The sequence below is a fragment of the Aricia agestis genome, chromosome 15 (assembly GCF_905147365.1).
Source record: "Aricia agestis chromosome 15, ilAriAges1.1, whole genome shotgun sequence".
Classification (NCBI taxonomy): Eukaryota; Metazoa; Arthropoda; class Insecta; order Lepidoptera; family Lycaenidae; genus Aricia; species Aricia agestis.
The window spans coordinates 2,178,794-2,322,972 of NC_056420.1; the positions used below are offsets into that span (position 1 = coordinate 2,178,794).

General features: G+C 37.2%; 6 protein-coding genes and 1 long non-coding RNA gene across 13 annotated transcripts in view; 6 read left to right on the forward strand and 1 right to left on the reverse strand.

Moving 5' to 3' along the window:
• Positions 1 to 3,241: 3,241 nt before the first annotated feature.
• Positions 3,242 to 36,845, reverse strand: LOC121734396 (heterogeneous nuclear ribonucleoprotein 27C). 6 transcript variants are annotated; one of them, XM_042124999.1, is made up of 12 exons: positions 36,712 to 36,845; positions 31,766 to 31,969; positions 20,831 to 21,021; positions 20,181 to 20,263; positions 17,563 to 17,783; positions 16,966 to 17,165; positions 15,531 to 15,620; positions 13,778 to 13,953; positions 10,322 to 10,382; positions 4,718 to 4,794; positions 3,913 to 3,988; positions 3,242 to 3,470 (listed from the first exon to the last, which is right to left on the reverse strand). In XM_042124999.1, exons 1-12 carry the CDS (start codon positions 36,747 to 36,749, stop codon positions 3,361 to 3,363), a joined length of 1,527 nt encoding a protein of 508 aa, XP_041980933.1. In that variant the 5' UTR covers positions 36,750 to 36,845; the 3' UTR covers positions 3,242 to 3,360. The 6 variants fall into 6 exon arrangements, with proteins under 6 accessions (XP_041980933.1, XP_041980934.1, XP_041980935.1 ...); XM_042125000.1 differs by lacking the exon at positions 15,531 to 15,620; XM_042125001.1 differs by lacking the exons at positions 3,913 to 3,988; positions 4,718 to 4,794.
• A 971-nt stretch (positions 36,846 to 37,816) lies between these two features.
• On the forward strand, positions 37,817 to 40,943 carry LOC121734397 (arrestin domain-containing protein C31A2.12-like). Its single transcript, XM_042125005.1, has 6 exons — positions 37,817 to 38,109; positions 38,204 to 38,338; positions 38,549 to 38,760; positions 38,840 to 39,004; positions 39,128 to 39,310; positions 40,854 to 40,943. The coding sequence occupies exons 1-6, from the start codon at positions 37,992 to 37,994 to the stop codon at positions 40,941 to 40,943; spliced, it is 903 nt and encodes a 300-aa protein (XP_041980939.1). The 5' UTR covers positions 37,817 to 37,991.
• Positions 40,944 to 41,187: 244 nt separating this feature from the next.
• LOC121734196 (importin-11) lies at positions 41,188 to 58,605 on the forward strand. 2 transcript variants are annotated; one of them, XM_042124672.1, is made up of 18 exons: positions 41,188 to 41,419; positions 42,948 to 43,093; positions 43,814 to 44,034; positions 44,576 to 44,735; positions 46,014 to 46,260; positions 46,649 to 46,930; positions 47,283 to 47,464; positions 48,280 to 48,459; positions 50,420 to 50,519; positions 51,211 to 51,419; positions 51,737 to 51,934; positions 52,787 to 52,979; positions 53,969 to 54,221; positions 54,639 to 54,735; positions 55,035 to 55,161; positions 55,949 to 56,078; positions 56,439 to 56,616; positions 57,753 to 58,605. In XM_042124672.1, the coding sequence occupies exons 2-18, from the start codon at positions 42,959 to 42,961 to the stop codon at positions 57,855 to 57,857; spliced, it is 2,997 nt and encodes a 998-aa protein (XP_041980606.1). In that variant the 5' UTR covers positions 41,188 to 41,419; positions 42,948 to 42,958; the 3' UTR covers positions 57,858 to 58,605. The 2 variants fall into 2 exon arrangements, with proteins under 2 accessions (XP_041980606.1, XP_041980608.1); XM_042124674.1 differs by having other exon boundaries at positions 41,188 to 41,411.
• A 1,121-nt stretch (positions 58,606 to 59,726) lies between these two features.
• On the forward strand, positions 59,727 to 67,268 carry LOC121734197. Its single transcript, XR_006036674.1, has 3 exons — positions 59,727 to 60,363; positions 61,105 to 61,114; positions 67,256 to 67,268. It is a non-coding gene; the product is annotated as an uncharacterized LOC121734197 (long non-coding RNA).
• A 38,157-nt stretch (positions 67,269 to 105,425) lies between these two features.
• LOC121734320 (serine protease snake-like) lies at positions 105,426 to 116,432 on the forward strand. The gene is made up of 12 exons (XM_042124851.1): positions 105,426 to 105,604; positions 106,059 to 106,144; positions 106,740 to 106,784; positions 108,400 to 108,459; positions 109,317 to 109,364; positions 111,791 to 111,911; positions 112,444 to 112,506; positions 113,439 to 113,530; positions 114,105 to 114,278; positions 114,789 to 115,002; positions 115,484 to 115,647; positions 116,223 to 116,432. The coding sequence occupies exons 1-12, from the start codon at positions 105,574 to 105,576 to the stop codon at positions 116,415 to 116,417; spliced, it is 1,293 nt and encodes a 430-aa protein (XP_041980785.1). The 5' UTR covers positions 105,426 to 105,573; the 3' UTR covers positions 116,418 to 116,432.
• Positions 116,433 to 117,720: 1,288 nt separating this feature from the next.
• On the forward strand, positions 117,721 to 124,256 carry LOC121734179 (transmembrane protease serine 11B-like). Its single transcript, XM_042124649.1, has 16 exons — positions 117,721 to 117,764; positions 117,926 to 117,978; positions 118,207 to 118,245; positions 118,655 to 118,705; positions 118,793 to 118,840; positions 118,975 to 119,019; positions 119,384 to 119,431; positions 120,272 to 120,316; positions 121,684 to 121,752; positions 122,258 to 122,387; positions 122,460 to 122,522; positions 122,645 to 122,736; positions 122,937 to 123,107; positions 123,291 to 123,513; positions 123,663 to 123,826; positions 124,049 to 124,256. Exons 1-16 carry the CDS (start codon positions 117,728 to 117,730, stop codon positions 124,241 to 124,243), a joined length of 1,473 nt encoding a protein of 490 aa, XP_041980583.1. The 5' UTR covers positions 117,721 to 117,727; the 3' UTR covers positions 124,244 to 124,256.
• Positions 124,257 to 129,730: 5,474 nt separating this feature from the next.
• Positions 129,731 to 144,179, forward strand: part of LOC121734425 (transmembrane protease serine 9-like) — a 17,727-nt gene continuing 3,278 nt past the window's right edge. The window contains exons 1-21 of the mRNA XM_042125036.1: positions 129,731 to 129,751; positions 129,907 to 129,954; positions 130,046 to 130,084; positions 130,223 to 130,267; positions 130,384 to 130,440; positions 130,520 to 130,567; positions 130,649 to 130,769; positions 131,223 to 131,285; positions 131,361 to 131,449; positions 131,548 to 131,718; positions 131,839 to 132,073; positions 132,437 to 132,600; positions 132,943 to 133,130; positions 137,287 to 137,314; positions 137,392 to 137,460; positions 138,345 to 138,474; positions 138,555 to 138,617; positions 140,266 to 140,429; positions 140,771 to 140,938; positions 143,910 to 144,027; positions 144,157 to 144,179. The exon at positions 144,157 to 144,179 is cut by the window's right edge and continues 43 nt beyond it. Coding sequence (XP_041980970.1) covers positions 130,685 to 130,769; positions 131,223 to 131,285; positions 131,361 to 131,449; positions 131,548 to 131,718; positions 131,839 to 132,073; positions 132,437 to 132,600; positions 132,943 to 133,130; positions 137,287 to 137,314; positions 137,392 to 137,460; positions 138,345 to 138,474; positions 138,555 to 138,617; positions 140,266 to 140,429; positions 140,771 to 140,938; positions 143,910 to 144,027; positions 144,157 to 144,179 — 1,758 coding nt within the window. The 5' untranslated portion in view covers positions 129,731 to 129,751; positions 129,907 to 129,954; positions 130,046 to 130,084; ... (2 more) ...; positions 130,520 to 130,567; positions 130,649 to 130,684. The remainder of the gene's footprint in view (positions 129,752 to 129,906; positions 129,955 to 130,045; positions 130,085 to 130,222; positions 130,268 to 130,383; positions 130,441 to 130,519; positions 130,568 to 130,648; positions 130,770 to 131,222; positions 131,286 to 131,360; positions 131,450 to 131,547; positions 131,719 to 131,838; positions 132,074 to 132,436; positions 132,601 to 132,942; positions 133,131 to 137,286; positions 137,315 to 137,391; positions 137,461 to 138,344; positions 138,475 to 138,554; positions 138,618 to 140,265; positions 140,430 to 140,770; positions 140,939 to 143,909; positions 144,028 to 144,156) is intronic.

Below are 144,179 nucleotides of genomic sequence, written 5' to 3' on the forward strand. Positions count from 1 at the left end.
CAGGTTGCGCGCGCTACAGAGAACTATGTTACCGTGCGTCGCAGGCCCGTCCCAGCGTAACCGAGCTGCGGCCGAGCGCGTGCAGCTGCGTCAACTGTGCCCGACGCGCCTCCACTGCCCTCTGACCGCACACAAACCTGACTAACACGACTCGACCAACCACCTCGGAGACACGGTCTAGGAAATTCTCGGGCCCATAAAAGCTGAAGATAACATCTTGGCAAATTGGGCCCACTTACGCCAGTCTTGTTTATTCGTAGCTGTTTGTCAAAATATCTTGTCTTCTCTTTCATCAATACATAGACGAGGAAATATAGTCTCGTCTAGCATAAGCGAGCCCAAGAAGCATTTGTCTGTAAAATGATCCACCATCGTGACGCTCTAAACGATGCATGTTTCCAAAAGCCAAATTCCCGTTTCATTTTTCTGTTCAATTCGCAGTATGGTTCCAGCGTCAGCGCAGATGAAGCGATGTTGCCTGTTTCACGTCAACTGCAAATTGAATAGAAAAAAAATGCACAAATGCACATTTAGCTAAATGCGTTTTTCTTACATTTTAAATAACATCCAATATCTTTTCTAGAGATATTTATTCTAGAGGGTTTTAGGCTCGATTTATTACCATCCGCGCGTTCGACCGGTTTGGCCGCTACACAGCGAAATCACTAACAATCGTTTAATACAATTGATTGAGATTTCGTAGTGTAGCAGCAGAACCGCTTGAACGCGCGGACGTATGTAAATCGAACCTTATTTTTGGCCTACGTGTACATGAATAGCGTAAGGACCTAAGATGTATATCTAGTGTCTAAAGTACCATTTCAATTGTTATCTTTCTTCGCCAAAAAGAGCTACTTCCAACTATGACTTCCCAAATCCTAGTCCCTGCTGCCTATGACCCTTGCCTATCCTTGTGCCTTACCTTACCAAGACGTCTACCCACCATAAAATAATTTTGCACTTATAACGTAATTCTAGCACATAGTATTTTGTGATCAACGATGCTTTTTTAACTAGAATTGTATAGTTTTTCGCATACAACACGATTACAGCGGTCCCTACACCATACCTACCAAACCTTGAACGGGATATATGCGAAAAACTATTCCAATAGACGTAGTTTATACTCCATTACATTAAAAAATATAAATGAAACGATAAAATTAAATTTATCTGTCCAATAATCTTAAAAACGAAGACTCAATTAAAATAATAGAAATTAAATTATACTATTTATTCGAGATTTTTAAACATAGGATTTTAACTAATCTAAGTACCTAGTATATTTATAAGTAAATATTTTGCTTTATAACTATAGTTCAAAGTCTAGAAGGCAATTGATCTTATTTTAGTAGCCTAATGTTATGATTGAATAAATTATATCTGTTCTATTGTATAATATAAGTACTGTACATGTTATTTTACAAATTCTCATCTATCATATCTTTACATAATATTTTGGCATGATTTACTTACCCAATATTAATAATAATAATGTAATGCAAAGACTTATTGAAAAAATTAAAATCTTATTTGGTAGGTAACTAGGTACATTTATCTGATACGAATCTTATTAAATGGGAATGTCACAATATGAATTTAAATAAAACTTAAAAATATTAGTATGTTTATTTGTTTTACATAGATACATAGTACCGTGACAAAAATTACTTTTCGACCGCTGAATGACAATTTTTTTGAAATCCAGTGAGGTTATAATTTTGTTATCGATTATTTTAAATCGAAAGTGTTTTTCAGAGGTGAGATATTCTGCTGCACAGAACCTACATAAAAGTAGCAAAATAATGATGTCTTACAACAATATTAAGGGGGGTATTACATTATCATTTATATGATCATATTATATAGGATCCAATATATATGATCATTTGATCATATCTGCAAATTACATTATCATATTTCATTGATTCTATTTTACGTCATATGTGGTTTCATTAGCCAATGGAGAGCGCTAACGCTGACAGGTATTGACGTCAGGGTTACTAGATCTCAGAGAATTCGATTTGTCAAAAGACATCGTCATTTTTAATATGGCTTGTTTTTTGTTATTTCAGCAAGATTATCCAAGTATATAATTAGAAAAACAATTACATTACATTATTTGAAACATATTAACGAACAAGAAATTAAAAAACTCTTTTTTATATTAAATAACTGGCAATACCTATTTCTATGACCGTATTGGATCCAATCTCTCAGCAAATGTCAAAAATCTATGATCAAGGAAGAAATGAATCATATGTCTATATTACATTATCCAATATAATTGACTCAATGATCTCGGATCCAATATATAATATGATAATCTAATATCCCCCTATGGAATGAAATCAGAAAAAATCAACCTAGCATCTTCTAATAGCAAAATTATTACAAGTGGCGATAATCGGAGGTTTAATATTCATACATATTTAATACACTATAAATGCTTTCGATTCTATTAGCCCCACGTTGGGCGCCAAGGTGTTTTACATTTTATATATAACTATTTTATTACAAGTACTGTTAAGACATGATTTCCTAACGAGCTCTTAAATTCTATGCACTTAAGATTTTAAAATTATTTATATAGAAATGGTTAAAAAGATCTGAGCACTTATAGCAGAACAAATTAACTGGCAGAAATTAAAATCAAAACTGACAAAAAAAATCAGGGAAAAAAGCGAAAATATAAACAGCTTAAACTAAAAAGATAAAAACAATTTAGGTGCACCTAAAGTTCATCAAATACAAGAAATTTGGTTATAAAATCAATTAAAAAACAAAACATGCTATTTGTTTGCAATAATTATTAATAAAATCTTCTTATAACCCTGTTTTGTATATAAAAAAACATATGAATTTGGTAATAAAACCTTGAAAACGAAAAACATTTACATCCAAAAGAGAAACTATCTATCCTATCTTAATGTAGTCAGAAACAAGTTTATAAGAAAATAAATATATATATGCATTAATTTTATCAAACATTTATGTAACTTATAGTCAATTCTTGTTTAAAGTCAAATTTTCTTATACACTTGTGTCAAAAATCAATCCATTCTAATACAAAGATTGTTGAAAACCTGTTTATACAGATATAAAAATAGTGATATGCCTAATTTTCGGACAATAATCTCAAATAATACATATCATATTTACTTCTCCTCTAGATTTAGTGTATAAATTATTTAAAAGAAGTTTAATATTGTTAGCAAAAATTTTTACCTCTATGCGGGTAGTCGAAAAAGTAGGACTACCGTCAATTAAAAAAAACTGAAATGCAGAACGTTTTGGCATACCGAAGTATGTCAACGCAGGTACCAAAATAGCATGAACGGTGAGGATCACTTGTAGGAATTAACGCCTGTATGGATGGTAGGACGATGCCGACCCGCTGGTTGAGTGGTTCCGTTTGGACGACCGTTGGTGACCATCGCCGGATCCGCCAGAGTACTCATAATCGTCACCTACACATAGCGTCACGTTAAAATCTGTCGATTCTTTCATAAACTACAAAAGCAACTGATCGAAGCGTCTACTTACTTGGTTAAGTTGTAATAAAAAAAACTTACCCGCACCACGCACCACAATCTTCCGCCAACTTGAGATTTGTCAATGATATCTCAAATCTAAGCATACATACCTCTAAACCCCTATTCGATTATGAAACTACAGTGCGGTGAGTTGAAAAGGACGATTGACTATTTATATTATCTGTACTTGCATTTGCACAGAAAGCAAAATTACGTGAAGATACAAACATGACTAAAACAATAGTCAATATTCCTTTAGATAACCACCGCTAGTTTTGTGTATGACTTGGATCGACTTTCCTAAGGTGTTGCTACGCCAAGAGCTACTTAGTTTACTGGTTTGCCAGGGTAACATGATAGAGGGAATTAATTTAACCTTGTAATGTGGAAGAGTCTGATACGTTACAAAAAGAAGGTTGAGGCGACACCATACCACCGCACATCATAGGGACCTGTTTTGAAACAATACTTTATTTACTGTTGGTTATTTTGATAGGCCTTTCGTAATACAAATAGCGTAGTTGTACTGAATTTTAGAAATTAAACGCTTGGGTTATATTTTTATATTATATCTTTTACTTTACGATAGAGATCCCTACTTCTACAAAATACACTTCCATTTTTCATTCATTTTTAAATAACTCCCACACCGTTTTCGGTGACGGTGGCCGGCTTCATTGAAACCAGGCCAGTTACGCAGGAGTAATTTTATAGTGTACAAGTGTGTGCGCACTACACAAGAGCACTCTCTATTCCTTTTACTCTCATAACCCAGTGGGACGGAAGACCGACACGACTGGCGAGAGATCAGGCGCAGGACCGACTTTTTACATGTCCATCCGACGCATGGATGGATGGAGCCGGCCTTGCGTCTGATCTCTCGCCAGTCGTGTCGGACTTCCGTCCCACTGGGTTATGAGAGTAAAAGGACACACTTGAGCATTATAAAATTACTCCTGCGTAACTGGTCTGGTAACCTGCACATAGCGTCACGTTAAAATCTGTCGATACTTCCATAAACTACAAAAGCAACAGATCGAAGCGGAGTGCGCACACACTTGGGCACTATAAAATTACTCCTGCGTAACTGGCCTGGTTTCAATAAAGCCGGCAAGCGTCACCGAAACCGGTGTGGAGGTTATTTCCATTTTTGGATTATTCTAGAAGTATTCAATTAAAACCTGTGGTGTGGTGGCGAATTCTACATTTATCTGTTGTCCAGTCTGGAACTTTGTGCCGCTGTTCACACACTCAACGTCTGTCAACATATCGTTAAAGTTTTAGTATCTATCCAACGTCTATTATGTTTTAGTATTTATCTAAAGATCAACCTAATACAGTTAGACTGCAGACAAAAACGGACTCGGCAATGAATTCAGCGAAACTCATTGAAATTATACATACAGTCGGTTCAATTTTTATTTTTTACCCCTTGGTGGGAAGATAGTCAATAAAAGATCTTATGTCCTAATTGATCATGGCGAATCGAAAGTCGCTACTAGCGAAGAATTTTCGAAGTATAATATCATATCAATGAGTTATTGCTAATTCAAGGCAGTGCTTTTTATGTCTCCAGCCTCAACCGTCTACCTAATGATTATAGAGATTAAAGTATGATAGAAATATTCAATATGTAGATAAAAAGCTGATGAGCGTAGATATAAATAGAAATATTATGCAATACTTACATATTCACAGAGATTTTAGTTAGCTATGTAATTGTGTGTAATCTTAGTGACAAGAAATATTAAGCTCAGTGTCCCAATGATTTTACAATTAAAAATACCCACTGTCATAATAAATAGTCTCTATATCGCCAGTAATAAACAAATGAAAGAATTAATAACTGACAAGTCCAATTATAAAATTGTATACGTCGAGAAATATAGTTAATTTCAATAATGAGACGAAAAAATCTAGTTGCGACAAATTAAGTCGTTTTTAACAGTAAATTAATAAAACCCGTTATTCCGATTAGCAGAAGTTAATTTTCACGTTTTCGAGCGGCACCAAAGTTACATTATTGTATAACTTTTATTGATTTAACAACATTATGGTATAATTTAAGTTTTTTTTAAATATATTTATGTTGAACACCCGTTATTTTTCAATGATGACTCGTTATTTTTAGTTGAAATACCTTTGGGAACACGAATCTGTGTGTAAGACTATTACGAAGCTTGTCATGTTTTTGTAAATATAAAAACAAAAATTATGATATGTCTGTATGTACTATTTCTAAGGGACGGGGGTGGACCATTAAAAATGCCATTTATTTTTTAAAATTTTTTGATTTCTTTTAATTATCTACGTTTTATAATGTCCTTAAAGTAGATATATATTTCATCATAAGATATCTCATGTATTTGCAGTGGTAATATTAATATTTTTTAATTATTCAACCAGTAGTAATTACTTAAATCATTAAAGATAGAAGAAGCTTAATTATAGTAAACTACGACAAACCGTTTTATATTTTCATTACATTACAAACTACATACTTATTATACCAGTTAAAAACTAACTCTAATATATACCCAAAATACCTAGTATGATTAATGCAGTAGTTTCTACTCCGAAAAAACCTTAATCGTTACTCTGCGATAGCGCATACTTCAAATAGATACAATACCTTCGTAAGAGCTTACTTTAGTGCTTCGGTTAAAATTATCATTAATTCAAACCGTAATTAACTAATTATCATTAGGTATAATTAAAAGAACAAAAAAAAAACAAGGACTCACGTTAGTCTATCATAATTTTCCTTTTTATATAAACACCGTCAAAATGTATTTTACTGCTAACTAATTTAGTTTACAAATAACATTATAACAAATCTAGATAATAGTCTTACTCGGGCCTGCCGCCCGGCTAACTTAATACAGCATAACGTATTCCGTAAGTATATTGTACATCAGTCACGAGTGCTAACCTTTTGTAAATCTAATTCGACAATTATTGTATGTACTTTAATTCACTATCAAAAATAATATAGTTTAAAATTAATCAACATTTATCCCTTTTAAAACAGAAATTAATCAACAACTTGCCCTAGGTTTATATTATAATTAATAAAGCCCGTGCGAATATTTTTAATTATTTTACGATTAATGTTTCCCTTTTTTCTCACGATAATTACAATAATTATATCATATAATAATTCTAGTATAAATACGAGGATTTTATATTAGTAATACCTGCTTTTTAATAAAATAATCGGCGGCGGTCGGCCGTGCATCGTTAAATGCGATTCGTTTTCGAGAAATGTATAAAATAAACTTAAAAAAAGTCCTGCTAATCTAGAGTTAACACTAGGGGTAGTATAATATAATTAGTCAATTACGATTAATGTTTATTGATAGGGCTCGCTCGCCCAATATCATTTACCAAAAATACACTTTTACACACAATGTACTACTGGATAAACATACACATATAAAAACCGCGTACATTACAAGTAATACAAACAGAGTTCCAAATAGTTAACTACACAACATCACTACAGTTAAGCCATGATTATAATATAATAATATAGTATAGTGTGACGTCAGGCGGGCGGGGCTCAGGGGGCGGAGCTGAGAGTGGGCGGGGACCGACAGATCGCGGCCTCTAACGAGTCTTATATTGTATTTCGCTAACTATTTTAATTAATAAATTCATCCAATATTTTATGCTCTTCACCTATATAATAATAAAAACCATATAAATAGTATCAATTGATTTTTTTCTTTCACAATAATTTGCACTAAGTTTAAATCGTCTCGAGTAAATCTAAAATTTCTAATACATATTATACCTTTATTTAAATAAATTATACTCTTTATGTTAATTAGAAGGATTGCCCCGATGGTACATTACAAACTAAGTTCTTAACCGTTCCGAAGGTGTCGCTCGGGCTCGAGCCCCTAACGCCTTAGTGCTAATTTTAATATCACTGAAAATAACATAATATAAATCATCTATATATTCACTTAACTTTTTGTAAGGCATCGTTTCCTTATATTAAACAGACGTTACCGTGCGTCGGTGGTTGTATATTTAGCCTACGTTACGTAAAGAGGAACAGAAACGTGTCGCGAGGGCGAGGGCGGGCAGACGCGGAACACATCGGGAGTCGGGCGAGTCTAGCGCGGGTGGCGCGGGGGGAATGGGGAACGAAGTCGCCGGGCAGCGGTCAGGCACTGTAGTTACATCACCTTCGACATAATAACATTTCCTAAATAATATACTGCGTCAGTCGAGTCGTGTTACATTATATAGAGCTATGTATCAATATGCGCGTTAACTATGAACATCACAATGTAAAGGCGTCCGTTGTCACTATGTTTTAGCGTTCGTCACTCCGCACCTTTCGCCGGACCGCGACGCCGAGCCGGAGCGCAGCTCGCGGTGCCAACTCGACTAACCCTACACTATCCGATCGGAATTATGCGTTGAACGTGATCGACGATTCGCCTATTAGAATTACAACAAATCTTATTTAGTTAAAATTAAAGGAACGGCCCCTGGGGGGGCATCAGTACGCACGTAAACTCTAGTAATTACAGACGCGGCGCGGCGCGCGCCCGGGCCGGCACTAATCACTTAGCTTATCACTAAAATTTTAATCAGTCGATCGGTCAAACGATTGAGCGATATAGTACAGTAAAGGACTAACATTAAATTTAATCTAAAAGTGTTACTTTAAATTATAACCCACGCGGGGGTGCGCGCGCGCGCCGAGCCGCGGGCGACCTACGCTCGACCTCTATACAGCTTTTAAAAATATTTGGCAATCACATAAATTAAAATCTTTAAAACTATGTGACAAGAATCGATTAAAATTATTATGCTTCGCGCTCCCCGTCGGGGGAGGGGCAGACATTATGTACAATGGTCCGCGCGAGCGGTGCGGGCGCCGGCCGGCCTAACCTAAATGCTTGAGCGTCTCGCTCGACGAGCGCTTACGAGCGCTTACGCTCGCTCGTCGATTTGGCAGGTCATTAAAGTATATCCATTATAGACTTAAAATTCACGTACAACTAAAATTCATTAGATAAAAAATAATATAAAATACGAATATTATTTATACAGATTTGCTCCCCTATTTTTATATTTAAATAAAAACAAAACAAAACGGGAAAATTAAAAACGACATAAATCACGTTCAGTCAGACTATATTGTTTTGATAATATTAACGTAATAATTATTTCATTATATGCCTACGGTTTTCCTAAGTCTAGTGGGTAGTACGTAACCAAAACTCTAATATTAACCATACATATAGATATATATACCGAATATTTATACAAGTTATTTAGCTTAAGTTAAGTCGTTTAGGTAATTTCCCTAAATGGCCTCGATCCGTCGATTCTGTCGGGTGCCGCCCGCCTGCGGTCCGTGGCGCCTCATTGAAACGAATCATTGTATCGATAAAAACTTGATTGAAAATACGAAAGGTAAAATGTTAAAGAGCCCACATCCAAAAGAATTAAAGAGTCGCGTCGAGCGACGCGCGGAGGAGCCGCGAATACTTGGGGGACAATTCCGCTACTACACTATGTGAACATCCAAGGGATCCGAGTGATCCATTACGATCCAAATGATCAACTACACAAACGTCTAACCTCGATAGTTACAATTACAATTACTTTGTATAACTAAATATCATCGCGTGGGTTTGTGTCAATGCAGTCGATGGCGTTTTGTTTTATAAATTACTTAAAAAATTGCATCTTACACTAGGTTTCGTCACTATAAATACAATTGCAACAATTTTAAATATTTAGCGAATATTCTTTTAAAACTGATGATAAAACTTTCTGAACTAGCACGCATAAAAAGTATTGCAATATCGGTGATAGTCGAGGAGTCATAGTTACTTAGTCAAATGGAGGTATCAAAACGTTAGTGTCGAGATCTACATAATATTATAAATTTCGTGCTGTCGGTCCGTGTATGTCACTGCGCTACCGATGCACACACGCATACAACCGGCTACCGAGCTGGTAGATAGTATAGTTTGCCGTAAATAATTCGGCTAAAATCAGCTAGACGCGTGTTGTGCTACGGAGTTTGTCTTACGTGGTCAGTGCGCTGTTGGTGGTAGTCTGTAATGCATGTGTGTTTTGTGGAGTAGTCTGTGGCCCATGTGTGTTTTGTGGAGTAGTCTGTGGCGCATTCGTGTTTAGTGGAGTAGTCTGTGGCGCATGTGTGTTTAGTGGAGTAGTCTGTGGCGCATGTGTGTCTTGTGGAGTATTCTGCGACGCATGTGGACTTTCTTGATGAGTGAGTAACGTACGTTGAGTGCTCCGTGTGGCGTGAGTGTTATGTGATTTACGAATGTTTTGTGGAGTGTGATTTTTCTGTGGCCTCGCTGTCTGAACGGGCCTGGTGGCTTGCGGTGTGAAAGGTGTCGCATGCGGGGTGAGCGGCTTGACGCGCGGCATGTGTTGTATAGCTCGCGGCGTGTAGGTGATGTGTGGAATGTTCGTAGGGCGAGTGTCGATGACATGTGTGTATGTGTGTGGGGTGCGTGTGAGTGGCATGGGCGTGTGCGTCGACGGGGCGTGAGACGTTTGCGTGTATGTAAATCGCGTGGGTGTATGCGTTGTGGGCGCGTGAGACATTCGTGTTAGTTGCATGCGTGTGTGCATCGTGGGCGCGCGTGACGTGTACGTGTGTGTTGGGGGCGCGTGTGACATGTGTGTTGTGGGCGTGTGTGCGCACTAGGCGGCGGGCCACTCCTTGTTAAACTCAGTGGCGTTGAAGTGTTTTGGCGCGTGGTGCGGGTGGGGATGCACACCTGGCGGCTGCTGCTGGTACTCGCCGGCTGCGTACCGCGACCCGCCGCTGTACGATGAGCCCTGACACGCCCACACGTTAAGACTCCGCCCGCGGGTACAATACGGGCGTACCCGGGACGTACGGGACCGTTAGCGCGAAGGGGGCTTAATTACGCGAAGTGGCCTCGACTTGGGACATCGAGCATGTAACCATCGCAGAGGTGTGGTATGATCTTTGTCGAAAACAGTGTTTTACCAATGATCGAATCACGCTTATGCGTGAGCAGGCCGCAGGTAGTACTGGCCAATCAGCGTTTGCGGAATAGCGTTTAGGTAGCAAGTCAATTTACCGCTCTAATGGGTATGTGCTCGATGTATTGAAATAACAAAGTGTACGCTCGTATTTATTAAAAATTAGGCCACCTGCGTTAACAATCTAATGGTCCGACGCCAGACCGATCGCCCCGTCTAATGTGCTACTTTTATAGTAAAAATTTAATTCAGCGATCGATTTGGCGACGGATCGACTGCGGCCGACGCGTCGAGTGGAAGCCTCCGGCAGTAAGTGCGGGAACGAGTAAATTTAAGTTATCTAAATCGATGATCGATACAAAAATACAAATTTGGAAAGTAATCAAAACGAGGCCTCGACTCGGCGCGCCCGGTGCCGGCATGGATGTTCTAAATGTGGCCAGCTTACATCGAAAACAAAATAAACAATCATAAAAGGTGTCTCGTTCGAGCTACAGTGTGAGGCCGCATTAAGTGACGCCCATGATACATCCGACACATTATCTCGTTACAATAAACAGAAAGGTCGAATTTCATCTCTGAACACTTAAAGTACAGCTCTTAATATTATTTATCGTTAAGTTATATATTAATGAACCTGTAACAATATGAGAAAATCCAAATTTTACTAATTTGTACTTTAAATGCCAATTTACATGTGTTGAGATGAAACGGAGCGTTCCATCCCGCACGTCTACAAATGCATCATGAACAATAACAAATGGAACTAGAAGCTTAAAATCTAGTGCGGTGCGATGCCTTTAAGGTGAGCCCGCTACGTCGCTAGACCGAACCGTCCATAGTGAGAAATCCCCGAGTTTCGCGACAACCCCATCGTCCGAACCCACCCCATTCCTAATTGTCTTTCTGGAGGAGCCATTCTTGTGGCCCCTGATCAACCAACTGGAAAAGAAGAATTACAGACATAAAGTCCCACTCGCCACAATCCAGCCGTTAGCGATGTGTGAGCGATTTGTGAGCGATGTGTGAGTAGCGCGGAGCGTGAAACGGCCTGGGCAAAGCGTGAACCCCGGGAGAGGAGGGGAGGTGATGAGAGACCTTCAGCGAAACTTCAAAAACAACTAGAATCTTCTTGATTTTTCACTATGGACGGCGGCGCGACTCCGTCCGGCGACCGGCTCCGCCCGCGCGGCCGCAGCATAGCTCGGAAAATCAAAAAGACATCGCACATCGATGCCGCGCCATGCGGCGAGCTCCGTATTAACGTCGGACACACGGATGCAGGCAAACTATCGGTCTATGCATGCTGTTTGTTTGCATTCAATACTATGTTCGCTGAATTTCGCTCGCTCACCGGCACTACGGACATTCCTGAATCGCAAACAAACTGGTGGCGAGTACAGCCAAATTGAATCGGGAGCCATCGTGGGTCACTCTCCGACTCGATACGTGGAAGCGGAACAGACGACATGCCGAACGGGGGAGGGATAGGATTCGAGCCCCAAGGTTAGTGCGATACAACTCATCAACTTGGCTGTACTTTTCGATATACAACTTATATGCCAGTTTGGCGCATATATGCTGTTTTTATTTTGGATACAAAAATATGGGTGGTTTGTATATCCAAAACACAAGCTCAGTATAGGAAAGCAACATTTTGACAAATTAAGTAGTAAAAATATTGCTTTCCTATTCTAAACACAAGCATCCTACTCAAAGCAAAGCTCACTCTCTAAAAAGCATTTAAGCACGTTATTCCAAAATATCTTCCAATCATACTTGACTCGATCACAGTTTTTTTTGTAATTAATTAAAAAAAGAAGATTAAAAAAATATAAATGACTGTTGAACATTTTCAATATAATTGGAAGTGCACCAGATTTTTATGAAAAGCATGATGGGATCATTTTTACTTGCAGGTAAAATGATTTCATATTAAATTAAGGTAAATATTAAAAAACACAAAATACCATTCCCAAAACACACTGTGAAATGATTCATCCAATAATTTATGTTCTTGAAAGATATTGTATGATTCATATTTTAAAAAAAAAACAAGCTTTTGGTGTCATTGTGTATTTATATTTCGACACCAAAACTATTGTAACTTTCTTTAGAATATTTTTCGATCGTTACTTCTAATTAGCCACTAAAGCACAACTGCTAGCAGTTTCTTGTGTTTTAATTACATAATATTTTTTTTATTTAAAACTGTTTTAACAGTTATGCTCAAGCAGGCATGTTGAAAATAATTTGTATCTGAAACTTTAATCTTCTTTGGTATTTTAAATATTGTGTGAAAAAAATCATAAATATAGATTTTTTATCTAATTGAAGAGATTCTTGTATAAAAATGACTTTTATTAATATTAAATTACCAATATGTTTTAAATAATTAAATCTATGTTTATGTATCATATGTTACGTGCATATATCGTGCAAGTGTTTTGTATGTTACATACAATTTCTTGTAACATCAGAGTAAATTTTAATCAAAAGAGGAAGCCGTTCCTTCTCCTTCCTTTAGATCTCAGTTACATAAAATCGTATTTTGTTGGCTACATTGACGCACGATATGTAAATTTAAATGTATGATTTAGAACGAGATTACGAGTGAATACCGATTACAAATCAGTCACATTGAACCGAAACTGAGAAAGAATAAAATATATGTTATTGTTAAAAAGTTAGATTCAATTAAATTCAGTTAAAGTTTTAAATGATTTTTATCTTTTATTCCGTTTCAAATCAAACAGATAATACAAATATTTCATAATATTATGTAATTATTAAGTACCAAGTTAATATTCATTTTGGGCATACCACACACCCTTAACTCATTCAGCCCGTATTATCGTGCGTCAACGCCCCTTTGCGCGTGTGAGCGTTTACGTGGTGCGTGCACGCGTGCGTACACATCGCCAGTGACTATTAACAATGTCGGATGTGCATAATCGACTTTTTTATTTTATTTCATACACACATGTCTTAATAACCAAAGCTATCATGAGCTGAAAAGAAAAAAAATCTATATTATGCATAGTTTCTGAAATTCGTATATAAAAAATTTCGTATACTAAGATAGCTGTGTACAATTTAGACTTTGCATTGCTCTGCTGTAAAGTTGTTTTTCACATCCGTCATTCTTTATAGTCATGAGCGATATGTGCGTACACATGTGCGTATTGCGTACACGTGTGCGTGCGTGCGTGCGCGGTACATACCTGGTCCTGTTGGTACGCCGGCGGGTACTGCTGGTAAGTGCTGTAGTCGGCCGAGCTGGACTTGCTCAGCGCGGCAGACGACAGCGCGCCCGTCAGCGCCGGCGCCGCACCCCCGGCGCCGCCCCCGCCGCCGCGACCGTACATCTCACCGCCCTCAGATAGCGGCACGTACGAGCCTGAAATAGTTAGGTTATAGAATAAATATAGATAGAGAAGTAGAAGTATAAATAGTGAGTTTTTACAACCTAGTTACAATTCATAATATATTAGTTGTTAGTGTACATGTACAATATACCTATTATAAGAAAAGAAATATAGAACATGCATAGAAAAGCGATCCGGTGTAAAAATTGTTACCCTGCATAATTTTAAAATTGTGGATAACTTTATTTGACTAAATTAGCAATTATTTTAATGTATAAACAAAAGGGTAAAACAGTGATCTTTATAGTATTTACGGTTCATAATTTAGTTAGTCTTATTTCCGTTACATGTTACGGTAGACCAAGATGTTACCATATATAGCTAACCCTATGTTAAGACTTAAGCTATACTTAGGTGTCTAGATACACCATAACAATTTTGTAGCAAATATTGTAGTCTCGCAAATTCACGAGAATATCGAGCATATGCTGATCTGCAGTAATGTTCCACAAACATCTGAACGTACACACAACAGACAAGTTGAGGGCACTGCCTGGATGTGGAATTTAGACACAATATGGGAGATCTACCTACTTAAAACATCGCCGATACTATGCCGGAGTCAAAACAACAAAATGATTTGATAACAACTAAGTGGAAAATGGTTAATTAAATGACTGACATGCTCTCCACACCTTACTAAAATAAAAACAGGGTAAAAGAAAAATAAAATATGCAATGATAATGACGCATTAACATAAAAAATGATATCACAATTAAAAGTACATAATTATAATGCATACAATACACATAAAGCACTAATAGAAGAATGTTAGAACCTGTCCAGAAAGGGCGAATTGTTTCTTATGCAAGTAGATAAGAAGCAAAAAAAGCCCGTGTTCACCAACCGTCCAAAGCTTAAGTAAATTGATACACTGCTGTCAAAAACTACTGGGCAATATTAGCCATTAGCTCACACATAACATTAAAACAGATCAGTGACAACGGGTATTATACAATATGTCAAGCCCATCCAACACCTTTTCTGCACAAGACCTACCAGCGTACAGTCCGTCAAAAAAGAGTAGACGCTGAAATAAATTTTCCAAACATAAGCACAATCAAATGGTAGTTTTTGCGTCTAGTATTTTCACAGATAACGTTTACATACACTTTAAATATTAACACTCTGACACTTTTTATTTGCAATAATAAGGTTTTCGTACTTTTTATGTGATTTAAAAATTATGTTCGGCGTCTAGTCTTTTTTGACAAGCTATAAGTGTAAAGCATGAAGTTAATATACCTAGCGGAAGAGAAACAAAGGCCTGAGCAAGAGAGATGTCACTATCAGTAACACTGCGTGGTAAGAGACGTGTGATACATGACAGCAGCACTCTTTTTATGACGTCCAGTCGGCACGTGCCGCACGTTGACAATAAGTGGATACGTGCACATATTTTTACACACAGATGAAACCATTTCGATTTCGTTCGTTTTCGTTCGTTTCGACAGCTCGAGATTTTTCCGCTAGGCATATTAACTTTATGGTGTAAAGCGTATAACATAGATCAGTAATCCCCACAGACGCGACATTGGCAAGACTAACCTGAGCCTGTGGAGTTGGAGTTTTGTGGCATGTTCCAGTTGGTCCAGCTGCCGCCGGCCGACGCGCCCGCGGGCGCCGAACTGTAGTTCGCTGCACACAAATACCCATCGTCAGGGCCTGTATTCACTTTGATTAGTGCCAGTGCACGTGATCGATGCAGGTGTTTAGTGATAAGGAGAAAGTAAAGGATCTTGCACTAATCAGTCGCTGTCCACGCTCCCTTTCTCCTGATTACTAATCTCCTACAATAATCGCCTGCACTTATCAATAATCAAAGGGCATACAGGACATCAGACGCGCTCGACACTTCCGCGTCAACTTTGACGTTTGTACGTCAATCGTTTACGCGCTGGTCACATTTTTCTGTCAGTTTTTGATGTTTTACGTTGGTCAGATTTGACGTTTATATTTTGGTCAGTTTTGATATTTCTACATTGATCTATTTTGACATTTGTGCCTGCACGTCACTTTCGACGTTGTTCAAAGACGTGAAAGACCAGAGGTTGTATCTGTTTATTGTTAAAATGCCTAGCACAAAATATGTATCGGTTTTATCACTGATGATTTTACATTGTATTTTTATTAACAGAATCATTTCTGGACGTTTTGGAGACTATTTTGGTGATCTGTCAAAACCTACAGAATTCTTTTGATCACACATAGATGCCAGTCACTTTTTAACCTAGTTGATTTTCTTTGCCAATGTCACTTCTGTGAAAACACTTTGATATTTTCAAAACAGCAATTATTATTCTACTTATTCTATACCTTATTACTTAAAGAAGAATATGCTACAATTATTATCGGAAGAGTAGGTTAATTTGTAAAGTTGTTCTTAGTCTAAATTGAAATTATATCCCACATGCATAATATAAACAGTCTCTCATAATCAATACACTGCTGAAATCCTAGTCCTTGTCACTGGAGGACTAGGCAAAGAAAATACAAAAAGGCAGAACAAGAGATGTTTGTCTTTAGATGGCCCCATTTGTATTGAATCCTAGTATCTTATGATAACATTCTGAAATTTCTATTTATGGCTGCCTTATTTACTTTTCTTTTTGTCGGAGATATAGCAATGACTACACACTTTACAGTTTTCGTGTAGCGAGTGTCAATGGACACTTCTCATCTTCAAATAGTAATTGACATAGTATTCTATGAAAATTATGACAGCACCTAGACACATTAATTCACTCGAATCAATCAATCTGCTGCTATGTTTTGAAATTATAATCTTATGGCGCTTTGCACACCTGTGCGACCGCAATGCAAAACATTTTAATGGTATGGTCCTGCGCGGTAGACGCTCCCGCTTCGCAACTTTCGCAACTTCGCAGGTTTGGCTGATGCTTTACTTCATAGTTCGATAATGTTTCTAACTTCTGCTAAGTAGTCTGATTTCCTAGTACATCATACTCAAGTCAGCACTCACCATAGCTGCCGTACCCCTGCGCGGGCGGCTGAGCGTGCTGCGTGTAGTTGTTGGTCGCCGGCCACGCGGGCGCGTGCGGGGGCGCCTGCGGGGCGGGGGGCGCGCCCCAGCCCTGGTAGTTGCCGGGGCCCGCGCCGCCGCCCGCCGCGCCGTAGCCCGCGTACGACGTCTGCCCGGCTGAGGTGCCCCAGCCTTGGTAGCTGTGGGACGAGGATTATAATTAGGGAAACTGAAATCCAGCTTTAAATACAAGAGCTCACTAAAAGAACATTAAAAAATACAAGATATGGAATGATATTCAAGGGAACAATACCTACATAATTTAATTAAAAACGATCTAATCAGATCATAGCTACAACTACTACAATTGAAAAAGTCCACACTTACGCCTCTAGTACACCGACGCTGCAAAACCCGAAAACTCTGCGAAACAGGAATAGAGCGAGATGCAATATAACGCACTGTCGTGTGGCGGATGAGACAGTAAATCAGTTCGCCGCTGTTTCGCAGTTCGCAGCGACGGTGGACTAGAGGTATTAAGTCCACTATTGAGTCATTTGCAGAGTTACCCTACTATAACCAAAGCTAGTTTCTCACCCCTGCATGATATTCGGTCCGGCCATCGGCATATTAATCGGGGGGCCTCCCATCTGTCCGTTGTGGCCCTGGATGATGTTCATGGGGGCCGCCTGGGGTGGACCCCATTGGCCGGCGGCGGGGGCATCGCCGGGGGCACCGCCCATGCCGCCTCCCATACCGCTACCGCCGGAGCCGAGCTTGCCGGAACCGTCGCGGGGCTCCGCACGCTTGATCTCAACCTGTTTGACGATGTTTTATTTAGGCCGGAAAATAATCATTTTTCCTAGTATAGAATACTAGCTGTTGCCCGCGACTTCGTCCGCGTGGACTTCAGTTTATAGCGCGCGATGTCAACAAAATTGGTGTCAAAAGCTTTTATAAAAAAACCCTGGTACCCCTTAAATCAATACAGCTGTGCAGTGTGCAAACAATAAGTACTTCATTTTTGTATGTTAAACTTTATATATTATGCCAAATTTTAAAACTTATTTAGCCCCCCAATTACACAACTTTACCCATAAACTATTTATCATTGATAGGTTTAGCCCCAATTTCACCAACGTCTGTTAGTGTTAACAGCTTGTTAAAATATCCTGTCTTCTCTTTCATTCATATGAAAAACGAAACAGCTAACGTGATACTAATTCGAGCATTAACTTTAACAGTCGTTGGTGAAATTTGGTCTTAAGGTTAAGTCACTGCCTGCACAGATAAAGTACTGAGTTATTTAATACCGTAGAATAGATATAACAATCGAAAAAAATCGAGACTTAAATGTAAGATGATACCACCTCTTATAGAAAGACTTTTGAGCAAGCGTCAGCGCGATGTAGAACACGCACGGCGCCATCTATTATCGATTTTTTGAACAAATTTACGACCCTTACAACCCTTTTTTCCAGTAAAAAAGTAGCCTATGTCCTTTCTCAGGCTTTAGACTATCAGTATACAAAATTTCATTACAATCGGTTCGGTAGTTTTGGCGTTTGGCGTGAAAGCGAGACTGACAGACAGACAGACATACAGAGATACTTTCGCATTCATAATATTAGTACAGATTATGTGCACACTGCACAGCTGTTTTTGGGTATTTTGATTAATTAAGGGCCGCGCTACACCGGAATGGCAGCGGCGAGGCGAGCACTTTCAGCGCTGCCATTCCGGTGTAGCGCGCTGCGCGGCCCTAAGAGGGGTACCACTTACCAGGGTTTGAAAAAGTTTTTAAATTTGACACAAATTTTGTTGACACCGCGCGCTATAAACTAAAGTCCACGCGGACGAAGTCGCGGGCAGCAGCTAGTTATGAATAAAAACAATAATATATAATAAAGTAGGTATGATTAGTTCTGTTATAATAATGAAGTAAAAAATAAAGCGCCATCTGTTTTCATATATTAGAATTAAAATGTAAAAATATTTTCTGGATGGAATATAGGCCAACACAACACACTCGAACTCCTTAGAAATGCAGTAGGAGTTCTATAAGATAAGATAGATTGATTATTATTATAGCAAGTGATAATATTATTAAACATAATATTCTAACGTATTAAAAACTATAAACAAAAACATAATAACTAATAAGTATGATTAGTTCTATGTTACAACGAAGTAAAAAAAAAGCGCCATCTGTTGAATCGTATTAGAACTAAAATGTTCATTGCATCGCGTCGATATATTTCTGGATTTTTTATAATATTATACATAAAATATATTTAAGATTTTTGAAATATTATTTTAATACACATCCAAGACCCAGGAACATTGAAAACTTTTTGTTCCGCCTGCGGGACTCGAACCCAGGACCCCCGGGATGAGCGCTGGCCACGCGCAATGCGAAGTAATTTTCATCGATATTTTCATGGAAATAAGATATTTTCCCACATCAAAATGTAGCCTATGTCCTTTCTCAGACTCTAGAATAACTGTGTACAAAATTTCATTGCAATCGGTTCAGTAAATTTGGCGTGAAAGCGAGACAGACAGACAGACAGACAGACAGACAGACAGACAGACAGAGATACTTTCGCATTTATAATATTAGTATAGATTGGAATTCCGAGCGTTAAAAAATGTCGGTGCCTTGTATCGAATATCAGAATGGTGAAAATTTCAAAATGTTTGTACATAGGTACATTAATCTGAAAAAGATATTATACAGTAGTTGTATTGGAAGAGGCATTGATGAGTTCATTTTCTCCTCTGTTATATTTTTACAGTTTTACCATACATATACCTATATCATTATAAATAACTAATAAGATATGACGTATTATTCAGTTACAAAATGTGTTGTAGCAAATATTGTAGTCTCGCAAACTCACGAGAGTATGGAGCATATGCTGATCTGCAGTAATGTCCCACAAACATCTGAACGTACACACAACAGACAAGTTGAGGGCACTGCCTGGATGTGGAATGTATGAAAAGTAATTTGGCAATGAAAATGCTATGGACTATGGTCAAATATTAGGGTAAGCATGTTGTTTTAAGTCTTGCCCCCTTCCATCAAATTTAAGACACGTCTTGATTTATCTACCTTTTCCTAACTTTCTTAATAATTAAGACTGTGTAGCACACATACACATGAATCATATTTTGAGTCTTGACTTTAGAGAATTCCATTAATTTCTTACCTGTTTTCCATTCAGGTTGATGAAATGCTCTTGAGTGACGCGCTCAACAGAGATCTCGTCTTCGAAGGACAAAAATCCGAATCCTAAGGAAAGAAAAAATGTTAAACAAACTATGAAAATTATTTGTAAAATTATTGGCAACCGCTATAGTGATTTTATATACTCTACAGTCTGCAAAATAGTCGTTTTGATATACATATTGTATTCTAGAAATAATAAATTGTAGCAAACTTTGTAGACTAGTTTGTTTATAGAAACAACAAGTATATGCTGGTCTGCGTTAATATCCCACAAACATTTGAACGTCCCACTACTCAGTGAAAACAATGGCACTGCCTGGATGTGGATTTTTGTGATAAAACAAACTTCTTTTGTCTGCATTTCTCTGACCTATACATTGAGGTACCTACACTGAAGAACTCACTTGGGATTCAACAGATTTAAAACAGCATTGTCTAATAGGCAAGACCATCTTTAGACTGTCTTTAAACAGAGTTTTGTCTATGACAATTTTTTAGGAATCTTAAACTGTTATCAACTGTGTAGGGACTCTCTCTTGCCGAGAGTATCTCTAAAAACTGCCTCGAAACTTCTATGTATTCTGCTCTCTTCTTTCGCTCTAAACTGACTCTACATCCTGAGCTACTTACCACGCGACTTCTTCTTCTCCTGATCATACATGATGACCACCTCCATGACCTTGCCGTATCTCCCGAAGAACACGCGCAGATCAGTCTCCGTGATGTTCGAGGGTAGACCGCCGAGGAAGACCTTCGGGTAACCACCACCGCGCTTCGGTTTCTGCAGCGTGCGTGGGTTGCAGGGCTTCGGATCGATGGTCCTGGACAAAGTTTTTAATATAAAATAACGAGCAAACGCGTCAACTGATGGAAAGCAACTACCGTCGCCCATGGACACTCGCAACATTAGAAAAGCTGCAGGTGTGTTGCGAGGGAATACGCTCTCTTCTTGAAGGTTTGCAGGTCGTATTGGTACTGAAATACTACTGGTGACAGTTCGATCCAGTGTTTGTGTGTGTGAAATGTGCTTTATTATAAAGCTATCAGAAACTATTTTAGAATAGGTCCATCATGGCGGCAACCATGACATGGAATCTTGAAATTCTTTTTCTGGAATCATGGTCATTGAGTCAAATGTGGCCGCATGAGAAACAGCATGCCAAGCCAACCTGCCAAGCTACTTGTCTAACTACCAAGGGACCTATCAGACAGAGAGCGGTCACGCGGTCAAGCGTTCAAGCGGTCAGTTTTGGGTTTTTTGTATCGATAACTTTGCATAGATATGCTCAAACAGGGGGCGTTATGACCGCGTCAGAATTGCTCCTGTGTGACTGACCGATCGAACGTAGAATGCGAACGAAAAAGGCTTGAACGCATGACCACTCTCTTGTCTCATAGGTCCCTAACGGAATTACCCTAGATATCTACTGACTGTCATGGCTGCAATAATGGCCTGTTCAATCATCGTTAATCATGATCATTGTTTAACATGTACAGGCCGCAAAGAAACATGTTTGCCAAGCTGCTAGCTAGACGCTGTCTCAGGGGACGTAGAGTCATAAACCCCCACAAATAATAGTCATAAAACTCATACGCCTCTGGAAATCTATATATATAAAAATCAATTGCTGTTCGTTAGTCTCGCTAAAACTCGAGAACGGCTGAACGGATTTATCTTATCTTGGTCTTGAATTATTCGTGGAGGTCTAGGGAAGGTTTAAAAGGTGAGAAAAATTTTGGATGTGTGGCGGTACCCACAAATCGCCTAATATTCCTGCATCGCGCTATCGAAGTTTTCTGAGCGCGTCGGTATATATACGACAGCTGAAATGTATCACGTGGGCTTCGGCCTGACCGAGCATAACACCTCGCTCGGTCGGAAGATCTTCCTTTAGCGTCGCCACGCATTATCCCACAGATGTATAGATGCATGGATGTATATGTAGATGTATGGATGTTTGTTACTCTTTCACGCAAAAACTACTGAACGGATTTTAATGAAACTTTACAATAATATAGCTTAAACATCATAATAACACATAGGCTACAATTTTAACCGACTTTCAAAATGGGGGAGGTGTTATGTTCGTTTTCTTATGTTCAACGATTACTCCGTCGTTTGTTAACCGATTTTCAAAATTTTTCTTTTGGGTATCATCATAAATATAGGGTATCATCCCAATTCGGTATTATATTCACAAAAGTGGTGATCTGATGAAGGATCCATAAGTAAACGAGGGAACTCCTCAAAAATTATAGGGAAATATGTGGTGACTTCGGTTTCGTGAGAAGTATTCTAAGCATATGCTACCAACAAGTAAGATTTTGAACCGAGGTATACCTGGTATACCGTGGTTCGGAAGGTGCTGAGAGAACTCCTGATTCTTTATAGATACAAGTTTGGGAGTTTCGGCGTTGTTTTAAGAACGGAAAGCATATGCTTCTATGCAAATTACATTCATCATCAACATCGTCATCATCATCACTACCATATTATACCATGTTATTGGTAAGTACTTTTCATAGTCTTTTAGATCGAGACTCGAGTTTGTCAAGCGATAATTTAAAAAAATCTATACCTACCTAATATTATAAACCTGAAGAGTATGTTTGCTTGAACGGAATCGGAGGAACTACAGATCCGATTTAAAAACTTATTTCAGTGTTAGATAGCTCATTTATCGAGTAAGAACTAAGACTATAGGCTAAGACTAATACGACCGAAGAAACTCAGGAAAATGTGGGAAAAACGGGGGAAATATTAGAAATTACGAACTACTGGAGCAATTTTTATGGCAATATTTGGCACAGATATAGAGTAGACCAAGTGAAGGGAGTAGGGACATAAGAGCTATTTTTATGGGAAAATGTACGGTTTCCGTAAAATTCCTAATTTACGCGGGCGAAGCCGCGCGGGACATCTAGTCTGTAATAATAATGACTGTAGTCTGTATCCAATAAAGTTATCGCTCCTATTTCGACCATAAAGTTAATATACCTAGCGGAATAGAGAAACGGCCTGAGCAAGAGAGATGTCACTATCAGTAACACTGCGTGGTAAAAAGAGACGGGTGATAAATGACAGCAGCACTCTTTTTTTGACGTCCAGTGGCACGCGTGCCGCACGTTGACAATTTAATATCATAGAATTCATGTTCAATCATGCTTGTGTAAGTGTATACGTACACATATTTTTCACACAGATGAATACCAATTTTGGTTTCGTTTGACAGCTCGAGGTTGTTGCTTTATTCCGCTAGGTATATTAAGTTAATGATTTCGATTTTCGACATAACTACCGCGGTACCTAAAGGACATAGCTGGGCACCGTTAATCAAATAGTTAACTTCGTTAATCGTTAATCCGTTAAAAAAAATGTTAGCTTCGTTAAACGTTAAAGCGTTACATTTCAAACGAATTAACGCAAGTTAACGTTAATCGTTAATCCGTTAATATGTGTCATATGGCCTTTTTGTAACTTATATCATTGCGTTAGTCCTTAGTGTACATACAAAACCTGTTGGTTTAGCCCGGCCGCACATTGTCCGAAATTTCTGATACGAAACAGTTGAACGTCCGCGCTGTCTACATTTTGTACTGAGCCGAGTGAGCTCGAACTCGCCGGAAGGATATTTCGGATAGTGTGCGGGGTGACGGTCCGGCGAAATTCAACTGTTTCTGATCAGAATTCGGACAATGTGCGGCCGGGCTTAAGGTTTTGGAAGTTAACATGTTAGGGACAAAACAAAATACTTCTATAATTATTATATCTACCTAACTAAATTATACTGTACATCACAATGCAAATGATTTATAGTAACAATAAACAAATCACTCTCTCTATAAGCACCGGCGCTGAGTAATGAAATGATAAAATGAAACAAATCTCTTCTCACTCGCATGCGCCTGAAAATGTATCTAGTTTTTTTCCCGCTCCGGTCGAGCCGGCCCATTCGTGCCGAAGCATGGCTCTCCCACGTATTATATTTATATATTATCCCACGTATTGTTTTTGTTTCGCTGCTGCCGTGCCGCGGCGCCGCGCTGCCCGCCCGCCGGGCACTTGTCGTTTCATACTAACTGTCTGAACCTGTTTTAGGCATTGGATTAACGATTAACGGACTTCTGCATATTAACGGAAGTTAACAAGTCCGTTAATATTTGTAAAAGTTAACTTAAAAGTTAATCCGTTAATCAAAATGTTAACTTCGTTAATTAACGTTTAACGGATTAACGAGTTAATGTCCAGCTATGCTAAAGGACATAATCAGATCTTTATAAATTTAGTACATAATAAATTACCTATTTGTGAACCCAAAATTTTAAGGTACTAACCGATACTAGACAGCTTGGATTAACGGTAAGGAAATATATTTATCAATATCAACTCGCGCTAGCGTGAGAAATCGACAACAAGTTCTTCCAATCGGTTTGCAATTATATTCCGGGCATTATGTTATGAAATTTGTCGGTATGTTGTTTTTTGTGTTATTATATAGTATATGTATAGGCAGATGTAGGTTTGTTGTTAAGGCATTTGAAGAGCTGATGACAAAATACAGACCTAAGGGTGAAGCCAAACGAGCGTAATTTGTGAGTCGCAGAATTTCGGTTGGCAGAAATTCTGCTGCATTCAGTTTCATACAAAAGTCAAGTTTGATTCACACGAGCGTAATTTTGTGAGTCATGATTTGTATGAAAAGATATTTACGCGACCGAAATTCTGCGACTCACAACTCACAAATTACTTTTTTTGGCTTCACCCTAATAGCTCAAGCAGTTTTGCACTTATCAAAGCCTGGATAGTAGATGACGCTTGCAACTCAGTTGCGCTAAAATCCCTATACCGCGGCGGGAACCGTACATTTTTCCAAGATAAAAATATCCTACGTCTTTTCCCGGGACTCTAAAGTAAATTCATACAAAATTTCAGCATCAATCGGTTTGGGCATGAAGAGGTAACAGTCAGACAGACAGGCAGATAGACAGTCACACTTTCGCATTAGTATGTAATATTAAGTATGGATTTTGACCCAACTGGCTGTCTACACATCCTATGTATAACTTCTTAATTTCAGCAGACATGTCTCTGCTGAAAGATTATTACTATAGGCTGTTTCTTAAGATAAAGAGTTATATTATTTATCAACTCTGCTAGCCAAAAGTAAATGTAGCAAATATTGTAGTCTCGCAAACTCACGAGAGTATCGAGCATATGCTGATCTGCAGTAATGTCCCACAAACATCTGAACGTACACTCAACAGACAAGTTGAGGGCACTGCCTGGATGTGGAATTTGTAATGCCTAAGTTAGGTAAAAAATTCTTACTTTCCTACCAATATTATAAATGTGAAAGTTTATCTGTCTGTTTGTCACCTCCTCACGCTTAACCCATCAACGTCCAAATCTATGTACAAATTTTGGAAGCTTAAAAATCACTGTCCTCTGTTGGAAAAATAGGAATCCCTTTTTTTTACAGAGGTATTTTTGATTGATTATTCTGTGTTATAAAAGTTTTCTGGTTTTGTTCTAAGAGCAAAATGAAATTGCTCACTGCTCAACATACCGGTTAGAACCGTTCGCGGTTATGTTCGCTCCGCCCACTCACACACACCACGACCATCACCCATTGTCCACACATAAACAAGTTATGGCCTATTGGCTATTACCTGGTGCACTAGAAAGGGATAGAAGATATCGCTGCACTAGTTACTTTCCGCGAGAAATTAACCAGGTTAATTTCAGAAGCAATACCGCTCGCATCTCTATTTCGCTCCGAAGGAACATTTATCTAAAAACCTGGTTAAAGAGCTTTTTAACCTGGTTAAAAAAATACCGGTTCCGAGCCCTGGCTATGGGTAATTCAAATACAAAGACATGATGAATACTGACAATGAACTTTAATTTTCAAATTCAAAATTGCACGCATTGACAAATTTGACAGATAAGTGAAACAAAAGATACGAAAAACCATTTACATAAAAGAGACAGTTCTATTTTTTAACGTCGAATCGTATCGCTGTCTCTTTCTTCGCCTGAGCTATGACGCTAATTCGATTTTTTCCAGATTATTCGAAAAAATAATTGAAAATGTAAATAGTCGAGGTATGTATTTATTGCAATCATGACATGCGGTAAGAGATTCCATGTGTTTTGTTTACTTTTGAGTCATAGTTGGTACATTTTCGATACACGCACGACGTCATTTTCAATTTATTTAGGTAAGACAAGACGCAGCACGTTCGTGACTGCGCTCGATGCAGACTAAACATCAGACGGCCCAATTGGGCCGTATTTGAATCTTCACAACGCGCGCGGTAGTAACATATCTGCTTGAGTTTTTCATCATTGAGCTTTAGTCATTGCTGAGAAAAATCGATATCGCTACAGCCAAATTATCAAGTCATCGCGTCGCCTTAAGTCGCTGGACGGACTTTGATGAAATTTCGTATGGAAATACTTGGAGTCTCGGTAAAGGACGTATAAGGCTACTTCTCATCCCGGAAAAATGTACGGTTCCCACGCGATAAACGAATTAAAAGCACCTATCATCTAACTCCACTAATCACCTAGTAACGAATAAAAAGCATAAAACTGTATTACTGATGAGTGATGAGTGATGACCAACTTTTATGCCAGAGCCGAAACAATACAAAGTTTTTCACGTACACGGTATAAGCCACGTAAAATTTTATTTTAACTCAATTTACGTGTTACATAATAACTAGTAACATACCAACTTTTCAATTAATAGTATTTTGTAACTGAAAAGTGACATTGCTTAATATTATGTTCATAGGTAACTCAAAGGTAAATGCGACAAAATCTAGTGATTTATTCCTTCTTTATAGAATCGCCGGTAAAAAAATGTATGGAATTTTCACAAGTGTACGATAATATGAAGTCGACATTCGGCTCATGTCAATTCATACACACACACATATCCATCGATTCTATAAAGAAACCATCAAGAAAACTTGTTGGCTTAAGGCCCTGTTCAATTTGCAGTATTGCTTCAGTGTTATCCTGATGATAACTCAACGAAATATGTTGTCGCACTTTCGATCAACTAGAATTTCGAACATAACTGAAAGAGGATGCAAGATCTTGTGATCTCGTACATCCAAACGTTTGAGTGTCCCCCGGACCATTTTGAAAATGAGTAGCCAATCTTACAATCGAACGAGATTCGAGGTACAAGAATCGCGCGCATAACACTGGAAGTAGAAACTCAGATGTGAAAAAAAATGCCGAAATCAAAACTACAATACCCTGACACTGGAATAACTATGAATACTATTGAAGCGTCGCTGAATAATTATTTTCATCTCTCAACATTCCTTAGTATTCGAGCCTACGTAGAGACGCTGGAATAACTAGATAATGAATCACCAATAACATGAATCATGCGTCAACGTATTTTAAACTGTGGCTGCCATTAAAATTGTACCGAAAAAGCTTGAGATTACGCGCCAACGGCAAACCAGTATCGATAACGGTGCGGTGTCCTCGATAAAATTTACCTATTCATTTATCGGTCCACTGTGAATCTGTAGGCCTAGCACGAATTATTGACAACTAACCATAACGTTTTATTTGTAGACACTAGAGTCTAGATTCTAGACCAGTTAATATACCTAGCGGAATAGAGCAACAATCTCGAGCTGTCAAACGAAACCGAAATTGGTTTTCACCTGTGTGAATGAAAAATATGTGTATTGTGTACGTATACACTTACACAAGCATGATTGAACATGAATTCTATGAGATTAAATTGTCAACGTGCGGCACGTGCCGACTGGACGTCAAAAAAAGAGTGCTGCTGTCATGTATCACACGTCTCTTTTTACCACGCAGTGTTACTGATAGTGACATCTCCCTTACTCAGCCTTTGTTACTCTATTCCTTTAGGTATATTAACTTTATGGTCTAGACTCTAGACATTATATCTATACACAAGAGGTTCTCAAACTTCTTTGGTGGCGAAACCCTTTTAAGATGTGACATTTTCGTCGGATCCCCACATTTATTTTTAATTTTTTTCTTTTTTTTTCTAGGGTTTGTGGTATTATGTGGTAATTCGATTTACGGTAATTGTCTTTAAACTGCTGGTGCCTAGTGACAATTCTAAAAACAATACATTATTAATTATTATTATTATGTATCGCTCGCGGTCGCAGACAAGACCGTTAGCCTTTGCTGAGCCCCATGACTCCGCGGAGCACACTTTGAGAATGACTACTTTACACAATCATCTCGAAATTCAATTCTAACATAGCCTATAATTATTATACGTTTGCTTACAATAGCTCCGCGTACAGAGGGGCAGAGTAACTAGTAAGTGTCTAAATCAGTATAAACATACGATGCCTAAGTTCAGCGGCGGAAATTCCGCATCATTACGTCAGCAATGTCAAACGCATACAATATAACGCGACGGAATTTCGTCGCGTTATATTGTTCGGTAATTTAAAATGTGTTATCGGTAATTTAAAATACATTGCAGGCGGAATCAAGCCGAAATTCGGCAAAGTGTTTAAGACACTTAAGACTAAAGGCCCCTCTACACGCTTTCGTTTTGCTTTCTGACAGCTCGCTGTTGACGTCACATCAAACAAAACGCGAATAAAGTAGTTCTCCATGATTTACAGTTATGCCAAGTATTTTGACCGTCCATAAACAATATTATGACGTTTGTATAATCCATAAACGAGAGTAAAACAATAAAAGCTACGAGCAATAACGTCTTCAAGTGTGTTCAGATGTATTAAAATGGTGTTTGAAACTGTATTAGTAATTGGGTCACCGTTTTGCAAGTCAAGAATAAAGTCTCACGCCGTTTACACGCAAATAACAGTACAAGCTACATTAAAATGCGATATAAGCTATGAACTTAAAATAAATGTTTTGTCTTTTTCTAATACATTGGCAAAGTGGCCCGAAAGACAGAGACAACATAGTCCCTAGCCAAAACTTTTTCTTTATCGCTTCTTTATAGCATCGCCGATCAAAATGTATGGAATTTACATGCACGAGTCGAACGTCAACTTATCGAACGCTTATGTCAGTTCCATACATTTTGATCGGAGATCTAAGTGATGAAGATAACGTCTTGGCTAAATGGTCTGCTTATTCATTGTAAACTTTTTTTATCTCTAACTAGACTAGATGACCTGGTGAACTTCAAATCGCTTCCCTTCTAATGTAACAATCCCTGGACTTCCACTAACATTTCAAGATTAAACTTTAAAATCCATTCTTATATTTTACTAGCTGTCCCCGCAAACATTGTCTTGCCATAGATAATTTTCCCTGTTTTCCTGCTTTTCTCTTGAAGTTTTTTCTGATTTTTTTTTCTATAGACCTCACGGAGACCGAGACCTTTCCAACGAATGCAAAACCGTGGAAATCGGTTTGTGCGTTCTGGAGTTATAGCGTCAGGAAGGAAAATCCGACTTATTTTTATATATTGCATAATTAAGATCATGGATCAAAAATACAGGAGCTAAAAATAAAAACTTATGTACAATACCATTGAAATATTTCATAATTTTGATATGAAATATTTCAAACTGTGATAAGATTAGAAACACAATAATATGTAATAATAATATAATATTGTGTAACTTTCATTACCACATTACCTTTATATTGTAACTGTGTTGCAACTTGCAACTATTAAAACACATCATCAAAATGAAGAATTTTACTTAAGAGGGCGACTACCCCCAAAAATCAAACAACGTCCTTCTCTTTTCACACTCACGCCCGTCTTTCATATGCCAGGTGAAAAAGAACGACGCTGATTCATCGCCAAATTAGTTTTTTCTCAATAACTCGATAAATATACAACATTTTAAAAATCCGCTAGGTTGATCTCTCAATGATAGAATTTTATACAATGTGTAAAAATATTAACTTAGTTCAATGCACGGTTATGGCAATAAATGAAAAATTCGTTAAAGTTAGATGCACCTTTGTGATTTTTTTCTATCAAGAAAATTTTAAGATATAATCGTGTTTTTGCTCAGATTGAATTCTCGGAAATATAATGTAGTATCTAATATTAGAAAATAAAACAATTTGGGGCTTATTTTCAAGTATAAAAATGAATTATAAAATCGACACTTTAGGGTTAGTCGGCCCCTTAATTCTAATTAAAACATCATGGAATATTAGTCCCCGTTTATTTGTAAAAGACTAACACGTCAGGTGTTAAATTCGCGTGACGTACTTTACGGATGGTCCTTTACGTTAATTTTTTTAAGAAAAAAAACTTTGCAGTATGTACTTAAGGCGAGGTCTTATCTCAATCCAAAACGATAAACTTGCACACAACCAAAGACCAAGCGTGTAGGCATCGCAATAAGATTCATTTTAGCTTAGCATAAAATTGTAGTTTGTAGGGGCGGAACTTCTCTATTTTTCATGTTTTTTTAAATCTTTCTAAATAAATATTTAGAAAAAAGATTGTTCGGTTCAGACCTTTTTAAAATAGATTAAAATAAAATGTAAGTTATTATTGTTAATACATATATTTCGATGACAAAGAGTTTTGTCGGAGGTGAGTTTGTAAATTTATTACAGCGAAAGTATTATTTTTTATTAAAATGTTTATGGCTTAAGTCCTTTTAAATATTGTGCTCTATATCTCATATTTTTTTACATTTCGTTATTATATTGGAACTAGGTAAATCGGGTATCATTCAAGAAATAACAAAATGGGGTTTTACCTCGCCTTAAATCTGTGTAAACAACATAAAATACAGTTTAAAAATAAAATCCAAAAGCAGACTACATATTTATTTTAATCTAAACTAGCTGTCCCGGTGAACTTCGAGTCACTTTAAAACCTTCCCTGGACTTCTACGAATATTTTAAGACTAAAATCAGCCCAATCCATTCAGCCGTTTTCGAGTTATAGCGTTACTAACACAAATTAAAATCCATTTTTATATATATATAGATATCAATACAGCTACCTATTGCTATTATGCTACCAGTTTATGTCATGATTATATATTAATTGCCAAACTTACAGTAAAGATAAACACATTTGTTAAGTTGAGTATCCATTTTGTTTACATTTAGACAACAATAATAGAACTACTTTGTTAACAGTCTTTGGTCATTACTCTGAAGAATCTTCTTCTTATTACCTGCTGTTATGGTCTTTTTTTTATGTGCAGGGGAAACCCTTTGTTTGCCCGGGTTGGGGATGTGCCTCAGTTAAGCTAAAGCCCTGGGGGTTTGTGGGACTACCAGCAAGAGCGCCGGGCTTACCCACTAAAACCACCTGCGGTTCGCCTTCAGCCGTGTAAGGAAGGATAGGAAGTAAAGGCAGGATGTCCCGGATCTAACAAACACAGGACCGGCTTATATACCTCAGAAGGACCTGCTGTTATGGCCTATATTCACATTTATTAGTGATAAGTGCGGTGATTAGTGTACAGGAGAAATAAGTATGGACAGCGACTGATTAGTGCAAGTCCTTTGTTTTTTCATAATCATCTGCACTTAGTGCAAGTGCAGATGAATACAGATCTTTATGCAAAGACACTAACCTGCCATCAAGTTGATGCGGACCATTCTGCAACACCACGGAGACCAGAGACGGCTCAGCGAAGGTGACGAAGCCGAATCCTCTGGACCGACCCGACTCGCTATTTTTCATCACCACACAGTCGATGACATCTCCGTAGCGGGAGAAGTAGCGCTGCAAGTTCTCCTGTGATGTTTCCCATGATAGTCCACCCACGAACAGTTTTCTGTACACAAATAGCGACATTATTAAGCTGTGACCACAATTAATGACATACTAATAGGGAATGTTATTATTCAACAAATTTACTATTCGAATAATTCGAATATTTTACAAAAGTTTTCGCATAATTCGAATATTATTCGAATAATTCAACATTTTTGAAAAATGCTGAAAACTCTGAACAAAAGTAACAAAAAACTTCGTACGACCATGTACAACCTATTTTGTTATTAATACTACGAAGTAAGCAATTCTAATTTTTACTTTTATCAACATAAATCTTTGTAAATGACAATATAGTTAATTTTTATTGTTAAACACTTTAAAAATGTATATTCTAAGGTTACAGCTGGGCGATAAAAGAAAGGCTGTGTGTAAACCGTTTTCGATCGTTGCACCTTTTACTTTTCTCATGCGATTATGCTTGAAAGAAGTCAATGGATACAGATCGTGAGCGACCATTACTGAAGATACTGAAATCCATGACTGAAAGGAGTTTATAATATCTACATTTTCATATCTTTAGGCAAAATCGTTATTTTGCCTAAAACATGCAAATGAATTTATTAGACGTTTCTAAAACATGGTCAACGGCGACGATGAATGGTCGTATACTCATTAGTTAGAGTAAAAACAGATTTATATTATCATTAAAGATGTAGAATATTCATAAATAATATTATTTTTTTGAAATAAACTTAATTATGTTCTTATTCCATGTTAATTTTATGTTTGATAGCATTTTAAACAAAAATAAAAAATATTTTTACTATTCGAATTATTCGAAAAATAGTTTGGCGAATATTCGAATAATAAAATCGTCGAATATTCGAATAAAACGAGTATTCGAATAACATACCCTACATACTAATGATACAGTAGCTAGTTAGTTACTCTCATATAAGTTACACAAAATGTTTACTTCTGTAGCGAATGCTGGTCAGTTTATTACTTCCCTAGGACTATTTTTTTTTTAAATTAGGTTTAATAATTAAACCACAAGGTAAAAAGCTTTGTCTACAAGATATTTATTAGAAATCAGGAGCTGATGAACAAAACCGGACAAGTCCACCAGAGTGCGAAAGCATTTTTTTTTTTCAAATTGTCTTCTCTTGATCCATCTGTGTCAATCCCTGTTAATATTTTCAATCAATACTGGTTAAAAAGTTTTTGGCCATTTTCAAACAAAACCAGATTAGTTCAGTAGTAGTCAATAATAGTTTTTTATTACTGTGCAAAATTTGTTCTCGCGGACTAATCCGGTTCTGTTCGCCAGCTTCTTAAATATATATTTATGTCCTAGGGCTTGAAAGGATGTGCCAATAAAGCTATTGTTTGGCTAATGGCTCAACCAGCAATTATTGTTTAGGTAGCACAGACAAGTGATCTTTAAGATCTCTTATGAACAAGCTATACAAAACCTGTAAATAAGAGTGAAAGAGATAGCCATATCTTTGCTCTTTGTTTTTAGAAGCGCTGTTAAAATGACTGTTACTTATAGTATACATTTTTAAAGGCAACTTAACCCATCAAGCCCCATAAGCTCACCGGTGAGCGAGACACAATAGAATAACAATAGATTTCCAAGAATTCACGATTTAATTTGAACGTCGAAAATTTGACTCCAAGGCCTGACATGAACCATGAAACCATGACAGCGTTAGTTCCTTTTTTCGCCACATGCATTTAAAACCTTGTCGAGCTCTATGGTTATAGTTAAATATGGCGTCTTGATGGCATCCATTTTTAACTTTACCCAAAGATTTGACATTTTGCACTGCAGTCAAAGTTAAAGTTAGTTGGTGCAATCCAGTCTAAGAGTTTCAAAATTGCCATAAACTAAAAATAACAATGAGATAATAACTTATAATATTGATGACTACTGTTATTGAAATTATTACCTTATCTTTAATAAAAAATGATAATGATTAAGTTTTAATCACCATTATTTTTTTAATAGATCATGATTCATGACATGCTTCTATTTAAATAATGGACTTTTCAAAAATAACATATTATAATAATTACTATGCATGCATAGATAACATGTACTAACGGCTGTTCCTAATATATTTTGATCTATCTCTGGTTTTGCCCTACTAGAGATAGGAATAGCTCACAATTATTGTGAGCTATCTCTGGTTTTGCCCTACTAGAGATAGGAATAGCTCACAATTATTGTGAGCTATTCCTATCTCTAGTAGGGCAAAACCAGAGATAGATCAAATATTGGGAATGGCCGTAAGTAATTTTTGGACAGTTAATAAAAATGCAAACACATTATTTCTAAAAAAAAAAATCATAAGGCAATGATGATGGTAATGATAATGATAAGTTTTGACTTGCAAGTTGCACTGTTTATATCAAGACTTATTTATCCCCTTCCTTATAGAAATATTAATACAGTGTATAATTAATACATGGTTTACTTGTTCTTGTCTGGCACATTGGAAAATTCTCATAGCAAACAAAGGCAATAGACCTTCCAACAGTTAGATGCTGCATAAATATTTATGATAGTAAAGTTGTAAATAGTGCATATATATTGTATCTACTGAAGCGGCGCTAACTTCTTACCACGGCTACGTCTCATCAACATTAAGATACGGCTTAATTCTGTGGGGGAATTCGGTAGACATAAACAGAGCTTTTATTATACAAAAGAAATGCATTCGAGCTTTAGGGGGGGTAGACTATTTAAGTCACTGTAAGCCAATCTTTAAAAAATTTAAAGGTCTGCCCCTGGCCTGCCTGTATATATATGAAGTATGTCTATTCGTAAAGAAATATGACTTTTTGTTTGAAAAAAAAGGTACAACAAAAACTAGAAATAATAGAAATAGAAATAAAATTAACATCCCTACACAGAGATTAGCAGTCAACAGCAAAAACGCATATTGCATGACAATAAAAATATACAACAGTCTCCCAGACAAGATAAAAAACGATAGTGATACATATAACAAATTTAAAAAAGAATTATTTAATTGGTTATTAGAAAAATGTTACTATACAATTCAAGATTACTTTAACAACATATTGATTGCAAATAAGTTTAAAATGAAATAAAACACTTGACACTTTACCCATTTGACATCTCTTCTTTTTTCTATCATATTGTATAAATAATTTGATTATTGTATAACAATAATTTAGACAACATTAATTAAGTTATTATAAGATGTAAAACATTGTAGTCCGGCTATATTGGCATGTACTAATAATAATTTATTATGTTTCGTTTTCATATTGTATTGTATGACATTTGGTCATTTGACAGACATAACAAAATTATATTCTAGAATATTAACTGTTCATTATGTATTGTGATTTGTGGTCTAAACATTTATTTTCTTATCATCTTGACATTAATATTATAATAATTGGTTTGTATGTGTGATTGACATTATAAATTTGCATCAAAAATAATAATTATGACTGCTGAATATCGCTAAATTTTTTAAGCATTGTTTTGAGATTCCAAATGTTTGTTTAAATAATTGGATTAATCTATTATATATTTATGATTACGATTTTAAATTTGTAAAGCTGACAATATTTCCACGCCTGAGAGGCAGAAATTTTGTATCACATAAACGATTTATACCACCTTGTAACAAATTTCTCGGAAAATAAATAAATTCTAAAAAAAAATTCATGTATGTAGCCAATCAAGACTTGTGTTCATTATTTACTGTTAAAGCAAATCTACAAGTAAACCAAGAAGCATGTCACTGATAACTAACCTAATCAGACATAACCCAATTCTTTAAGGACAAATGTAAAATTACACACAAGTAGCCTCAAAGTTTTTGGCCTTTTATCTCGAGACCTGTCACGAGTTCATGACCTCTTTTCCGTCACTCTAGTCGGTGAAAGTATAGCATTCACTTTTGGAAATTGCAAATTTGGCACTTTGAGTTGTAACTTTAGGAGATTATTGATGCAAAAAATGAAAGTACATAATGGGAAAGTTTGTGATTGCGTCAAGTACAGGGCGCCGACGCGGCAGCGGTAATCGTATCTGCTAACACTAAATATGGCAAAAATAAACTACCAGGGAAGCATAGTTGTATGAGAGCACTCAAAAAAGTGGGCGAATTTACATTTTACGTGGACAATCGGACAATATCCATATTCTAATGAATCAGCATATTTCAATGTATTATCGAGACAGCTACGCGGCATTTTTGACGATGCTCTATTAACCTCATTACGAGTTCCAATATCAGATTAGCGTTTGCGTATCCATTTTTACAGGATTTATTAGATAAGAGAAAGCGAGATTTGGTTACATCGAGGTTAGTTTAACATATTGGGATTTGCGACATTTCCGCATTCTCGTACTCGAAAAGAGTCTGTTATATAAACATTTGGGGGCATTTTATTTTTGTTTGGGAGCGAAATACAAAATTGCGATATTTCAAAGTGTAATGGGAAAGTCGAGCTGCCATGATCGCTACACGCAAGTCGCACGGCGAGGCTTGGGGTCGGTGCCCGCTTGCCGGTAAAAGGCTAATTGAGTACGCAAACTGTTACCGTGTCACTCAGGTCATCATCAGAAAGAATAGCCAAATATACAGATATTTAGCTTTTCCAACGTGGGATTCGACATCCGACAATACCTATGCCACCTAGCCAGCTTTTCTTGAAATGCGACACACCAAGCGAACATGCAGTTTGACCTATTATAGTTATTGACACCATAGCATCCTCGAAAGTGGTAATTAATGAAAATATACATACCCCTTCTCGTCATCGTCCATGTCTGTATTCATACGCATAACTTATTACTAATTAAAAATAATGGTTGGCACCGGTAAGACACCTAAACCGCACAAGCACAGACCCACACGAATGATTATGGCGGACCAACCACATCCGCTTTCTCAAAAGTCATGGAGAAAGGAAGTAGTCATGCTAGATTCCAAGAAATAAAATTTTAATAAAAAACACGAATAATATCAATTAAACTGTTATAAAAAAATAATAAATAATTAACTACTATTTATTTCGTTTCATTTCAATATGATTTATCTAAAAGAATAAAAAATAAATAAAAAATAATAATTTAATTGATTATAGTTTTACCACGTGGACAATAGATGGCGCTCCAAAATGTTGCCAATTGTAAAAAATATTTTATACTAATTTAAAAAAGTAACATTTTAAAAGCTTTCGAATTAAAAAAATCAAATAAGAGTCACTAAAGATATGCTAAAGATAAATTATTGTGTACCTAACCAAAGCATTTTTTATTATGATAAGTTTACCGACATTAAATGGTTTACCCAAAGACTTCTATTTAAAAATAGAAGTTTTTGGGTTTACCCCTATCGGCCATTCCCAATATTTGATCTATCTCTGGTTTTGCCCTACTAGAGATAGGAATAGCTCAGATTAGACCTATGGACATTAGAGGCATATATTTTATGTCAATTGTGAGCTATTCCTATCTCTAGTAGGGCAAAACCAGAGATAGATCAAATATTGGGAACGGCCGTAAAACACCATTAGCAAAAGATAAGCTGAATGGATAGCGTCCATGGTCTATATAATTTATAACGTTATTATGCGGTCGGAAGATCTTCCTTTGGCCACCACACTTATATCCCACACAACGTTCATTTCAAAAAATTAAATAATAGATTATTATATAAAAAAGTCTTTAAACATCATTAGACTGTTAGTTAAAAAATTAAAATGCTCAAAATGTTGAACATCATTTTTGACCCACATTAATGAATCCCGTAGTGATTATATTTTTTTGATGAATCGCTTTGGTACAAAATGGAGCTCGCGCGGAGAGAAGCTCCTTGGTCCATTTTAACTTATTAATTTAATGCTGTAGAAAATATTACAAGCAATTATAATTTACATCCTTATCGATAGATAATTATCTTATCGCAATATGATATCGGGCGAATGCTTTTTATTGAAATGTTATGTTTGTATAGCAGTGCAGATTGAAAGTAGTAATTCTATAGATATGTGATTTGATATTTTATTAAACGTCTCATTTTAAAATGGTTTGGGATAAGTGCAATATAATTCTGCATAGTGCATCTGATAGTTGCTTTTATACCAATAATATTATCACAGGATCAATTATTTTGGAGTTTACCAGTAAACGGAAAGTTGAAAGTAATAAACTAATAACCACGTCTTTAACTAATTACTTGATTAGTCGACCAAAATGTTATAAGAAGTATTCATTCTTTTTACAAATATGTTACAGAAGTGGATATGAGAGTACAAGGATCATGTGAAGCACAGTGGTCCAGATTTTCACCTACTATTCCATACCTAAAGATATATTCCGACAAATACGACGTGCTGAGTGTTGCTTTCGACACATTTGAAAATATTAATGGTAAATATGCACTGAACTAGGGATTTTATTTTAAAGATCCTGAATTTTATATTTAAATACATAGACGCACATGTATAAATAATATTATAATATTACGAGATATACTTTTCAGTATCAGTCGCCAGAGAATGAGATTATGATGGATCGATTTTTATCACGCATAAAATAAACACATTTAAAAATACATTTTACCTAGTTATATCTTTTTAGGTAGAACAGTTAATCCCGGAGTCTACACTTACCAGTTTAATTTATTTCTACAGTCAGATTTACCTTCCACTTATGAAGATTCTATTGCGAAAGTGCGCTATCGTGTTATAGTTGAAGGGAAGAGCAAGACTGGATTTAAGCTGTATAACAAAGTTTTACCTTTTACCGTAAAGAATTATACCGATTTAAATGATGCATCTATTGATTATAAGGTAATCTAAAGGAACCCACTGAATTAACTACAATAATTAATTTTATTTCTGAGATAATTACTTAACTAAAATGTTTTAGGTGCCACTTATATTTGAAGGAAAAAAGAGCACATGCTTTGGAAATTTTACGCTGTACATTAAAACGTATCGTGGATTTGCTCCAAATCAAAGGTTACCAATTCAAGTTATACTTGAAAATAAAAAGAGAATAAAGGTTAAACTAATAGAAATCACTCTAATACAAGTAAGTTAGGTACTTTGTTAGATACGCTTACTTTTTATCACGATCATCATCGATCACGATTTACGGTTAATAGTGTGGCTATTGTTATTTTTCCATATTAAAAGTAAACATTTTAAATTTCAGAAAATAGAATATAATGTTACAGAAGGTTTTCACAACAGAGATAAACGCATTTGCTCAACGATGCATAAGGATATTCAGAGTTTAAAAGATGAACAGTGTCGGCTATACTTAGAAATGCCGCCACTTGTTCCATCAACTGTTAATGAAACCAATCCCATGGTTACAGTTTCGTATGTGTTGGAGGTAGATATCTATAACTTATTAATTATTATTTAAAAAACAAACAATTATACTTCAATTTATCAACGCGTAAGCGATAAGCATTAACCCCGTATAAACGAGTACAAAGATATTTACGGATTGTATAACTATTCAAAGTTTGATATACATGAGACTTTTCCAATGTGTATGTGCCAGGCCAATACATTCTTCCAGACAATACGCAGTGTATAACTATTTTATACGTGGGAGAGCCAAGCTTCGGTACAAATGGGCCGGCTCGACCGGAGAAATACCACGTTCTCACAAAAAACCGGCGTGAAACAGCGCTTGCGCTGTGTTTCGCCGAGTGAGTGAGTTTACCGGAGGCCCAATCCCCTACCCTATTCCCTTCCCTTCCCTACCCTCCCCTATTACCCTATCTCCTCTTAAAAGGTCGGCAACGCACTTGCAGCTCTTCTGATGCAGCGAGTGTCCATAGGCGACGGAAGTTGCCTTCCATCAGGTGACCCGTTTGCTCGTTTGCCCCCTTATTTCATAAAAAAAAAATCAAGACCGAATCTTGAATAGATAAAGAGCCAGTCCACACGACGGGTTGCGTGATGCGTCAGCGTTGTGTCGACGCAGAGCTGCTGTTTGACGCATAGTCGGCCACACGGGCGCTGCGTCATCGCAGTGTCATAGAATTAGAACGTTAGTATTTTGATATCGTTGCGCAGTGTTATTACGAAGCAGTCTTAACGTCAACACCCCCTCGCGCTTCTTCTCGGGGACTGATGTTCGTCATATTGTGTGCGTTGCGACGACGCAACGCGCAGTGTGAACACCTTGGTTATTTATAAAAACAACGCAACGGCAGCGCTGCGTCGACGCAACTCTGACGCATCGCGCCGTGTGGACTGGCTCTAAGGGGCTTAGTTAAATATTATCATGTATTCCTCCGGGAAACGAAAGAAGTACTAGAAATCATGATGAAACTTTTAAATTAAATTTTATTTATTTATTTATTCTCTTTATGTACAAAATTATGACATATATTTTATATAAGTGACTTAATCAATGACTAACTATAACAGCTGGCGTTGGTGAAATGGGCACTAAAATTTGCATCCACTGCGATCGGAAATTTGACAAAAATAGAATCGATTCATATAACGTACTGTCATCAGTATAATATTATACAAAATGCTGTCAAATTTTCGACGGTAAAATGTACGTTACAATTAATGTATTATTATCTCGTTATACAGTGTGTAACAAAAATAAGTGATAATACTTTAGGGTGTGTACGTGTTCCTTGTAGAGAGTACACTGTGAAAGTAGCAGCGCTGAAGGATGATTTTTTTTTCACTTTTGTATGGGTAAGGGCCCGAGCGTCACGAGTTTCCACTTTCCCCATACAAAAGTAAAAAAAAAATGGTCCTTCAGAGCTGCTACTTTCACAGTGAACTCTCTACAAGGAACACGTACACACCCTAAAGTATTATCACTTTTTTTTACACCCTGTATATAACGTAATTAGATGGTAATTAATAATTAAATTTCAATTTTAATGTTTTTTTTTCAGGCAAAAGTGTCATTTAGGTATCACACAAGTTTGTACTATGACATCCCAGTTGTAATATCAACTGTACCAGTGGCACATGTAAATTTTTAAATAAATTTTAATTCATCAATGCGTTTGTTTATCATTCAATTAGTTCTAAGGTTTCATATTAATTTGGCCTTTAAATATTTGTATAATTTTTTTTCTGTGAAGGCTAGCAACACCTCATTGTGCAGACTGGCAAAAAATCAATGAATAAGGAAACAGAAGTCAATGCAAAAAAAAAACCATGTTAAAAAAAATTGAATGTCATTGTCAATGTCATGAATGAAAAATTCAAAACTTCGAATTTCGTTTCTGTGTTTCTTTTGCTTTTCATTGATTAGCCAAGATTCTAGGATACTCAAAAGTTGCCGTGAATAATATAAATGTTTTAAAACTCATCTTTAGGTAACGTGTAGCTAAAAATCGATTAAATCTAAAACCTTTTATGTGCTCTGCATCATGTACTACTCACTCTAGTTCTCGACTTATAAAAATCATAAGGTTATGTCAAATACTGTCTTTTGCTGTGTAAAAGTAAGTAGGTAAGTGTTTTATTTTTATTTCATATTACAACAAATTCCAATTAACCTTTTTATGTATGCTAAAATATAACATCTACTTTTATCTGCTTTCGTTGTATTTCTTATAATAATACCGGCGATTCCTGTACTCATATTACACATATTATTATATGATTCGTTATAATAATTCTGTCATCAATGCTTTTAGTGTTTGTTTGCCAAAAATAGAAAATACGATAATTGTTAGGTTGCACAATGTTTTTAATTAATTTGTTTATTATTCCTCAATTAACTTTAAATCAGTATCTTAATTTTCCCTCGATTTAAGCCGTCAGATATATTTAGGTTACCTATTTTAGAATCTGAAAATACAAGTAGAATGTTAATGGAAATATTGTATTAATAAGCTCTTAATTTCACTAACACCTTGTCAGTCTGATTCTTCTCTAATAATATTTTGCCCTGTTTCTACACAGAAAAACATTATGTTCAGCATGATCACCATAGAAAGACTTCTCTTCTATGGTAGAATAGACAAAGTGACAGTAAATAAAGTGTATAAAAGTAGATCTGTTACTTTGTCCCTTGTTTGCAATTTTACTGTAAGTTTGCTAAACCATGCAGCATGCCAAGCTAAGCAGAAGAGATAACATGATATTTGATCAATGATAAACTTAAACAGTTGTTGGTGTAATTGATACTAAAGATTCTACTTTTAAAGTTAATTAATTGTTACCTTTTGTTCTGTTTTCATCCTAAGCCAGAGCTTCTGTAATTGCTTACTTTATGTTGAATGAGAAAAACAAAACTGTGAGATAAGTTTTCACCATTTATTAAGGTGGTAGTGAAACATAACATGACTAAATTTACATTTTATATTTAAGTTACAGTATCTCAAAAAAAAGTAGAAATGGTAAACATCAAACAGTATAAGTAAGAAATAAGTACATGGTGTATTTTGTATTCTATCTGAACACTTACATCTTTTTTTTTAAATATATTTACTTAAATAAAAACTTGTTTTTGTCCTTCAACTGTCTTTGCAATATGTCAGACAAGGCCATCAACAGGTCTTAGGCCTTCACAGGCCACGAATTACGGGAGGCGTTTTTTTTTTTTTTTTTTTTTGCATTTTTTTGCCCCCCCCCCCCCCCCCCCCGGTGAGATTTCATTCCACCTCCCCCCTCCCCCACAAATATCACGTGAGAGTTTTCAAAATGTTGGTTTCCCACGTAAATGTAAACGTGGTTTGACAATCAGTACCTTAGTCCAGTGACCTTATTCGTATAACTATTACGCTTATGATTAAATCTTAAACGTACGTACAATCTGGATGAAATGGACCAAAATAGTATTATTTTGTTGAGAAAAAAATTATGCGCCTTTTGACAAAGACCTCCAACTGTTGGAGGGACCACAGAAACAAGGGCCACCACATCTTTTAAAAAAATAAACTAATAGACAAAATACTATACAGATCACCCGTTTTTTAGAAACTGGTTATTATTATGCTTTATATAAATAATAAATTTTATTCTTTCCTACACAGATTGAATAAAGATGGATCCAAACATATATGCGTTAGTTTTGGACACACTCAACCGAGCTACTAGTCAAGACACTGAGGTTTTGAAGCCGGCGGAGGAGAAACTTCAACAATGGGAGATTGAGCCTGGATATTATTCTGTTTTATTGGTATGTAATAATGTCTTTTAAATTATGATTTGTTCAAACCTACGCGACCAAGCGACTCCGAAGCGGGAGCGTCAAGATGTCAAATGGTTTTAAGAAGTCTAGTTCAAAACACACATTTGACAACTTGACGCCACTTGACGCTCCCGCTTCGCAGTCGCTTGGTCACATAGGTGTGAACAAAGCATAATGATTTAACTATTGGATAATAGGAATAAAATAACTTGTTGGCAGAATGAAAAGAGGAAACGGTTCAGTACTAACAAATAATCGGCCAAGTGCGAGTCGGAGTCGCGCACGAATGGTTCCGCACCGTTATAGAGCGAAAATAAGGAAAAAAATGTGTTTTTGTATGGGAGCCCCCCTTAATTATTTATTTTATTTAAAATTGTCCCGTAACCGGTCGCCCGCGTCGTACAGTTACAACTTGTTTTGCTTATAAATCGGAAACTAATTTTAACATATCCAAGTAATTCTTTCAAATTTTGAAAATTAAAAAATACTATTTTATTTTTGACAGAGAATATGGATTGTTAATAATCAAAATTAGGTAACATTCTTCATTATAATATTCATTGTTGATCAGTGATCACTATTTGGTAAAATACTTGTCTTGTCATTTATTTCAATCTTTTGTATTTTTTTAACAATAAAATATTTTTCTATTGTGTTTTAAATGGCATAATATTATTTCTTAGTTAAAATAGTATTTGTTGTTTCCAGGACATCCTATCGAACCACTCGATCGACGTCAACGTGCGATGGCTAGCCGTGATGTGTCTGAAGAATGGCGTAGACCGGTACTGGAGGAGGACAGCACCCAATGCGATCACGGAAGACGAGAAACAAAAGCTCAGACAGGGGCTGCTGACGAGCAGCATACTGAGTGAACCGGTGATGCAGATTGCCACGCAGCAGGCTGTGCTCATTGCTAAAATCGCCAGGTAACAGTTGAGATATGTTGGTAACTAGATGACGCCAGAAATTCTTTATCGCGCGAGGACCGTACATTTTTTCGGGATAAAAAGTGTCCTATGTCCCGGGACCCAAAGTATCTCCATACCAAATTTCAGCAAAATTAGTGCAACGGTTAGGGCGTGAAGAGGTAACAAACAGACAGACGGACAGACGGACGGACGGACGAACGGACCGACAGACATGACGTATCTATAAGGGTTCCGTTTTTTGCCATTTGGCTACGGAACCCTAAAAATGAAGTGTACCTACCCCCAGCTGAAAAAATCATTTCCCGCCCGTTTCCTCTAATGGTAGAATTTTAAATATGCCGCCAGTTGACTTCATCGCCACATCAACGCCCTCTGCCCCTACTTCACAGGTATTAAAATAAGTGTCGGTCAAAAAATGTCATTACAACTTTTTCCGTCTAGCCCCCTTTCGCAAAGGCCAATAAGGAACTTCGTTCCAAAATGAACAAAAAGCAATTATTTCATCATTACTTAATACTTAGTTACCTTTTGTTAACAGACACGACTGCCCGCTACATTGGCCAAATCTGGTCCCGGAACTGATATCGACGTTGAAGGCGCCCCAGCCCCTGGTGCAGTACAGATCGCTGCTGATCTTTCACCATGTCGTCAAAGCACTAGCCTCCAAGCGGCTGGCTGGGGACAGGCAGACTTTTCAGGTAAATAAGACTTACCGTAATCATAAAACATTAATATTATGTTGACCTGTCTCTACCTGTCTCTTCAAATAGCACACTAAGTGTCTAAACACACTAGGCCGAAAATACGCGGCCGAAGTTCGACATGATTACGATAGCTACGCATACAATATAACGCGATGTAATTTCGGCCAACGATATCAAAATACTTAGATACGACGTATGCCGTCAAAACTGTAGCAATGTTTTTGCATGCAAAATGTGTATCGAGAAAATATTGTCGTCCTTTTTTGTCTTACAGTAATAGCATATATACTACTTTCTCTTTCGCTCATTTTACGCTTTAATCGAATCGAGAAAATATTGTCGTCCTTTTTTGTCTTACAGTACTCATATACTAATTTCTCTTTCGCTCAATTTACGCTTCGCTTTGATTTTTCTCTTAAAATGAAAGACAATAATTTAAATATTAATAAAATCTTAGTTATTACGTGTGAAATATTACACCTTTGGCTTTATTTGTATTCCTCGTTTTGTAACTGCACTGTCGGAAGGCACATGACGGCAGGCACTGGAGCGAAATGTAGCGAAAAACAACGCGGTAATTAATGAATTAAACACGTCCGGCTGTTACCGCGTCCTAAGGCACACTGCTCTCAGATGAGTGAGCTCACTCATTTCGAGGGTGACACATTTTCGCGCTGACGATTGTATGGAATGCCTTTTCTAACGTTCTAATTCTATGATTTCGGCATGGTGTGTCATCGGTAATTTAAAATACATCGCAGGCATCATGTCGAACTTCGGCCGTGTTTTTTCGTTGTTGTTTTTTTCCACTTGGCCGAAAAAACGCGGCCTTAAAATTTTAAAATTCTTAGGCCCATTCACCAACGATGGTTTAACTTTAACAGTAGTTGGCGAAATGCTCGAATTAGTATCACGTTACCTCTTTCGTTTTTCATATGAACGTAAGAGAAGACATGCCATTTTAACTAATTATGTTATTGTGCTGTAAAAACGCGATAACAGTATCTTAATTACCTATTAAGCATTCACACTTGTATCCTTTATTATTGTTTTAGCATATTAATCAAATTTATCAAAAAACAATTTTAAAGATTTGTTGCTTAAGAAACAAACTTCTCGCTTAAAAAAATATAACAACTTCTTTCCCTTTTTAAACTTAAAAACCAAAACCCTCTATAATGATTAACACTCAATAGGGTTTTTATAAAACTTGAAGTAACATAATGTACTACTAATATATCTATTATCTACTATCTAATATTACTTTTACAGGAGCTAACAAACACAGTGTACGGTTTCATACTGAATCTATGGCATGGGAACACCGAGTTATTCCTGCGTCACATACAAGAGGGGGCCGCTACTGATGTGATCACTGAGCACCTTGAAAAGGCCCTGCTATGTCTGAGAATATTGAGAAAGCTGACCATGTTTGGCTTCAAAAAGGCCCATGAGAGTCGCGATGCTGTAGCGTTCTTGAACATCGTTTTTGACCGGGCTAAGGCTAGCTTGGAATGCAGTAAGTATATCTTATTGGCCTTTGATTGACATTTTCGTATAGATAATGCGAAGGAGTCACAATAAGTCCTTGGTCGCAGTGACGTCAGGGCTGCAATGACCTGCCTTTGAAGGGAATGAAAAAAATAGATATTATAGACTATGAATAGAGTATAAAAATCGTGATCATACTACTAAAATGAAAATACGACATGTATGTCATTTTAATAGTAAAGTCAACCTAAATTATAAATTGAAATTACCTCTAAATGCAGTGATATTAGTAATTTTAACTAAGTAACTTTGTAAAGATGTGTAGATGGCATTAAAATCCAATCTTCTTTAGTATGTAATTGAGTTTTTTTTACTCTATTTCTTTACCAATCATCCTAACAGCAAATGTTTTTCAGGAAAACTATTAAAGGGCCGTGGAATCTACCCCCTAGAACTATGTGAGAAGTTCATAATACATCTCACAAAAGTGGCACTTGGTGTGTTGAGCACTCAACCATTTTCATACGTGCCACTCATACGTCCCTCGCTTGAGTTTGCTCTGTACTACTGTTTCACTGAGCAAGGCATGAGCCTCATATACGAGAGGTTTACTATACAGTGTCTGAATATTGTGAAAGGGATTTTGCAGTGCATGGAGTACAGTCTGCCGAAGATAACGGATCAGATTAAGGAGCCATGTAAGTTTTTTTGATACAACAACATACATAAATAAGACTTAAGTGCGATAAGATAAGAAATATTTGTGCCAGAAAAAAAGTCATTTGGGTAATATTAATTCATTTACTTAAATCCCTTTATGTCAATGATCCTTTATTTGTCTGGTATGTTGAATATTCTAGTCAGACCTTACTACATTTCCTTAAGTCCTTATTGTTGGATTACTCTTATCTATCTCAATCGTATCCAAAAATTCTGTAGACCACCAATTTTTTGTTTATTGTTATTTTATTGATGCCGTCGCCATTTTGTTTATATCCGCCATTTTGTTTACATCCGCCATTTTGTTGACATCCGCCATTTTGTCCGCAGTGGCGATCCAAGCGCACCAGATGAAGTCGGAAGTGCTAGACGAGAACACCGTGTGTCACATGTGTCGCCATCTAGTGACGAGGTATTTCGTGCTGAGCGCCGACGATCTAGCGCTGTGGGACGCGGAACCGGAGAGCTTCGCTACGGACGAAGCGGGGGAATCGTGGAAGTATAGCTTGAGGGTATGTAAACTCTAAGGGTGGGTTGCACCAACTTACTTTAACTATAACTGTAACTTTAACTATAATGCAAAATGTCAAATCTTTGGTTAAAGTTAAAAATGGACGCCACCAAGACGCCATATTTAACCATAACCATAGAGCTTGACAAGGCTTTAAATGCACGTGGTGAAAAAAGGAACTAACGCTGTCATCATACCAAAACGCCTTTTTTGACAGTTCTTCTTTATCAGCAGCGCCCCCGCCCACGTTCTTATAAAGTCCGACAGGACCAGCAACGTCTTCTGTCAAATTCTGTGGTCATAGTAAGGTTAAAGTTAAATTAGCCTCAATTATAACCATAACTTTGACCATTACTTTAAATTTAACCACGCCTCTGGTGTAAATAATTATTAGGTTGGGACCTAATAATTATTTACTCCTAAATAAATATAATGTAATTTTATGTTATTTAACTTCACGCGGGCATACTTGTAGTTCTTCCATTCACACCCGCATGAAAGTATTGGTATTTCGTACCCACGTACCTGCTGTGTAAGACGTATACCATAATTAATTATTTATTGTAGTGCGAGCACAGGAGAAAAGCAACTGAGTGTCACCGCATGGGGAGAAAATAGTGTACTATTTTCTCCCCATGAGGTGACTGAATTTGATAAAACTCAATGCATGTTGGCACAGAGTTAAAATCGGTTATTTAATTTTTATTTAAAAAATATGATGGGTAAAAAAAAGCAAAGGAAAATAAGTACAGAATATAAGTAATTTTTAAATAAAATTAATATTCAGAGATATTTATAAACGTCCCTTTCCTTCAGCCGTGCACCGAAGCGGTGTTCGTGGAGTTATTCCAGTCCTACCGAGCAGCGCTCGCGCCGGAGCTGCTGCGGCTGCTGCGCGCGTTGCCCAACGCGCCGGCGCACGACCTGCCCTCCATCCTGCACAGGGACGCCATCTATAACGCCGTCGGTCTTGCCGCCTCCGACTTGTATGACGACGTGAGCGTTTTGTCTATTATTTTTATTCTATTTTTAAACTTCTGGAAAACTTACGCCCCCGCGCACGACCTGCCCTCCATCCTGCACAGGGACGCCATCTATAACGCCGTCGGACTTGCCGCTTCGGACTTGTATGACGACGTAAGTAATTCTTAGTGTGGTCTTTAGGCAAGCTTTAAAAAGCTGATATAGTGTGAGTACGGTTCTGTATATATCTATTTATAATCTACCATCGAAGAAATTTATTTATAGGCAGTTAATGGATCTACGTCATTTGGTTGGACTATATCAATTCAATGTTAGTTATGATCTGTCGGCTGGGATTGACATAATTCGACCAAACTACCTAGGTCCGCCTTCTGCCTATTAGCATCTCTGATAGTATAATACAGGGTGCAGTTAAACCTACCGGCCAATTTTTTTCCAAGTATCATTAGGAGTCATTTAACAAAAAAAAGGTTTTTTTTTAAATTACATATTTTATCCCATTTAAAATCGTTGCAGAACGGTCACTTCGCGGCGGTGGGTATGAGCGGCGTGACGCGGGGAGTCCATTAATTGTGGTATTTTTTAGGATAACTTTTGGAAGCTATTTCTCAACATTTAAGTACTGAATGATGTATGAAAGAAAAAAATACGTGTATTTTTATTTTTAACAAGGAGGGTTTAATTGCACCCTGTATAGAATTAGTATGTATAGAATTAGAACGTTAGAAAAGGCATTCCATACAATCGTCAGCGCGAAAATGTGTCACCCTCGAAATGAGTGAGCTCACTCATCTGAGAGCAGTGTGCCTTAGGACGCGCTAACAGCCGGACGTGTTTAATTCATTAATTACCGCGTTGTTTTTCGCTACATTTCGCTCCAGTGCCTGCCGTCATGTGCCTTCCGACAGTGCAGTTACAAAACGAGGAATACAAATAAAGCCAAAGGTGTATTATTGCACACGTAATAACTAAGATTTTATTAATATTTAAATTATTGTCTTTCATTTTAAGAGAAAAATCAAAGCGAAGCGTAAATTGAGCGAAAGAGAAAGTAGTATATGATATTACTGTAAGACAAAAAAGGACGACAATATTTTCTCGATTCGATTAAAGCGTAAAATGAGTGAAAGAGAAAGTAGTATATGCTATTACTGTAAGACAAAAAAGGACGACAATATTTTCTCGATACACATTTTGCATGCAAAAACATTGCTACAGTTATGACGGCATACGTCGTATCTAAGTATTTTGATATCGTTGCCTGTATGTATATCCTAGGACCAATGATATTCTACTTATACAGATATGTTACGTCCATAATATTTTCCGGCTTAAATCTCTTCCGAACAATTTTCAAATTCAAAATTGCTAACATTGACAGATATAATTCAAATTTGACAGATAAGTGAAACAAAAGATACGAAAAACCATTTACAAAAAAGAGACAGTTCTATTTTTAAACGTCGAATCTTATCGCTGTCTCTTTCTTCGCCTGAGCTATGACGAAATTTCGATTTTTTCCAGATTGTTAAAAAAAAATGTTGAAAATGTAAATAATCGAGATATTTACTGCAATCAAGAGATGTGGTAAGAGATTCCATGTGTTTTGTTTACTTTCGAGTCATAATTGGTACATTTTCGAAACACACACGACGGCATTTTCCATTTATTGAAGTGACAAGACGTGGCACGTTCGTGACTGCGCTCGATGCAGACTAAACAACAGACGGCCCAATTGGAGCTGTATTTGAATCTTTACAACGCGCGCGGTAGTAACATATCTGCTTTGAGTTTTTCATCATTGCCTAGAACCTAGACTGTACTGTATGTACCAATAGTTTTGAATATATAGTGCAATGCTGCTTACACGACATAAAGAAAACGAATACAATCAAACATATTATTATATTACAAAAAGTGATAATGTTATTAAGTTTCATTAATTTATTCATACATTCGTTTCACATTACAGGTAGACTTTGACGAGTGGTTCACGAACGTACTGAGCGCTGAACTGAAGATACAAGATGACAACTACAGAATAATCAGGAGGAGAGTGTGCCAACTTATTGGTAAGTTTTTCATTTTAAGTGTCACTTTTATATCCTAGTGGCGCCCTTAGCGGACAAATCCGGCATTATCTCGTTACGGTGTTTGTTAACACTTTTGGAGAACCAAAACTCCACTAGCGATATTTACCTATTTTTTATTGAGACTTAGGAATAGGTTGGATATATAGATTACTTAGGCATATCAACAATATGAATACAAGCTTACATTAACAATTAACAATTAGGTCATTTTACAGCTTAATGCTGTAAAATGACCTAATCAATTAGAGACATGCACAATATTATTATTAAACACAATGCAACATATTGTGGTAAGACTTGACAACTAGAAAAGTTAATCAGAAAGTGATGAATATTCCCTAAGCGGGCCTTATCACACTGGCGATTAGCGAGCGATTTGAAAGCGATGCGACTGCGCAGCGCCACGCCGCGATGACGCCGCGATTGTGCGGCGTGCACGCAGCTTGCCTTCGGAGTTTTAGACACTCAGCAGCAAAATGGATTCTGAAGTCACTCCCTAGATGAGTCTACTATATATAATAATAATCTGTGTAGACGAGTGTACAAAATGGCGTCCACGCCACGCCGCGACGACGCTGTGCTGTCGCGACGTGCACGCCGCGCTCGCTTTCAAATCGCTCGCTAATCGCCAGTGTGATTAAGCACTAAGAGTGACAATGAATTTTGACAGGTCAGTGGTGCAGCGTGCGCGCGTCGCATTCTTTGCGACCGGCGCTGTACGCCGCCCTGTTGGAACCGTTATCCCGCTCTAACGAGGACGCGGCGGTGAAGCTGGCGGCGGCGGAGGCGCTGCGCCACACGATAGACGACTTCAACTTCGACGTGGAGCAGTTCACGCCGTTCGCGCCGCACGCGCTCGCCGCGCTCTATGATCTCCTGGTACCGTGTAGTATATCGGTCTTGCTTTAATTGGTATACACAATAGTCATGTTCGTCTCGTTTTTTCATACGCTGTACATGCGTTTGAAAAACGAGACAAACACGACTGTTAACGCACGGTCGCGCGACCTCTCTTCTCTCATAAATACGACGAACGAGAAAGATTACATTAAACCACAATTATTATTAAGAAGACCATGTTAAAACACATTTAAGCAGTAATTGAATTATTATAAAGACAGAAAATCTATGAGCTTCCACTAAGCAACTCGTTCATTAATCTTTAGATATATGTATAACTAGACATCTATTTCTAGGTGGAGTCAGAAGAGTGCGATACGAAAATGCACGTACTCCACGTGGTATCGTTCGTGGCGGAGCGGTGCGGGAGCGCGGTGGCGCGCGGGGGCGGGGCCGGCGCGCTATTCGCGGCGCTGCCGGCGCTGTGGGCGCACGCGCACAACCACAACATGCTGCGAGCCGCGGCGCTCGCTGCTGTTGTGCATCTGCTGAAGGTACGCGGCTAATGAGCCGTTTGCAATCAGCCACTGCCGCTGCTCCTAAACGGTAATATTGCCCTAAATATTTCTGCGGCAGTAACGACACGAGTGAGGGTTAACCACACATATAGATCGAGATAGATACCGCACGTGTATGTACTTCGCGTGCCATATCGCGTTCCCAAACGACGAGCAATGCTCGTCTTTCGAAAGTCTGTTCTTTATTTTGCTATCGGAATCGGACGTCAATCGGAATCTTAAAAATGCCCAAATGCCTAAAAGTGCCGTATTGAGCTGTAGAAATTCAAATAGAAACGTTGGCCTAGATAATGGACACGTTTCTTACCATCGGTAGGTCATAGTGGTAGGAAAAAAGTGACACTCTCGTTTTCAAATGGAGCGTAATGCGGTATCTATCTTGATTTATGTCTGTGGGGTTAACACTCAGCCCTCTACTTGCCGAGTCGGCAGCGGTAGCGGCATGACGTGTGGCAGCGTGAGTGACTATATATTTTTATTTTTTACATTCCCTGCTTACCTGTCCACTTCCCTGTCCAACAGCTTTGTCTACACTATGCCTTTTTCTGTTCGTCAAGGGCATGCGTTACAGCGCAGTCAACAGCGAACGTGAGGCGTGCCCGCAACGCATGCCCTCTAACCGTATCCAAAACTTCAAAAATGACAATATTGGCGTTGCGTTCCTTGACGCATTCAATTAATGAATGCGCCAATATGAAAGTTGATGACGAAAATTGAAGATGAAAGTGCACAGTGTGAACATAGCTAGTTAAGCTGAATATAAAGGACGCATTAAATTCGAAAAAGCCTGTAACATTCAAGATGTTTAAAAGTGTCCAAAACTTTTAGGCGCTCGGCGAGTGTCCGTCGAACATTCGTTCCTGGGTACTGGGCGTGGTCGACGAAGCGACCCGCCTCGACTCGCCCGCTCACGTCTACTTGCTAGAAGACGCTCTGGAGTTATGGCTGGCTCTGCTTGAGGCCGCACCAGTGATTGATCCGCAGCTGCTGGCGTTGGCGGTGAATTTGCCACCGATATTAGGTGGGACACGGCTCACAAAAGCCGATTTTGCTTTAATTTAAACGGTCGCAATAGGCAACGAGCACAAACTATAGGTGGTAGCACATGTCGGATTTATAACGTCAGTAGGCTGTACATTCTTTGTGTTAGAGTACGTGGTGGAACTATAGCTTGCAAATCGTGTCAAGTAAATAACGACAAATAAGTTTCATATTGGTAAAGAAAACCCATACTTTGATTCTGATATCTTAATTCAACACAGTCGATGGACAACAATAAACGATCCTCAGTTGATGCCGTTTCATCTGCCACCTATACTTGGTAATGCAGCCTACTACAGAACACAGTGTTTTTAATGCTGCTATAGTTTGTGCGTTATATGATGATATGGTGACAGTTCTCATATTCCTTGCTACGGATTTTTTTTTACAAGAAAACAAAAAAAAAAATCGAAATGTAATAAATTATATTCCATCCACAAAAACAAATGTTTCCTATAATTGTAAATAAATAAAAATGAAAAGTTGCTAAATGCTACCTTATTAATATAAAATTATAAATATTAACTGTGAAATAGGAGTACTATAAAATTATTGTTACAAAAATATTTGAAAAATGTCAGATGCATGAAACGGAACCTATGCCGATTGCCGATAGAGATTGACACTGTTGAATTGAAATCAAGTCGATAAAAAGGGCGGCCATCTAAAATCGCCGGCGCCATTCTGAAACGTCAGTACGAAATCGATAATTTCGATTGCAATTCCTTTACGAAGTGATTCGATATTTTTAAACTATCGATTAATTTTTGTTAGGTAACTTCCCTACTATTGCCATCAAATATAATGTGTCACGCATATCATCATAAAACGCACAAACTATAGTAACTAGCTTATAAGTACTTTATGTACTTATATTATAAATATAAAGTCTGTTATGTTTATAATATAAACAAAGTTCGATACGATCTCGGCATATATAACCAATAATCTATTTTTTTTAATATCCAGAGCAATCAACCGAACACCTTAGGATAGTCGTGTACATAATGCAAGCGTACTCCCTGCTGTGTCCCGAAGAGTTTTTCACCGGCGCCGGAGCGAGGTGTATGGAGATACTGGACGATATGTTAGCCGACATGAGAAAGGAGGGTATTATCACTGTGCTCAAGATGGCGGAGATTTGTATAAGTGTGACGTTCCCCGAGAAGAATATGTATCTGGGTGTTAAAGTTATATGGCCGATATTGATAAGGGTGATTCGGTGAGTGTTATTTGTTTAACTTACAAACCAGTTAACCTGTTCGTCATTTGAAATATGACAGACAATGAAAGCGATTGTAAATCAAATATCTGTTGCATATTATACCTATTATATTTTTGTTCATAACGGGTATTAACGTATTATAAATAAAAATATTAATGTAACTGATAAGTCATTAAACCTGTCATTGGGCCTGTTTCACCACTTCATGATAATGTGCCGGATAGGCTGTCCACAACTTATTTGATAGATTTTCCATCTGTCTGTAAAGATAAGTGGTCGATAGCCTATCTACTTAAAGATTTGAATCTGAACAAAGATTCGAATCAAAGTTTACCAACCAGTCGTCCAACCTTTTGTTTATCATATTTATATTTTTGTATAGAACTACCTAGTTGATAATAATTTGTTCCTCAGTTGGCTTCTAGACGGCGACGACCTGGGCATGGTGGTGTCGGTGGAACTCTCTCTCATATCCCGCGTCATACTATTGTCGCCAGATCTCTTCTACAAGGTATATCTTTTTAAATATAAAATGAGTGTAATAGCTGTTATGTTGTAAAATGTAAGTTTCTTGGTTCATCCACTTGCGGTACCCACAATTAGCGCCACATTCCTGCATCGCGCTATCATAGTTTTTTAAGCGCGTCGGTATATATACGACAGCTGAAATGTATCACGTGGGCTCCGGCCTGACCGAGCATACCACCTCGCTCGATCAGAAGATCTTCCTTTGCGGGGTTCCACGCATCTTTCTGTTACGGATATCTTTTTAGGATACACAAACTACAGTACAAACATGAATATTTGTAGGTAGTAGAGGAGGCGGCGGGCTCGCACCCGGAGTACGCGGAGCCGGCGCGCGTGCTCGGCCGGGTGCTGCACGTGTGGACCGATAAGATGAACCTCGTCACGCAGGTCGAGCGGTGGAAGGTGGCCGGTGAGTGTTGGGCATTAGTGAGTGTCATATAGGCCTCTGATGCCCGAAATAAAAATGATTTTGATTAGTAGACAGGTGGCCGGTGAGTGTCCATCCGAGTCGAACGGAAATCATAATAAGGGTGTTTTTAAAATTATATTTGCCGCCAGGTGCCGCTATGTAGCCATAATCGTAGGTTACACGTTCAATTTGTCATCAATCTGATATTGATGCCAGATTGATGACTATAAAAAGTACATAATATTCAAAAAATTATCAGTCCATCAATCCGTGGGTTAGAAAATTATATGCATCTTTGTGATCGAGAAAATTTTAAGATATCGTGTTTTTGCTAGGTCTGATTCTCGGAAATATAATGTAGTATCTATGTCTACAAAACGAAACAATTTGGGGCTTATTTTCAAGCATAAAAATGAATTATAAAATCGTCAATTTAGGGTTAGTCGCCCCCATAAGATAGTGATAGGGTATTAGAGCGAGGGAGAGAAATGCGTAGCTCGATTTTTATTCGGCGGTATACGCTTTTCTGACATTTCACTAGATTTAGTTTAGTGAAATGACATATCACTAGATTTGTTTAGTAAGAAGACGTAAGAAACAAGAATATTCGGTATCTACCGCGACCTAGGGATTTCGGTATATCCATATATACACAAGAATTGCTCGTTTAAAGATATAAGATTGTGTTTTATTCTATACTTTATTGTTGTGCTTAGCTACTTTTTACCGACTATCAAAAAAGAAACATGATATAATATATTAGACGTGTGGATGTGTTTGTATTCAGGCTTAGGACTAGCGGCGTTGTTGACTACACAAAATGCGACGGTGCTACAGCGGTTCCCGGCCATACTGCTCAATCTGACAGAGGTCTTGAATGATATCATGAAAGTGGAAGATGGTGGAGTACCTGTTGAGTGAGTACATGGTTATACAACCATATTATATTCCTGCAACTAAAAATAACTTTTATTGAGTCCTATAACTAAACTAACCAAACTACCTGTCCATTGACGAAACGTTCAATTAACCAAAACGTTAAGATGTACACAAATACGTCGTTTTGGATAGAAGCCAGGGTTTGTTCTTCGTTACTTTGGGAAGTCTTCGCCGTTCCGTTTGTAATGCACACTATTACACATTGATAATAATAAATTACTCATGTTAGGTTATAAACGTAGAACCCCTTCAATCTAGAAGCTAACCTAACGCCTGTTACACTCCCAAGACTGTCGTTTGAATTAAAGTACCAGGGTCTCATAAACACTGCATTACAGCTGGCTAGCCGCAACACCGGGGTCGCGGCCCGCATCGCCGCTAGAGGGTCGCGGGGGCGCGGCGCGGTGGGAGGCGGGAGGGGCGGAGCCGCACACTCCCCATGAGGCCCGACGACGCCGCCTCGCCGCCGCGCACCCGGCGCACGCGCTAGACCTGCGAGCGGTTACGCATCACCAGGTATACATGAGTGTTGAGAGCTAGGTCTTATCATACTAGGGGTGGGAGGGGGGCGGCGCACGCGGTAGACCTGCGAGCGGTTACGCATCACCAAGTATACATGAGTGTTGAGAGCTAGGTCTTATCATACTAGGGGTGGGAGGGGGGCGGCGCACGCGGTAGACCTGCGAGCGGTTACGCATCACCAGGTATACATAAGTGTTGAGCTAGGTCTTATCATACTAGGGGTGGGAGGCGGGAGGGGTGGAGCCGCACACGCCCCACGAGGCGCGCTGCCGCCGCCTACCCGGCGCACGCGCTAGACCTGCGAGCGGTTACGTACCACCAGGTACACATGAGTGTTGAGAGCTAGTTCGAATATTAGGGGTGGGACGCGGGCGGCGCACGCGCTAAACCTGCGAGCTGTAACGCATCACCATACATGAGTGTTGGGAGTTAGGTTATCATAAAAGGGGTGGGAGGCGGGTGGGGTGGAACCGCACACGCCCCATGAGGCGTCCGCTGCCTAGACCTGCGAGCGGTTACGCACCACCACTACACGTGATGTGTGTGTTGATAGCTAGCTAGAGCTAGGTCTTATCATGCTATACAATATTTTTAAACTACGATGAAAAACCCTCTTTTTTTTTAAATGAAATAAGGGGGCAAACGAGCAAACGGGTCACCTGATGGTAAGCAACTTCCGTCGCCCATGGACACTCGCATCATCAGAAGAGCTGCAGGTGCGTTGCCGGCCTTTTAGAGGGAATAGGGTAATAGGAGAGGGTAGGGATGGGAAGGGAAGGGAATAGGGAAGGGTAGGAAAGGGAATAGGGTAGGGGATTGGGCCTCCGGTAAACTCACTCACTCGGCGAAACACAGCGCAAGCGCATGGCTCTCCCACGTATGAAACATTTGTGTTATAACAACAAATAGAGGGTTTTTTCGTCTCTGTTGTGTTCGATTACATTTTTCGACATACGCAATATGCATCCGACATGTTCCTGGAGTATATTTAGCAATAGTTCGTCATCATTTCATGAAATGTTGTAAGCACTTCCAGTGACTTGATCGGTTTTATATTTTGTATTCTGATTTTCAATCCGTTTCAGCTTTTGTATTTTTTATTTCTTTTATTATATTTTTTATATTTTCAGTTGGAAACACTTAAAAACCAAGTTGGCGCAGAGAATTTTCAACGAATGCTGCAATCGACGGACAAGGACACGCTACAACAGATTAGAGAGTACATACCGCTTTGAATACTTTACTGTATACCTATAGTACGGTCGTGGAACACATAGCGAGCGGGACCCTAGACGAGTAATTTTATTGCGCAATATCCCGTATTTCGTCATATTATTGACTGTCTAGTTATACTATTGAACATCGCGCGCCTCCAATCTAATTGTGAAAAAAACTGTTCAATAAAATTGAAGCGTAATATTGAACAATACAATTGATCGTCTAGGGGCCAGTTTAGAAATTCGTAACCCGAAGATTTCAAGCAAGAATGTATTGCTATCGCGTCTACACAGGCGATAAAGATAAAAACAATATTTATGTGAGAATGAAGTTATTAAATTGTGTTAATTTCTACGTGCTCTACGACCGGACTATAGTGCATAACCAATACTCTGATTTATAATATCTACAATAGATAAACACAGTCATATTGTAATTCGGCAATGTCTTCTAACGTTTGATAGTAAAAACAAAGAATACCAATACTAGTTGAAATTACAGTATTGTAAGTAAAATTACATAATTTCTCTTTTTTCTTCTTGGCTAGAAAATGGAGACAGAAATATTCTTGGCTGTCGTGTTACTGACTTTGGAATAAGATTAAAAATCAGAGTATAGGAAGCCATATTATAACTAAATATTCGATCCTAAATTTAGATTTCAATATCGATGGAGTATGGATGGTAATTTTTTATTTTTTATAAACGAACTAAAAGTCGACGGTTTTTAAGCGGTGTTAATTATAGAAGTCATGTAAACCGACTTCTTTTTATTAGATCCCAAATTTTTTTTTAAGGTTAGTGTCCTTGTATTTATTTCATTTATTAAATATTTTGTGCATAATATGTAGGCGGTAGTGTTGTAAAATAAGTACTTGCAGAGTATGAAATCTAAATATTCACGCATAATATTAAGGTTTTTAAATTGAAGAATGTATTTTGCAATAATTTCAAACTTATACTTTTATTATTTTTACTGTTTTGTATTCGGTTTGGTTTCTGTACGCAAATAATATAAACGAGAAAATATTTTTGTCTTGTTTTGTCTTATGCAATAAAGTGTTTTTAACGGTTTGGTACGGAACCTTTCGTACGCGAAACCGTCTTGCATTTGCCCGGGTTTTTACTTGTTGGTAACACTATTATTTTTATTACTAACGGCTTATGATTAATCAGGGTAAGTTCCGATACAGGCTATCCTAATAATCCGGACATTTTAAGCTAACATCAACGGCTGCACTTAGGCTTCAGTCTCAAAACCAGCGGGCAGCGGGGCGGGAGCGGCGCGGCGCATGACATTGTAAAGATTTATATGGATAAGCCGTCTAGTACGCCGCGCGCCGCTCGTTTTTCGGGGTCTGCGTCAACTTGAATTATATGGACTTACCCCTTTTCTGAACTTACCCTGTTTATCCCGTTTACCTTAGTTTTGTGTATATTTTGTATTTTTTATAAACTTTATTTAATGGTCTAATAAAACAATTTTACCATGCATTTATATTTTGCAAACTTATTGTGCAATTATTTTAAAATGCTAGTGTTGATTTATAAACATAACTTTGCATGTAAAATGTAGGTATTTGTTCATTATGATTTTTTGAACATAATATATTATTGTATTTTTACAAATTTATCTTTAACAAAGACGAAATTCTATTTAATATTATTTGTAATGATGTCTGTAAAACTTATGCAATATATAGAAATATTTCTGCTAATGCATTTTGCTTAGGACTTTCAACGCATTCACGTGTCAATACTGTCCATACTCCGATAAAAATAAAAATAAAAAAATAAAATAAAGGTGTGATGTGAATTTACGATATTTTACACATCTGATTTTATTCTCATGTTTAGACGTCAAGGTAAAAAAAATAGTGTAAGGCCTCGGCTTCGAAATCAGCGGGCAGCGGGGCGGGAGCGGTGGCGGCGCGGTGGCGCGGGAAGCCGTCTAGTACACCGCGCGCCGCTGATCTCTAATCTATACATTAGAATGCGCCGCTCACGCGCCGCCGCCGCCACCGCCACGCTTCCCGCTGATTTCGAGGCTGAGACCTTAGTGACACATTTGAAAACACTTTATTTTTTACCTGAACGTCTACAAGTAAGCAAAATGGTATAATATATCTAAAATATCTCTAACTTTTTCGGCGTGCATTCACATCTTTTGTAGAAAAATATCATAAGAATTTAATAATATCATAAAAATACACACTATATATATTATAAATTACGACTGAAGAAACGTTTTCTATGTATAGTTATGAACTTAAGTTTTTTCCTATTATGTGGCTAAAGAAAGCTTTGATGAAATTGTAAAATATTACTACATATTTTATCGTTTTCGATGCTTTTTGTAAACATAATAACGTTTTGTTTGTGATTAATAAACGCTACATGTACATTATGAAATTGTTTTAGGATTTTTTATATAAAAATATGGTCAGTTCACACCAAAACAATATGCGATGCGACGCGTAATAATATTATGCATAAAATGCAGCGTAGTGCAACGGCTAACGCTGTAACATTATGTTGCAAAAATATTCTAAAAAAATATAATTTTGACATTTCATATTAAATTTTTTAAAAGTTATACAGGGTGTAACAAAACTAAGGCTTGATTAAGACCGCAACGCGACGCGTAGATGCATTTCTAAATTTATATGAATTCGATAGATTAGCAAAACGTCTCACGCAATTGAGATCTGTCAAATCCATACCAATTTATGCCGCGCCGCGCCTCGCCTCGCCTCGTCGCGTTGCGGTCTGAATTGACCCTAACTGATAATATTTTGAAAGTAGCAACGCTGAAAGAGTAACTTTGTTTTTAACTTTTGTATGGGAAAATCCGTGACGCTTGGGCGCTTGCGTATATTGCGCAAAAAAAATAATTCACGGTGAACTCTATAGGGTAGGGTCCCTTATATATAAGGGACACACACACATACCTTAAAGTATTATCACTTAGTTTTGTTACATCTTATATGTTATCGAGGAAACTCGATCGCTATTGTATACGAGATACATAATACTTATAATATTTAAAAGTTTAAAACTTTTCTTTACAATATGAACAGTCATACTCACGTTAAGTTTGGAGTGAATCTGAAGTCCTGTGGCCGTTGACGCTGAGGTTGTGGAAGGTTGGCCGCAAACGCAAATTTTCCGCATTCGATTTTCGTATTCGGAATTCCGTGAAACTGGCGCATTGTTCGTTTCTTACATGCGAACGCGCCGGTTTTCACTTGAAAAGTACGTGCAGAATTCGTTCCGTACGGAGAAAAACGGACGTGTGCGGCAGTTAATGTATTTCGTACTAATTCTATGAATTTGGATTTCCGAATACGGAAAACGAATGTATGCGGCCGGCCGTAATCACAAATCAATTCAACCGTTAATCGGTACGGAATTTTAATATTTTACTAACGACTCATTACAAACTTAACGCGAATAATCTATAGATATAAACAGTTTAAATCTTTAGGGGTTAAAAAATAAAAATACTTATGATAAAAAAATACTAAAATATACCGTTCTGAGATTTTGTTGAATAAATATTACTCTTTAAGCAACTCTTACTATGAAAAAAGCTATACACTTTTGGCTGAAATAACTGTTTTTTTCAATTGGAAAAATTACTTCCTTTATAAAAGTTGCTTATGTTCAGAGTGTATATTCATTTAGGAACGTCTCAGAAATTAATAATATTATTCTGTATACTAATTAAAATATATACACAGCCAATAATTAAAAAGGTCTGCTTGTACGTGTCTGGCAGGTTGGAACACTCACACGCCAGATAAAGACAGCGAACCTTATACAGGGTGTTTGAAATAAGGTTACTAAGCCGAAAAGGGGTGACTCAGGGGGTTAATATGTCCAACTTTTGTTTTACGACTTTTGGAAATTCGCGAAAAAAATGTTGATTTACGATAGTAAAAAATTCACGTGATCGACAAAGTTTTTATGGAGAATCAATTTTTTTTCTCGAATTACCAAAAGTCGTAGAACAGAATGAACTCTGAGTCACCCCTTTTCGGCTTAGTATACCTTATTTCAAACAGCCTGTACGCTGCGTAAAATATTTTTTTTAGTAGAGGAATATTTTCAGTTTCAAGATAGATAGACAGACTCTGAACAAAAAACTTATCGTATGTATGTGATAAAAATTCCTATAACCAGCTTTAAACATAAGCCATAAATGTGTGCCTGACGTTTTTTGGATTTTTCATGATTTTTTTAACGCTTATATTAGATTAGTCACATTCTGTTTTTGTACTCATCACTATACGTCTTATCTCTGTCATTAATATAATATACTGCTTTTTCGTTTGTCCATGGGCGACGGTAGTTGCTTTCCATCAGGTGACCCATTTGCTCGTTTGCACTTTGCCCCCTTATTTTATAAAAAAAAATAATTGTTCAGTGTACTTACGGACACAATATACACCAAAGGGATTTAAAATCTCCCGTACCGTGTTAGTAATTTTAACATCGAATACGATATCGCATATTTTGAAAGAATGAGATCACATAAGGGAGCATACCCATACTACGTGACCTATTTTTAAAGACTTTTGGACCCCCCCCCCCCCCCCTCCCCCTCGTGACCACGCGTAGTATATGCCAAGAACCCCCCCCCCCCCCCTTCAATTGTTCACATTGTATTGACAATAATAATTTTTAATCATTTTGTAAGTAGAAAGAGTATCTAGCAAATGAAAATAATTTGACTCATGTTTGTACTTTGTGTTAATTAAGAGGAAACACTTGGGCCGTTTTTCCATACAAACGTTGTTTCCTCCCTGGATAATGCCGAGAGTTATAATTTTTTTCCTGAATATCTATAATATCTATGGCCACTATTAGCATGTTTTGAGTCTTTTTATAATTTAATTATAAAAAAAGATATGAACGTTCAAAAACCAAAAAATGGCCAGATTTTCCGCTGTGTTCAAACATCCAGAAAACAAATTTGGCTAGATTATAGAAAAAAAAATAAAACATAGGAACACAGCTCAAGCCTTGCTTTAATTTTTAATGAAAAAGGTACTTAAATCGGTTAAGTTTTGGAGAAGAAATCAGGGACAACGAATCGTTGATTTTCAATTCAAGCTGAAGTTGTCTCTATCGCGCTCTGCGGCGGGAGGCTTGAGGTTTAGGGAGACAGCAATAGATTTTACGAATACCGTACTTGTTTTTCATTTCTCTAGCCCTTAGTGTATCCTCCTAAGTTATTTATTACAAAAGAATCTTTGCATGTTTATAATAATTATTACTACTTAATTAAATATGAGAATAAAAATAACGATCACCAAAAATACATTAATACCCAATAGTTTGCCAAAGAGAAATACTTGACACTAATATTAATAAAGATATACTATACAAGGTGTATCAAAACTAAGTGATAATACTTTAAGATGTGTACGTATTCCTTATATAGTGCAAATAGCAGCGCTAAATGTATGGGCAAGCGCCCCAGTGTAACGAGTTTCTCCATACAAAAGTGAATAAAAATTTTGGTCTTTTAGCGCTGCTACTATCACAGTGAACTCTATGTCCTTACATAGAGTTCACTGTGATAGTAGCACATACACACCCTAAAGTATTATCACTTAGACTTATGTATAATATATATAATAATAGTCTAAAATTACAATAGAACAATCAGAGAAATTAACTTCTAGGCAAATGGCGGACCCAAGTAATTTGGTCGCGTTTAAAGTTAAACCCAACCGACATATCACAATTAACATTGAATTGACATGATCCGACTACATGACGTTGGTCTGTCATCTATCTAGGAATCAATTTCATCGATGGTACATACTAGCTATTTTAGTCACGACTGTAATTCAAATTGTAATCGAACACCAAATATAGTAAATGATCACCAAGCTTGACAGCTTCACCAAACTTCAAAATGCCTGATAAGTGACAACTGTTTTTTGTCTTTGTCTGCTATAAATAACCATAATAAATGCCAGTGTCAAGTATTAAATGGCGAGGAAAAAAAAATCGTACCTATGATGCCATAACTCTTGCACAACGGAGTAACCGCGCGGGATTCGGGAACCGTACATTTTCCCGAGACACAAAGTATCCTATGTCCAGTGGCGTAAATATAGGGCTGGCAAAATGCCACGGGCCCCCGACCCAAATGGGCAAAAATTTTTAAGTACATAATATTGTTTATTATAACCGTGACGATTTTTACTGATAGAGCCCCATCAATTTGCCACGGTCCCCGGATTGTATAGTTACGCCACTGTCTATGTCCTTTTTCGGGACTCTTATGAATATATTATGGAGTTATCCATGCCAAATTTCAGCAAAATCTATTCAGCAGTTTAAGCGTTAAGAGGTAACAGACAGACACACTTTCGCACTTATAATATTATAAGTAAATTAGTAATATCAGTAATTAGTATATTAGTATGATAATATTATAAATGCGAAAGTGAATATTGAAGGAATTAGTAAAAAATATTGAACCGACAATAATTTTATTTATATAGTTTTTTGAATTACAATATATTATCTATACTAATCTATATCTATACTAATATTATAAGTGCGAAAGTATCTGTCTGTCTGTCTGTCTGTCTGTCTCGCTTTCACGCCAAAACTACCGAACCGATTGTAATGAAATTTTGTATACAGATAGTCTAAAGCCTGAGAAAGGACATAGGCTACTTTTTTATTGGAAAAAAGGGTTGTAAGGGGGTGAAAATACGAAAATTTGTTCAAATTAAGTTAGTTCCAAAAATTCATACTAGATGGCGCCGTGCGTCTCTTAAATCGCGCTAACGCTTGCCCAACATCTTTCTATAAGAGGTGGTATTATCATACATTTTTCGATTGTTACTTCTTTTTTCGTTATTTAATAAGTCAGTACTTTATATTATATACAGTGACGTAACCTTAAACCTATCAATGATAAATAGTTTATGGGTAAAGTTGTGTAATTGGGGGGCTAAATAAGCTTTAAAATTTGGCATAAAATATAAAGTTTGATTTAAAAAAATGAAATATGCACTGCACACACTGCACAGCTGTTTCGATTTAAGGGGTTTTCTTTATAAAAGCTTTTGACACCAATTTTGTTGCCATCGCGCGCTATAAACTGAAGTCCACGCGGACGAAGTCGCGGGCAACAGCTAGTTATACATAAAACAATGATATTAAAAATAACTTGCACGTGATATTTTATAAATATTCATGCGAGATTTAGATTTAAGCATGATTAATATTCGGCATGTTGATTTCGATACGTTTCCCAATTCCGTCTCAGAAACGAATAAAACGTTAATTCACGAATCCAAGATTGGGAAAATTTGCACCCTACAACACAACAGCACCTCGTACCGCCCATATTTTCCTTATTCAGAGCACTTTTTAATGTTTCTTTTCAACGTGTTTTTATTTTTAACTAGTAAACCGTATTTTACAGCTGATCGCACTCTGACACCCACGTGTTGCCTGAATCTGCCACTCGCCGCGCCACTAGAGATATCCAAGAGGCCTATAGGCCCATTTACCGTCAAGTGCAAGTTAATTGGCCAAGTTTCTTTATCATTCTTCGCATTTACAAAAGAGACAACATATTACTATTTCATTTGGTGCAAGTAGGACTAAATTGTAGGCTAGATCTTACCTTATATTGTATGGTAAATTTAATATAATGTAATAATATTATATAATGTATTACTCAGATTAAAAGCAAATGACGTCAAGCACACACACAATATTACAAAATCATAGTGCACACATAGATCTTACGAGAACAACTTCCATAGTGTATATTTCAGAACGAATAATATTGTATAAGATTCTGTAATAAATATTGAAAGTATAATAATTATGTTTTTAATTACGATATTTAGATATTTCCTGCAATTGTATAGAATATAGATTAGTCCATCGCACGGGAATGGTACATGTTTAGAGGATAAAAACTATCCTTTCCTAGGGCTCGAAAGTATCGACTAAAGTCCTGCATACCAAATATCTGTGCAATAAAAATTAAGCAAGCTCAAACTGTTAAATATTAATAGTTATACAGTATTGAACAATATTGAACAGTTTGAGCTTGTTTAATTTTTATTGCACCATATTATTATTGTACCAATATTATTGTAGGTTTAGGCGCTGCCGAATAATATGGCATGCATGAGAGAAAGAGAAGTATTATAGCGTATCCGCAGCTCTATGTATGTGGTATTGTTTGAAGCTATCTTAACGAGTTTCAAACTCTACCCCACAGATGGCGTTGCAGATATCGATTTATAAAAATAACTTAAACTGTCTAGACCAGCCTTTCCCAAAGTGGGCGATAAGGCCCCCTTGTGGGCGATAACGCCCTCTTGTAGGCGCTGAAGGTGTGGGACCCAGAAAAAAATGGGGTTGTTGTGTAGAGGCTTGGGGGGTGATTTATTTCATCTGGATGCGTATTAATTTGATACAATGGGGTCGCTTAAACATACTGGTACTTGGCTAGACACAGCGTGGTAGATTTTTTTCTCAAAGTGGGCAGTAGACAAAATAAGTTTGGGAACTACTGGTCTAGGCTCTAGGGTCCAAAGAAAAAAATTGCGTTCTACATTGCTGCTATAGGATCAAACACTTATCAAAAGAAAATTTTAGACATATTTTTTACACTTTAAAATAATTGGAAAAGAAAAAAACCTTATTAAAATAAAACTTCGTTTATTTCATAATTTTTTATGCTCTGATAATAACTAACAAAAATCCCATACATCCCATAGGCAGTTCTTTAGTCATTCAAGTGAAATAGCTCATAAGTTTGTTTACTGAGCGACACAACTTTTGGATAAGTTATAATTCACTGTTGGCAAAAGGTTTGAAACTGCTGCAAATTAGGGCCCACTAAAGACTAGACCTATTATAAATACGACAAATGAAAAAACAGATCGTTTGACTCGTGGACAAACACGGCAGGATCCATCTTGCGACAGCAAAGCAGCAGGTGAAAATTGTACAATATACGAAACAGATAATAATATTAGATTACTACTTAGTATCGAAATTGTTTCATAGGCAATTTACGGACCTACGTTATTTGGCCAGTCACGTTAAGGGTCCCCGCAGACTTACAATTTTAAGTTGACCGACTAAATCGTATAGTATGACTGTTAGCTATGGCGGCTTATGACAGCTCGCATATTGCATCCAACGAAATTGTACAACTTTTAGTTGGATGTAATGTGCGAGCTGTCATAAGCCGCCATAGCTAACAGTCATACTATACGATTTAGTCGGTCAACTTGAAATTGTAAGTTAGCGGTCGCTCTAAAACCTCAGCGGAAAAATTACGACTAACTTAAATTTGACAACCAGTAAGGGTGAAGCCAAACGAGCGTTTGTGAGTCGTGAATCGTGAGTCGCAGAATTTCTGCCGCGTAAATATCTTTTCATACAAATCATGAGTCACAAAATTACGCTCGTGTGAATCAAACAGGACTTTTGTATGAAACTGAATGCAGCAGAATTTCTGCCAGCCGAAATTCTGCGACTCACAACACTCACAAATTACGCTCGTTTGGCTTCACCCGACGTCCTAGTGGGCGGCAGATTTAGTACATGCGGCGGAAATAAAGTGGCCTTCAGTCATAAAAATATAAATCCGGCCCTGGATATAACCCGTCCAAAAAACGTAGATCCATTTGTCTGAATCAACTTCCCTGATATTACAATTCTCATCGACTACGGTTACACGGTCAGTCAGGCATCAGTCCATCACTTTGGTAAGGAATGATGATCGTGTAACCGTGTGATTGACGGACTGATAATTTTTTTATTAAGTAATTTTCAGCCATCATTCTGACGTAAGCCTCAGCCTGATGGACTGAACTGGTGCCAGACTGACCGTGTAACCGTAGTCTTAGGGCCCGTTTCACCACTTCCTGTGTGTCGGATACGCTATCCACCACAACTTGACAGATGAAGTATGGAGAATCTGTCAAAAAAGTTGTGAATAGCCTATTCGGCACTTTATCGGACAGTGGTGAAACAGGCCCTTACTCTCGCAATAAACCCTACAGTGCGAAGTCCCAGCTTAGTAGCTCTGTACAGCGGCGGCAGCAGCATCAAAATGCTTGTTATCAGGATCATACTTCTCCCGGAACGCCTTGTATTCGGCTGGTAGATTGTCACGCAGTCCCTTGAGGAATACTCTGAACATGTGGCGCTCCCGGTCGTTGCATTCCCGGCAGCCGTCGTCGATTACCTCCATGAAGTGAGCTGGGGCAGGTGGAATAAAAATATAACAGGTGATCTTAGAAAAGGCTACGATATGTATCGACCTACGCAGTACGGCGTTAGGCTGCGTTTCCACCAGAGATGTGTTGCGAGGGATGTGTTTTTGAGAACCAATAGAATCGCATCATTGACGTGAGCTTGCCACGACATCGCTCAGCGCGGCGATGCTATTGGATCTTAAAAACACAATATTCCTCGTAACACCTCTGGTGGAAACGCAGCCTTAAGGGGGGGGGGGGGGGGGGGGTCTACGCTGGGCGACCACACAAGGCGCTGGAGAAAAAGGGACGCCGAGAACGAAAGAAAACGGGCGTCACAGACAATACCAGCACCCTGGGCACCGAAGACATCTCGCCCAGGGCGCTGGTAGTGCCAAAACCAGCACTGGACCTATCACCTACCTTACGTCTGCAACTCCGTAGCGCAGAAATGCGTTTATCGTGCGGGAACCTGAATTTTCCGGGATAAAAATTATGCTATGTCCGTACTGAATACGCATATAAAATTTGGTAAAAATCAGTAAAGCCGTTTCGGAGGAGTATGGTAACTAACACTGTGACACGAGAATTTTATATATATAATAAAATAAAATAATAAGATGAGGTACATACACCACTTCTTTATGTTAAGTAGCCAGTACATGACTGTAATCTGTACACAATGGCCAACGATGGCCCACTGCAGCTGCAGGCTACGTTATTGCGCGCCACGCCTGGAAATCGTCCGCCATCATACACCATTTAACCCTGTCTACATGACTATAGTCTACGGCTATGGCTTGTAGTGGGATATGATTGGCCATTGTGAAGAGGCCACTTACACTCCTTATAAACAAAGCTATGTCTACTTACTCTTGTAGCCCAAGTTCTGTTTGGTGCAGGGTCCTTTATCGAGGAAGCAGTTGAGATTCCCCCGCAGAGTGGCCACGTCCTTCACCAAGTCTTCCACGTTTAGGTTGTCATCAACGTCGGTATACCCAGCAGCCAGAGCGCAGAGACCCAGCAGCAAAAGAATTCTCATACCTGCTAAGTTGGAAAAAACGTTGCAATTTTATCAAGGACTGTCCGTGGTCTAGTGGGTAGACCTTTAGTTCGCACTCGAGAGGGTGCAGGTTAGATCCCGGGTGGAGGCGTGTACCAATGAGACATTTTCAGATCTCAAGTACATAATAATATAAGGACGCTCGTACGGTGAAGGAAAACATCGCGAAGAAACCCGCACATAGTAGGTGTCAGACGTATTGAGCTATTCATCCCCCTGGACTAAGCCGACTATGTTGCGAGAACCATGTGCTTTGGCAACTGCTTTTAAAAATCTGGTCCCAGGCACTCATGGGCGTACCCATATTTTAGCTTGGATGGTCCCCCCCGGATGGTCGGTAACAAAAAACTATGAAAATTGACTTTTATTAGATATAATTGACCCTACCTGGGTACGCCCATGTAGGCACTACAGTATCTGAAGAGTGGTTACTTCGCTCTGAAAGTACTGTATAAATATTAGACTAGCTATTGCTCGGGACTTTGTCCGCGTCATCTCATAGGCTCGATTTATATTATGTGCCCGAAAGGAAACAAGGCGCCGGATCACCTGATGCTTGATGGTAACAAATTGCTGCGGCTCATGGACCGTCAGAGGTATTTTTAGCGAAAGGTTTCAAAAATAATAATATTGAAATAATGTTTTCAGCTAATCACATTAATATTAAAATAATCAAATCTTACTTATTATAATAACTGGTAACTTACCCATTTTTGGATGGTAAATATTTCAATTCCAAATATCCAAACTGAAATGATACCTGGTCAGTACTACGTTGGCTTTTATATTTTCGAAGCAGGCCAAAAACATAGTAAATCTACATAATTTGGGGATATTTATTAGTATTACCCTATAACTTATAAATATGGTTTATTACTTAGCTCATAATTACAGAAGGTACCTACATTCCTTAAACAAATAAATAAGGTGAATGAAGCTCATTAGTAAGTATTTATAGTCCATTTGCTAATAATAATTTAAATTATAATGTAATTGTCCTTGTTAACCGACTTTAAAGAAGGAGGCTATCAGCTGTTATTCGACGCGTACTGTATACGTATGTAAGTAATATTTCCAGAACTGCCCAGTTTTCGTATATAACATAATATCTATATATTAATACGTGAGCCAAAAACTTTGTAATCCTTTTTACGAAAAATGGGGAAACGCAAGTGTATGAAATTTTGCACAGTTATAGTTTATATGGTGAAGGAGTGCATCGAGCTAATATTATTTTGAAATTATGCTTTTATCATACATTTTTTTAACAAATAAAACATTACACACACTACAATACACACACTAGGAAAATGACAGATTTTTGAGTGACAAACCAATACATACGAATTATACTCTTTTATTTATGGTTGAAGTCTGTTGACAACAAGTTGACAAATTGAAAATGGATTATTGTTTTTTTTATTGAATCTTAGATACTATTAGACAATGTTTACACGGCCAGTCTGAGATCAGCTGTGTCCCAGAGACAAGAGTTGAAAAACATATGATAAAGTCAATATTGTTTTACAAAATATAGGTAGTAGTTCTAACGTCGTTGAAACTAAGGTCGTTGAAACTAAGGTCGAATTTCGACCATTGGGCGAACTCTAGTATATTATAAATGTGCCAAATTTTTAAAAGTGTATGTATGTATGTATGTATGTATGTTTTTATGTTTGTGTTCGCACTTCGCATATCTCCGGAACTACAAGTCCGATTTAAGTGATTCTTTTCTTGTTGTACTAGGTATTGTTCAACTAAGGGAATACTACAAGTTTCATCAAAATCGGTTCAGTAGTTTTTGAGATAGGGAGTTTTAACTCTTAATTACGTACAATTTTGAAGCTGGTTCAAAAAGGCACTAGCGTGGAATTGCTCTTGAAGCGCCCTTCACATACTCTGCGTTCCGGTGCTGGCTATCACATTGTCATGTGTAGCCCTTGGCCAGGGCCCCTGTAAGGCTACTGGCGCCTGTGTGCAAAAAAGGATTCTAGCGCCCCTTTAGGCAAATTTTTTGGGTCCTTGGTTTTGGCGCCCCTAAAGATGGCGATTTGGCGCTCCTAGAGGATGGCGCCCGTGTGCATTGCACACATTGCACATAATATGGTAGCGGGGGCGCAGCCCTTGGCCAGTAAAGTATGACGACCGCTGAGTTAGGGAGTGTTGCTTTAAGGTAGCAGCAGTAAGTCAACAAAAATCTCGAAACGGCTTCTTTGATGATTTTACCATTTCAGCTGAAGTTTCACTACAAACATAAAAACTTAAGAATTAGAGGTATTACAATAAGGGCATTACCAATCTGTTGCTTTTCGGTTACTTTTCACAGATTTTAATTGTTATGGAAACACTTTAAGAGTCCCGTGAAGTACGAAAAATTAACAGTTTTCGCGCGATAAACGAACTTTTGTGCAACAAAGTCGCAGGCAACATAATATTATGTAGGTATTATAGTCTACAACTCAACACTAATGTCGTTCTCAGAATTCCACGCGGACGAAGCCGCAATCAATAGCTAGTATTAAAAATCTTATTAGCCACTTCACTGCGGACTTCAAAACTTGAAATCGTGGAAAAATCGTAAATTTGCTGTTCGGCGTGTAGAGTGTGGCCTAATGGGGGATTTTAAAACGACCACGGGTACTTTGGCGGGCGGCCAGACTCCGAAATCATGCAGACACCCCCTTGACATACATTACTGGGGAATATTTATGACTATTTGTGGAATATACAGTCTGTCAAGAAAGAGTAGACGCAGTACAAAATCGCGTCGTTATCACGACACAAAAGGTTTTTTATCTCTTTATATTTCCACAGAGAACGCTTATTACGTTTTAAATATTAGCATGTGAGATATGCGTGGAGGCCGCAAATCAATCTTACACATTTTTATCCCGATTTAATAAGGTTTTATATTTTTTATGTGATTTGAAAATTGTGTACAGCATCTACCCTTTGACAAGCTATACTAGTGTTCCGGTGTGCTACTGGTGTACCGTGGCCAGTTACTGGCCAGTGGCCACGGTACACCAGTTGGAGTGCCACAAATGACATATTTTACCTACATATTCCCAGTTTATAAGAACCAAAAAAAAGGCAACCTCTCAGGACGATCGACGAAAGGTACGGGAATTGGGATCAGAGCACCCCCGTACACGCTGACTAATTTGTGGTGTACCTCCAAAATTCTTCATTTTTTAGCTGTACCTTGAATACAAACAGTTTGCGGAACACTGGATTATATTACCTGGTAGAGGTTTTGGGCCGAAATGAAAGCCGATTAATCGGTTATTAAAGTCGGCTAAAGCCGGTACAGAATCTTTGGGCATGATTTCTGAGGTTTTGACAGGAGTTTATCCATTCAACAGTGTTATGATTGATTAATTTTGAGCGTTAGCCAATCAGCACTTGTACGTACAACTAATATATATTCTGTGCTAGTACATACTAGTTAAATTCCTGGCAAAATGTCCCAGAACTGATAATTCGAGTAAGTATTTCATCTGAAAATGTCAAATTTTGTGAGTCGTGAGTACTCGTGAGTCGCAGAATTTCGGTTGGCAAAAATTCTGCTGCATTCAGTTTCATAGAAAATTCTTACTTAATTCACACGAGCGTAATTTTTTTTGTCATGAGTCATGATTAGTAAACATAATTTACGCTCAGTGCCGTAAATAGCCTTTTTTGCGCCCTGTGCGAGCTTCTATATAACTGCACCTTTGTTTTTTAACCGACTTCCAAAAAGGAGGTGGTTATATGTTTGGCTGTGGATATTTTTTTAATACATTGGGAAACATCTCTGGGGCGCGGGCGGCGGGAACTTATCGGGAGCAATTCGAAAAATAAGGATCTGTCTTGCCATTCTCCCCCTGAGTCTACGCCCTGTGCCTGGGCACCGGTGGCACCGACCTATTTACGGCACTGTTTACGTGACCGAAATTCTGCGACTAATTTAGTAATAACTTATAATATCGGTTAACATTATTACAAACCATGTAAGCCAATCCAGCACTGGATTGGATTACTGGATTGGAATAATGTAAACCGACCATAAACGATGCAAAATTTTATTCTTGCAGTAGGAAATACCTTAATCCTTAGGGTCAATTCAGACCCTAAGGATTAAGAAATTTGTACTGAATTGACAGATTTCTATTGCGTGAGACGTCATACAAGTCTGTCAAATCCATACAAATTAAAAAATGCATCTACGCGTCGCGTTGCGGCCTGAATTAACCCTTATCTTATAGTTATCTCTCGCATTAGCTTTGTATACAAAATATATCTTACATATTTTAACAATATGTCACACAGTACGGCCATCAAAAAGTCGTTATAGTATCAACCGACGTCACCTTATCTCCAGCTGGGTGTAAGCCAACGCCAACGTCTCAACCCTCAAAACTTTGTCAAAATGATATACTCGTAAAATATGTTGCAAATATTTTATAGCACGCGAAAAATTATAAGTATTGTACTGTTATCAGATAATGATACCTCTTCACGCCCAAACCGCTGAACCGATTTTGCTGGAATTTGGTGTGGAGATCTTCGATCACTAGTGATCGAAGATGGAGATACTTTGAGTCCCGGGAAAGGACATAATATGATACTTTTTATCCCGGAAAATGTACGGTTCCCGCGACAATTTTGGTGCAACGGAGTTGCGGGCGTCATCTAGTAATCTATAATGTATTTACCGTGCATGGAGAGGGCCTCAGAGGTAAAATCAAACATGAACGTCGTCTGTATGCTTTGCCAGTTGGCACTGCATGTTGGACCCACAGGGATATGCAGCCTGCTGCCTGACCGACCGACTTCCCAAGAATATTTAACTTCATACGTCGGCTCCATTATAAATGACTTACCCTTACTTGTTTAAGACTGTGTTTATGAGTAGTGACGAGGAAAATTGGTCTTGCAGCCAAGTTGCAGCCTTAGTAAGAGGTCTTGCAAAAAAGCAATATTAGACTGACAATATCCTAAAACTAGAAAAACCAAGACCAAGACCGATAACAGACAGATTTGACCAAGACCAAGACTGTACTAGGAATACCAAAACCAAGACTGTCTTGGTCTTTTTTTGCCCATCACTATCTATGAGATCTTTTTTTTTATGAATTAAGGGGGCAAACGAGCAAACGGGTCACATGATGGAGAGCAACTACCGTCGCCCATGGACACTCGCAGCATCAGAAGAGCTGCAGGTGCGTTGCCGGCCTTTTAAGAGGGAATAGGGTAATAGGGGAGCTTAGGGAAGGGAAGGGAATAGGGGAGGGTAGGGAAGGGAATAGGGTAGGGGATTGGGCCTCCGGTAAACTCACTCACTCGGCGAAACACAGCGCAAGCGCTGTTTCACGCCGGTTTTCTGTGAAAACGTGCTATTTCTCCGGTCGAGCCGGCCCATTCGTGCCGAAGCCTGGCTCTCCCACCTATATAGATCCTGATAGTTTTAAAATTAATGTTAAAGGCCTGAAACATTTAATTACCCATCCCAAGTAGCACACTTCAGACGCCTTAAATCTATTTATTCTTTAGGAGTACCTACTAATCATGGCTTTTTTATAGACATCATAGACATTGGCATTCTATACATAGATTTGAATAAGAACTAAGTTTCTAATAGAAAAAAATATCTAGTGTTCCTTGTTTTAAAACCTTTATAAGTTCATTACACTGAGTTAAGAGCAAATTTGATTGATTTGTTATGGACTATATTTGCTCTGTTAAAAGCGCTGCTGTAGTTCAATTATTCTATAGACTTATTATCACAAATACTTTTTAGGAATTGAAATTATTTGTAGAGCAATTACTCTAAAAGTAATCAAAAAGGTTTTTAGATGGATTTGTTAGGTACTTTTTTAAGTATATACTTAATAGAATCAATGACTAGATACTCAATAGTGTATATTCTAGTGAAAATCCAGTTTCCTCCTTCATAAGGGAACTTAGGCTTTAAACATTTTATTTTAAGAGTATTAAGTATATAAAGGACAGCGTTCTGCAAGCGTGAAGAAAGCAGGAGATATTAAGAAGACAGGAGGCTTTCGGCGAAAAGTGGAAAAGTATAAAAAGAATCGGCCCAGTGCGTGTCGGGCCACGCGCAATATTATAGGGTTCCGCAGTACCGCTAGTTTTTGATATTTTTTGTATACTTAGTCAATGAAGGTACATTTATAACGTGTTTTACACTATAACTAACAACATCATCTCAGTCACGTTCAAATTTGAATGAAAAGTTCCTTTATACATCGCCGAATATTTTTTTTTAGTTGATCGACTTTAACTCAAAAACTGAAGTATTCTTAGTCGTGATAGTTTTCCTTTTAAATTCAGCATATTTCGTCTCCCGTCAATTTTTTCACATTTCCAGAAGCAATCGTTTAGCTGGTAGAAGGAAGGACACCGGACTCTAACGATTTTTCCACTTTGAAACTTCATATTATTTCACAAACGGATCCCTAAATAGGAAAATGGTCTGTGAATACTCATCATATTTTTAAAAAACCCGCTGGATAGGTTTTTTTAAATATATTATGGTAGACACGGTCGACCTTCAACTAGGTGATACGACGATCTCCGCTTAGTTGCAGGCCCATGTTGGATGCGAGTAGCAGGAGATCGCTCATCTTGGCGTTCATTGAGAGAGGCCTATGTCCAGCAGTGGATATGATGATGATGGGATAGTGGGCTGATATGATGATGATGATGAGACACGGTGGGGTGGACGCGGAAAAAATAAATCACCTCCGCTTGATGTGTATGGGAGGCACAATTTTTTTTAAAGATTCTATATACCTTTTTGTCGGCGTCATTAAGATGTACGAGTACATTCATGCCGAATAGCAGCTTTGTAGGCCTTACAGTCTCAGAGAAAAACCACGGACAGACAGATGGACAGACCGAAACTATAAGGGTTCCTTGTTGACTACGGATCCCTAAAAAGTTGCCGTTAGACAGTCACATCAACTTTCTTTGCCCTCAAAGTCATCAGTCATCACTTCAACAACGAATCGACATATTTTCATCATATCAAGCTGCGAAAAAGAAGAATTGACACCGTCTCGAAATCGATTCTTGATGAAAACCAAGATGAAAACCATGATGAACTACAGACTGGCAATGATAGTTGAAGTAACGATTCTGGCGATGAAGAGGTGCCTATAATTTGCTTGCTTTAAAAATACGTATAGGTAATAAGCAACTACCTAATAATTTTCTTACAGACAATAAAATATTACGAATATTTGACTATATGACAATAAGTAATATAAAACAGGAAGGCCAGCACAAATATTGGTTCTCTATGGTATTGCACTGAAAAATCACCAAAACGCGATTCACAAAACACCTTCGTCTTATGCCAGTCTGACATGCTCTCGTAGATAATTATGAGAACAAATAGTTTACAAACATTTCTTTCTATAGATTACGATAGGATGGTCTTAAGAACAATTATACTATTGAAAGATTAATTTTTCTGGTGAAAGTGCAAGTTGACTTGTCAAGCTCTTAAAATTACCCTTAGCTCAATTTTAGGAGTAAATCTTCTAATCAAGACTTACTTATAGATAATTTAATCTAGAGGCCACTTTTATTAATAGAATACGACGGTAATCGCCATTTCGGTAAAAATTTAAAAATTTAATTACAATAAAATACGCGATTTATTTATTTGTCAACATAAAAATACTTAAATAAATGAAATTTTTATCAAAATACATTGTTTAGGTATTTATTTTAACAAAATATATTAAAAATGTGCATCAATAATATTTTTTATTTAAAAAAATATCATTAAAATTTACGAATATAATAGGCCCATAAGTTTTTTTAAACTATTTCATCGACTTTTACGATAAAATAAATTCGGCAGGGAATTTGAGCCCTCCGTTCGCGCGGATCATAAAAATATATTTACTTATTTATTTTCATTTCGCCATTAAACCTTTAACTTATAATACTTTTAACTAAGGTGAGCCATTAGAAAATAGGAAATGCTTTTTAAAAGAAGTAACTCTTGTTGATGTTTTTATTTAGTTGATTTTGATTATTAGTGGTTTTAAAAATATTCACCACTAGAACATCAGTAGAGTAATTGTGTTATCTTAATGTTGGCTACAAAACCTAATTCCTTTCTTATGTGCCTCTTATTATGTTCTTATAATAGTTTTGTAGATATTCCCTATAGATAAATATAAATTGCTCTTATCGTTATCTAATGATGAATTCTTATGCTGCACTTGTCATTACAGTGTAGACAGGTGCCCATTTTTACTGAACTCGGTTTATAGGATATCTTCAGGATATCTTCAGTGATTATTGACTCTTATGTAAGAATACCAAGTTTAATTCTATAAAATAACTAATAGTGGTTCACTAGATATATATGTGCTGCTTGGGATACTAATATTACAAATGCGAAAGTGTGTCTCTATGTCTGTTTGTTACCTCCTACGAATAAGTTACCTCTTAAGAGGATACACCAGGGGCTAGAGAAATGAAAAAAAAGTACGTGTAATATCTATAGCTGTCTCCCTTACCTCAAGCCTATACCGCAGAACGCGATAGAGACAACTGCAGAAAATCCAGAAAATCCACGATTCGGTGTCCCCTGATTCCTTCTCCAAAACTTTACCGATTTAAGTACTTTTTTCATTAAATATTAAAAAAAGGATTGAGCTGTGTTCCTATGTTTTATTTTTTTTGTATAATCTAGCTAAATCTGTTTTCTGGATGTTTGAACACAGCGGAAAATCTGGCCATTTTTTTGGGTTTTTGAACGTTCATATCTTATTTAATAACTAAATTATGAAAAAAAAGAAAACAAAGGGACATTGTAGTAGTGGCCGTAGATATACAGGAAAAAAATTATAACTCTACTAGCATTATCCAGGGAGGAAACAGGGGACAACGTTTGTATGGATAAAAGGGAGGTGTGGACTCCTCTTAATACCTACACGCTTAAATTGCTGCACCTATTTTCACAAAATTTTATACGGAAATACATAAAGTAGCGATTTCGATACCTCTACAGGATGTAACTAAACTAAGTGATAATATTTTCAGGTGTGTGTGTTCCCTATAAAGAGTTCTGTGAAAGTAGCAGCGCTATAAGAGCAATTTTTTTTGTGATTTGTTTACACAATCACCCTTCCTAACGCGTTAGAAAGGGTTTGTTATTTGAAAATTCATGACGTGATTTAACCGTCATGAATTTTCAAATATAAATCACACAGAAAAAAATTGCTCATTCAGCGCTGCTACTGTCACAGTGAATTCTATTTAAGGAGCACATACACACCTGAAAATAATATCACTTAGTTTTGTTACACTCTGTATATGAAATGAGAAGTAATTAGACATTCATAATATTTGTGATAATCCCCACTCCCACTCCCAACCCCCACCCCCACCCCCATCCCGGGACAGTATCGGGTTCATTAGGTAATCCCGAGACGGCCGGCAGTCGCAAGAAACAAAACTAATGGCGTCGGCAACCCGAGATCCTGGGGGTGCGGTGTAGGGGATGGGGCTGAAGCGATTTGATGTAAAAAGGATTAAAAACGTTAATTTTTACTAACCAGGTGGTGCCAAATTTAATATGCTTTATTTGCATTCATGATATTTTGTCTTGCAAACTCTTGTATAGGCGTTTGCTTTTAAAATTATAACATTTGTGACTTGCAATGTCTTAATCTTATATCTTTAAACGAGCAATTCTTGTATATATGCCTATTATACATATGCATAAATATACATAGTATATAATTATTGGAATCTCGGAATCGGCTCCAACAATTTTCATGAAATTTAGTATATAGGGGGTCAAATAGCTAGTTTTTATTTAAAAGTGCAACTAAGTTTCGGTGCGTTAAAAATTTCTTTATCGCGCTATTCGCACGGAAACCATGCTTTTTGCAGGTATTCAAAGTATCGTACGAAATTTAAATAAATTAATACTAAAGCATTACTAGGTGCTAGGCACTAGCGGATTATTGTAAATATGTGTGCGCAAAAATATACCTCACACTTTTACCAGCAGTAAAAATATAAAAATTCAGGTAGTTTTTATTATTCGTAGACAAAAAGTAATATTACATTTTCTTAGTTATAACATTTAAAATTTGTAAGACATTCTGTGCCCCTTACATAGAAGTAGTAAAACTATGTATACTGCAGTACAAAATCGCGATCGCTTGTAGCTTGTCCTCTTTATAATTTATGGCTCAGAGCTAGGAAAGAGAAGCAATTAGCCAGCATAACGAACGCTTCAAATAAATATCATCTATGATAAATGTGGCGCAGATGGACTGCGGTACACCACCACCATTACCATCGCGTCGTCATCACAACCTCCACCTCCACATCATGATCGAGCATCGAGAATCTTCGCGTCAATATTCGCAACGGCCTTTTCCCATCTACAAGGTGTAACAAAACTTAGAGTTAGGGTGTTCCGTATAATATAGAGTTCTCTGTGAAAATAGCAGCGCTGAAAGAGCAATTTTTTTTTGATTTGTATAGACAATCGCCCGCGCGATTAAAAAAAATCTTGCTCTTTCTACTGAAACTCATGGTAGAGCTACTGTTCTACCATGAGTTTAAAGCTATAGTATTTATCGGTACTCGATACCGACTACGTAAATATTTAGTATGGCGATTTTAGTTCCGCAAGTGACTGCTAGAGGCGCTGTAAAATTTGCCATACTAAACGTAGTCGGTATCAATAAATACTATAGCTTTCAGCTCATGGTAGATCTACAGAGCTGCTTCTTACACAGTGAACTCTATATAATACTTTAAGGTGTGTAATGTGTCTGCATACACACCCTAAAGTTTTATCACTTAATTTTGTTACACCCTGTATGTATAAGTCTACCATGTTAAAACTTCAAAGTGTTCTCTGGTGTTGTCCATTTAATACCCGACTTCAGCGAAACTAAAAGGGTTAATATTTTGTCAGTCTTCGTATTTTGTTTTACCGTAGTGCGAACTAATGATCCGATATTAATTAGGTATTAAGGTGTCAATAGATCCTGGATACCTTACTAATATTATAAATGCGAAAGTGTGTATTACATCTTCACGCCTAAACCGCTGAACCGATTTTGCTGAAATACCCAGGAAAGGATAGGCTACTTTTATTCCGGAAAAGTCTAGTCATAATAACATGCCGCCAGATAAAAATACCAACACATTTGAAAGAAGGGACGGCATACCTCGTTCCCCGCCAACTTCAACCGGCAAACGTTTCCTGTCCCAACTATCGCCTTCATCCGTGTCACCAGTCGAAAATGCACGGTTTCCGTGCGATAAACGAATGTTGGCGCAATGGAGTTGCGGGCGTCATCCAGTCACTAATGAATTAAATCTCTATACGAGGTTCATTATTTCTTGTAAGCATGCTGAAAAAAAAAAGCTGAAAAGTTTGTTGCTGCTTGAAGACTACGGGGAAGGACATAGGCTCCTTTTTTATGAAATACTAGCTGTCCCGGCAAACGTTGTTTTGCCATAAAATGATTTTCCCTGTTTTCCTGCTTTTCTCTTGAAGTTTTTTCTCAATTTTTTTCTATAGACCTTACAAAGCCCGAGACCTTTCCAACGAATGCAAAACCGTGGAAATCAGTTCGTGCGTTCTGGAGTTATAGCGTCAGGAAGGAAAACCCGACTTATTTTTATATATTAGAAGTGGGCAAAGGAGCAAACGGGTTACCTAATGGAAAAGCAACTACCGTCGCGCATGGACAGTCGCAGTATCAGAAGAGCTGCAGGTGCGTTTTTTATGCGGGAAAAGTACGGTTCCCTCTGAATCTCTACGCGGGCGCAGTCGCGCGGAACGTCTAGTACAGTATGCAATGTTCTTATTAATTGAGGTGCATTTAATATACCCGGTAAACATTGTACAGTGTTTGTAATTAATAACGAAATTAACGCTCGTATCCACTAATTATCGGTACGTTAACGGGACGTAGTTAGTGTTGCCGTTAAAGTTAACGTAAACCTAAACATCCAGACGCCCCGAACTTAGCGATTCAAATTGAATTTTGTTAAATCTAAGCGGATTGGTTTACTAGTATTTTGATTTGATAAAATTGTTTTAGTACATCAATCATAATAATTATTTTGAAACTCAAACGCGTTTTTTTCGAGTGAGACAATTATTTTTATGTCTCAAAAATAATGAGATGATTCCATACCAGAAACTTTAAACAATTCTAAGAAAGCTTAGAATTGTATTAAGAAAGTTTAGAATTGTTTAATAAATGTTTAGAAGTTTATATTTTTAAATAAAAGAGAGACGGTTAGAATTGTAATAGAAAGTAATAAGGCTTTGGGAGGCTCTTAAAGTCTTAAAGTCAAGTTCTTACCAATTACAAAAGGTACGTTCTATCTTGAAAATGCAGGGAAAAGAAAAACTACTGACTCTAGGAGTTTTGATCAAGTTGACTATCAACCAAGTATGACGATGGACAATTGTACTATCATCATATCGACACCTCAAATAAGGAATTATCGTTTTCTCCCCTGGATTCGTCCATTCGAATCTCCGTTATAGTCCTGAATAAAATCAAATAACATTCAGTTATCACACCAAAGTCCTGGAATTCCAATAAGCGATCCGCGTCGAGTGTCCGACACGGGTAGGGTTGCCACTTGCCAGCTGCCTCACTCCCGAGTCCCGACAGAATCGCAATCGAATCGAGTATCGAATCAGCTCGATCTCAAAGCTACTTACGACATAACATATACTAACGCAAAATCGTGCTGCGGCTTAATTTTTAACTAATTTGATCTCAACGGCTTTTCCCACTCCTGACAGCTCTACTAGCGCACGATCGTGCTGCGGCTCGATATGAAACTAATTAGACTCGTAAATCAAAATCGTATTAGTTTTGGAGGTAAATAGCTTGACCAGACACTTGTACAAAAAGCCAGAAACCCTGCTATCGAGTATTTAGAATCTAACCTTTTAGTAGCCATATGTTCGGCAGCACGTGTAAAAATTTTCTATTTTATTAAGACACTTTAACATCTATTAATAGACAAAAAATGACATATCACTAGTCTAAAATTTTTACTCTACAAAAGCCGGACTACTTTTAATTTTGGCCGGACACGGGACGCCTGGTTGTGTCTGGCTTCATCCGGACGCCTGGCAACCCTATACACGGGTTGTCAATTCGCCACATTTATTCCAGTGTGCGGCTTTCCATATTAAACCGCTGTATCGTGTTGTAATAGTGGGAAATTTCGTCTCTTCAACGACAGGGAAGGAGAGTTTCACTCAAAGGAAAGGCTGTTCTCAGGAATAGGATACAACGGAAAACCGACATCGAAATTAATTCCAATTATACTATTTTGGTGCATCAGAAAAGACACTAGTTGTTAGAATTTCAACTGCAGAATCTATTATACCTATAATTCTGCTATTTTGGTGCAACGCAGCTTAATATTGATAAAAACCATAAGCTTTGTCCACACTGTGCCTTTTTCTGTTCGTCAAGGGCATGCGTTACAGCGCAGTCAACAGCGAACGTGAGGCATGCCCGCGACGCATACCCTCTGACCGTATCAAAAACTTCAAAAATGACAATATTGGTGTTGCGTTCCTTGACGCATTCAATTATTGAATGCGCCAATGTGAAAGTTGATGACGAAAATTGAAGATGAAAGTACACAATGTGGACATAGCTTTCCTAGTCTAAGTGTCTAAACACACTAGGCCGAAAATACGCGGCCGAAGTTCGGCATGATTACGCTTGAAATGCGCTACAATACAATATAACGCGACGTAAATTAATTTGGGCATGGTGTGTCATCGGTAATTTAAAATACATTGCAGGCGTAATCATGCCAAAATTCGACCGCGTTTTTTTAGCCAAGTTTGTCTAAACTCTAAGTTTAGACACTAAGAAGTCAATAGGCAGGTTTTACTGTTAAGCTGATGGCTCGCTGAACGATTTATGAAATATCGCTACGCGTTTTTTTATGTTTCTTAGGCTATTAGCGCTGAAAGTGCGCGAATTTCGGCCGTGTGTTTTCGGCCTAGTGTGTTTAGACTCGTCTTATGCCTTATTTTATTTAGATATTTCATAAATCGGATTTATATGCGGCGTGGCGGCGCGAACGCGCGGTTGGTCTATATCGTGAAATTATAACCAAATAATGTATAATTATATAATGAATAATGATTTATTATGTGATGACTGATGAATAATGTAAATTCGAACTTAAATTCAAATTGACGTTCAAGTAATTATACGTACGAGCTCCGTCTGTACATTCTACTGCCGCAGCATAATCGCCTTACTAAAGCTGATACTGTATTGCAGTACTAGGAAACTATAGACACAAGGAGTTTCAATGTTGAGATAAATGGTACACATTTAACAGCGGCCGCAAACGACCCCGATGGTAGAGGATGATTCGAGGATTACGCTGAAATCCACTATGTTAGAGTTTCTAAGCTTCAAAGATACCACCAAAATATTTATGGAACCCTTGTAAAATAAAAAATAAAAATGAATAAGAAATCGGTTGGTAATATAACTACTTAAATCTACGTTTTTGTGATATTTTTAAATCGGATCGATTATTGTGCTTATCTTGTAACTTACAAGACTTTACAAAGCAGGCTTTAGAGTCTAGACTCAGAAGTTGTAAGTCTAAACTCTAAAGCCTGTTTTCACCCCCTGCCCACTATCGCCAAGGGTGCCCATAAAACCCTTATGTTTCACCAGAGTTCTTAGGCCCTGAGCAGTGCCGGAAATAGGGCGGTGCCACCGGTGCGCAGGCCACAGTACAGCAATATATGTCATATTGCTATACTGTGACCAGGCACAGGGCGTAGACTCTGGGGGGCGCAAGAATGGCCAGACCAGACAGATCCTTATTTTTCGAATTGCTCCCGATAAGTTCCCGCTGCGCCCCAAAGATGTTTCCCAATGTAGTAAAAAAATATCCACAACCGAACATAATATGACCTCCTCCTTTTTGGAAGTCGGTTAAAAAACAAAGGTGCAGTTATACAGAAACTCGCACAGGGCGCAAAAAAGGCTAATTACGGCACCGGCCCCGAGATACCTAGGTGAGACACAAAAATAAGTAATATCTAGGTACACTTAATGGCCGCTAGGGAAAACTTAGTGTCAGGATGTGGTTGGTGAAAACGAGCAGACTTTTATTTTTCACTAGATGTCGACACCTAAAACTTCGGATTTTTGTTTATCAATATTTTCCTTTATCAAATTCGTTTATCACGTGGGAACCGTACATTTTTCCGGGATAAAAATTATCCTATCTCCTTTCCCGGGATTATTTCCATACCCTACAAAATCGATTCAGCGATTTGGGCGTGAAGAGGTAACAGACAGACAGACACACTTTCGCATTTATAATATTAGGATGGATACCTGAATTTGCGTGCCGAAATAACGTTTGCCGGGTTAGCTATTTAGTAACGTAAACTATATCTACATTTTTTTTTTCAAGTCGAATTGCAAGAAAATACCTTCAGCACTTCCAAATCCCAAGATAATACGCAATGTTATAGTCCACGAAACCAAGCGATACCCTTTACCGCTTTACATACTATGTGGGACTATTGAAAGGATTCCTGAAAGCAGGGCTGTCACAAAACCAACACTATACTATATTTTAAACGTGGGAGAGCCATGCTTCGGCACGAATGGGCCGGCTCGACCGGATTAATACCACGTTCTCACAGAAAACCGGCGTGAAACAGCGCTTGCGCTGTGTTTCGCCGAGTGAGTGAGTTTACCGGAGGCCCAATCCCCTAACCCCTCAACTATTCCCTTCTCTTCCCTACCTTCCCCTATTACCCTATTCCCTCTTAAAAGGTCGGCAACGCACTTGCAGCTCTTCTGATGCTGCGAGTGTCCATGGGCGACGGAAGTTGCTTTCCATCAGGTGACCCGTTTGCTCGTTTGCCCCCTTATTTCATAAAAAAAAAAAAAAAACTATACCTTATCCATATTAATATTATAAATGCGAAAGTATATTTCTGTCTATCTGTTAGCTCCTCATGCACAGACGGCCGCTGAACCGATTTTGCAAAAAAAATGTATAGGGGTAAAAATATCTGGACTCAAAGGAGTCCCGGGAAAGGACATTGGATACTTTTTATCTCGGAAAAATGTAAGGCTTCCGCGCGATATACAATTTTTTACGCGACATCTAGTCATTTAAGAGTTTCGCGAGTTATCGGACAGATTTTTATGTAATTCGGCACAGATGTAGAGTCGACCACGGGAAAAGACCTAGGCTATTATTACACTAACAAAACACAATTTTTCGTCCACTTTTTCCACTATATCAAGATATAACTCTTAGGCTATTTTTTGCGGGAAAATCTACTGTTCCCGCGAAGCTGAGCGAAATGTAGACCTTCCGTTCCATTTTATTAAAAAGTTATTATTTTCTTATGTTTTCATTAATTTTTCTTAGTTTAAATGTAGGAAGGTTTCTTAGGTGTACGTACCCATGGACACTCGCAGCATCAGAAGAGCTGCAGGTGCGTTGCCGGCCTTTTAAGAGGGAATAGGGTAATAGGGGAGGGTAGGGATGGGAAGGGAATGGAATAGGGGAGGGTAGGGAAGGGAATAGGGCAGGGGATTGGGCCTCCGGTAAACTCACTCACTCGGCGAAACACAGCACAAGCGCTGTTTCACGCCGGTTTTTTGTGAGTACGTGGTATTTCTCCGGTCGAGCCGGCCCATTCGTGCCGAAGCATGGCTCTCCCACGTATAAATTTTGCCATTGTATTGTATCATCAACTACTTAATATAAAAGTTATATTGTGTAATAAAAAATATATTATACGTGTTAATATGTAGATTTTCCTCAGCATTGCAATTTACAACATTAGTTAATAAGGAAAATGGCAAACATTGCTGTACGTAGAAATTTCCTGTACTATCATAGAAATGAATGCATAATATAATCAACTGGCGGAATATAATATACTAGCGGCCCGCCCCGGCTTCGCACGGGTGGACATTGATTTTTAAATATTTTTTCCAATCTTTACAATTACTTGGAACATTTTATGGTTCTATCTTTTATAGTTTAGGCAGCGTACGCGAAAAAAGTAACATTTCTGGTTGATTTTTTACACCTTGCGTCCGAAAATCCCAAATATCTTACGGAACCCTATTTTTTGCCAAAATAAAATTTTGCCTATGTTCAGCAGAATTAATGTAGGACTCCAATGGTAAAAGAATCTTTCAAATCGGTCCAGTAGTTTCGGAGCCTATTCAAGACAAACAAACAAACAATCAAATCTTTCCTCTTTATAATAGTAGTGTAGAATACTTAATACTAATATTATGAATGCGCATGCGTGTCTGTCTGTCTATCTGTTACCTCTTCACGCTCGAACCGTGCCGAAAATTTGGCATGGATATACTTCAAGTCCCGAGAAAGGACATAGGATAGTTTTTATCCCGGAAAAATGTACGGTTCCCGCGCGATAAACGGATTTTGGCGCAACGGAGTTGCGGGTGTCATCTAGTATATTATATTATTTATTATGACTGTGTAAATAATATATATTAGGGTAAAATTGTTCGGCGTGCATCCGTTGCGCGTTGTCTGATTGCCATAACACAAGTTTTACTTAGCATGGGATTAGACGACGTGATGTACGCTACCTAGCTTTTATACTATTGTATACTATTGTATAATTTGAATTTGAATACACAATTTAGTCCAGTTGCGTGTCTACTGTTTAACCGTGAGTATGAAATTAATTTTAGCTTATAATTAAATATAATGTCTAATTTCAAACATTTTATACGTGGGAGAGCCATGCTTCGGCACGAATGGGCTGGCTCGACCGGAGAAATACCACGTTCTCACAGAAAACCGGCGTGAAACAGCGCTTGCGCTGTGTTTCGCCGAGTGAGTGAGTTTACCGGAGGCCCAATCCCCTAACCTATTCCCTTCCCCTCCCTACCTTCCCCTGTTCCCTTCCCTTCCCTCCCCTATTACCCCATTTCCCTCTTAAAAGGCCGGCAACGCACTTGCAGCTCTTCTGATGCTGCGAGTGTCCATGGGCGACGGATGTTGCTTTCCATCAGGTGACCCGTTTGCTCGTTTGCCCCCTTATTTCATAAAAAAAAAAATCTTAGCCCCACTTATTATTTATCTAACCGTAATTACCGTAAACAAGCTCCGGTAGACCGCAATCGACATCCATTCTACTTTTTATTGTTATTGTATTTACTGTAGTAGTCCTTATTTGAAGTTAAACTTGCCACTTAGTACTTAGTACTAACATGTAAGTATTTCAAAGTTCTCGCGGCACTCTGAGGAAATCCTCAAGTGTACATGACAGAACTTAAAAACTTGCTGACAGCCCTAGTAAGGTCCCATATCTTGTAAATCACTGTATCAAATTTGAAAGAGCACATCGCAAAACCGACTCTATCCAGTGCACTGAAGTTCGAAAATACTTTGCCTCAAATCGTTGATATGTATTGCTGGTGTTGGAACACGTTAAAAGCTGTATATTTACTAACACTTTGAGGCCATTACGCTTTCGGAGCGTGTCGCGGAATAAAATCGATTGAACTCCTATTGACTTATGTTATCCTAGTTACTTAGTTCGCAAATGGTTTGCTTTTTTACGAGTGAAAGAAACGTAAATGTAAAAAATGTGTAAATTGACATCTACAACCAGTTTAATCTAATTCTTTTCATTTTCACGAATAAATAAAAAGTCAGATCACATGACATTTATACATGGTTAAACTTCCACAGCAGCTGCCTTCCTATGTATAATGTAACACTTATGCGCATGAAAACGTGATTTATACATTTTTCCAACTTCTTCAGCGTCTATTAACATTTTAACTAGGGAATACAATCCCGCAAGATAATTTTAATCCCGGTCGCGGTATTCGCGGGACTGAACCATCACAATTCCGCTGGATCCCGGTATTTGCGGCATCCCGCAGGGTGGACTTAAACTTTTAAAATAAAGCGTTATAATGACTTGACTTGATAGACCCTGTTTTATTATTCTTAGAAACTCAAATAAAACAAACTTTGTCGGACACTTTTTTTTACAAGGGTTTATTAATACTTCAGACTTTAGATACTTATAAAAATAAAGAAAAAAACTAAACACTTTTTAGGAAATGGCTACGTAATAATAAAGGTAAAAAAAAACTAATAAATCGCGCATGTTTATTTTCATCTATTTCTTTTTTAAAATATAGGTAAATAATATCGTGCTTAAAGATTCCGTTACATACATACAGCCCAAGCTTATACAAGTAAGTTAAAAAGATAAGGTATTAATAATTGTGTCTGCCAAACGACTCCTGATATTCGACACAAGGTACCCAGCAGCTGAAAAAAACCGCCCAGCTTCCACGCTGGTACCAACCAGCGTGGAAGATGGGCTGGGCGAACATATAATTGTCATTTAAAGTGAATTGTAGGTGAATAGGTAAATTATTTAGCGGGCTGTTTGTACGCCAGTTCACGCACCCCTGTCCCCTGCGCGCAGAGTTACACGTATGAATCACGCTTCTTTGTAATCCCGCCAGTCCCGCGGGATCCCGCTGAATTTTCGACCGGGATTTGTCCCGCAAAACGCATGCGGGATCCCGGTATTTCGGGATCCCGGTATTTCGGGATCCCGGTATTGTTAAGCCCTCTACTTCTCACACTATGCTAATAAAATTATACCCTCTACGTTGGCCGACGATGGCCAAATACAATCGATAACGAACTGTAAATTTTTGTTTATGATTGCGGCAATCAATGATCAAAGCGGCGATCATCCATCATGATCCAATATTTGCCTTTATCTCACTGAATACAAAATCGGAAAAAGTCTACAGAAATAAAACGATTCGCCATTACATTTCGAGAGAAAGAAAAACATTCTCGAGTAAATGTAAGCGGGATTTGAGCGAAGAACATTTCGCTTTTAAGACGGCGGATTCCTGGGAAGGCATTTGATGTAAATCCGTGGAATGTACCCTGTAATTAGTACCAGAATACACCAGGACCTTGGGAGAATTTCAGTGTTGCCATGATCCGCCCTCTCAGTTTGTGGATTACTCTGATACATATTTTTTTTTATTAAATAAAGGGGCAAACGAGCAAATGGGTCACCTGATGGAAAGCAACTTCCATCGCCCATGGACACTCGCAGCATCAGAAGAGCTGCAGGTGCGTTGCCGGCCTTTTAAGAGGGAATAGGGTAATAGGGGAGGGTAGGGATGGGAAGGGAAGAGAATAGGGGAGGCTAGGGAAGGGAATAGGGTCGGGGATTGGGCCTCCGGTAAACTTACTCACTCGGCGAAACACATCGCAAGCGCTGTTTCACGCCGGTTTTCTGTGAGAACGTGGTATATCTTCGGTCGAGCCGGCCCATTCGTGCCGAAGCATGGCTCTCCCACGTGTAATACACATTTACTTTCAGTAAAAATATATAAATATATATGTTACGCTCAAAGACCGAAAACGCTCAGTGAGCGAAAAAATGGCTCACAATGCGTTGTGGTAATAGTAAAACGGCCATGACTCGAAATTCGCGTCGTGGCCCTAGTGAAAAAGGCCACGACGCGTTCTGATAATCACAGAAATACCACAAAGCGAAATTCGTGTCGTGGCTGACGTGCTATTCGACCACAACGCGTTGTGGTAATCGAGAAAAGCCATGACGCGTTCTGAGCATTTAAAAACAGCCACAACGCGAATTCGTGTTGTTTTTTTTTTTTTTTTTTTATGAGATAAGGGGGCAAACGAGCAAATGGGTCACCTGATGGAAAGCAACTTCAGTCGCCCATGGACACTCGCAGCATCAGAAGAGCTGCAGGTCTCTCCCACGTATATGGTGCAGGGCCGACTTTTACACGCGCACACACGTGGGCACTATAAAATTACTTCTGCGTAACTGGCCTGGTTTCATTGGAACCAGAGTGCTCTTGTGAATTGCGCACACACTTGGTCACTATAAAATTACTCCTGCGTAACTGGCCTGGTTTCATTGAAACCAGGGTGCTCTTGTGTATTGCGCACACACTTGGGCACTATAAAACTACTCCTGGGTAACGTGCTCTTGTATATTGCGCACATACTTGGGCACTATAAAACTACTCCTGCTTAACTAGCCTGTTTTCATTGAAACCAGAGTGCTCTTGTATATTGCGCACACACTTGGGCACTTTATAATTACTCCTGCGTAACGTGCTCTTGTGTATTGCGCACACACTTGGGCGCTATAAAATTACTCCTCAATAACTAACCTGGTTTCAGAACGCGTCGTGGCCGTTTTCATTAGGGCCACAACACGGATTCGCGTCGTGGCTGTTTTTAAATGCTCAGAACGCGTCATGGCTTTTCTCGATTACCACAACGCGTTGTGGTCGAATAGGACGTCAGCCACGACACGAATATATATATATACAGGTTGTAACAAAAATAAGTGATAATACTTTAGGGTGTGTACGTGTTCCTTGTAGAGAGTTCACCGTCAGCCACGACACGAATATATATATATAATATTCGTGTCGTGGCTGACGGTGTCATATATATATATATATATATATATATATATATATATATATATATATATATATATATATATATATATATATATATATATATATATTGTTGTATTTCTTTTGTCTTTTTAATTACGATACTAATTAATATTCTTCGTGTCGTTGGGAGCATTTCTCATAGAAACATAAAACTTAGGACTCTTTCATCGCTGCTGCTTTTACAGTGAACTCTATATTTAAAAGTACTGTATACATAGTACATCACTATTATATTCCACACACTTATTTATAGTACATTGCTCATTTAGGTTACAACCTGTACAATAATATAACCAATATCGTATTATTGATAAGCTAATAAAACATATAACTTTTGTGTTTTAATTTTTATATTTGTTTTTTGGTTTAACATTTCATAAATAACTGTACTTATTTATTGTAGTTTGTTAGGCAACAAATTGGATGAAACAACGAACGAAGCTTGCTTCAAGATAATATAATCAGGCTACAGGTAAAAGTTACCTCCAGTAATTTATATTGAAACAGTTTAACTTATTAAAATTATCTTCTGACTTCGGAACTTATAAGCGAATTAGCCGGCGTTCCTGAAATATTGTTTTGCTGAGATCATAATGCAATAATTATGGACATCAGACTCGACTTGACTTTTCTTATAATATCTTATACTATACTACTATAATATTGATGATCCATGCGTCGGATGGGCATGTAAAAAGTCGGTCCTGCGCCTGATCTCTCGCCGGGCGTGTCGGTCTTCCGTCCCACTGGGTTATGAGAGTAAAGGAATAGAGAGTGCTCTTGTGTAGTGCGCACACACTTGGGCACTATAAAATTACTCCTGCGTAGCTGGCCTGGTTTCAATGAAACCGGCCACCGTCATCGAAACCGGTGTGGGAGCTATTATTATTATTACTATAATATTATAAGCGGAAGAGTTTGTTTGAACGCGCTAATCTCGGGAACTACTGGTCCATATTACATAGCTCATTTATCGAGGAAGGCTATATTTTATTACGCAAAGATTAAAAGAAGCGAAGACACAGAGGAAAATATGAAAAAAAACGGGGGAAATTATTAGAAAGGGCTTATCTCCCGAACTACTGGAGCACTTTTTATATTATTTGACTCAGATATAGAGGGGACCACGTGAAGAGACATAGGCTATTTTTTTTGCGGGAAAATGTACGGTTTCCGTTTAATTCCTAATTTACGAGGGCAAAACCGCGCGGAACGTCTAGTACCTTATAATTTTATATATCGTGTAAGTACATGCCTGTTTGTCAGTCTTTTCAACACCCCGTGTAAACAGTAAACACGTATGTGATTAAGTCTCAACTCTCAAGTTAACTGTATAGTGAGTATACTACTATCTCCCGAAGCGGCGAAACAATGAAACTTCTCATTTTTTTTAATGAAAATATAAGGCGGCAAACGAGCAAACGGTTCACCTGATGGAAAGCAACTTCCGTCGCCCATGGACACTCGCAGCATCAGAAGAGCTGCAGGTGCGTTGCCGGCCTTCTAAGACGGAATAGGGTAATACGGGAGGGTAGGGATGGGAAGGGAAGGGAAGGGAATAGAGTAGGGGATTGGACCTCCGGTAAACTCACTCACTCGCGAAACACAGCGCAAGCGCTGTTTCACGCCGGTTTTCTGTGAGAACGTGGTATTTCTCCGGTTGAGCCGGCCCATTCGTGCCGAAGCATGGCTCTCCCACCGTATCGTACCGTATCACTTGGAAATTAGAAAGTTTTTTTATTCGGAAATCCGAGATATGACGTCACTCAGTAATCGTCACAACAAACGCCAAGCCATTCACCTGCCTGTCCAATCAGCGCTGAAAAATGACGCGCCTCATGATAAACGATGACGAAACTTCCAGGATATTAGAATATCAGAAGGTGAGGAATTACAGCCGAAAAGTTCAGATTAGTTTTTGATTAATTCTCCGAGGGAACGTCGGAAATAATACTGGATTAAAAATCAATCTCTCTACATCGCGTTCGGGGTTTTTACACCTCTGACATGAGCTTTATTCCAAACATACATAAGGTTTGATATGTGAAAAATCTCAGGTGAAAACTTTCAGGTCAAATACCTCTAAATCCATGCTAATTTCATACTGGAATGTTTAAGTTTCTGCCTGCAATCTACCCTGTGTTATACTCTTTAAACTAGTACTCTTAAAACAGCTAAATTGGCTTAGGACCGGGACACATAAACACGATACGAGGTCGTGTCGTACCACGATGCGGCGTCGTTTCATGATGCGACGTCGCGTCGTGGGAATCTACGACGAGCATCGTAAAAAAACTACGTCGCGCCATCGTAACGTGCCACGACGCGCGTCGTCTGCGTCATCTTTGATTCTCTAGTTTTTTACGACGCTCATCGTAGATTCCCACGACGCGACGTCGCATCATGAAACGACGACACATCGTGGTAACTGGTACGACACGACGTCGTGTTGTGCTTATGTGTCCCGGCCCTTAGTGAAATTTGGTATAGAAATACCTTAAAGTCGCAGGAAGGACATCCAACTAAATCTAACCTGATTTTATGTAAGGGAGAAAATATGGTCTTACAAAATCATTCGTAATTTACGTGATATTAAAAAATCATCTACAATATCTTAACGTCACTTATGGACGTCCCTTATACTCCCTATTACTTATAACTTATAACTATAGGGTCGAAATCCGTAGAAGACTGCATGCTTTTATTAAACGTCAAACGTCTGTTTATAAATAGCTACTTTGTAAGTAGGTACGTGTCCTTCCATAGAAGATTTCCATATTTCCAGGGTGACCAACACTCACAGTTTACCAGGACAAATCCATGTCATTTTTGTGACTTAAATGTCATTCTTGTGTCTACAATAACGTGGCGCCGAGTTACTGAAAAACTCGGGAGTTCCCAATAATTTCCATCCGATCCACAGAAATGGATCTAGTAAGAACCGCCATGTCGCTCTAATTTGTATGAACACGAGCGTGTCACTTTTTTCATACCTACTGTGACGTCACAAGAGCGCTTTAGTGATGGGAATACCCGTACGCGCGGAATCGATTCGAAGGCATCGCCGCGCCCCGTCTCTTTTGCCACTTTAATAGGTATATCGATTTTTTAATCGATTATTATTCGAGTTAATATACAGAGGAATGTTAAATCTAAAGATACGTGCTTGCCAGGACAGATAGTAATATATTATATTATTCTAAACTAAATCACTAAACAGGAACATAAATACATATTACATAAAATATAATTACCGAGTCACAAAATATCCCAAAGCGAACATTATCATTCCTCTGCTTCATATCTGTTTCTAAAATCGATTAATTAGAATCGAGAATATGTACAACACTATTTGCTTCATTTGACAGAAAAATGAGAATATTGACTGTACCTCGAAACTAAGCGATGAGTGAAAGTATCGATTGTTTTATTTCCATTGCGCGCTCAATAGCGGACAAACAGAACGGGCTCTATAATTTTCTAATTAAAGCGGCAATGTATTATGAATCATGCGGTACACACGCAGTTACGTAGATTTCATGGTAAAAACTACAACCACCCACGATTAACATTAAATAATTGATTTTAAAATAAAGGACACATGATTTAATAATAAAATTACTTACCGATGAAAAGAAACGTATCCACTATTTAGACCAACGTTTCTAGTCGAATTTCCACACCCCAATACGGCACAATTAGACATTTTTACAATTCCGATTGACGTCCGATTCCGATAACGGTGGAGCGCAGACTAAATAACAGACTTTCGAAATTTTGATATTGTACAACGTTTGGGAACGTTTCTGTGATCCGATCGCACTAGCTGGTTTAAATTGTCACGGGAAACATGTTCTGGACGTCGATTCGTCGTCGATTTTGCTGAAATTTGGTCTAGAGATACTCTGAGCCCCGCGATAGGGCATAGGATACTTTTTACCCCGGAAAATGTACGGTTCCCGCGCGATAAAATAATTTTGGCGGAAGTTGAACAACGTATATATGTATATTATGATAATGTCCTATAGAGATTTATCATTTATGTGCTGGCTAGAGATAGAGAAGCTCCGCCGACAAGAGTCCTGTCCTTAAATAGAAGAAGGATCGTGGTCACCCTACTTAGGCCGCGTATTTGATGTCAAATATTTGCGGGTCTCTCGCGATTGGCTGAAATTCCATTAGGTGCCCCAGCCCCGACTATCAGGTTTTCATTAACTCCAAGGGTCTATTGGTTCTTAAGTTCTGATTAATGTAACTTTAGTTGGGTGTTTTTAAGTCGTGAGCGTGTTTCTCACATGTGAAATTGCCTTTAACATTATGGAGGCAACCACTTTGGTGATAAGTATACTTTATGGTCATGAGCAGAAATAAAAATGTGAATAAAAGCAGTTAACTATGAATTAAGCACACACTATGAATAGGTTTTTCAAAATTTCCCCATCATTGGTAGTATTTTGTAAAAAAAGGGCAAAAAGTTAAGTTTTACTTGAAGTAAAAATAAAACATTTCGGGGGAGCGAACTGCGAAGCCACCAGCAAATTTTTGACATAACCTGTCTCACAAGTTGTTAATGCTATAACTTATCTTAAATATATCAATAATTACTCACTAGATGTCGTCCCAACTCTGTTTCGCCAAAATACATTTATCTCGGAGGAACCGTTAATTTTTTCGAGATAAAAAGTAAGCAATAGTTAGTATTAGTTGTAAGTACTATTATAAATTATCTATTCTGCGGTCAGTAATTAGTCCTTTCCCGAGACTCAAAATATCTACATACCAAATTTCGGCAAAATCGTTTCAGCGGTTTGGGTGTGAAGCGGTGACAGACAGACACGCAATTTATAATATTACTAGCTGTCCCGGCAAACAAACAAATTTCCATACAAAGTATTTCGCTCATATTATTTTATTGAAGTGACTAAATAAGTATGTCACCATGGCAACGTCCATCGCTATCCCGTCGTACCTACAATGGTCGTCGTCAGTCTCGAGTTGTAATAATTTACTATTATATTTTATTCAACGAATGCACTTATCAACATAAAAAGTAGCCAGTAGCCGATTCTCGGACCTACTGAATATGCATATAAAATTTGATAAAAATCAGTAAAGCCGTTTTGATTTTGGACGAGTACGGTAACTAACATTGTGACACGAGATTTTATATATAAAACTAGCTGTCCCGGTGAATTTCGTGTCACTTTAAAACCTTCCCTGGACTTCTCCGAATATTTTAAGACTAAAATTAGCCCAATCCGTTCAGCCGTTTTCGAGTTTTAGCGTTACTAACACATTGAAAATCCATTTTCATATTACACATACTAGCTGTCCCGGTGAACTTCGTGTCACTTTAAAACCTTCCTTAGACTTCTACGAACATTTTAAGTTTAAAATCAGCCCAATCCGTTCAGTCGTTTTCGAGTTTTGGCGCGACTAACACATTTGAAAATCCATTTTTATATATAACATTAAGTATAGCTTATGGCAGTAGGTGTTAGTAATGTTCAACTTGTCACTTATTATTCGTATTTACCGTCCATACTAATGCTAACTATTAATTGCGAACGCGATTAGCGCCCTATACTGTAGGGCAACATACCTACAGGTAGCAGCCCTTCTAATTAGCTCCCTAATTGCACCGTGTAATCGAGTCAACACAATATGTCGTTAGTAACTTTTGACACGTTTTAGCCTGTTTTAGCGTTCCAGAGGCCGTGTCACACTGAATATTTTATACTTTGCTTAAAATTTTCGCAACGTGTTCTATACCTACTGTTTCTGTGGTGTGGTACCTCTACATAATGTCTACGACCTATGGTATATTATAATTACGAGATTGAGAGATGCAGATTAATTTATTATGAGTTTTTAAATCTTCTGTTTGTGTGTTGGTAATCAAGTTCTTCAAACCTAAGCGGCGTTATCAATTTGCATAATTCTACTTTAACTATATCGATTTGATATGAGCAAATCGATTTTGATGATTTTTCATCTGTGGTCAAGTGGATCTGATATTTTCACAATTCGGTCAGATAATGTTCTTCGCCATTTTCATCTACCAGGCTAACATGAAACGAAAGTGTATCTAGGCCCTTACTGCGGCACTACTCACTAGTAATGTAGTTAGGAATCAGCAAGTTACACAAAAGACTCCGAAACTTCGGTACAAACCTGCTTGTAGTTCGTTACCGCATAGAATTGACGCTTGAAGAGTCTACATAGCATGAGAGAGTATGAAGACTTAGGTCTACCTTCTGATGGCAAATTTTGACGGCAGATTTTCAAAAAATATCCTTGATCATTGGATACATTTTTATGTTTGCATGTTTCACACACCGAATAAGCCGCTAAAAGGAAGAAAAGGATCAAAATGTTTTATTCCGATAACCCTGGTATTGCTAGAGTCAATTAAATTTCTCACTTTTTGCCATCAGATTCTGGTAGACCTATAATTTGCCTTATTCCCTGAAAATAGTAAGAATATCATACTAAGGGCCTGTTTCACCACATCCTGATAAGATGCCGGATACATCCACAACTTATTTGACAGATTCTCCATACTCTATCTGTCAAGTTAAGAGGTGGATTGGTGGATTACCTATCCGGAACTTATCAGGAAGTGGTGAAACAGGCCCTAATAGTATAAAAGTATGTTTGTTTTTTATGGCGTGTTCAGAAGTGCGCGTTTTCTGCTGTAGCGTTTAGGAAAACACGCTAGCTGAAAACGCGCCGAAAACGCTCACGCATGATTTGATACCCAAAATATAGTATTTTTTTAAGTAATTTGCTGTTAAAGCGGTAATAGAGATAGATAACTAGGTCGGTCGGTTGGGATCTGTGAAAATTTCAGATGCCTAGCTGATTATGCTGTTCTTGAGATACAGCCTGGAGACAGACAGCAAAGCGGTAATAGGGTCCAGTTTTTACCCTTCGGGTACGGAAAAAGCGACGTTGTTTTAAGCTCGATTTATATGCGCCCCTCCAACGCGCGTTTTTTTGATTAATTATTCTGTGTTATAAAAGTTGACCAATCGTGTTATGCTATGGGTAATTCAAAGACAAAGACATGATGAATACTGACAATGAACTTTAATTTCTTAGCTTTAGTCATTGTTGAAAAAAATCAATATCGCTGCAGCCAAATTATCAAGGTGTCGCCTTAATATTAGCGCGATCAAAATCATTACATTTTACTTGTAGCGGTCGCAGCGGTTGCAGCGGTTGTGGTAGCGGTTCGCGCCGCCGTATATAAATCCATTATCCAAGCCTTATACTATACTAGATAACGCCCGCAACTCCGTTGCGACAAAATTCGGAACCGTACATTTTTTTCGGGATAAAAAGCACCCTTTGTCCTTTCCTGGGTCTCACAGTATCTCCATAGTCGACTTTCCCGGGTCTCAAAATATCTCCATACCCAGCGAAACTGGTTTGAACGTGAAGAGGTAACACGCAGACAGATAAATAGACAGACAGAAAAACTTTTGCATTAATAATATTTTTATGGAAATACTTGATATGGATGTGATGAATCGGAATTCGTCTATTAATCATTCATTGATCGTCTAAGAATATAACCCATGCAGGGTTACACTCGATAACCCCACGGCTTAACACAAGTTTAATTAGACACATAGTTTTCTATCGGGGGTAATAGTGATCGCTCTCAGGGGACACAAACTTCGGAACTTTGGTATCAACACGTATCGCTAAATCTTTTATCAGTTCCGGATGTGTGTGTCTTCAGAGAAAATGATTCATAGGTAGATTTTTTTTATAAAATTAGGGGGCAAACTAGCAAACACCTGATGGAAAGCAATTACCGTCTCCCTGCGCCCATGACAACCGCAATATAAGAAGAATTGCAATTGCGTTCCTGCAGGCCTTTTAAGAGGGAATACGCTCCCTTCTTGAATAGAAGGTTTGCATTTTGCCTATAAAGTATTTGGCGTTTAAAAATAGCGTTTTATAATGTAGAGCCTGAATGCCATTTAAACCTAATAGAGTATATCAGGCCGCTTTTAAGCTACTGAATATCTAGAGACGACAAGTTGATGAAAGACTTCAAAACTTAGGAAATTGCACGTCCATGGCACGAAATTTAGCTCACAGAAAAAAAGCAGAGTCTTTAGCCAAAATGCCATCACAAATCACGACGACGAACTTCGTAAACGACGAACGAAAATAGTTTTAGATAAAACATCGCTAAGTGCCATGGCGCTTCTTATACCCTATGACAAATTTTATACATTTCTTATATTATGTATTTTCTAATTTTGATGTCCAAACTATCGAATTAAATTGACTAAGTATCCACTATCCAGTATGAAACTCAAACTTTTTTATTCAGTAAACATTTTTGCAAATGTTTTCTGAACGTCTACATGCAATGCCTACCACCGGTTCGGGAACAAACCCGGCGAGAAGAACCGGCGTAAGTTCAGGTTAATTGTAACACTATCTAAATCAAATGGTAAATGTATTAGCGCTGGTGCCCGGTGGTTCAATGTCAATATTATTCTTCAAAATATGTCAAAGTAGCCTCAATAGAGAATGTTACGCAAAGGTCGAAACAGAGGCCGCTACTAGCACATACAGTCAATAATCCCACCAAAATCCGACATTGCACACGTCATACGAGTATCAGAATATCAAAGTAACATACAATATCATTGCAGAATATTAACAGATACGACAAACGTCGAAAAAAAATTTTTGTGTACTGTGTATGCTGCATGCTGGTGCCTGGTACTTACTGCCTCTAGTGTCAAAACATAATATCAATTATCAATTATAAGTATCCTATTTTGGCCATGTTTTTTACCTCGATGTGCCGCGTCTACTGCAGGTAAGTCTATGGTGATTGAAATAGAACATTAAGAAAATACACACGTTCTAGAACATTCCTGAAGAATACATTTATCCTTTCGACTCGCACGAGCCTTCTTTTATGTGTTCCTGGTATTCAATAGGACTTCTGAAATTTTATTAGTCCCTGAATTAAAGCGTCAAATTATTAAGTTCCCCGTTTCAAAAAGTTTCCACAGGGTACCCTGGAAATTTATACGCGTTTGCGCGAACACGCGTTTTGGCTACACCTAGATCACAAGGAATAGTATGTAACGATTTATTTAAATAGCGTCGCGGTTGGGCTGTTTGTACGTAAAATTGCTTGTGGTCTCGCGGTGTAACCGCCAAACCGCGCGGACTTTGAATAAATCCAGCCTTAAAATTACAGTTTACATTAACAATGAATTGAACGCAATGGTGGTAGCTAAACCGTGTCAAACTACCGGTTAACAGACAGACAGACACAGAAATAACTTATGGCTAATGCCAATAGTTTCGTTCTCAATGAAATCTCCCATAGGATTCTATGAGATTCTGCTAAAAATCACTGGCCAATTTGAAAAAATCAAATGCAAAAGAGGTCTTAAATGAAAAAAATGTTAAGTCGATATTGGCACAGGATGAATCTATATTTGATGAGCCGAGGGCCTTCAGATATTCATGGGCTATCGAGAAATAATGGGGGTCAAACGGGAACGGTGCTGGCCCTACTGTAGTTTTGATCATAAATACAGATTTGTTGGGATTCCTGATTTCCTGGTCTAAGAACATTCTCCATTAAAAGATGAGTATGACTCACAATAATGGACATAGAATACATCACAGATTTTTTTTAACACAAAAATGCTGGTTCCATGCGGTAGAAATTTAAAAGCCTCTAACATGCGGAATCACGTAGTATTTTAAGTGAGTTATATTTTAACAAAAACCGTAGTTTACTCACGGCATGAGATGAGAAGCACAAACAATAAAAATATCCCCTGCCCTCTCTAGCGGATAGCCAGAGGATGTAGGCTTAGATGGGCCGTTGTTACACCGTTATGGACATTTTCATTCTTGGCACGATACTAATGTTACGTGCTAGGGTTCAAGGATTTAGAGAGAAAGACCTGCTGACTCTCTTGAAGACTTTTTTTTGAAGACTCTTGAAGTCCAGTTCACACAAGCACACACTAGGTCCAAACACTAAGCACTATCACTGTCCTAGGACGTAGCCAAGTTGCAGGTTTCACTGGTTCACTCACTATTGATCACTTGTGTTCACTCCGAAGTCGCCTTGATGATAGCTCGAAACGAACTGAATTGCCGGGCCGTCTACCAGCGGCTTTTTATATGGCGAGACGAATTTCAGAAAGTTCCCGATTCAAGTAAACAAGTATGGGAACTTTCTAGGAGGCTCGAGCATGTACCACCTAGCGCCATCTAGTTTTCTAGTAGGGGATTTATGTGTAGTGTGTCCCCTGATCAGTTTCGCTAGTTTGCCACTAGATGGCTCTGTGTGTCCGTAACACTAAGTTACAAAACGAATTGCTAAGCTAGAGTGTTTGTTATGTTACACTTACATACTTTTTTCAGAAACGTTCAAATAATATATTTTAATATTATTATCTAATACTGACACGACAAAATATTTTTTAACATATCCGAAATAACGTACCTAACGTTATTTCGGATGTTAAAAATTACCATCACCATTGAGGTCTTGAAGATCTACCTGATAAGCACAATAAGTGCTAGTAAAATTGTAATAACTCCATCAAATAATGATGGAGTTATTACAATTTTATGATTAAACGTCTTCGATCACTAATAAGTATACTTACTGATCGAAGTTAAACGTTTAAATTATTTTTTGAGTTGTACTGCAAATAATGTGAGCAAAATATAAAGTTGAAAATTGTTTCGTTTTTAATTTGTTTGATTTTCTATTATATATGCCTATCTTAAGTAAAATTATTCTTACGACACTTTCTTTAAAACGTAAAAGTTTTTTTCAGACATTCTAAAGAGTTAAGTACTTGCTCGATTTAGAAATTATACATTTTTCATTTTATTTCATTTTCAAACATTACACTTCGGTGTGACAGCTCACCAGCCTTACAGCAATCTTCCATTTGAGGGAGCGATTTGTCTAGTAGACGGATAGCAGTAGTCTGCCGAGCCAGCCTAATCCCGCCCATTCTCCTTGAGACGCACGCTTATTGCAATTACTATGTGAAGCTGTACCGGCTTTGTTTTTTATCCACCCAACTTATAATGCTCTAGAGGTTATGTGACCCTGGTGCTTTTTATGCAAATAGTTTGTCATTTATCTGGATGAAGACACCCAACGCATGGGTTTAAGAGACCTATACACACCCCCCTATCCTCCAATCGTGATATAATGATTCCATGAATCGTGCCCCCGAGCAATGTGCTTTGCGCTGCAGCTAATAGTGAGCAATGTCGAGTAACAACGGTTCCCGCATTATAGCACGAAAGTTAAGGTCGTAAGTCCCAAAATTGTTTTCTATGATTACTTAAAAATTAAATACAATAGGTACTTATATTTCCTTTAGCCATTATTTTATAAAAATAAGTGAATCGTGTTTTCCGTTAAGCAAATATCAGATAAATATACAATGATTAAATAAATCTCAATTTCATTTAAAAGTCAATCGTCTTCCGGGATCGTAAATCGTTGCAAAAATGCTGCAAAAATTTTGCAGTCCGCTCTAAACTGAAAAACATAATCAGTGGTGTGTGAATGAGATTCTTTAGACGTAACTTTATCGAATACCAAATTCCACTTTCGATTTGGCTCCCAGAGATCGTCGGGACTATACCTACGTTCCGAGTTTGTTTAGGACAATGCAGACTGACGGAGACGGAGACGGAGAGAATGACGGAGAGGTCCGTCAAGTTAGATGATGCACCCGCTTGCAAAAAGTCGTTCCTGTGAACTATGACAGTCGTATCTATTCTACTGTTTGACGAAAGTGTAGGAAAATCTTGTGTACATAAACACACACAACAGCACCTTGTAGAATAATGTAAGTGTTACGCGATAACGACATGAGGTGCTACGATTTTCAACATTTTATGACAGTTTTGAATTGAAACTCATTTACCGTTTATCTGTAGTAAAAATGTTAAAATCGCACCAGGACATGTGACCTGATTGAAAATTCGTAAGACAGAAGGAAAAGTGGAGCTTTCCTTTTTCCTTTAACAGAAGGAAAGTAGACCACCGGTAGGTACGGCGTAACGTCCTTCTCTGTTTGCTGTGAAATCCTGTGCTTTTGTGTACAGTGCCGGCACTCTCAGAGTGTTATTTAATATCAGCGTTTGTCACTCGCTTTTGTGAATTGTAAAAGTAATTTGCCACGTGTCCCGCACATTCCCGGCGGACGTGACACCGGGCGGCGTGACAGCGTGACACCGCGGCTTTACGAGTACAGGGTTTTACTTTTACACAGCACTTGCGAAAACAATAAATTACAAAAACTACAATGTTTTAAAGTTTATAAGAAGCGCGGAACCCTTTCGGTACATGAAGTGTTCGGTACTACTTAGATTTCGGTGTCTATCCGTTTGTTTGTATGTCAAGCAACGCAACGGCTGATGGTCAATTTTATTTTACTAATAACCGCTTTTATATAACAAATACTTAAAACTATATTAAAATATATTTTCGCTTTTTTTATTTCTAATTCCCTAATTGTAACTACTCTCCCTAGAGTCTTTGTAATAAGCACTGCGGGGCTAAAATGGTCGCTTTGAAGAATCGTGATATGATTCATTTTTCTAAAATCGCAAAATGCAACTCTGTTTGCAATTCATATCCGTATTTTTGTACTTATTTGACATTTGTCAGTTTGACAGTTTTGACAATTCATTTGCTGAATTGATTGAGAGGAATTGCTAAATGTGACCATTTTAGCCCCGCAGTATAGCAATATTAGATATGTCATTGCTATACTGTGGTAATGAGTGTACGTGTTAGCATAATAATGTGAGAATATTGGAGCAATTATTAATAATATGTTGTTGCTTGTTGTTTTAATAAACATAATATAATAAACAAGAAATTGTTCATATTTTAAGGGGGTTACATTAATTAAAACTTACAAAAGGTCAACGCTTTAGTCACAGATCCTAAGCCATAAGATTTGCCATCAGTTATAGTCTTAATAATTAAACAAAAGTCGTGCCCCCGCATACATTAGCGAACAAAATATTAACAACTACGTTTACATAAACTCATCCCTGATAAATGGCTTTGTTGTATACTTAACCCTTAAAAGAGCGGTTTAAAGTACTTATAGATGACGCCCGCACCTCCGTAGCGACAAAATTATTTTATCATTAGTTTATCAGTACATTTTTCCGGGATAAAAAGTATTCTAAATCCTTTTCAGGGACTAAAAGTATCTCCATGCCAAATTTCAACAAAATCGGTTTATCGGCTTGGCCGTGAAGAGGTAACAGACAGACAGACTTTCCCATTTATAATATTAGTAACATGGATATTCTGTTCAAAACAAAGTCCAACCAAAAGAGTAAGGTCTAGGTAGGTGGCGGACCTACCTAAAATTACTTAAGTATAGTCCGTCAAGAAAGTGAAGATATTAAAAAGAGGCAACATCGTAGTGTCTTCCCTTTTTTCTTAGATTGATTTGAAAGGGATGACATTACGATGTTGCCACTTTTTAATTTCTTCACTTTCTTGACAGGCTATAGCTCTGCCTATGAATCAACTTCTGCCTATGAATCAACTCGTCTGATAGTACAACGTGAACGTTTTTGAGAAAAGCCGCCCAACAGATGGTCCATGACAGTCAATCAAGGAGCCCCTGTAAAATATCGATACAAACAGAATACAAAAGGGAACAAAATGAACGCTGGACGGCCCCAATCAAAAACCCTTTGACTCTGTACGGTTTGGAAAAAGCGAATTTTAACTTTTCAACATTTTTGAAGTGCTTTTATTTATATAAAGTAAACGGGGTAAGAGTGACACAAGTTTTAATGGTTCCGTAGTAAACAGAGAAACACGCTTTTGGTTCTTCATAAAATTGTGGCAAAGGTCTTACAGGCTACAGCAATTAATATAATAGAACTAACTTTAGTGGGGCGTCGCGACAGTCCTATATATAAGCAACGTAATATAAAATTCGGACAATGAAGGCTAATCACTGACAAGCTTTTTTTGAAAAGCGATAGACGTTCCATGCGTCGGGTAGGCTTGTAAAAAGTCGGTCCTGCGCCTGATCTTTCGACAGTCGAGTTGGTCATCCGTCCCACTGGATTACGAGACGAAAGGTCTTCCTTTCTCTATTGAGAGTACTCTTATGGCCTGCTCGCGCACTTGAAAAAGATACAATCACCTCTGCTGTAGCTGTAATAATAGGTGTGGGAGCTGGAAGGCAATTATTAAGTTTATTATAAATATAAGACCGGTTGCATTAAATGACGTAATAAAACCGATTGCATCAAAACATAACGTAGTACGCTGTACGAGTAAATAAATAATAATCCATACTAATATTATAAATGCGAAAGTGTGTCTGTCCGTCTGTCTGTCTCTCTGTTACCTCTTCACGCTCAAACCGCTGAACCGATTTTGCTGAAATTTGGTATGGAGGTACTTTGAGCCCCGGGAAAGGATATAGGATACTTTTTATCCCGGAAAAATGTACGGTTCCTGCGCGATAAATGGAATTTTGGCGCAACAGAGTTGCGGGCATCATCTAGTAAGAAATAAAGGGTCTCCCAAATTCTCAGCTGAGGACAAGGAAATGTCAATTTATACTCTGACTGTGTCCACTGCCCGTCACTGGGATATCCCAGTGACGGGCAATGGATAAGCGGACTAAGGTGGAAAACTCGTTATTAAAGAACTAAAGCGCATACAGGTAGCATGAGATGACTGAGTTCTTAAAGGTTTACTATAGCTTGGGTCGCTCGGTAGTGTGACAAACTGCAAAATGATTTACGGATTACTGATTGCGACTTTGGGTATGTGATTTTTGACATAATAGTAAACTAGTTGACATTGATTGGTGGTTGTTAGTTTAATATCTTCGTCGCCGAGTTCTTAAGCATTTTTTGATGATTTTGTTATCTCTTTTACATAATTTTTATAAATGTGGTTCAAAGAGCATATTAGCGTTTTCGTAAATAAAATAAGACTAGAATAAAATAAATTTAGAAATTAGAAATTCAAAAATAGTTTTAAGGGTCCCAGAAAAAAGCAACTTTTTTGTAAAAAAAAATATTCTCAAAATTGAATTTAGAGATATTTTTTTTTGTTTGTTAAAATTGAAATTGAAGCAACTTCCATTTTTTTTATTTCACTTTATACGTAGCAAAGCACGTACCGGGCCGCTACTTCCTATACATTTTATGTTAAAGTTAAGTTATCATTAAACGTTACTAAGCGCAGCCGTGAAATTCCTCTTTGTTTTTTTAGTTGCAGCCTGCCATTCACATTTTTACCACGGATGGTATCCACCACCTCCACCACCACAACCACCTCATCATTACACTATTCACCCGGTAATATAACATTACTATGTATTAAAAAAATCTTTTCGATCGGTCGCAAAAATGAAGAGAAGAAGATCTTTCTTCACTTTTGCTTTGCAAAATCCTATAGTACCTATTATTAAACCAGAACAAAGATCTTATATATTTTTGTTTCCCACGAATTTTACATGTATTTTAAATTATTATTTTTTAAAGTATAAATAGGTGTGGCACTCGGAGACTGCCGCGGTAAAGCTATTGCATAGCATTTTTTATCAACTTATGCAATTATAATTCGCAGTCACACGCACACAAACACCGTGCCGAAGACTGGCAACGCCGCACAGAATACATATTAGTTTACCGATAGGAGTGAAGGGTGTTACGTTATTTTCGTTACGGAATTTCTAAATTCGGTCACCACGCTCAAAGCCCGCGATAAATGCTATGCAATAGCTAGCATAGCTTTTATCGTTTTTTTTTTTAAATAAAACCTAAAATAAAAAATCTGAGAGACGACAATATTGCAAGTTCTAAAAACGAACTCTCCACATTTTTTGTTTGGGACAAACAAGTAAGTATGGAATGTTGATAGCACAAAACTATAAATTTTATTATGTTTTAGAGTCGGCCTCTGTGGGAGTGGCACAGTACTGGGCAGTATGAATACGTAAGAACTTATTTAAACTTGTTTAATTTTTTGTCAGCAATCTGGTTCTCTGCAATTTGCTCACAAAAAGACAACATGTACTAGGCCTGCATGTTGTCTTTTTTAAAGAGTTTAATAAAGGAATTTGTATAGTCTTTGAGTCACAAAATAATTATGGCGGCAATTTATTTGTAATTTATATAATAGTTTGAAATTTAATGAAATGAAAATTGTTTTATTCCTGGAAACAAAATAATGTTTTCAGTATTAGTATAACATTCAGTATTAGTAACTTTAAATACTATTTGGTTCAGGAACTAGCCCGGTGAGAAGAACCAGCGTAAAGAGCTCTAACATGAAAATAACCTGAATAAAATAGTAAATATCATAAAAAAATTAAATTTCTTTAATATAAACACAACAACATGGTCTAGGGATATTTCAATTAAAGCTGGGATATGCTTCAGAGAGTAGCTCTTAGGAATTTCCCTGAAGATATTGTGCATGAAAACCAGCTTTTCTTGCATTTTAGCAGGACTTGGGACAGTATTCCAAAACACGAAATTGACACCCCTGTTTTGAGTCTTAGGTGGATCCAAGTATTATAAATTCTGCTTTATAATTAAGTTTTCAACAAATTTTTTAATTGTTGTTTTGTTTAAGTTTTTTATGCTTCAAAAATAAAGGTAACATTAAAATTTTGTCTGAGTTTTTTCTCTTCTTCTAACTTTTTTTTTAATTTTACTTTAAGTAGGTAGGTATCTAAAAATTTATTATCAGATTAGACAGGCTATTAAACAAGGTTTATTTTAATGTGTAGGTGTCTTAACAAAAAGTTAATAGAATTTTAATTATTGAGGTTTAATTGAAATATCCCTAGACCATGTTGTTGTGTTTACTATGTTCAGTTTATTAAAAAAACATATTATTATGCGTAGGTTCTGCATTTTATAATGTTTATCCTGTGGTTTAGATTAAACAGGATAAATTATAAAAGGAAAATTGTGTTTTTCCTCATATGATTATATATTATGATTAATTATTATTGCCAGTATCGTTATAATCAAGCCACCTAAATCAGTTATATAGCGTAGGTTCCAAAATAAATCCAGTATACGGGCCCGTACTAAAATCATAATAATATTATTATTGTATCCGACTTTAAATTAGACAATTGTGAGGTATCACGATTCACGTATGATAATGCCAAACAGTCATTTGCGCCTTGTTTTTTCACAGATAACATTTGTACAGTTTAAATATTAACGCTCTGACACATTTTTCATTAATTGTAATAATGTTTTTGTACTTTTTATGTGATTTAAAAAAATTATGTTCAGCGTCTACTCTTTTTGACAAGCTATATCTCTTCACGTCCAAACCGCTGAACCGATTTTGGAGATACTTTGAGTCCCAGGAAAGGACATCGAAATTCGAATACTTTTTTTCAAATCAACATTATAGCGTCGATTCTTGACGTCATGAGCGCTGACCAGTTCACGTTATTTCGGAACACACCCTTAAGACTAACAAAGATTAAAATAATATTATGATGATGCTTCGCAGGAACCCGTTCATTATGATTTATTATAAATTGATTTGGGTCATTATTTATTGATCAAGATTATTTTGACAGCCTGACTACCATAAAAACGGACATATTCAAGATGGTTCTCATCTTACTAAAGCTAAAGAGGTAAGTTTTATGTATTTACGTTAAAGGGAATATTATTTTAATATCTAAGCATATTTTATAAGTACTGTATTTATTTAGGAAATTTACTGTTTTTATGTACTATCATAAAAGTTGATTCCTAGGCAGATGGCGGACCTACGAAGATTGGTCGCATTATGTAAAACCCAGCCGGCGGATCACGCCTAATATTGAATTGACATAACCCGACCAAATGTCGTAGGTCTGTCAACTACCTAGGAATCAATTTCCTCTATGGTAATAATTATCATATTTTGCTCTTGGTGCATTTATTCTTTTATTTCTTTTTTCTTAATTTTATTTCTATGTGTTGTTAAATGTTTGAACAGAACGTTCGGCTTTTTTAGGTTTCCGTAGTCAACAAGGAACCCTTATAGTTTTAGTTTCGGTCTGTCCGTCCGTCTGTCTGTCTGTCCATCTGTCTGTCTGTCCATCTGTCTGTCTCTCAGTCCACGGCTTTACTCAGAGACTGTAGGACCTACAAAGCTGTAACTCGGCATGAATGCAGATATTAATGATGCTGACAAAATGGTTTATAAAATCTTAAAAACATATTTTTATGGTACCTCCCCTACACATCAAGCGGGGATGATATATTTTTTTCGCGTTCACCCCACCGTGTGGGGTGTCGTTGGATAAGTTTTTTTTTAAATATTACGAGGTTTCATAGAGCATCTTTCGATTTAGGCATCTATTTGTGAAATATGAAGTTTCGAACTCTATATTGCGCGTGGCCCGACACGCACTTGGCCGGTTTTTATTTTATGGTTTATTGTAGTGTAGTGTCGATTTTATTGTTGAATATTTGTTTTGTTGTTGATACCATTAAAATGTTTCAGGAAAAACCTATTGATATCATCGAAGAAGTCTTCGGTGAAGACAGAGCGGTAAGTCCAGAATAAGGAAAATAATGATCTAGAATGGCTCTCTGGATATTATATTATGAATTTGGAATGTGCCTCTAGATGATCAATTTTACTGTGCAATACAATGATATTCTATGTTACTAACGTAACTAGATTGAAAGTTTACGGTAGCAACGCGTTGCCACTTCGAAGATGCCTGCAGGCATATCTCACATACATAATGACATAACGAATATATGACTTGACATTGTCTTTGGAACAAAAAAGTGGTTACGCATTTCTGAGAATCTTTTGTAAGACATTGCTACTCTAGTATTTTAGAAACTCATTGGTGCAATATAAGTAATTGAATAATTTATTTGACACTAAGATTGAAAGGCGGGCGCGTTCAATATCAACCCTAGACGGTCAATAATAGCATACGGCCCGCTAGCACTATACAATATCTCTATTATGTCCACAATAAATATCTTTCTAAATACAAGTATCTTTTTTCCTTGAAAATAAAAATACTTTCGCTACTTGCACAAACGCCTTACCAGAGTCACAATAGACATAACGACCAGTAGTTCGACTGCAAAGAGACGGACAGGTTTCAATATCTGTCAAATTCGTCGGGTTTCACTAGGATTATGAACGGAATGTGCCTCGCGCTGGCTGATATAATAAATTTTTAAATATTAAAAATAAAGTTTTCAAAATTGGATTCTGACAATTTTAATCACATGTGCCAAAACACAAACAACAATACGACCAAAGAGGAACACGTCCATCGAATATGTCATAGTTTTAAATTCGTATGTAACAAGTTAACAACCCTAGCGACGATTTTCGTCACAATACGTCAAATTTAAAAATGTCAACATCAGTTCTAAGTCGGCATACTCTATCATTCTGTCTACTCTGCCAGAGTAGACAGTAGTTATGTCTATTGTGCCCTTACCGCTTCATGACTGTATGAAACAGTATGTTCTGGATGTTGAGCTGCTAAGGGTCAAATCAGAACGTAACACGACGCGTAAATGCATTTCTAAATTTGTACTGAATTGACAGATTTCAATGGGGATTGTCCATTTTTTTTTAAATTTTGCTCATTACAAAAACATTTCGAGGAATAAGGTCAGTGGTCGTTTCTCTGTAAATAAACGAAAAAAATACCCATTAGTTACTTATATTTTTGAACAAATATGTTTAACCTTAGTTTGACCTTCAATGGCGTTAAATTAGCAATGAATTCGACCAACATTACGTTTCGAACTTTTGGTAAGCTTCTCGTATCAGCTTTCACATATATAATGAGAACTTGCATTTGACGAACCAGCCATTATAAATAAGATTGAAAGGAAATTTAAAACATACTGCAGAGGTCAATTGGCCGCCGATGATGACGTCAGAGCGAAACTTTAAAAATTTATTGAGAAAAAACTAGCCAATGACTTTCAACTAGCCAATGTTTATAAATCCGAGCTCGCAAAATAAAAGGTCGTAAAAGTTGCTCGAAAAACTTACATAAAAATGATTATTGTTGCCGATAAATCTACGACCTTATTTGCTTTAAATCAGGAACTATTTTCCAAGAAACTATAGTTATTTCTTGTTTTTATCTATTTCTTCTAGATCGACAATCCCCGTGCTAGGACAGCAGGTGGGCGGTGGCGTCCCGATATGCCATTAGTAACAAAAATTCCCTAATATTTTAAGGCATCGAAAATCATTAGAAATGTGTCTATAAATAGCCACAAAAAAAAGATCAATATATTTTAGTTTCGTTATGTTCTGACAGCCGGCGATCATTCGCATTCGTTCTATTATTTGGGTAATACTCTAGGAAAAATTGAAATGATTACAAACGAGATCACCGAATATACACTTGTAGGCCACACCGCAGTCGGGGAAAAGGTAGTTCTTAAGTCTAACCTCAAAATAATTGTAAACGTTATTAATTATTATAAAAAATCGTGGCTATTTAGACATAATTCTCAAACGGAATTATGTTTAGAGCTTAGGAACAACCAAATCTAACTATAGTTTATTTTGGGACATCAAAAATAAAAGTCGAGTCCAGCTCCTATACAAATTTGGCCATGATTCTTTAGAAAATACGCATCTACGCGTCACGTTTCACCTCAATTAACCCAGAGCCAGTCCACACGGCGCGTTGCGTCAGCGTTGCGTCGACGCAGCGCTGCCGTTTGACGCATATCCAGCCACACGGGCGCTGCGTCATCTCATCGCAGCAAGAAGCAGTCTTAACGTCAACACCCCCTCTCGCTTCGACTCAGGGGCTGCTGTCCGTCATGTGTGCATTGCGACGTGAAAACCTTGGTTATTTGTATGTAACGGCAACGCAACGGCAGTGCTGCGTCGACGCTACGCTCACGCAACGCGCCGTGTGGACTGGCTCTTAGTGTCGAAACGGAAAATATTAATCATATTTAATATTATAGGGACCAGCTAACCAACAAGAGCTGCCGAGTGCGCCAATGTATAATGAAACCAACAATCCTTGTACCAAGGAAGTCAAGAGGAAGACTTACAACAGACCAGGAAGAAGAATCAGCGATGAAAGTAAACTGTTCACACGCGGCATATACCAAGCCAATACTGGCTGCCAGTCTTATTGGCAGCCAGTACTGGCTTGGTATATGCCGCGTGTGAGCAGTTTGGCCTGGCTTGAAAAACTGTTTACACGCGGCATATACCAAGCCAATACTGGCTGCCAGTCTTATTGGCAGCCAGTACTGGCTCTGTGAAAACTATACTTTAGAGATGTTTCTTTTGTTTGTTTGAATCAAATGGCTTCTCATTGGCCCATGATGGACCAACACGAGCGATTACGAGCATGTAGATTGTAGAGCATATTCGTCTATGATCCATAATATTATGATCGCCCAACAAAACGTTGATTGTGGACGCTATATAGACATATGCAGTCTCTACTATTTTGCCAAATCTACTAACTTTGACTTCAAATAAAAAATATTTATTTTATATGAGTTTCGCGATGAAAGCATATTCAAAATCGCTATTGGAAACTCTAACGTGGAAACGCCTCAATGTAAATCATATTAAAAAAATGTAATTTTTATTATATTTTTAGTGTGCCTGCAATACATAAGCGAGATGAAAGTAAGAGAAGCCGAAGCACAGAACAAAAGAGATTGTAAGTTTTTCTTTAATACTAGAATGAAGGTTGTATGGTCTATCGTGTCAAATGTCGTGTCAGACAGACATATTATGAATGAATGAATGAATATACTTTATTGTGCACACAGTTACAGTAGTTTAATACAAATATGTAGCGTTTGTATTATTCAATTTAATTTTTTTGTCGTAATGGTCGACATAATCTGAATCTGGAAACATTTAGTCGATAATAGAAAAGACAATTGTACATCACTAGTATTAGTTCCAAATACTCCCACTGCTGCTATCAGCGCCAATATGGCGACATGATGGCGACTTTCAAATGTCATTTTTACGTCAAATTTAGTTCCTAGCCCTAATAATGGGGGAGCTGATTCCGCTTCAACAAAAAATAGCTGTCAGTTCAAAGGGTATCAGTTCAGCGTACTTGTATAATGGAGGTCAGTGACTTGACACGATAGATCCTACGGCAGACGGGCGACGGCTACATAGCGCAGAGCGCCTTACACGTCACAAGTCACAACCCTCATTGTTGCAATGATGATATTGTGTTGTAAACAAAGAGAATATAATCACTATGGTTGTAAATGCCAATGAGGGTAACAAATAAACAAATATAGTTTGTTTGACACGTCACCCAGAAGGTAAAAATGTGTTTATTTACCTTATTTTACTGTTTATATCGTAAAAATTACAGCATTCTTCAAACTCATAATAATTTTTGTACTGTCACTGCCGTATATTTTTTACCCCCAACGTAAACAGATCTTTGTCTGTATGTCTTTTCGTGGCATTCCGATTTCAATCGAGTTTTTTTGCTTTATAGCTTATATAATCGAGATTGTTCTTACTTCTTAGTCCCAATTCGCCATCATCAGCTCGGTAACTTAGGTTTTCAATAATTTTTAATTAACTATACATAATATGTCTCATATTATGTATTTGCAGGTACAGCATATTATCAAGAGCTACTCGGCACTAAAGTAGAAGTATCTGTTGTCGGCGGTCGTGTTGCTGAGGCAGGGGAGTTCCTGCACATGGTAAGTCTTACCAGCTGACTTGGTATTTAGATTTCAATGAGGGTTTTCGGTAATTCATTTGCCACCAGATGGAGCTATGTATCTGTAGAGTCTTTCGTGTCTAATAGACATATTATGACAGGTATATCGTGACAGATGACAGCCATTTCGTGACATATGACAAGGGTACATAGTGGCAAATGGAATATCAAAAACCCTCATTGAGTCATCCACGTATTACCTCATACAAAATTTAGATGAAACATAGAGGGGGATTTTGTTCCCCTCTATGTCACGGTTTTTTGAAATCCTTCAATAGTATATCACAGCAACCGCTTATGTTCAGCAGTGGGCGGCTATAGGCTGATGATGATGATTATTATTTATCGTTAGATGACGCCCGCAACTCCGTTGCGCCGAAATTCGATTCTCAGGCGGGAACCGTGTATTTTTCCGCAACAAACTAGCTTTCGCGGCTCATAATATAGTATCTTTATACCAAATATTATCTTAATCAGTTGAGCCGTTAAAGCGTAAAGTAGCATAAGAAAAATAGGTGAAAACAATTTAGCATTTATAATATTTGTCTTCTCAGGCAGCCATGGGTTGGAAAGGAGTGGATGGAGGGTGGGTATTCAAGTGCGGTGCATCCATCATCAGCGAGAAGTTCCTGGTCACAGCCGGCCACTGCTCTAGGTCACCCAGGGACCCCAAGATATCCAACCAGGACCCTGAGATTGTCAGGATAGGAGTGAAGGATTTGGGAGATGTGAGTTTTGCCCTTTTTGTCCAGTAGGGTTTGAAAAGAATTGAAGGAGAAAAAAAAAGAAAAAAGGCACTCGCTCTCTTGTTTATTTGCTATTTTCGACACCGCACTCAGAGAATGAAGAGAGTGGCAGAGTAATCAGCTAATGTCAAAATATTCATTGAAAGTTAAATTAAGTGAAGCCGTGAAGGTTTCGACAAAGTTACTTTAAATCCTTTTGTGTTAAAGTATTTGTCATAATAGCTACAAAAGTAATCTTAATTAACTATTCTTTTAACTTTGCCTATGCATGTAACAGTACCGGTTTTAACCCTGGGCGAGATTTCTGCGGCGCCCAGGGTGCTGGTAGTGCCAAAAAAGTTTTTCTTTGCCTTGGGTGCCCCTTTTTATCCAGCGCTCTGAGCGCTCGCCTAATATCGCCCCCTCTAACGCCGCTACTGACAAATCATAACAAAATTATAATATTTTGTACCTTCGTACATGACTTATATAGCAAAATATTATTTTTTCCAGAAAGCAAAATTTTACCCAAAGGATGTTAAAATCTCTAGAATTATCCGTCACCCAAGCTACAAACCTCCTAAGCAGTACTTTGACATCGCTCTGTTAGAAGTGGAGAACAGGATCGGCTTTGATGCCAACGTGCAGCCAGCATGCTTGTGGAACCTTGGTACTGGTACCATCAGGAATAAGGTGGTGGCATCCGGTTGGGGTGCCACTGAAGCAGGTAATACCTTATACCACCACCAGATCCGGTGACGGTTTTGGAGTAATTTTATAACGCCCAATATAAGGACGCTGTTAAGCATTCGTGTACTAACCCATAAAAAATTACGTATTGAGTTATGAATGCAGTTATGTTCTTTAGATGATTTAGAACAAGACTGCATTCAAAATTTGACATTAAAAAAAATGTAGGTTAGGACACTAATACTTAACAGCGACCTTATTATGTGCGTAGTATATCAGAACACTTTTCATTCCTTTAGTCTCATATCCGAGTAAGAGGGTTGATCGACAGCGTACCACTTTTACATGCCCATCCGACGTATGGATCTTCTTAATTGTCAGAGAATCAGGTGATCAGCCTGCATTGTTTTAACCAAATTTAAAATAATATGTTTGCGATTCCAGGATAACCAAAAACAGTTACAGGAACAATAAAAACCCACTTGAAACAAAAAATCAAACTAAATTTCTTTTTCAAGCTGGCAAAACCACCACCACGCAGCTCCAAGTTGGTGACCTGGACCTGGTGGCGGATAACACCTGCAACGAGCTGCTGCGGCCAAGGTGCAGCCACAGGTGGTGCGGGCTGCAGGACCACCAGGTCTGCGCTGGCAAGCTGGACGGTGGAGTCGATGCTTGTAAGGTAAGAATCCAGGATACGTTGGTTGCTCATAATATCTGATTGTACCTTTATTTCAGCCCGTATAAAAAAGAAACAAAGGAACCGTAAATTTTCCAACGAAAAGTGTAGGCCTATATTCTTCCCCGTTATCTACTGTATATCTGTGCCAAAATATAATATGATATCACACCGCCTCCCGACTTTGCAATGTGGAATTGGTCAGTTTTTTTATGTAATAAGGGGGCAAACGAGCAAACGGGTCACCTGATGGAAAGCAACTTCTGTCGCCCATGGACACTCGCAGTATCAGAAGAGCTGCAGGGGCGTTGCCGGCCTTTTAAGAGGTAATAGGGTAGGGGAGGGTAGGGAAGGGAATAGGGGAGGGTAGGGAAGGGAAAAGGGTAGGTTGGGCATCCGGTAAAGTCACTCACTCGGCGAAACACAGCGCTGTTTCACGCCGGTTTTTGGCCGCCGGCCCGTGGTATTTCTCCGGTCGAGCCGGCCCATTTGTGCCGAAGCGTGGCTCTCCCACGTAAGTTCACATTGCTACGTGAATTACAACAGTTTTTCTTTATACAAGGTCGCAACTTTTGCAGGGTGATTCCGGAGGACCTCTTCAGTTCAAAATCGAGCTGCCAGCATCAGTGAAGGGCAGGATGTACTACCTGGTGGGTGTGACGTCATTCGGCTTCGGCTGCGCGCGCGCGAACTCTCCCGGCGTCTACACAAGGGTATCCAGCTTCACGGACTGGATTGAAGGCATCGTGTGGGCTAATGCTACTCAAACATGATAAAATAAAAATATTATTATTATTTTTTTATTATTATTATAAGCCTAAACTGTCCTACTGCTGGGCAAAGGCCTCCCCCAAAGACTTCCTGTCTCTCTCCTGCGCCACCGCTGGCCAGCCTAGCTGGTATGCCTCCAGCTCATCACGCCATCTTTTTCTATCTTATCCGGATGAGGTGCCGGCTTTTGTGGCTAAAGAGCTGCACAAGCTGCCGCCCGTCACGCTGGACCACGTCGACGTCGTCAGCCTACTGAAGGACATCAAGTTCCTGAAGGAAGAGCTGGCCGGAGTTCGGGGTAGATTGCAGGCGTCGAAATCTATCATCAGTGACCTACGTAATGAATTATCAAAATTGAAAAGTAATAATTCATTATGTAGGTCACCTGACGCCGCATTCGTCAAATGTCGTCGAGGCGCGTAGGCGATCACGTTTTGCCCGTCAGCATTATCGGACAGGTCAACAAACACCGTCTCCCGGTTGCGCCGACGCCGAGTCCACAAGCGACTCAGCAAAACTTTGCGACTATTGCTGGTCGCCCCGCATCTCCCCAGCGGGCGAAAACTAATGGGGAGAATGAGAGCCACAAGGCTCCGGAGACTGAGAGTCGCAAGACTAAGGAGAGCCGCAAGGCTACAAAGTGTCGCAAGGCTACAAAGAGCCGCAAGGTGGAGTCTTCTCGGCCTGGCAAGGACGAGAGCAGGAGGTGCAATAAGGAGGGCTTCATTCTGGTAGAGAGGAGGAAGAAGAAGCCCGACGCCCGCAACCATCACGGCACCGCACCATAAGTACCTGAGCTGCGTCTGCGGAGCGAGGTCCCTGCGACGCCCTGTACATATCCCGCCTGCACTGGTCCATGGAGGTCCAGGACGTCGTGGACTACATCCAGAAGAAGACGACACTGCGCCTGAGGGTCGAGCGCATGCAGTCTCGCCACAAGGTTAACTTTAACTCCTTTGTGGTGAGAGTACCGACGAATCTTCTGTCGACTTTCGAGGCGCATAATATAATTACTTAGCTTTGTTACATCCCGTATAGTCTCCTAGGGGCGAGCCCCCTAGGAGACTATACCTTACAAGGCCTTTGAGGAGGCTCCGCTGAGCACACTTTTGGAATAGCTGCTCTAGTCTGTAAGCTAAGATCTAAATATGCAAAATATATTATAATATGCACTTCTGTGTTTAAGGAAATAATGTCTCAATAAATACATGGATACCAAGGTTAACTTGTTAGTAAACCACTAAGCTGTACAGTGATGATACGTTTTAATTAAATAAAATATTTTAATCGTAACTTTAATGTTTTAAAAGTGATGATGATGAAAACTATTTCGTTCGTTGTGTGTTTAGGTAATATTGTAATTTTATTAAAAATATTGAAAATAATTTAGTGCATTTTATCGCAATTACCTTTTTAAAATATCGAAGACATTAATATATTTTGTTATAGTTGGATAAGAAAAAGAAAATTAAGGACAACACAAATTATTCTCTATTTTGTTATATTGTAGTTACGACTTGTTATTCACACGAGCAATGGAGTTCACAGTATACATATACACAGGTAACTTATTTACTTACTATAATTTATATAAAGCAGCCATTCTTAAAAAAATTAAAGCCTCTTTACCCAGTAAAACCGGTTCAGCGGTTTGGGCGTAAAGAGATAAGAGACAGACAGAGAGACGGACAGACAGACATACGTACAGTGTCCCATGTATAATAGTAAAAAGTATAATGTATAATAAAAAAAAGTAGTTTAGTTAAAATTAATCTTCCCTTATTTTTATAGAGCCAGGTTTCGCACGGACCAGATAGACCGCAAAATGAGGTATGAAGATGAAATTTTTTTATATTATTTTGAACATCAATAAAAAATACGCAGCGTAGCTTTTGAATCGCTTTACGGATTTCCTCGGTGCAACCCATGAAGTTAATATACCTAGCGGAATAGAGAAACAAAGGCAAGAGAGATGTCACTATCCGTAACACTACGTGGTAAAAAGAGACGTGTGATACATGACAGCACCACTCTTTTTTTGACGTCCAGTCGGCACGTGCCGCACGTTGACAATTTAATCTCATAGAAATCATGTTCAATCATGCTTGTATAAGTGTATACCTACACATACTTTTACACACAGATGAAACCAATTTCGGGTTCGTTTGACAGCTCGATATTGTTACTCTATTCCGCTAGGTATATTTACTTTATGAAATAAATATACCATTTTTTTCAGTTCAGACAACAGTTTAACCAGCACTTTGAAGACGACTTAGACCTTCCAATTGTAAGTTTATTTAGAGACTAGTTTTTTACATTTAATATATTTGCTAGCACATTTATGTTGTTTTAATGATTTTTGTTTGATTAATAGGACCAAGTTTTTAAGGATATCCATGATTTTGAACACAGAAGTGAATTGGTAAGTCCTGAGAACCTTGCACTATTGCAGATTCAAACAAGGCCGGGGATTATTACCATTAATATTAATTATAAACTTTTTTTTTTGTTTGTTATTTATTTTCCGTTTAGTTGTTTTTTCTTTTTTGCTTTCAGAGAGATCTTCTACACGAATTTCAAGCTTTTGATCAGAGTAGTTTGGTAAGTAGCATTAGTTAATAATTATTTATGTATATATATATATATATATATATATATATATATATATATATATATATATATATATATATATATATATATATATATATATATATATATATATATATATATATATATATATATATATATATATATATATATATATATATATATATATATATATATATATATATATATATATATATATATATATATATATGTATATATATATATTTATATATATATATTTATGTAGTTTTTAAGTATATATAAAATATGTATGTTAGTTTTAAGGTATTTGTTATATGGGCCTGTCTGATGCCTGAATTAAATGATTTGATTTTAATAATATTAACATTTGTTACAGCTGGATCAAGCGAATCAGTTTTTTCAAGGAAACTTCGAAAATCCCTCGGTAAGGGCTGGCAAGGACAACATATTTTATTTATGAATAACTAGATAACGCCCGCAACTCCGTTGGGCCAAAATTAGTTTATGGCGCGGTAACTGTACATTTTTCCGGGGCAAAAAGTATCCTATGTCCTTTCCCGGGACTCAAAGTATCTCCATACCAAATTTCAGCAAAATCGGTTGAGCCGTTTTGGCGTGAAGAAGTAACAGACAGACGGACAGACGGACAGACGGACAGACGGACAGACAGACATACAGACAGACACACTTTCGCATATTTTATAACACTAGTATGGAAGTATGGATACATTCCTACAAGGTGATTTTTTAAGCTAGAACTAACGCCGCTATATTTAAGCTGATGTCAATTTTGCGCCAAGCTCTCCTGTTCTTTCATGACAGTGACACGTACACCACCCATACAACCTCAATTATACAAGTACGCTGGTTTTTGTGCCTATTTGAAGCGGAATTAGCGCCCTCAACGAGGGGGAAGATAACTTAATCTGACGTTTGCAAGTTGCAAATGGCCGCTTAATCGTTATTGGTTGTCATCACTAGTAGTTCCAAGTACTCTCACTACTGCTATCAGCGCCAATATGGCGACTTTCAAACGTCATTTTTACGTCAGATTTAGTTCTCTTCCCCCGCATTGGGGGCGCTGATTCCGCTTCAAATAGGCCCAAAAAGTAGCTACCATTATTGTATCATAAGTCCAGCGTACTTGTATAATGGAGGTCAGTGCATGTACACGATAAAATATCCTTGCAGGACTTTATTTACTCAAACTAAAATTTAATTCTTCTGAATAATGTTGATAAATAGAAACTATTACATTTGACAGGGACAAACATTTCAAACATGGCCAGATTCGACACCTGGTAATCAAGTAAGTAAACTGTTCCATCCAAAGCTCTATGTATTAAAAATTTTCGTGTAGGTAAGTACAAAAGGAACAACGATCCCATTATAATTTTAGCACTTAAGTGTCTAAACAGACTAGGCCGAAGTTACGCGGCGTAAATTCCTCATGATTCACGTTCCGTCCGAATTTTGTATGCGTTTCACATTGCGGACGTAATGGGCATTGTCCAAAAAAAATCACATGTACTTTTTATATTTTTTTTCGTTAAAATAGGGTATTTTAAGAATATAAATTAAATAATTTTGAAATTTATTGGCTAGTTTTTTCACAATAAATTTTTAAAGTTTCGCTCTGACGTCATCCTCGGCCGCCGATTGACCTCTGCAGTATGTTAGTTAAATGCAAATTCTCATTATGTGAAAGCTGATACGAGAAGCTTACCAAAAGTTGGAAACGTAATGTTGGTCGAACTTTTTGCTAATTTAACGCAATTGAAGGTCAAACAAAGGTTAAATATATTTGTTCAAAAATATAAGTAACTAATGGGTATTTTTTTGTTTATATACAGAAAAACGATCACTGACCTTATTCCTCGAAATGTTTTTGTAATGAGCAAAAAAAAAAAAATGGACAATCGCCATTTACGCCGCCTAACTTCAGCCTAGTGTGTTTAGACACGACAAGGAAATCAGAAGGCCATTGGAAACTATGAAAATCCAGCGGTAAGAGATTTTAAATTATAACTGATTTTAATTTTAAATATTATAATAAGTACATTTATTTGGGACGCACAGTAAATAATAGTTACATAATCATTTTATATCTCAATTTAAACAACTGTCGCTTGTTTCAGTAAAAAATAGGTAACTAAGGTATGTATATTGTATATGTATACTATCAGAGAAGTTAATTCCTAGGCAGATGGGGGACCTACGTAGCTTGGTTGCTTTACGTCAAACCTAGCCGACACATCAGAGTCAATTAACATTAGATTAACATGATCCGACCAAATGACGTTGGTCTGTCAACTGTCTAGGAATTAATTTCCTCGATGGTACCACCAAAGAAATTGATTCACAAGCAGGTGACGGACCTACGTAATTCGGTAATGACCATTATGTCAAACCCAGCCAACAGATCACAATTCACTGCTATTAATGAGATTCCTTTGAATTGATATAATCCCACTAAATAATGTAGACCCGTCAACTGCCTGAGAATCAAATTCTTCGATGGTACATAATGAACTTGAAGAGAAGTTGTTAATTATATTATTTGTTTAACAGATATGGCAACAGTGGCAATACAATCAGGACTCAGATCTAACTTAAATGATTGGAATTCAAAATTTTAATAAAATATTATGTAATCAGTCAATAACATTGTTTTAGGTTTTTCAAGAATTTAATCTGCCAGACGCTGTGAGAAATGAAGTAAATGTAGAAGCCAGCGATCGTCAAGTAAGAATTTCGTTTTTATTCTTGGACTTGGATCAATTAATTATGCTAAAGCTACAAGTGGTACAAAGTTGCTACCATTTTAATACTTCAATTATATAATAATAATAATAATATTAATAATATCTATGGACGCTTCACACCACGTCAGTCTGGCCCCGTGCTAAGTACCTGAAGGACTTGTGTTACAGGTACCAGGCAACGGAAATATATTTAAAACTTTTATACTATACATATATGTAAGATTTTGATTATATCATACACATATTTAATATACATCCAGACCCGGGAACATTGAAAACTTTTTTGTTCCATCGGCGGGATTCGAACCCGCGACCCCCGGCTTGAGCTACCAACGCGCACACCACTGAGCCACAGAGGTCGTCAAAAAAAGATTTAGATCTGTCAATACTACTGAAAATATTTAATTTTTAAAAGCAATAAAACACGTTTTAACCGCCAATAGTCTTCAATTAGATTGTATGCAGAGATTTTCTTTCTATTTAAGGCAGCCGCTAATCAGAAAGCTCTCCAAGGCGCCCCTTCATGTACAGCGACTAATACAACTCATAATCCTTGCTCAAGAGAAATTGTGGTACCAAACTTTAAGAAACCTGGTAGAAGATTAGCAGAAATAAGTAAGCTTCTAATCGAAATATATCAAGAAGTAGATGAATAAACTGTTTTTGACGTAATGTTAAACTTTTTAGAATGCTTGGAATACATATGGGATATAAAGAATGAAGAAGAAAGAGATATCAAAACCGAAGAATGTAAGTATCAGAATTAAGTTCTGTTAATCTTTGACTGTCAAGTAAATAACTGGAATGATTAACAAAATTCTTAAGTCAAAACCTTGAATTTTCCTACACTATTATTCTGTTTAATATTTCAGGCATTTCTTATCAACGAGCTTGTTTAAATCTAACTGGTGGAAGAGGTTTCGTTGGAGGTCGTATTACTGAGAAAGGGGAATTTCCTCACATGGTAAGTGATAAAACTCCTTTGACAATTCCTATCACTTCTTCTATCCTCAAAGTTATAATATGGTTTCCACTTTAATGGATATCCTCAAAGTTGTTCTGTTGACATCATATATTTTGTTATCGCAATTATGATATTTGGCTAAAGCTGTTACAAGAAATTTATGCAGATTTACTGGATATTTATTTATCATTTGATTTTAGGGAGCTCTCGGTTGGAGAGCAACTGCGGGAGGTTGGGTTTTCAAATGTGGATCCTCCATGATCAGCCCGAAATTCATGGTTTCAGCCGCTCACTGCACAAGAGCAAGAAAAGATTCTAAGATCGCAAATCCGGTCCCCGAGATAGTTCGAATTGGTGCTAAAAATCTAGTGGTAAGATAAGATGAATGTTAAATACAAAAACAGCAACGGTATCTTCCAATTTCTTAAGGACTTCATTTCAATTTTTAATATAAATGCAATTGGTGATGAATACACAGATGAAAACTTCTTTTATATGATTAATAAAGTTAAGTCGAGCCGTTTGATATTTTAATAAATTAATTATTTTTGCAGGTTGAAAAGGATAGTTTTTACCCAAAAGATCTAGAAATAGCAAAGATCATAAAGCATCCAAACTATAAGTCTCCTAAGCAGTACTTCGACATTGCTCTTATAGAATTGAAACAAAATTTAAATTTTGATGAGCGCATCCGACCAGCTTGTCTTTGGAGTCGGTTCAATACAAATACTGTTGACTCATCAGTAACTGGTTCCGGATGGGGAGTCACTGAAATAGGTAAGACGCCAGTGAAATCTCCCACAGGGAGATTTCACTGGCGTCTTACCTATTTCAAATTTTCAAAGATTCAAACTTAGTAAATCCTAATGTCATAACAACTATTCAAGAAATTGAATTTTAGTGTATTTTCCAAATTTTTTCTTCAGGCGGAAAAGAGACTACCACTGAATTGAGAGCAGGTGACCTAGATATTATAAACAATAACGACTGTGACCGATTTCTAAGACCCATGTGCAATCGTTTGTGGTGCGGGCTGCAGGAACATCAGATGTGTGCTGGCAAGTTGGCTGGAGGTGTTGATGCTTGTCAAGTAAGTGATGAGGATGGAGTGTCACTTAAATCACCTACTGTAAATATAAGAAAGCACATGCGATTGAAGAAAACCACCTAATTTAATATTGACAATATATACTTGATACGTGTAGTCACAATAGATCCTCATGGGTCGCCGTGACGTCAGGGCTACAATGACCTGCCTTCTTAAAAAAAAAAACTTGATACGTTAGTTTTGAATAAAAATATTGTGTTACAGGGTGACTCTGGAGGACCTTTACAAGCTAAAATAAATTTACATCCAGCTATCAAAGGCAAGATGTACTACCTGCTTGGCGTGACATCATTTGGGTTTGGCTGCGCACGCGCGAACACGCCTGGAGTCTACACCAGGATATCCAGTTTCGTGGACTGGATAGAGCCAATTGTGTGGCCAAATGACTCTGCCAATTAAATGTATAAAACTAATGTATATTATGATTTTTTACGAACAGGCATTATATTACCACATATCCCATAACATTGCATCTCCTGTGATCAACAGTACTGTACCAAGATCGAAGCATGTATCTGACAGTACATGTAGCAAACATGGAATAATTTATGATCTCAGGAAGCCCAAGAGACATGCTGAAGTTATCTTCGGACTTGTAAAGATTTTATCTGAAGAAAATAAAAGCAGTAGAAACTAATCCAATGTATTTGAATCAATTAAATATACTTCAATATTGTTATGTACTTCAATTTTGTTCGTTCTTATCATCGACACAAAATAGAAAAATGTTCGCGGGTCACCGTGGCTCGCTAGGATCTAAAGTTGCAAAACAAATCACTACTATCAGTGCTTAACTCGGCGTCTGCCTGGTAGAAAAAAGGAACAACAACTGCATGGTGGGTCATAATTACCCGGATTTTAATACGTTGTTAATTTTTACCATTTCAACGATATTTAAAGAAAATATTATATTTTTAACTTATAGAATAGGTAGTTTATAATATTTTGAAGAGACACAATAAAATCGACACAACATCTGACGTGGGAGAGCCATGCTTCGGCACGAATGGGACGGCTCGACCGGAGTAATACCACGTTCTCACAGAAAACCGGCGTGAAACAGCGCTTGCGCTGTGTTTCGCCGAGTGAGTGAGTTTACCGGAGGCCCAATCCCCTACCCTATTCCCTTCCGTTCCCATCCCTACCCTCCTCTATTACCCTATTCCCTCTTAAAAGGCCGGCAACGCACCTGCAGCTCTTCTGATGCTGCGAGTGTCCATGGGCGACGGAAGTTTCTTTCCATCAGGTGACCCGTTTGCTCGTTTGCCCCCTTATTTCCCTTACGATTACGTAAAAAATACCCTTTTGTATGTTTGGCCACGTTTATCTTCCAGTCCAAACACACGCCGCCTAAGCTGACATAAGAAATAAGGGGGGCAGGGCTCTAACTCCAGCTAATGAGAAGCGTGGCAACGTTACACTATTAATTTCTAAAATACACGCATTTAAAAACATCACGGGTCATTATGACCCAACCTGGCAGTCGCCGGGTTAAGGAAATATCTTAATAAATACAAGAATATCACGGTATTCATGTTAGTTTATATGTAAACTGTACAGTGGTGATACGTTTTGACAGAAAAAAAAGATTTTTTAAAGTGATAATGATCAAAACGTTCTCGTTTGTAGTGTGTTTAGGTAAAATTGTTTTTTAAATGTTTTCAAAAATATGCAGCGACACGAATTAATCAGTGAACTGTGCATTTAATGATACTTTTATTCTTCTTAAATAAGAAAGTCGATTTAGTAAAATTAAAAGAATTTATTTTTTTTAAATGATAAAAATCATGATAAAATTCAAAATTCGTCCCCATAGTGTCTAATATCTATTTTGTTATAGTTACGATTTGTTATTCACACGAGGAATGGGGTCCACAATATTCATATACGCAGGTAACTTACCTTAGTGTTATTCTTTATTTTATTGTTTATTTACCAAATAAGATATTAAGTATATACAATTATTCAACTTAATTTTAACGGCATTAAAAACCAATGAGGTTTGTGCAATGCTGCGATACAGTCCTTTTCACAGATATGGTTATAAATAATAATTATTAAAACTAAAATATATATCAGTTAGATGATACTTGGTACTATAAATTTACTTTATACGTTAATTAGGAACAAGATAGATAAAAATTAGGTAGGTACTTAAACGTTATTTATTTGAAGAAAATAGGTTTTAAGTTTAGTTTTGATGCTAATCTTATGGCTAGGTTATAATTAACTGATTTGTTAGAAGCCCATCTGCTGAGGAAATTTAGGTAATATTAGGTAAGGTGCATTGGGGCAATCTCGGAATCTCTGGAAGAGTGAGTATATTGTGTCATTGTTTCAAGTTTAGAAGACGAATTTGTATATATAACTGTAACATTTTAGTTATAATAAACATATTTCCATGTGAATTGTATATTTTTTAGTTCAAAAGTATTTACGGATTCTGATATAACTACCCCTTTAAAATATAACCCTATTTCTACTTTTCATGGGTAATTTCGAATACTCAAGGGGTAATTTCGAATAACAGCCGAAACACGACCTAATGTCTAAATACATTTAAGGCACATATTTATTTTTATTCTATTTTACCCCATACAAAAACATTGTGCATACAAGCCATAGAAGACACCAAACTAATTTTTGTACCGAAAAATTTTCGAAATTACCCCATCGGGGATGCAGATGTCCTCAACATTTGGAGCAAAGAAATAAATAGAATAAGAACAATAAAAAGCCAACGAAAGTGGTAGCTAACAGAGATAGAACTATTAACCTATCAATATACAGAAAATCAGCTGGTTAGGGTTGCGTTTTAGGGTTCCGTAGTTAACTAAGTTTTGTTGATTAGTGAACTAAAACGACGAAATTTTTGGGGAAATTTCGTTAACAAATTTACCCCACTGGGGTCATTTCGAATGTTTATTAAAAATCATAGCTAGAGCAACATAACCTATTCTTAGGAAAGCAAAAAACTTCAAAGCTTCTTTAAAACAAACAAAATATTACGTAACTTACCTAATTTCTGTGTAAAACAATACGGGGTAATTTCGATAATTTTGATAATCCCAAAAAAATCTGAAAATTGCACTTTGCGCGAAAAAATGAACTTAGCGCACTAACACTGCCGGCTGACGGCTCGAGGGAAAGGAAGTGGGGGAGGTGATTAAATTGGCGTCTCGGTTAATGTAGCCAGAGCTCAAAATTACTTTCTGTTTGGTAATTATTTGCCATTTTCGGAATATCCCCATTTTTTTTTCTTCCGAAGTTACCCCAATGCACCTTAATACGATGTTAGCAACCAATAACAACGCTGAAAAAGCGCACAACACGCGAGGAACGAATAAAATGAAGTTTACGTAACGCAATTCCAAAAGGTTTATTGAAGAATTTGAATAAGTAGTATCAGTATACTAATTTTGAAATCTTTTTTCATAGAGTCATTCTTGGTACAGACTAGATGGACCGCCAAGTCAGGTATGTAGATTGCAGACGAACAGTAGAAGGTTTTCAGCCAAGATATTAACTTTTTGCACAAATGTATGTAATAAACTGTAGAAAATAATAAAATATAAGAAAACAAGGACAAGGAAGAAAAACTCATGCCTGTTTTCACCAACCGCCTCCTAACGCTAAGTGGTCCCCTAGCTGCCAACTATTAACTACATATCCTTCAAGATTTCACAAATTTTGTGTGTCACGTTCGTCCTTAGGGCGTAAGAACTTTTGCAAAACATAACTTTTTTTTAAAATGTGTTTGTTTTAAGAGATATTTGACCCGCAAAGATCGCTAGGGAACACTTAGCGTTAGGAGACCGTTGGTAAAAACAGGCATTAGAGTCTTAGAACAGTAATAACTAATTTACCTAACTATTTAATAAAATCCGTGATCGATATATTTTATTATATCAATATAATATAAGTATGTATATACCCAGCAAGTAGAGCTAAAAATTGTAAATTGCAGTAATACAAATGTTATATTAATTTTAGAAATTCCATTATAGTTTTTCTTAACCCTTATTTTAGATTCTAAAAAAATAAAAATCCTTTTTTCAGTTCCAAAGGCAATTTAATCAGCAATTTCCAGAGCATTCAGATCTCCCCATTGTAAGTTCGGTATAATATCTAGTTTTTAAATTTATGCGTATTTTTACAGTGTATGCTAATTGCTAGGGTATTTTAATGATTTTCGTTTGTTTGATAGGACCAAGTTTTTAAGGTTATTCAAGATTATGAAGACAGAAGTAAGCTGGTAAGTTATAACACTTTACCCAAGAGAGAAAAATAACAATAAAATGTTAAATAATGTTTATATTCAATGATTCAGGGACATGTATATCAACCATGGCAAAATTCGAGACCACAATATCTAGTGAGTAACAAATGCTCGTACCTAATCATTTTGAAATATATTTAAGAAAAACGCGAAGGTCTGGTAAATTAATTAAATCGTTATTTTCAGCAACCGAATCATAGGAATCAGGAGTTTTCGGGAAACATTGGAAACCCGGTAGGAATTAATTAATTGAATTTTATTCTTAATAATTGATACTGTCACTTAAGTTAAGAGATAGTTGTTTCTCACTCTGAGCCAGAAGGTTACTCTCTTCTTATGCACATCAGGTATGTTATTAATTGTTAACATTGGACAGTGGACTTAATTTTTTTATATTCAAAACAAAAAATGGAGGTGCTAAAATATCTTCCCGACACGTTGAAAAAACGATTTTTTTAATATTATAAAGTATCGAAATATTAATTTCTAATTAATCTTAGAAGATAGTATTTTATATCGAAAATGATCAGTTATTAGTAAAACTGGAATATCACTAAAAGTAATAATTAGGAATTGCACATTTATTGGTTAAAATTTTATTATTCGTGTTTTAAATAAAGAAAAAAAAACTTTTAGAGCGAGTACGCATGGGAATGGCACAATAATAATTATTATCAACAAGCTATTCCTGTAAGTCACAGTTAATGTTGATTTAGATCAGGGGCGTCTTTCCCTTATGTGCAGGGTGTGCGTTGCACACGGGCGCTGCGGTCCTAGGGGCGCCGAGCGCCGCTCGCAAATCGGCGCGCGCCCGCGTTGGCTGGCCGCCGCGCCGACCAACGTAAAAAAACTCCAGTTTGCATACATTTTGTGTAACAGCTCTTCTTATATTTGTCGCATTACAGCAAATCAAGGCGCACCACGAGCGGCTCGGCATTTGCAATATAAATTATATACCTAAGCTTTATTTTTCAACGTGAATTAATGAACCTTAAAATACTTAAATGAAGATTATATATTTCCTCAAGATGGGCGCCAAAATGAGAGCCGCGCGGCTTACGTCAGACTGGATGTATATACGTCCGCGCGTAAGCGCGGTTTTGCTGCTTAACCACAAGATCACAAACAAAATATGTACTCTTGACGGCGCCTTTGCGGTCGCACCGAGCGCCTACTTCGTACTTGGCCTATTTCTATTCTATTTAGAAGGGAACTTTTAGTTTTCGCACCACCTGAAAATTTTACTAGGACCGGCACTGGTCCTTATGCGGCCGAAAAAACTGTGTTATATGTAGTATGTAGTCCATTTTGACCTTGCTAGGGGGGGGGGGGGGGGGGGTTGCACACGGGCGTCACATGGGCTAGAGACGGCCCTGATTTAGATACACGTAAAGGTAATAAGTAATAGTAGTAGTAGATTAGATTTCAGTAGAAGTAGATTTCAGTTACCTAACTGTACTCAAGATCTAACTGCATTCAAGGTTTTTTGTAAGAAAAATCCATTTTCTATTGATAGGCTATCTTTTTTAATTTTTTGACGGATTTTATGTGTTTTTTAAGAATAACGTTATTATTTATTTTAGCACCAACATTATTGGAACAATAATAATCAACAAAACAACTATTACGTGAGTATCTGCTTCACCAAATTTAAAAATAGCATAAAACATTAATGATCAACACAAATATACTTTTTGTGCGTTTTAACAAAAATACCGGTCCATCTTTACAGTAAGGCTGTAAATTTAATGAAGTCCCGATAACATTTTTTTTTATTCTACAGCCAAACACCAAACCTAATTATTGGTCTCATGAAAATTATCAAAATGTCGTAAGTACAATGCTTTCGTCTGTTCTAAAAACTAGTTTTGAAATTTTACATTTAGATTTTAGAGCATAGCAATGACTTAATATTTTTACAGCCACAACCTAACTGGTCCCATGAAAACTATCAAAATATCGTTAGTACAACCTTAATATTAAAGTATTATTATTTACGTGACTGTACTTTAAGGATAAAATACTAAAATGACTTGCATGTAATTTATTACTTCATTTTATTTTTTAAGTTCCAATGGATTTATATATTTATTTTACAGCCATATCAGTGGAGTGATTATAATCAACCGAATATAAATAATTATGTAAGTGTCCAAGATATACAAAAATGTTATTTTTCTAAACATTTATATTATAATATTATGCCAAATGAGCGTATAATTATTTGTAAAAAAATAAACTTTAATTTAATTTTTTATAGCCCAACCAGCAGAATCCCAATTGGTCCAACGGAAATAATAATAATTGGCAAGTACAAGTAAGTTGCATTCGTGTAGAAATCATTTTATAATAAAAATTTCCAGTAACTTTATATTTGATAAATATATTTTTTTTAGCCAAGCCAACAGCTAAATACTGCAGAAGTCTTTGCAAATGATCGAGCTGTAAGTATCTTAGAAAAAAGAAAAAAAATATATTGACAACACTTTTATTTGATTAAGTGACATGGACTTATTTTATTTCAGGCAGATCCAAACCAACAAGCACTTCAAGCAGCGCCAATGTACAATGAAACCCATAACCCATGCACGAGAGAAATCGTTAAACCAGATTTCAAAAGGCCGGGCAGAAGAGTAAGCGAAGAGAGTAAGTGTAAAATTAAAATTAAGAAGTAAAATAATATAAAAAACTTGAGAGGTGTCGAGGGACACCCGGATGGAATGAAGTTATAAAAAAAAGCAACTAAAAAAGAAGCATAACTGGCTCGCTTTCTATGAGAGAGAGGAGAGACAGAGAAAGACGCGCACGCCGCACGGCTTACAACTTTAGAAAAAAGCACAGATATAGATCAAGATAGACACCGCCTGTCCCGCGAAGTACATACAAATGCGATATCTATCTTGATCTATGTCTGTGGCAAAAAGTGTCGGTCAAAAAGTGTCGTTACAACTTTTTCCGTCTAGCCCCCTTCCGCAACGCGCGATAAGGAACTTCGTTCCAAAAATGTATATGTAACGTAAATGTATACGACGATAATTGTATATAATATACAATCATCATTATTGTATCTTTTGTAACTAATCATGAATATTGTTTCAGAATGCTTGGATTATATTTGGCAGATCAAGTTCAGAGAAGATAGTAAGATCAAAAACGCTGAATGTGAGTGGCTTATAACATTGCTGTAATTGAATTTGGTAAATGGGATTTTGCTCTTACGACCCTACTTTTTTGCAGGTACAAAATATCGACGTGAATATTTAAACATTCATGAATATCCAATTATTGGGGGACGCACTACGGTACCAGGAGAATTTCCTCACATGGTATGAAATGCATTAACTATCACAAATAATAATTATACAATGAAATATTATAATAATATTTAAAGTTTTTGCCAATGTTTTATGACATAATGTTTTAGGTTGCTCTTGGCTGGAAGGCAGTGAAAGGTGATTATATCTTCAAATGCGGAGGGTCCCTCATCAGCCCCAAGTTTGTGGTCACAGCTGCTCACTGCTCCAGGTCTGCTAAAGATCCGAAAGTGTCCAACCAAGTGCCTGAAATTATTCGGCTTGGTGCAAAAAATTTGGCTGTAAGTATTTTTTTTATGTAAGGGTATTACTGGTAAATAAATATCTCTATCAAGTTTTAACTTTTAAGCCGATAGTGCTTTACTAAGAAAACAATTTAAGAAGGGTTTTAATCGTTACAGAAAATGTTGGTGAATGGTGAATCCGCATTTTATCCAAGGGACATAAAAATTGTTAAAATTACAAATCATCCCAATTACAAATCACCGAAACAATACTCAGACATTGCGCTTGTTGAAATGGAGAAAGAAGTTGGATTTGACACCAACGTTCAACCAGCCTGCCTTTGGCGTGTTCGAGACATCGGCAACTTAGGGGCTGCAGTTTCAGCTTCTGGCTGGGGAGTTACTGAAGTCGGTGGGAAACTAAAAATAATTGACCATTTTCTAATGAACAGAAGTTATCGCGAGCGGCAGACGGCAGTACATTTTGCTGCATATAACCATCCTGGCTCATTCCTGGCTTTAAACTTTAAGGCCTAAAGAATCTCTCTATAAATATTATTATCTTAATTTGTTGAATAGCTTAAGCGTGAAGACGAACCAATAGACAGGCAAACTTTAGCATATTATGAACGTAGAAAAAGTACGTAGAAAAATTTAAATATCTGTGTTTTTAGATTAAGCAATGTAATTTTCATTCACGACCAAACTAGTTGAAAAACAAATTTTTTCCTATTCCAAAATAATAATAATGAAACTTACTAAATTAATTCTTTAGGAGGTAAAACTACTACAACTGAACTGCAAGTAGGTGATTTGGATGTAATCGACGACAACTACTGTGACCAGCTTCTGAGACCCAAGTGCAATCGTTATTGGTGCGGGCTGCAGGAACATCAGATGTGTGCTGGCAAGTTGGCTGGAGATGTTGATGCTTGCCAGGTAATTTTGAAGTATCTTGCAAGCAATAAAGTTAATATTAAAGGTGGTTAATTAATTATTATTATAAGTATTTATACAATGTGTCTCAACACCGGTGTCCGATCCTATGAAATATGCCTATCGTTATTCTGGCAAAATTTTCTTCATTGCCTTGTAATTTGTCTTTTGGTTTTTGTTTTTTTTTTAATTGTTTATCTTTGTAGTCTTTTATGATTTGTTTGTAGTGTAAAATATTATGATGTATTACAAAGTTTGTTGTTTGATTTTATTGGTCATGGGGTAAAAAGAGTTGTCACTATTTTGGTGACTCATTTTTATACTTGTGTGTAATTATTATTACAGGGTGATTCTGGAGGACCTTTGCAATCCAGAATAAATCTGGATCCAAGACTAAAGGGAAAGATGTACTACCTACTTGGAGTGACGTCAGTTGGTTTCGGCTGCGCTCGACAAAACACTCCAGGAATCTACTCCAGAATATCCAGCTTCTTGGACTGGATAGAGCCGATTGTCTGGCCAAATGGAGCATAGCAGGATTTGAACTCATTCAATTATTACAGTTAAATGTAAAGTGTTTAATATAACACCAGGGCATTTGTAATTTTAAAGTTAAGAATGAATAATAATTGTATTTAAATTGAAATATTTTTTTATTTTAAATATTTTCTAACGAATGTTTATGGTCAGATAAATGATGATTCCGATTCAAATGATGATGTAGACGAAGTAAAATAATATTTTAGTGTAGGCACTAGTATGTCTGCCATATTTGAAGTGTAACACATAGTAACAGATAATTTACATATAAGGCTCAATTTAGAAGCATCCGCGTGAACCAGTGATTTCACCGCTTCACCGTGAGTTTTGTTTTATGAAATAAGGGGGCCAACGAGCAAACGGGTCACCTGATGTAAAGCAACTACCGCTGCCCATGGACACCCGAAACATCAGAAGAGCTGAAGGTGCGTTGCCGGCCTTTTAAGAGGGAATACGCTCTCTTCTTGAAGGTTTGCTGGTCTTATAGGTCCGGAAATACTGCTGGTGACAGCTCGTTTCAGAGTTTTACAGTGCGCGGTAGAAAGTTTGCGAAAAACACACGGTGGAAGACTGCCACTCATCAAGGTGATGAAGAAGATCACTAGCAAATTGTGTGTTACGATTTATTTATATAACGGCATAGTTGCGGCGCTATTTACATACAATTGCTTGTGTTCTCGCGGTGTAGTGGTTAAACTGCTCATTCGCGCGGACGCATAGGTATAAATCAAGCCTATGTTCTAAATACGTGACACGACCTCTTCCACGAAAACGTGTCACGATGACGCGGCTGTGACGTGATAGGTACTAAGCAATAGCTACCAAATGTAGAGTCTATTAGGAATGTACCATATTATGATTTTCGCCTGTGTCGCTATGATCAACAGTACTGTACCAAACAAGGAATAATATTATGATCTCAGGGAGCCCAAGAGACATGCTGAAGTTATCTTGGGACTTGTAAAGATTTTATCTGAAGAAAATAAAAAAAGTAGAAAGTAATCCAATGTATTTGAAATAATTCAATATTGTACTTCAATATTGTTTGTTGTTATCATCGACATAAAAAAAGAAAAATGGTGGCGGGTCACCGTGGCTCTACGCTAGGATCTAAAGTTGCAAAACAAATACCTCCTATCAGTGCTTAAGGAAATATCTCAATCATCTCAATCCAATGTATTTGAAATAATTCAATATTGTACTTCAATATTGTTTGTTGTTATCATCGACATAAAAAAAGAAAAATGGTGGCGGGTCACCGTGGCTCTACGCTAGGATCTAAAGTTGCAAAACAAATACCTCCTATCAGTGCTTAAGGAAATATCTCAATAAATACAAGAATATCAAGGTATTCATGTTAGTTTATATGTAAACTGTACAGTAGTGATACGTTTTACAGAAAAAAAAGATTTTTTTAAAGTGATAATGATCAAAACATTCTCGTTTATAGTGTGTTTAGGTGAAATTGTTTTTTTTTATGTTTTCAAAAATGTGCAGCGACACGAATTAATCACTGAACTGTGCATTCAATGATACTTTTATTCTTCTCTAATAAGAAAGTCGATTTAGTAAAATTAACAGATTTTTTTTAATGATAAAAAAAATTAAAAATTCGTCCCCATTATAGTGTCTAATATTTTGTGTGTCTTTGTGTGTCTTTGTTATAGTTACGATTTGTTATTCACATGAGGAATGGGGTTCACAGTATTCATATACGCAGGTAACTTACCTAAGTGTTATTCTTATGGCTAGGTTATAATTAACTGATTTGTCAGGAGCCCATCTGCTGAGGAAATTTAGGTAATATTAGGTAATACGATGTTAGCAACCAATAACAACGCTGAAAAAGCGCATAACACGCGAGACACGAATAAAGTGAAGTTTACGTAAAGCAATTCCAAAAGGTCTATTTATTAAAGAACTAGCTGTCCCGGTGAACTTCGTGTAACTTTAAAACCTTCCTTAAACTTCTAAAAATATTTTAAGACTAAAATTAGCCCAATCCGTTTAGCCGTTTTCGAGTTTTAGCGCGACTAACACATTTGAAAATCCATTTTTATATATAAGAAGACTAGCTGTCTCGGCAAACGTTTCTTTGCCATATAAAGTACTAGCTGTTGCCCGCGACTTCGTCCGCGTGGACTTCAGTTTATAGAGCGCGGTGTCAACAAAATTGTTGTCAAATTTAAAAGATTTTTAAAACCCTAGTACCCCATAAATCAAAATACCCAAAAACAGCTGTGCAATGTGCACATAATATTTCATTATTCTAAATTAAACTTTATTTATGTCAAATTTTAAAACTTATTTAGCCCCCATTACACAACTTTACCCATAAACTATAATTTATTATTTACGGTTTTAGGATACGTCACTGCATAGATAAAGTACTGAGTAGTGAGATTTTTAAAAGCGTGTGAAACAATCTAAAGAATCCAAAAATGTAACTTGAGATAGTACCACCCTTATAGAAACATGTTAGAGCAAGCGATAGCGCGATGTAGATGACTCTTAGCGCCATCTGTTATGAATTTTTGGAACTAACTTAATTTGAACAAATTTACGCATTTTCACCCCCTTACAACCCCTTACAAATCATTTTTCATAGAGTCATTCTTGGTACAGACTAGATGGACCGCCAAGTCAGGTATGTAGATTGTAGACGAACAGTAGAAAGTTTTCAGCCAAGATATTGGGAAATTGCACAAATGTATGTAATAAACTGTAGAAAATAATAAATAAGAAAACAAGGACAAGGAAAGAAAACTTAGAGTCTTAGAACAGTAATAAATAATACCTAACTATTTAATAAAATCCGTGATCGATATATCCAGATAGTACCCAGCAAGTAGAGCTAAAAATTGTAAATTGCAGTAGTACAGATGTTATATTATTTTAGAAATTCCATTATAGTTTTTATTAATTTAGATTCTAAAAGTTCAAAAGGCAATATTTTTCTCTCTTGGGTAAAGTGTTATAACTTACCAGCTTACTTCTGTCTTCATAATGGTCCGGAAATTGCTTAATCAGCAATTTCCAGACCATTTAGATCTCCCTATTGTAAGTTCGTATAATATCTAGTTTTTAAATTTACGCGTATTTTGACACTGTATGCTAGGTATTTTAATGATTTTCGTTTGTTTGATAGGACCAAGTTTTAAGGGTTATTCAAGATTATGCAGACAGAAGTAAGCTGGTAAGTTATAACACTTTACCCAAGAGAGCAAAATAACAAAATCTACAAAATGTTAAATAATATTTATTAAATTATTCAGGGACATGTATATCAACCATGGCAAAATTCGAGACCACAATATCAAGTGAGTAACAAATGCTCGTACCTAATATTTTTAAAATAAATTTAAGAAAAAACGCGAAGGTCTGGTAAATTAATCCAATCATCATTTTCAGCAACCGAATCATTGGAATCAGGAGTTTTCGGGAAACATTGGAAATCCGGTAGGAATTCATTAATTGAATTTTATTCTTAATACTTGAAACTGTCACTTAAGTTAAGAGACAGTTGTTTCTCAGTTTGAGCCAGAAATATATTTTTAATTTTTATTTAATGAGCTCACTCAGAGCTGCAAATTATTGAAAAGTAATCCAGTCATTATTTTCAGCAGTTGAATCATTGGAATCATCAGTTTTCGGGAAACATCGGGGATCCGGTAGGAGTTAATTTAGTAGATTTTATTCTTAAAAATTGAAAACTGTCACTTAGGAGACAGTTGTTCCGCACTCATCAGCCCGAAAGATTTGAAAAGTAATCAAATCGTTATTTTCAGCACCAAAATCATTGGTATCAGCAGTTTTCGGGAAATAACGGGAATAAGGTAGGAATTAATTTACTGAATTTTATTGTTAAAAATTAAAACTGCTACTTAAACACCATAGATTCAAGGCCACATTAAAAATGATAATGTGACGAGATAGTCACTTGAATATCATTTTTAATGTGGCTAAAGTATGGATAAAAACTCGTGTAATTTTTATTGTTATTTTGCGTTTATTTTTCTGAAAATGATCGATTACTTGTTATTTAACGTAATTTGACCAATAACGTAGATCCACAATCGCCTTCTCCAATGTTGCATAAAAGAAGAGTTAGAAATGTAATTTGTTTCAAAGAGACCAATGTTCTAACAGTGGCAACAGTGGCCGACAAACCAAGCAAGTAAAATGTCTGTAATTTAAGCGAGTAAAGCAGTCTATAAAATAAAACATAATCATAATATTATTATATCGGTTTAGGAAATTCGAGAATTCAATCTGCCGGATGCTGTGAGAAATGAAGTAAATGAAGAAGCCAGCAATCGGCAAGTAAGGAAATACCTTATTATTGATTATATTGATTTGATATATTATTAATTTGAATCAATGAATGAATTTGATAAAGATGTGATACTTTTAGTAATAACAAATAAAAGTGTTAATCGTAAAAGATGTAATACATTATGTGCCTAATGCCTTTATTTAAACAGTATAATATATTACCGCTACCTTGTCTGTACATCTATGAAATGTGTTTATTTGTGAACAGAAACGTAGATCGCTTTTTTGTAAAGAAAACTGAAGTAGCCACCAAGAGCTCTAGACATACATTTAAATTGGTTGTACCCCACCAAAGACTAAGCATTTGCAGTAGAAATGCTTACTGTATGGCAGTGTCAATATACAATAAGCTCCCTGATCACTTTAAAAAACTCCCTGAGAGAAAACTACAAAAAGAGGTACATGCATGGCTACTTCACAAAATGTATTATGCAATAAATGAATATTTTAATGACGAAATGGATGACGTTAAAACCTAATTTCTGACATTATTTCTAAAATTATTTTTAATTGTAATAAAACATTAGCATAATATATTTGACATTATTTGTATAATATTCATTAATTGGACAAAATATTTTTTAAGAAATACTGTTAATTATCTATCTATTTTAATTAATAAAATTCAATGACATGGAAAAATTATAATTACTATGATAATATTTGCACACTATGTTAATAGTAGAATATGTCTGGACTCATAAAAATGTAAACATCTACTGTACCATATTCTTGGCAAATAAATAAATTTGAATTTGAATTTGAATTTAAGATTTGAATCTGAATTGACCTTTTTAATGCACAAAAATTTGATAAAATTGTTTTAACCTCCAACATTAAAACAGGTTGTTACCAGAGATATCTTATTTTAGGCAGCCGATAATCAGGATCCTCTTCAAGGCAGGCCACCGTGTAACACAACAACTGCAACTAAAAACCCTTGCACAAGAAACATTGCTGTACCAAACTTTAGAAAACCTGGTAGAAGATTATCAGAAATAAGTAAGTTTCTAGAAAAAAGATGTGGAGAATGAGATGAATTAAATGTTATATTGATTAAAATGTTTTGATGTAATTTTTAGAATGCTTGGAATACATATGGGATATAAAGAATGAAGAAGAAGGAAGAACCAAAGAAGAATACTGTAAGTATTTTAATAATTTGCATGATGCTTGTTTGTGTAATATTACTTAATTGATTGTGAAAATATGGTATCCGTAAGTATTTTTGATTAATTTTCGGAAAAACGAAATCTAATTCTGCCTAATTTCACAGGCAGTTCCTATAAGATACGTTGTTTGAATTTTACTGGACAGGGGGGTTATATTGGGGGCCGTTATACTGAGGAAGGAGAATTTCCTCACATGGTAAGAAAATTTATGATATCTTTAACAATCACCTTCTTTATATAAATAATATTATAAATAGTCGGCCTTGAATATTATATCAGAACCTGAAGACATTTTTCTTGTTATGACTTGAGGTTATTGCGATGAAAGAATAATGATATTATATGGGCCATAGCTGCTATAGATCCATACAGCGAAGCTGCTGCCATTAGCCCGGTAGCAAGGCCAACGGCATGATTTTAACGATATTTTATACACTATAACGTTGTTAGCGATAAAATCGGGCCAGTTTGTTAATATTTCCCAATATTTATTTTACCGTTGTACCTTTTGTCGTTTTAGGGAGCTCTTGGGTGGAGAGCAAATGCGGGAGGTTGGATATTTAAATGTGGATCTTCTATGATCAGCCCGAAATTCATGGTTTCAGCCGCTCACTGCACGAAAGCAAGAAAAGATACTAAAATCACAAATACAGTCCCCGAGATAGTTCGAATTGGTGCTAAAAATCTAGTGGTAAGAGTAGCTGTACTAATAGTATGAAATGTAATGTAATTAATGTAATAAAACGTCTTAACGTTATTCAATTTAACTACTAGAACCTGGATGACCGAGCTTTGCTCGGTATGGAAAACACTCATTGACTTCGTGTTACTTAACAACGCCATCTGCTGGAATAGTTTTAGCTGTTGTTGTGTCGTTAAAGCAATTAGTTGCTTACGAAATAGTTTTATTATTCGTCAATAGATGTCGATAAAACACGAATAAAAAGACATTTTCTAAAAATGATTCCTAGCTAGATCGATTTATCGCCCCCGAAACCCCCTATATACTAAATTTCATGAAAATGGTTGGAGCCGATTCCGAGATTCCAATTATATATATATATATATATATATATAAGAATTGCTCGTTTAAAGATATAAGATAATGTGTCAATTCATTGATTATATTATTTCAAAATAGATGACATGCCTACATTTTTCGGGAATAAACACTATCATAAACGTTACAGTGGTTCAGACCTGAGGCGGCAACTTATATGCGGACTGACATTAAAACTCATTTATGAATTGTTTTTTTTTTTTACTTGCAGATTGGACCGGACTATTTTTATCCAAAAGATCTTGAAATTGCAAACATAATAAAGCATCCAAACTATAAGTCTCCTAAGCAATACTTCGACATTGCTCTCGTAGAATTGAAACAAACTTTTAAATTTGATCAACGCATTCGACCAGCTTGTCTTTGGAGTCGGTTCAATACAAATACTGTTGACTCATCAGTAACTGGTTCCGGATGGGGAGTCACTGAAATAGGTAAGACGCCATATTAAGTCTCTTAATAGAGCAAACGTTATATTTAAAAGTCTTAAGAAATAAGAATCAGTTCCGCTAAAACTGTACAATAGTGTTTAAGTCAAAATATCTGAATTTTTGGTTTTAGGTGGAAAAGAAACTACTACCGAACTAAGAGCAGGTGATCTAGACATCATAAGCAACAACGAATGTGACCCGCTTCTGCGACCCATGTGCAATCGTTTGTGGTGCGGGCTGCAGGAACATCAGATGTGTGCTGGCAAGTTGGATGGAAGTGTAGACGCTTGTCAGGTCAGTAAAGTTTATGGGGTATCGAGGAAATAAAGCTTAAGTTATTGTAAGCGACATTGTGGTAAATGCTTGCAGTTATCTAAGCGATGCTGCAATTTCCAAACTTTTATCTTTAAAGGTTCAGGAGTTCTGTTCAGTGTCTCTGGGTCCAGGGACACCTTTGTATAAAATTTCGCTTATTTGTAACATAATATGTTTAATGTTTATACCGGTGATTTTACATGAAACGGAAATAAAAGCAAAGAGGGATTTGATAAAGTATACAAATTAGATGTTAACAATACCCATAACTGCTGACAGTTTAATGATTTTTTTAAATCCTTGTATTGTTTGTATTGCAGGGTGACTCTGGAGGACCTTTACAAGCTAAAATAAATTTGCATTCATCTATAAATGGCAGGATGTACTATCTGCTTGGTGTGACGTCTTTCGGGTTCGGCTGCGCGCGCGCAAACACGCCTGGAGTCTTCACCAGAATATCCAGCTTCGTGGACTGGATAGAGCCGATTGTTTGGCCCAATGAGACTGCGTGAAAATAAACTTTTTTGCTGTTAATAAAAGTATTTCATCATTCATATTTTTTAATTTATCGACTAAAGTATAGAATACTCTTGAAAATGTCATGTAGCCTTTCGAAATAGATTGTCCGATCTAAATATTTCTATCTCAATAATTAATATTTCTCAAACTTAATGCAACAGAACGAAAGAATTCCTACTTCCTACTAATATTATAAAGGCGAAAGTTTGTTTGGATGTATGGATGTGTGGATGTATGGATGTTTGTTACTCTTTCACGCAAAAACTACTGAACGGATTTTAATGAAACTTTACAATAATATTATAGCTTATACATCAGAATAACACATAGGCTACAATTTTAACCGACTTTCGAAATGGAGCAGGTGTTATGTTCGTTTTTTTATCTTCAACGATTACTCCGCCGTTTGTGAACCGATTTTCAAAATTTTTCTTTTGGTGTATAGGTTATCATTCCAATTTGGTACCATATTCATAAAAGTAGTGACTTGATGAAGAGATCCATAAGTAACCGAGGGAACTCCTCAAAATTTATATGGAAATATGTGGTGACTTCGGTTTCGTGAGCAGTATTCTAAGCATATGCTACCAACAGGTAAGATTTTGCACCAAGGTATATATGGTTCGGAAGGTGCTGAGAGAACTCCTGATTCTTTATATATACAAATTTGGGAGTTTCGACGTTGTTTTAAGAGCGGAAAGCATATGCTACTATGCAAATTACTTTTATCTTAATCATCATCATTACCATAAACCGTCATAGAACCATGTGTCGTCCCGTTTTGACCCTATTATTGGTACTTTTCATAGTATTTTATGATGATATATCACTTAAACCGCCGGTAACACCGCGGGGCACAGCTAGTGTGATTATAAATTATAAAGACTCCGGAATGAAGCGCGCGTCACGTCGCCGATAACTCGAGATAAAGTGTAGTTATTAAGGGTATATAATTTATATGTATGTTAGCCATTAAGGTATATATTGTATGGGCCTATGTAGCATGCTATAAATTAATAAATAAAAATAAATAAAATAAATATAAACACAATCTACAGGCTCAAGATACGTACTTCCCGTACAAAAAATATATTTAATGCCATGTCAATGAACGCTGGAATAACTGATCTATTTCACTTTCAAGGCAAACTATTAGTTATTTATTGAACTTTATCCAGACAATACGTGATGTCGTATTAAACGTAGTGCGTTATTTGTGAAAATGTTTTACCAGATAGTGTTGTTAAATTTTGGTAAGGTGTCCTAAATGGTTTAGTTACTATTTGAATCTGCACTTATAGCGGGTTTACATGATTGCAGTCCAGTCCTGGAATATTAATGTAAACGGGCTATTAGGGATTTTTGACAAAATATTAAGTTCTTCGACCATAATGTTATTTTATTCTTTCTACAGTAATCATATCTTTTTAAAGTACGAAAATATTTTGTCCTTTTAGTGACAAACCTTCATTCGCACTATTGGTGGAGTTACGACCAGTATTCCAGTTTTGCACCGGTATGTGAGTTATGAGTAATTTCAATAGCATGTGGGTTTAATATATCTTCTGTGTCGATGAAAGGACAAGGTTACTTAATGTCACCTGCGCCGTTAATTCGTAGTTATTTTGGCCTGTTCGCTGAATTCAAAATACGAATATCAATGTCAAAAATAAACCAAAGCAACTAATTGACTATTCTTATGGAAGGGGAATAAGAGGTCCCAAAGCCTCTTTGAAAAATATACATACTATTAATGAAAGTATTTTTAATAAGATAAGATAAGATAAATATTTATTTCTCAGCACTGGTAATAGATAATTAATGGTAATGAAAAAATTGAATAAGTATCTCAATATGTAATAAGTATTGAGCTGTAGGAATTCAAATAGAAACGTTTGCTAAGATAATAGACACGATTCTTATCAACGCTACCGTCACAGTAAGTACGAAAAAAGCTCGTTTTCATATAAATGGAGCGGCAAACGGAACCCTTTGTTTTCTAAACTGAGTGATTTCAATGAATGCAAAGTTAATTGACTAGTAGAGTTAGAGCTTAAAACTCTCACGTTTTCCTTTAAAAAAGCAAGTAAAGTTCAACTATAAAACACGATATTTTGTTAATTCAAAAAATACGACCAAAACGTGACCAAAACAAACACTTTTTACCTTCGAGGCAAATGACCACAACAAGTTTCTTGATAAAAACATAATATTGTGCAAAAAATAACAAGGAAAATCGTTAGTTAATTTGTAATGCTCTGAGTAACGCAAAAGGAGTGGTCACAAGACAGGACGGGGCATTAACCATCGATATAAAATTAATATTATTATTAATGCGAAAATGTCTATCTGACTGTCTGTCTGTTATCTCTTCACGACTACACCGCTGAACCGATTTTACTGAAATTTGGTATGGAGATACTTTGAGTCCCGGGAAATGAGATAGGATACTTCATATACTGAAAAAATGTACGGTTTCCGCGCGATAAACGAATTTTAGCGCAACGGAGTCGCGGGCGTCATGTAAGTTATAAATTATGTATTATAATAAATTCATGGGATTTTTTTTAAAAGGTGACGGTCAGTTTTGATGAGTTTGTGATATCTTAGTATGAATTATTTGCTACGGTCAATAGATTAGAATAGAATATCAATTTCATTTTATAAATATTATGAATGCCATATTTTTGTTAGATTAACAAATTATAGTCCGACTCTACGAGGTACGAACTATAAAAAAAAATCGTGCTGTCTTTACCTACTTTTTAAGTTTAGTATACTAAATTACAGCATTAAATAATTTAAAAAATGCTATTTCAGGATAATCCACTATTGAACATACAGGAAATTTTCGGAGAAGATCGACAAGTAAGGAATAAAACAGCACCTCTAAAAATTTAATATTTATGAAAAGGAAGTAAAACTATTATTTTATTTCAGGCTGATTCCAATCAACAGCCACTAAACAGCGCGCCGCAGTACAATAACACTAGTATCTGTTCAAAGAACTTTGTAAAACCGATTTTCAAAAAGCCTGGAAGAAGAATAAGCGAAGAAAGTAAGCAGACAAAAACTTAGACAATATTAAGCTAAAAATATTTTTTACTTCGAAAATGCTTGTTTATATCAATAGAAATATAACATAACATCAATATTTTGAAATATAGAAAAACATTTTTATTTGCAGAATGCTTGGAATTCATATGGGAG

Coding starts and splice junctions, on each gene's coding strand:
- LOC121734396 (XM_042124999.1), bottom strand. CDS start 36,749: ATGCGTATGAATACAGACATGGACGATGACGAGAAGGG. Junction 17,166..17,562: donor GGACCGAATATCATGCAGGG/GTGAGAAACTAG, acceptor CTCGTCCCACAG/CTACCAAGGCTGGGGCACCT. Junction 3,989..4,717: donor AATTCGCCACCACACCACAG/GTTTTAATTGAA, acceptor GTTTCAAAACAG/GTCCCTATGATGTGCGGTGG.
- LOC121734397 (XM_042125005.1), top strand. CDS start 37,992: ATGGTTTGGGATAAGTGCAATATAATTCTGCATAGTGCATCTGATAGT. Junction 38,339..38,548: donor CACATTTGAAAATATTAATG/GTAAATATGCAC, acceptor ATATCTTTTTAG/GTAGAACAGTTAATCCCGGA. Junction 39,005..39,127: donor TAGAAATCACTCTAATACAA/GTAAGTTAGGTA, acceptor TTTAAATTTCAG/AAAATAGAATATAATGTTAC.
- LOC121734196 (XM_042124672.1), top strand. CDS start 42,959: ATGGATCCAAACATATATGCGTTAGTTTTGGACACACTCAACCGAGCT. Junction 44,736..46,013: donor GGGACAGGCAGACTTTTCAG/GTAAATAAGACT, acceptor TTACTTTTACAG/GAGCTAACAAACACAGTGTA. Junction 51,420..51,736: donor CCGCGCTCTATGATCTCCTG/GTACCGTGTAGT, acceptor ATCTATTTCTAG/GTGGAGTCAGAAGAGTGCGA.
- LOC121734320 (XM_042124851.1), top strand. CDS start 105,574: ATGATTTACGGATTACTGATTGCGACTTTGG. Junction 109,365..111,790: donor TCTTCGGTGAAGACAGAGCG/GTAAGTCCAGAA, acceptor TTAATATTATAG/GGACCAGCTAACCAACAAGA. Junction 114,279..114,788: donor GAGTGAAGGATTTGGGAGAT/GTGAGTTTTGCC, acceptor TATTTTTTCCAG/AAAGCAAAATTTTACCCAAA.
- LOC121734179 (XM_042124649.1), top strand. CDS start 117,728: ATGATGATGAAAACTATTTCGTTCGTTGTGTGTTTAG. Junction 118,246..118,654: donor CAGATAGACCGCAAAATGAG/GTATGAAGATGA, acceptor CATTTTTTTCAG/TTCAGACAACAGTTTAACCA. Junction 119,020..119,383: donor CTTTTGATCAGAGTAGTTTG/GTAAGTAGCATT, acceptor CATTTGTTACAG/CTGGATCAAGCGAATCAGTT.